General features: G+C 50.8%; 2 protein-coding genes across 7 annotated transcripts; one reads left to right on the top strand and one right to left on the bottom strand.

Moving 5' to 3' along the window:
• The first annotated feature begins 21,850 nt into the window (after window positions 1–21,850).
• Window positions 21,851–57,088, top strand: NEURL1B (neuralized E3 ubiquitin protein ligase 1B). The gene is made up of 5 exons (XM_049829773.1): window positions 21,851–21,952; window positions 47,619–48,179; window positions 51,121–51,828; window positions 52,789–52,914; window positions 53,740–57,088. The coding sequence occupies exons 1-5, from the start codon at window positions 21,922–21,924 to the stop codon at window positions 53,982–53,984; spliced, it is 1,671 nt and encodes a 556-aa protein (XP_049685730.1). The 5' UTR covers window positions 21,851–21,921; the 3' UTR covers window positions 53,985–57,088.
• Window positions 57,089–60,742: 3,654 nt separating this feature from the next.
• On the bottom strand, window positions 60,743–140,680 carry SH3PXD2B (SH3 and PX domains 2B). Of its 6 annotated transcripts, XM_049829966.1 has the most exons (15): window positions 140,489–140,680; window positions 127,383–127,463; window positions 106,491–106,566; window positions 94,628–94,704; window positions 90,292–90,383; window positions 79,693–79,718; window positions 79,285–79,320; window positions 72,786–72,920; window positions 71,153–71,257; window positions 70,352–70,435; window positions 68,941–69,058; window positions 67,444–67,670; window positions 66,823–66,872; window positions 66,218–66,343; window positions 60,743–65,298 (listed from the first exon to the last, which is right to left on the bottom strand). In XM_049829966.1, exons 1-15 carry the CDS (start codon window positions 140,558–140,560, stop codon window positions 63,802–63,804), a joined length of 2,802 nt encoding a protein of 933 aa, XP_049685923.1. In that variant the 5' UTR covers window positions 140,561–140,680; the 3' UTR covers window positions 60,743–63,801. The 6 variants fall into 6 exon arrangements, with proteins under 6 accessions (XP_049685923.1, XP_049685926.1, XP_049685925.1 ...); XM_049829969.1 differs by lacking the exon at window positions 70,352–70,435; XM_049829968.1 differs by lacking the exon at window positions 79,285–79,320.
• Window positions 140,681–141,755: the final 1,075 nt, after the last annotated feature.

Genomic DNA, 141,755 nt, shown 5'->3' with positions numbered 1-141,755 from the left:
GAAGAACAAGGACTGACGATTGTGGGTTATGTCCACATCCTGCCTACCACAGAAGGATATGTTTAGGTCTCCCTTTTCCAAGTGTGCCTTTTCTGTCTTTAGATTTTGGGTTGGAAATGTCTTTTTCTTGAACTGCCCAGGGACTGTAGTGCAGGTACTCTGGTTAGGGATTTTTATTTCAAGGAATGGTGATGCCAGGCTAGGACAGCCTGGGCACAGTGTCTCTCTGGCATTGGGAGCATTTTCTGCAGCCCCTAGTCAAATCATGCATGGCCACTATGAGCTGCCCTGCAGATTGTATTTAAAGCAATAGATTTATATCATAAACTGCTTGCTGGAAGCACCATATTATTCCTAGTCCTGTGCCAAGGCCTACCTGACTGCACCTGCACTGCAAATTGGAGTAGAGCTGTCTTTTCTACAAGCTGGACCAGTTTTCTTTCTCTGGTTCACAGGACTCCTGGGCAGTTTTATTGAAACAAGTGAAGAAGGAGGTGTTGGCATGTTTTGGCAAGGCACAAGGGTGGGAAGAAGCAGCAGGGGCTGCAAGCATCTGAATCTTGCACTGCTGCTGAATGCTTTGTATCCTGTGCCCAGGAGCCCAGACGCAGGGGTGAGAGCAGAGCGCTGGAGAGGGAAGCAGAGGCTGGATGATGCCACATACCAGTGCTGCTGTTTGTCTCCAGTCCTTGCATTCCAGCCGCATCGTTGTCCCAAAAGGGGCAAACTGGAGCAAAGTTAACCCAGGCCTGGTATGCAGGCAAAAGCATGTGCACAGACACACCAATGTACACGCCATAATTGTCAGGCATGGAGATGGAGATTTGTACTTTGCGTGTTGTCCATACACTACTCGGTCACACAAAGTATGTATGGCTCAGGCAAAATGGGAAACCTGTCCCAGGTGAGATGTTTTAACTCTCTCCAAATTTTCCTTATCCTGGGAGGAGACAAGTGGAACTAAGGGCCCCACCTTGTAATTAAAGGCGCATCAGAGATGAGGAGCATGTAAGAAAATAATTCCTAATTAGTAGCTGTGTGGGTTAAATACCATCTTAGTTTTTCTTCTTGGTGGCAAGGTGAGCAAATGGCAGAAAGCCTTTGATGGGGAGAGGGGGAATAGGTTAGTCTGCAGCTTTCTCCTTCCCCATTAGGAGAGCCCTTTGATGTCTCTGAGTGGTGACTCTCAGCCCATTAATTCCAGGCAGTTTTCAGTCTGAAGTACATGGCGGGCACAAAACAAATAACCAGATGTCAAAATTTCTGCCCTTCCCTGGAGTTATGAACAGAGGCTTGAGCACATCTTTTGGGGCCTTTAAATACATGTAAATATTCTGTGTGTTGTTTTGCTTTTCCCCTTCCCCCTCCCATTCTGTGACTTCATCTGATGGTCGTTGGAGAACAAGGGGACTGTTCTTGGAGACTAGCCTCATCCTAGAAATCATAAACCTGGCAGCTACCCTAGCCCTCTCTTCTTGGATGCAACCCTATCTGAAATGCTTATGGCACATCAAAGGAGCCAACACGTGCTCCCAAAGGGTCTGCTCTCTATTGAGGACACAAGTGGCCTGTCCTCACACTTCGAGCTACTCGCAGCTTCTGCTCTCGCTGCTCTGTCACTTTTTACTGCATCTCTGTAACCTGGGAGCTGCTGAAAGCCTTTTATCTTTAAAAGGGAATATTTGAAAAATAAAGTCAGGCTAGGATAAATCACAGGGAACGCCACTAGCATGTGAATAATACGGATAGGAGAAATTAGGCTGTAGAACTAATAGTTCTATGGGTGGGATTTCAAAGACTCCTGCAGCCCAGAGTTCCATCGATACAAAATGACAGCTGCACTCTCTCTCTACTTTTTTTTGTTTATAATTTTAAGAAGAGTCTTTTTGGTTCACCTCCGTTAGAATTTCCTTAATAGGGATCCTTTCTCCATGCCAGCCCTTTTAAAGATTGAGACAATGGCTGCTAGAGGACTGACTCACCTCACAGTTTCGTCCCATCTTCTGCACCCAGATGCAAACGGGCAGAGGCAAGAGAGCCCAGGACACCGACCAAAGCTTTGGGTAATGGCTCAAACACAGGCAGGCTGGTCTCCAAAGGTTCCTCTTGGGCTTTGAAGGAAACTGAGTTAAATGGGGGGTATATTAGTCATTTTAGCTGTGTGTTGAGGGGTGTGTTGAAGCCCTGGCAGAGAGGCAGGCTGGTCCCCAGTTCCCCCAGCGCTGTCAGGAGCGTGGCCATGGAGCTCCCACTGGGAATCTGCATTTGAGCCTCGGCCCTTCACGCCCTTTGCTAGTGACGGCTGCTGCAACGTGGATGGCCGCTGTCCTGCAAAAGCAGTTTTGAAGCACTGCGGGCAGGGTGGGCTGGGGTAGCTGCAGGCTATGTCCCACCCTGATTTATGGCACTGGAAACCCGGAGAAAGTGTGTAGCCATGGCCTTGAACCCGGACACACGCTTCACACACAGGAGCCAGAGGCAAAGGAAAATGTGGTGCAGTCACTTCAGGGGCATCCCTTTGGATCTACCTGAGCACATTCACTGGGAATTTGTCTTGTTTGGAGAAAAAAAATCGGTTAATGAAAAACATTTGTATTTATTTTGACACCATCCAAAACTGTGCAGGGTGTGATCCACACCCAGAAGAAGCAGTGTGATGGAAGTGGTTACTTTTCACTCTTGTACTGCTTGCCCTAGATGCCTTTGCTGGCACAGAGAACACCTAAGGGCAGGGTTTTACCTACACTTTGAGGGGCAAAAGCCACCACTTCCATGGGAAGACACAATCTCGATGATCGTCCTGCCCTCATGCCAGCTCCTCCCATGTGCTTAAGTGCATGAACTGATTAGATAAGTGACCTGGGTTACGGCTAACCTGGAGGGAAAAAAAGGTAAGATTAAAAGAACAATGAATTCATTTCACCAGTGTTGTTGGGTTAGACCGACTATGAACGTTCACAAGAGCTGCAGCCTGTAAGAGCTTGGGTCAGCGGTGGTGTTCACAGCAGGGCTCACGGGTGTGTTAGCTGAGCGATGCACGTGCCTGGAGGCTCCATAATCAAAGGGGTTTGTGTTGTTCTCTCTCTGTGTTTTTTTTGAAGTTGTCCTAATTAATTAAACAGCTGATGGAACGGCAGGGCAAGAATATAGTGCAAAACCTCAAAGCTGCACAGATTTTCAGCGTGGACCTGATGAAGAGGCTTTTTCATGTACCCTGGTGTCTCATTAGCATAATTAACTCTGCTCTCAGTCAACTGAAATTTCAGCAAGTTGACCATTTTCAAAGCAGAAGCAATTTTACAACAGCAAAGTTGATATCGGAGCATGTGAAATGCTGAAGAAAAGCCTTTCCTTTCCACAATGGTTCTGAGTTTCTGAACAAATGCTCGGTTTTATTTGTGGGATGTTTTTTTCTTGTAGTTGAACATTTTGACAGAGAATTCACCTAATTTTCATTAATTTTTTTGGCAGGGGAGAAGTCAGCATTTTCTCAGTGAGATCTCACTGAAGCAGAGAAACAGGGCTAGGTAAAGGAGTGTGGCTAACTCCAGCATAATTATTGAGAAAAACCAAAGTCTGTAGTGAGCAAGTGCCTCTTTGGTTTAGTGCTTTAACAAATTATCTACATAAGCTTGAGTTATTCCTGAGATTTTATTTCACTTCAGTTAGTTTAATTTCATACTGACCGCAGGCACAAACTCCACTGAGGACCTTGCCTGAATAAGGAGATGAGTGTAGAACAGATCTGGCAGCCTGCTGTTGCAGGCTTTGCTCAGTGAGTAGCATTGATTCGTGTAAGTAATGTCATTCCAGGGAGACCTTGTTAAGGGTTCAGGGTTGCGGATCCAGAGCCTCTGAGCAGCAGATATTGGGGGTGTGCGAGATTTTTGGGATGATGGAGTTTGAAGGATGGGCAGTTTGAACTTGGTACTGGGAAAATCTGCAAAGCAAAGGATGGAAGCTTTGTTCCTTTGCACATTTGCTTCTTGCAGCTGGTTTTCGGGGGACCAGGATCTGCGAGGCTGTTATCAGAGCAGACCGTAGAGATATGGGTGCTGTGTTCGGGTCAATCACCCACAGGAAGTTCAAGTTCCGTACCTCTGGGGCTTTGCCAGTCTTTCCTACCTTCCTGCAGATAACCTGCAACCTGCTGCAGTGTCTTTAACACTGGGAACAGCTTTTGTCTGGAGCTGTCCGACCTCCTGGAAACCTGGCATTAATGAAGGGGTCACTGTCTCCCATCTAGGGGAAGTCTGTGGGGTGGATCACTCTGATAATGGCCAATCTCCACAGAACAGAAATGACCCTCTAGCAGTTTGACCCTAGCAGCCAACTATCAACACAGGCAGCAAATGGGTCAGGGAAGCCCAGGTGTCTTTGGAAACCATCCCTCAAAACATGATGCTGGGTAGATGTAAGCTGTTCTTGAATCCTTTCCTCCTGGAGATGTGGAGGGAGGAAGAGGAGGTGCTCCTACATAACCGATGGAGCATGACCCTGACCAGTGCTTTGTCCTCATTCTCCCAATCCACACCATGGCTGCAATGAGCATAACCGTAATCTTTTCCTCTCTAAAGAAAAAACGTTCTGCAAACATCTCCATGTATGCTGGAAGGGTCCGTGCAAAAGCAGCAGGGAAGGTTTTCTGCTCCGGTGTTTGGCAGGCGTGGAGCCTTCAGCGGCCATGATACAGTAAGCTGATAACGTGCTCATGAGTCACTTCTCGAACACAGAACTGGCAAAACAGGCTGCACGAGGCCTCATCAATGCTCAGGATATCATAATTACAATGGCCTAGCTCGCTGAAGGGGGGCAAATGCGTAGTTGTTTACAAGGCAACGTTAGCGCAGTCATATTCTCCTAGGGAAACCCATGGCTGTTTCGAGACGTGGACACAGCCTCACTGGGGAAGCAAAGACGAGCCTTTGATGTCCTTGCCTCATCTGCCTTGGTAGCAATTCTGTTTGGCAGGAGCATTTGTGGTTGAGGTGTTCTCTTGATGAGTTTCTCATATCTTTTAATGACCTGCTTCCACTTCAGTAAACCAGTTCTCCTCTCTGCTAAATGAACCCTTGAATGAAGACTTCTGGTAACTGGGAAAATAATAGAAGTTCCACGTTGCTATAATCACCTTGATTTTATCTTTTTAAGAGTGAGCAATTGTCCCTTGTCTGAGGCACATGGGTTTTTGCACTGGCCCGGAGCAGCCATTTGTATGTGCTGCCAAGAGTCTCTACCTATACAGTGCCCAAGCCATCCGTGCTGCTCAAATTCTGACTCCAGCAAAGGTCTAAGCAGAGTCTTCTGCACAGCCCGTTATTCAGGTTGGTGCACATTCTTGGGAGCAGCGACTAACCCTTTTATAGCTCTTGCTTCAGCTGCAGTCTACTAAGGCATTTTCCCTAGTGAGTTTCAAGAACAAATCTCTCCTATCGTTAGCTGCCCAATTAGATTAAAAGGTGGTAAAACAAAGGGGTCTGAGTTGGGACAAGAGGAAGGTAGAGCCACACGCATGGTATGAGCCTGTCAAGAGCTCGCCCCAGCCATGGTGACCCACTGCACGGCCTGGGAACGGTGACTGGTGAGGACAGCAGACGAGCTCCGGTGACAGCAGCCGTGGGTAAAGGCAGTTGCTGCACCTAAGCAAGTCTGGGTGAATGCACGCAGACACTGGCGTCACCGGCCATCATACACGCGCTTCATCAGCTCTCGTGGATGCCTGCCGTGTCCTCCAGGGCTAAGCTTGTTTCTGGCAGGTGCTTAGCTGCAGCCGGCCGCCTGAGCTGGTTCGCTATGCCGGGGTGGAGGGCCATGGGGTGGGAAGGGGCTGTGCTGCAGCCCCTACGTGCTTAGCCAGGGCTGAACGTGCCAGGAGGCATGGTCATCCACGGCAGCCAGTCCACGGCACCAACCTGTCACACGCCTGCGCTCTCCATGGATGTGACTCTATGGTGGCGTCTCGTTCCCCAGGAAAGAAGGTTTTGAGATACCTGTTTTCTTCCTAGGTGAGGAAAGATGCGTGGGTAAGATAGGAAGGTTTTCTTTGTTCCCTGCAGGGTTTTTAAAAGCATCCTCCATGAAAAAGAGGCCCTTGAGTATAGGTTTACAGCAGCCCAAGCAATTATCCAGCTGTATCTAACATCTGCAGCTCTCAAGGAATCTCTTGGTTCCTTACCCTTGCATATTGTCTTTCCTGACAGTCACAGGTGTGTGTGCAGGTGTGTGGTTTATTTACTCCTCTTCATCTAGGTGATACTGGCTTTTAAACCAGCACATCCTCAGGTTGGACTGAATTCGCATTCACTCCTGATGGATAAGAAGCAAGTCCTGCTCAGCATCACGTGGTTTTTTGAAAGGAGGGGAGGGTCAGCATAGTGTCTGGGCCAATCCCTCATTGCCAGAATATCCACATTTAGCTCTTTTTGTCTCTGGAGACCTCTTTAAGTCTGTTTTATATCTGAGGACACTAATGCACGTGAGCTGGGCAAAACTGCAGGTGGAATTAGTGCCAGAGCGGAGCAGGGTTAGGTTGTGTCCAGTTCCCAAAGCTATGCATGGACCACCCCATCCTCTCTGAGCTTGTGCCTGGCTGCACTATGTGTCTGAGAAAGGCTCTGCCCGCCTTTGAGCACCTGGTACATGATGCCTGGCCTGCATCTACCCTTCCCGGCCTCTGCTGGCAGCTCACCAGCCCCGTGGTGGGCTGCTGCTGTGTGCAGTCGATCTCTGCAACAGCTCTGTGGTATGAGTAACCACTTCCCAGTCCCCTAACATCTTTCCTCCTCATAGAAAGGGAGGGAGAGGAAGCCAAGAAGCACGTTTTTGCCCTGTGTGACAGTACAGCACCCACACAACAGGGCTGCGGTGCTTGACCTGAGTCCTCAGTGCTGCCACACTGCAAAGAGTAACCAATTGCTCCCAGGTGACAAGCCCTGTCTCTCCATTTTAAGCCTATTTGTGAAAGGAGGGCTGTTTTTTTTTTTTTGTCTTTCTTCTTTTGATGCCAATCTCTATTGTTTGAGGAAACTTTTGCTAGGAAACCGGGACTGGGGAAAAGGAAACTCAAAGACAGAGCAGCCAAACCCTTTGCAGGAATCTGCTCTCTTCTGAAGGTTAAAGCTTGTCATTTTTTGATTTACTGGAAATGATTGGTGTTTCCTTTGTTCTCCTTTGCAGTGGCTGCTCTGATAAGCCCTGAGGGATGCTTTCCTTGGGCAGATTTGGAACAATTACAGCAAAAGAAATAAGAAAAGTAAACCCATGTCCTGTTTTTCCTTATTCCATTTCTCGTTAATCAGCGATTTGCCTTGTTTCAGAGACTCGGGACTCTGCCTCTAATTGCTGGGGACATTAAATGGCCGCAGACCCAGAAATACCATCCACTACAGACTGCTGTGATGGCAGTGTTGCTGAACACACGATGTGGTTTGACCTTTTGTTTTTTTGGAGAGCTGGCTGCTGGGACTGACATGGCTCAGAGATGAGAGTCATTTTGGAGCCTGATGTGAAGCTTGCTGGCAGCCCCTTCCATACACAGTACAGCCCTGAGTCCTTTCCAGGACCGGGGCAGGGGAGTGCTGCAGCTCTAGGCTGAGCAGGGCTGTGAAATACATGGGGAGATGCTGTAGGTCGAAGTCCGCTGATAAAGCCCCACCGATTCTAGGAATGAATATCTTCTACCAGGCTGGGTGTAGACGGTGAATGGAAAGGGACTGGGCCAGCCCTCTCCTGCCGTGATGCAGAATGCATGTCGCGTGAAGTGGTGCTGCTCTGGGGAGCCAGCTCCAGTCCTGTTCCCTCCTAACGTGGAGTCCTCTCACACCCTGGCAGAGCTGCTCAACGGGGTGCCATTACCCGGGCTGTGCAACACCAAACTTTACTTTCTGTGCCAGGGTTTTCCCTGCCTGGAGAAGGCTGGAAGCCCCAACCCACATTCCTATTGAAGCAGTAGGAGACTTTCCCAGTGACTTCAGTGGGCTGTGACCAGCTCTGTGACATCTCTGTGCCTTGGTTTCTCAGTGTAGAAATGCAATACAACAGTCACCACGTCCTCGGAGCGCTCTGAGGCTTGTTTGTATTTTACGAAGCACTGAGATGCGTGGGAAAAATGTGTCGTGAAAACCCCTCCTGAGAAGGCAGAGCCTGAGCACTTGTGACTGCTGTTTCTTTGAGCTGTAGGGACAAGCCTTGTGCACGATGTTACTTGCTGTGGGCAGCTTTGCTTGGAAGCAGGTAGAAGGGTGTACCACTGCCTTGCTATTTGGGTAGAGCTTAGACCAATATGAACTTGGGGGGACAGTAGCTGAGTGACCCACTTGTCCAGTCTTCCTCTACCCCTCCCTACAGCTTTGTGGCCCAGGCCTGGCCGTGATGAATTGCTCTGTGCTGTGCTGCCTGCTGCAGCACAAACACAACCCACTGAGTCTGAGGAAAGATGAGGAGCTGGCAGCCGCTCTAGTTACCACCCTCATGCCATCGCCTTCTACTAGCCTTTAAGGCCAAGCTGCGGGGTCATGGTAGTGCCCACCGAGCTGCTCCAGATGCCCCAGAAACCTTCCCTGTTTTTTGGTGGGTTTTTTTTTGGTTTTTTTTTAAGTTGGCACACAGCTGACAGCTAGATTGTGGGAGCAGCTGGAAGGAGATACCCAGCAGCACTGTTCGTAAAAGTCCAGATGAAGGATTGAAACACCTGCTAGCACCAGGAAAAATGTTTGCTATGGGACGTTAGGAATTACACCCTGTGGTGCACATGGCTGCTCGCATGCATAATTTCCTCATCATTGCCAGTTAAAAGGCAGGTGATGGATGGACCAGTGTAAGCCAAGAGCATAGTGAAGGCAGCAGGCTCAGTCCTTGCCAGGCAGTGGAGATGTGATGTCTTGCAAACTGTTGTCTTTAATACCTAGAGGTTTCACAAGTATTGTGAGACATTGCTTCCTTTTCACTGCACAGATATACAATAGATGCTGCTTTCTCTTTTCTTGAAATAAAACCCTTCAGTAACAAAGTGCACTGCAAGAATGGGTTCTTCTGTTCAGAATAGATGTGGTTTTAAAATACACAGAGCACATTCATGGCCATAGGAAAATCAGTGATGGATTTTTGGTTGATTAATCTCACAACTCAGTGCAGTTCCTACCCTGAGCAAACCCATCCACGCCAAAGGAGCCCACCAGTGAGACGAGCTAGAATAGGTGCATGATGAAGAAAGCTGTCCGCCACAACCAAGGGACTCGGAGCCACATATCTGCTTGCCAGCGTGAAGCTGGTCCAAGGGAAAAAGAGCTGAACTAGCTGGAAGATACAGGGATTGAATGCCTCTCCCATGCTATGCCCATCAACACCGCTTTCCTTCAAGAAGCTGCTGAAATTGATAGCTGCAGAGCTCCTACCGCAACCTCTGAGATCTCTGAGCTGGCCAAGATGCTCCAGACAGCCCCACACAGCCCTGTACCAGCACGTGGTTCAGTTCACTTGCATGCACATCCCTATTCCTTAGCGCAGCCGGGGGCAGCAGCAGCTCTCCTGGACCCATCCTGGCTCATGTGCACACAGCTGAGGTGTCCCAGCATCACCTCACAGGTCAGGCCAGGAAGCCGTGTCCTGAAGCCACGTCCTGAGTCCATGTCCCTGGCCAATGTCGCCGGCCTCCTCGGCGAGCTGTGGCTCACCTCACCGCTCTGGATGTGTGTGCTGCCTGGGCACTGAAATGGGAAAACCCATAAAAAAACTTACAGAAATGTTTTGTAGATATTGCTGCTTGGGGAGGTCTCAATTTTTTCATAAGCCTGTGTGAGGTGCTTTGGAAAGAGCTGGTTTCCAGACATTGCTGAACTCTTCTCCTGGGAAAGTCAGCTGCCAGGAGTGCACATCAGCTCGGGTGCACGTTGGTGCTGGCTGGTTTGGAAAAGCCAGGCCACTACCTTACCTCTCGCCCTCGTGCTGGCTTTGGTGTGCGCCTCACGAGGTGCGGATGCGCTGTGACGTGCCAGTGTGGTCCTCGTTTGTGAGCATGCAAAGCCTGGGACGGGGCTCAGCCTTTGCAAAGGGAAGGGTTGAATGTCAAGCCAAGAGGCTAGTTCTCTGGCACCGCAAAAGAAAGGCTTTAATGTCCTATTAAGTTTCATAACATGCTCGTCATCTGAAATTTCTTTGAGCCCAAACCCCATCTGGGGGCGTAATGAATTCAACGTTCTCCCTCCATTAGACAGCTCTGATTTCTGCAGTTTTGTAAACATCCCCAAATCCACGTGGTGCTGTAGTAGTTCTCTTTCAGCTGCCTATCTCAAAGTGCCTCTCAAAGGAAGTGAGAAATCCCGTATCCTGCTCCAAATCACAGAGGAAAAGGCACCAAGGTTCAGACCTCAGCCTTGTATATGGGAGAAAAACTGACCAGATGCAGGTGTAAGGTCTTAACTGGTGCAAGCTCACTGTCTTGAGTGCCCGCAGGGATACAGCCCTCTGAGTGATGAACAGCCTGAGCAGTCGGTCCTCCCAACGGCACCCACGGGGAACCTGAACCAGCACGCAGGTCCCTTTCTGCACACTCCTGCACGGACGTGGATGCGTGCCCTGCCATGAGAAACTGGCTCTGGGGAACTTCCCTGCTCTCACAGTTAGTCTCAGCCTTGGGATTCATTACTAGAAATTGTTAAAAGTTAAAGTGTAGGTAAATAGCCATAAATCAGGTCACTGAGATCAGGGATAAAACAATTGCCAGGCTTATCGTACAGCTACCCCAGCATTATTGCTGACCTTCAGGTGGGCTGGCGCTGCTCTTGACTGATGTCTGTGCTATGAGCTGCGCTGGGATGATGCACTCACTGCCCATGTTGTCAGGTGCCCCGTGTCAGGAGCTGCAGTGACCCGTGTGGAAGCAGAGCAGAAAGTTGGGCGATGCAGAGGTGTGTGTTGGTTAGAAGGATGGATTTCTGCAGCCAGCTGGTGGAAAGAGGCTTCCCCGTGAACCGAAAAGGAAGAGTTTGCCTAGCATATGCAACGCAGAAGCAAGATTTAGTAACTGAAGCTATTTATTGGAGTCTCTTTAAAAACCATGTTTTATGGCTGCAGGGCTGCTATCTTCAGTCCGAGTTGTTGAGTCTCTTGGGGGTGTTTTGGGTTTTTTAATAAAAATATCCTGTCTCTTTATTTAATAGCTGAGATAGCAGGTTTAGGCCGGTATCTCCTGGGAAGTCTCTAAAATTGGCAGCTAAAAAAAAGATCAGTAGATTTTAAGAGTTACTGATGCTTTATAGAACGTGGATGTGCATTTAATTTGGAGATAATTCTGCAGATGTAGCACATCTTGGCAATTGTTTTCTCCCCTTTTTATGTTGCTAATAAGAATGCATGGAAACAAGAACGTCATTCATTAGGAATCTTTCTTTGTTCCTTTTGCCTGTTCCTTACGTGGTCTCCTAGCCCTCTCCCAGTGGCACATGGAGGTCTCCACCTGTCTGTGTTCCTGCAAACCGAGTGTGCAAATGCCTGGTGCGTGGAGTCAGCCAGGTCTTCACACCAGTCATTCTGTAGTGGTTTAAGATCACTGGTTACAGTGGAATCACCCTTGGTTTTTATGGTCTCTCCACCCAAGCTCCAACACCTTTTCCCCATAATGGGGATGCAGAGGAAAGGCTTGGCTGGACAGTTGCTGGGGCCATCACTGCCATGGGTGGCATCAGAGGACAGGGAAGGATTGAAACTTGCCCTGTTGCCCGTTTGTCCTTTCTGCCAGCTCTGCAAGAACAGTAATGCTGAATGATGCTGTTAGACTGTAAATGTGCATAAAGACTTTAATCCTGCTGTCATCCATGTTACGTCCAAGGGAGCTACATCTGGTTTTAAAGTCCTTGTAAGAGATGAATCAGATGTTTCTCAGAAGGGTTATTATTGTTACTATGGTTATAGGCAAGCACGCAATAGCCCCAGCCATGTACTGGAAATCCTGTAGAGAATAAGACAGGCCATGCCCCAGAGAGCTACCTGCCCTTTAGGTTGCTGTCAAGGTATAATTTGCTTTTCATTACGCGCAAGCACTGGGTAAGTTTCTACAAATTTCTGCACTGAGCCTTTCTGACAAAAGGTCTAACCTGAAGCCTCTTGGAGAATTTTTTTGAATTAAAACAACTACTATGATTTTTTTCGTGGCAGGGGAAGCGGCAACTCTCTAAGCTACCTGCTGTAGAAGAAAAACCAGGCACCATATGCAATGTAACTATTTCTCTCTCTCTATCTCAAAAATGCCGAACTATGGGAGAGAATTCGTCCCACCAAACGCCCACTAAGCACATTTTAAAATCTGGTTTCTCAGCCTTTCAGGAAAGGAGAAGCAAAATCTAGCTATGTTCTTCTTGCCTGCTGGAACTGGGCCCCGTTTCATGAAATTTAATGGCTAAGGAGGAAAAAAAAATATATCCAAGGCAAAGATGCTATTCTCAACAAAGGGAACAGTATATGCGACAGCTTCTGCAGCATTCCTGCAACATGATGTCTTTCCCTGCAGACTCTCAGTTAGGGATTGATTGTCTAGGCAGAGAATTGCCCAATTCAGAAAGGCTTAAGGCACACTTCATGAACTGTTTGCTGAGAGGATGAATAGATGGGCATGTGTGTATATAAATCTATAAATCATGTCTTGTTCTGCCCCGAAGAGGACAGCTGAGATTGGATTCTTTGTCATTTGATTTCATGTTCTCAGGGCTAGGGATAAAGGCACCAGTGTTTTGCACATGGGGTCGGGATCTGATGCCGCAGCTCCAGAAGGACAATCTGCGGAAAACAGGAGATAACATTTATTGTGAGTGCTAGAGCTAGAGCTCACAAAGGGAATAACAACATTCATACTGCTCTGATGTGTTCACAGTTAAGAGAAAGTCTGGTGAGTTTCTCTCATTTGGGTTCTTCTCTGTCCCAATGGGCTTTTTTATACAAGCGATGCACGGGTTCTGGTTTGAAACCACGGGGTGTTTGGTGGAAACGCTGCTGTAAGCTATAGCTGTCCATCCCAGTCCTTGCTCTACCATGCCCATTGCTGCCTCTTCCCGCCTTTCTGCTCAGAGATGCTCTGCTGTGTTTGTGCTGATTTGACAGGCTTCTTGACAGGCTTTGCCTCACTTTGGTACTTTGGAGGAGGGGTGTTGATTGCAGGAGTTGGCACCAACCTTAGAGCTGAGACAGGCGCTGCAGAAGGGCCCTGCAAGCACCTATGCTGTGACCGGGGGTCCTCTGGGAGACGCTCTGAGCAGGGAGGGGAGGGTTTAGTAGCCAGCTGCCCCGAGGACATACCGCGTTTGTCCCCCAGAGAGCTCTCCCGCTGCCCAAGCCAGTAGCCTTCGCGCAGCACTGGGGTACCAGCAGAAACGATGCTCTGCGTGGCCCTCTCCTCAGGGCGAGCTAGAGGAGGAGCCCACAGGAGGGGCAAACCTGAATCCCTCAGCCAAAGACGTGTTTTCTGCTAGCTGAGGCTGTGCCTGGGGGTCATCTCTTCTAGCGAAGCTCTCAGAGAAGAGTTGTTAGACCACATGGAGATCCCTACAGTGCCCGTGTGAGCAAATGTGATCCCCAGGCCAAGAGCGGCGCTGTGGCTGTGGGACATCCTGAGCCTCCTCCTGTGGGACATCCTGAGCCTACTCTGGCGCCGGTTTGGGTTCTCTCCATAAATCCCCATGGGCGGCTCTGCGATCCCAGGCAAGCGTCGCGGTGACTCCGTCTCCCCGGCAGCTCCGGGTTGAAGCAGGCACGGGAGGTGGGATGCGGGCTCCTTTGCTGAGCACGGCGTGCAGGCAGCGGGGGCGAGCGCGTGGGCGAAACGGCACGGCACAGAGCTGCGGCGGCGAGGCAGGCGCTGATCTCACCGTAACCAGGAGCACCGCGGCTGAGCCCTTGGAGAGGCGCATCCGGCGCGAGAGCTTTGACTCATCCCTCACCTCACTTGCGCTGGGTGCGCTGAATGGGAACGCAGGAGGTGTGTGCAGAACAAAAAGCTTTGCTCGTTTCTGTGTGGATACTCTATCCGCCTTGCTGGCCCCTGCGTGAGTTTTTTCCTCCGAGGTGACGTGCTGGTGGATGGTCGCACGCGGTCCCCCGTGCGGCCCTGGCACAGCAGGTCCAGCCGAGCAGAGGTGCAGGGTTTTGGTGGGCTGTGCTCTGCCTCCAGCCCGTGCAGAGCTCTCACGCAGCCCGTTAGGCAACAGCTTCGTGCCCAGATAGCTGGCATGGCAGCATGGGCATCCCATCCCCTGGGAAGGGAAACATTTTTTTTCCTTGATAGTTTTCTGCACTATCCGGTATCCCTCTGCCCCCTCTTCCTATTTCATTTCAAGAGAGTAACTCCCAAGTAGAGACTTAAGAAGTTGGTCCTATATTTAGAAGGTGTTAGAGGTAGTATACGTGGGTTTTGTTTTGTTTTGGCTTGGTTTTTTTTCCCATGAGCTCCTAAGATGTAAAATATTATCAGCTACTGCATTTAAAAGTGGCCTTTCAGTCATTTCCCTGTCTGGGGAAATGAGTAACAGGTGAGAAAGCTCAAAGCACAGGCAGACGTCCTATGTTTGTGTTTCTCACTTGTCATGCCTTCCCCAAAGAGCTCCCAGAGGCCACCCATTGCTGTCTGCCTACTTCATCTGTCACAGCGACCTCTCTTCCTTTACTAGGAAAAAAGTTTATCTTTAGTCAGCCCCAGGAAAGGCCAGTTATCCACCCCAGATGCGTCCCAATTCTGACAGATCGGCCTTGGCAGCAGCATGCTGCTTTTCGAAGAGCTCAGAAGAAACCCTCCTGCCAGCAAATGTAGATCGTGTTTTTTTTCATTTCTTCTGGATGGGTTTCTTTTTCTCTCTGGGGAGGATTCCTCGGTCTCCTAAAATTCTTCATGTGGTATTCGCATCTCATAAAATGCATCCTTTTTGCCTGTAGAAATACTGCTCCCTGCTAATACCAGACCAGGAACTGTGTGAACGGTGCAGACAAAGCCAGACTTCACGGACTCAGAAGGTAGCTAGCCGACGGGAATGGGATAGCTTTGGAAATGGGTGCCTGGTCTCCTCCCTGCCTATTGACCTTTTGCTAAATATGTGCTAGTTTATATTTACCAAAGGCAGAGGGAACGGAAAGCTTAGGGGGGTCAGGAGTAACGGTTGCAGATGTTAGGCTCGGGGTTTGTTTGTTTGGATCTCCCCAGCACACTCTGATCCCAAACTTTTCCGCTCTGACGAGTGGGACTAGGTAAACGGACTCTGGTACTTTTAGTCCAGCCTGAAGTGGACAAGCGTCCACAGCTCCTGATTCACACGCACTTCCATTTCCTCCAGGCTGCTCATCACCCTAATTGCTCGTCACCCTACCTGCCAAGCACAGCCTCTGCCCCTGGAGGTGGCAGGTCCGCCTTCAGCTGCCCCTGCCTGGGCTCCTCTGACAGCAAGTGATGGCTGATCTCACTTCCAGGGCTGCTGAGCCAACATGGCTTGTCAAGACTACATCACCACGCGGTATTTGGGGGATGGGAGAGGAGTTTCCCCAAGGGTTCTTATTTATCTTCTGCATATCAATATTTATCAGAAATTATGCTCATTTTCTGAAGAGTCCCAGTCTGCAAATCTGTAGGTTTCCTGTTAGTATTTCCTCATGTTTCTGAAAATCATTCTTTATCTCCAACTAGCTTGTGACTGGTATATAGCACCCAGAGACTGTGTCCTGGTAGTTCTGATAGTACTTCCCAAGATCAGCCTGTTGCATCCAAAACAAAGTCCTTCTGCTTTTCTTCCCTTATTAAAATAGTAATTTGCACTTATGTAATGTTCTTCAGATCTCCTGTGCGAACATTAGCTAACCCCGCCGCAAGACACGGACGTGTTTCTGCTTTGCAGATGAAGAAAGTAAGGCAGAAGGAGGGTAACTAATTTGCGAAGGTCGCACAGCAAAGCAGGAGCAGAGCTAGGACTGAAATTCAGATAACCTGCTCTTTCCTTCCTGCTCCAGTCACTGATGCACAGCACTAACAGTCCAAATTAAGAGATTATAATGCATAATCCATCCTGGTGTGCCAAGAATTCTCTAAATCATATTACACTGTCACATAAAATGATGACTCATTTGATAACACAGCCCACAGCCAGTTCCTTTATGTTAAAATTACATGGACAAGACTGGATTTAAAAAGAAAAAGGAGAGCTTGTTATGTGTGTAGTGAATGCTGAGTTATAGATGCTTTCATGGATTTTATTTTGGCTGATGCTGAAGGAGCATTTGTGAGCCTGTTTGTTGACAGTGGTGCTTGGGACCAGAGATGCTGACATTCCACTAACAATAATAGGAACTGCCTCTGTTTGTTTCTAAATTGGAAATTCTTCCTTACATGGGCCCAACCCACCCTCCACCCCCGCCGAAGAAAAGGGCATTCGTCTGGGACTTGCAGATGGAGCATCTCCCAGCCGTGCTGGTGCCTCTGGGGCTGCGGGGTTGGACCTGTGTTTGGTCATGGCCAGAAGCCCCTCTTCTCCCCGTGCCCTATGGAAAGCATGGGGAATGACCCAAGGTGGTGCTTTTGGGTTCTCTGGAGAGAAAGAGCTGTTTATCCACAGCAATTAATACCGTGGCAGAACAATCAGCCCAACTACACTCTTCCCAGAAAAAGACGCTTTCACTGAGCCTCCCCAGTGATGCCTCCTCTCTGCTGGCTCCACTCTCCTTGCTCCTCCCCGCAGCCTCATCATCCTCGCTGCAACCCCACCTTCTGCCCTTTGCGACTGCCTCTGTTGCTGTTTGGGGACTGTGTTATTATACTTACCAAAGCTATTTGGGATGTGGCTTGTGCAAGTGACATCGAACCGTGTTTTGCTGCACTGTGGTTTCATCGTTTCCTTTTCCTCTTTCTGGCTGGGCTGTAATTGCTGCAGCTCAGGAATCCATCGCGAAGTCCTTTTTGCCAGGCATGCCCACATGTTCTCTGGCTGAGACTTGCTCTGGCATCTCGTCAGAGATTACTTTTCCATGCACTGCATGGCTGGCGCATGTCATAGCCACTTGCTGCACTTTGAATATAGAAGTGCGGTCAGGGCAGATGGTCGCTGCTTCTGTTGAAGCCACGAAGGGCTTGTTTGACCATGGGACCGGTCCATCTCTGTGGATTGCATTTCCCGGTCTGCGTCAGATCCCATGGGTCACTTCTGGCCCAACACCATTCCGCCCTATCTTCCAGAAAATGTGGTTTAATCTCCCCAGCTTTGGGTAAATAAGCGTCATGCCAGCCAAATCTCCAGCAGGCAGTAAGGACTGGGATCAGGAAACAACTTCAATTGCTGCGTAGTCAAGGCCAGTTCAAGAAGCTCTTTGGAAGATTTTCCTACTGTTGTGCTGGAAGCTCCTGCTTCCCTTGATTTCTTAGAGGAAAAAAAAAAGTAAAAACCAGTTTCTGTGCATGACCTGTGGAGACCTTGCGCATCCTGTGCTAGTGCTGAGAGCAGGGGAGGAAAGTAATTGCTTTCAGCAGTTGGAAGGCGTGGGTGGCAGGATGGCTTTGCGCGGTGCTGGAGGACGCTCCGTACACGCATCCCTCCTAAACAAATACCCCTTTAAATGGGTATTATGGGAAATCAGGGAACAGCTTTTTTTTTGTTGTTCCTCTCCAAGTAGGAGCGAGGCTTATTAGTACTCTCCATAGGCAAGCTGCAGAGGCTGGGAAGTTGTGAGACAAGTAACATTTGCTTTTCTCAGTCAAATCTGCTCTCTCCTGGACAGTCACTTCAGTCAGTAGGATGAGGAAAGGAAACACAAGGTGTCCGCAGAAGCGTGACTTCTATAGGGGGAAGCACGTAACACCATTCAGCCCAGCTACAGAAATGAGCTTTTTGCTGTGCATGTGTCAGTAGGAAGGAATTTTTTCCATGATACTGCTTGGTGCATCCATGCTAGATATGTACTTGTTGAAGAAGATGCATTGTATGTCACTGATGTGCATGTCAGAGTAACTGTACTCTTTTCGACATGGTGGTATTTGCATGCTGGAAGAGCATTGTAGGCTCATGCAGTCGACTCACGTATTTTTCCAGGGTATCTTTGTCTGCAGTCTCTGAGAATTCCCAGGGAGCTCTTGCTAAGTAGGGGAGGGAAAGGGAGGTTTCAAGGTGAGATGTGATGGAAATGGAAGGGGTTTGGACAGTCTCAGAGCTCCAGACAGATGGGGCTGAAAGAGAAATGGATGCTCCAAGCGTCTACTCAGATTTAGAGCCACAGAAGAAAGAAAAAAAGAAGAACTGAAGGTGCAGGGGTGTGAAACCAGAGCGAGAGCTGACAGCCCCCAGGCCGTGGAGCAGGGTTATACCCAGCTCTGGAGGGAAATGCCTGTAAGCAGCAATCTGGTCATTGGTAAAAGAGAGAGATTTAGGGAGGTCCACAGGTTTTCAGTGGATGTCATCTGTGAACAAGACAGAGCTGGCCGGTTTGAGAGCGGAGGAGTAAAACTGGTGCTTGCTGGGAGGCAGCCAGCAGCAGGGGCAACTGCAGCCTTGCTCTGCTGGCCGGGGAAGGTGCACCCCGCGGCGCAGCTGCAGTTGGGGATCGCGGAGATTGCTCTGCTCGAGCGCAGGAGGGCTTGCTGCCCTGAAGGGGAAAGGCAGACAGATTTTTCAGTGTTTTATCTCACTGTTGCTGAAAGAGATGAGTCTGTCATTATTTACTGCCATCTGTTAGATAGACAAGAATGGCAGCTGCTAACAGTGATACCTTACATCTCATAACATCTTTCATCCCCTAAAATTCAAGCGCCCAAGGGATTTACAAAGACAATGCAACCAATTTGATGCCATAAGAAGAGTTACACCTCAGGCTGGTATCAATCAGTGGAAATTTAGCTGTTCTTTGTAAGCTATTTGCATCTCTGGAAACATTACATTTATAGGAGTGTGTTTACGTGACTGCTAACAGTCAGTAGAGCCCATACCCTCTCGTGAGAGGTCTGGCCTGTGTAGGAGGGTTTGCATCGTATCCCTGTCTGTGACAAACCTCAGGTGGAACTCATCACATTTTTGATTCGGAAAGAAATTTGTCTCTCTTTTCTTTTTTTTGTGCCGTATTTTAAAGGCCTGGGTACACATCCACGCGCAGTAAGATTTAGAAGTGATTAAAGTGAGCTGGGCAACAGATGCCTGACATCAGTGTAATACAGAACGCCTTCCAGAGACTTTTTCCCTTGCATGGTACAACCCTGACCTTACTCCGCTGATCCCACTAAGATGAATTTGTTGGGGGGGCTAGTAGAAATGCAGAGGGAGAAGCAGCAGTACTGTGCGTGTGGCTAAAAGTGTCCAGTCCTGTGAGTTGGATCCAGCACAGTAAGTGTTTTGTGGCTCCTCTGCTCCTGAGCTCTGCTCCTGAGTCTGCCGATGGCCAACGGGGTGACCTTGTACGTGTCTCCTGGGTTCCTTGTGCCTCGGTTTCATCGCTTCTAAAATAAGAATAACGTCACTCACCTTGTCTGCAAAATGGTTTAAGATCTGGTAATAAAAAATACTAAGAAGGAGCTTAGGTGATATTACTATTTTATGTCTGTGAGAATGCAGACACAAAAGCAAATGACATGAGCAAGCAGGTCATCCCGTCCCCTGATCGAAATGAGGGTGAGAGAGGGAAGGGGATTTCTTAAGCCATCTGTCAGGCTTACAGAAGAAATTACTGAAGTGTGTTATCAATAGTTATCAAAACTTGCTGGAGCGGAAAGAATTTTAACATGCTAATGAGCTTTCATTTGTGGTTCCTCAGTCCGGGCAGTTGGTTTCCTTTCTGCATTTCTCCAGGCTGACCAGTGACTTTGCACTGCCTTTCAGTCCCTGCTCAGTGTCAGTTTCTGGTTCTCTTGTACTTTCTCAGTGTGGTTTCTGGGGAGGGTGAAGTCATCCTCGCTCAACTATTTCTCATGCTTATTGTTTTGCATTGTGTGCAGCGGGTTATTTTAACAAACTCTACATTTTTACAATGCCAAGAAGTAGGAGCATTGATTGCATTCCTGGAGGCTGCCTCCATGTCCTAAGGATGTGCGTTCCCATTTTATTGTCTTCTATTTTTACCTCATTTTTGGGGAGGAGGAAGGGCTGGAACACCCTTGGGACAGGCAGCGACCGTCTGTGGGCTGGTGTGGTCGGGGTGTGGAAGGAGGGATGCGGCGCGTCTCCCGGGCAGCCCCCGAGGAGGTGGCACGCAGCCCACCCACGGCACGCAGCCCACCCGTGGCACGCACATGAGCTGCCCTGGCAGCCCCCAGGCAGCCGCAGAGACCCAGCTGTGCAGAACCCCCTCTGCCACCTCTGGCTTTTTAAGGCTCATTTAAGCCCTAAAATAACAACTACCACTCCCTGCTGAGGGAAACCAGCTGGGATTAGCCAAAGCCTCCCATTCCCCGCTGTCTAGTGAAACAAGGACTTTCCCCTCTGTGTAAATAGGATGACATTGCTCCCCTCCCCTTCTCCCTGAAGGGAAGCGCTGTGCTTCAGCACGCTGGCTCCTGCCCTCTGACAGCTCCTGCGCCGGGTTTACAGCTCAGGGCACCGAAGACAGCGGGAGACATATGCTAACCTAAGACGACAGCAGATGGGTGCAAGCGCTTTTAAGAACAGCTGCTGGTGTCTCATTCGATACTCCCATTTTTAACAAATCCATGTGATGGCAAAACCCCCTGGAAATTAGGTTTTTCTGTCCCCTCTCATCTCCTGAGCCATACTTGACCCGTTCAACATGATCTAGAGATTAAAGGCTTGTTATTTTAGCTTCCTGACAATAGATCAGAGCCTGATCTGTGCCAGGCCACTGAGCTACCGGTGCTTGGCTCTGTCCCTCTTTCCACTTTTTTTTGGTGTCCCACAGGCCATGTGATAGTCCACAGATGTGACTTCTGCTAAGGGACACGGTGGATTTTCCCAAACACTACGCACTGCGGCATCAGCCCAATGCGTTGGTTGTGGCACATTTTGTAGCTCTGATGCTCCCATTTCTCCGTTCTTAAACCTACGAAAACGGCCTCAGAGAAGAAAGGCAGCATCACCCCTCAGCAGCACAAGTGCGACCAGGAAGAAAAAGGAATCCCTTGCTCTTCTTTAATGGGGCTCTAACACGCTTTTACGCCTGAGATGGGAAGAAAGAGAAATTGTGAGGCAACTCTTGTCGATACTGCGCTTCAGGCTGTCGGCTGGGGTATCCTTCGTCACCATGGTATTGGTGTGCTTCAAACTAATAACGACTTTGCCAACACAACACTCCTGCTAATACCCTCCATTCCCAGATGAGGAAGCTGTGTCACCGAGATGCAAAGCGGCTTCTCCAAGGTCACCCGGAAAGTAAATGGCACGGAGGGGAAAAGAGCTGGGGTTTATCGACTCCCAGCGTTTCCCAATGCAGCTGGTACTCTTTGGGAGGGTTTTGCCGATAGGCAGGTCTGTCCCGCCAGAAAGAGGATAAAGCTGGAATCGCCAGCCGTGCCCTCCCGCTCTCCACCCCCTTTCTTTTCTAGGGGAGAAGGCAGCAATGTTTTTCCTAAGAGACAGAGGCAAAAGGGGGACTCCTGGGGCCGGCGGACGCTCTCGGGAAGCGCCGGGCCCGTGTTTTTCCCCAAAGCCCCGGCCGGTTTTCGCCGCAGTTTCTCCCCGCCGTGCCGGCCCCGCGCGGTGGCGGTGGCGGTGCCGGTGGCGGTGCCGGTGGCGGTGCCGGTGGGGGCTCGGCAGCCCCAGCCGCCCGGGAAGGAAAGGCACCGCGGGGGGCAGACGGGGGTGCGCCGGCAGCGGCGTCCCGGGGCTGCGCCGGGGGCGGGGCGGGGCGAGGGCGGGGCGGAGGGCGGGGCAGGGGGCGGGGCGCGGAGCGCGGCGGCGGGAGGCGGGCGCTGTCCATGGCCCTGCGGAGCAGCGGGCCGCCCCGGGCTCCGCCGCGCCGCCGAGCGGAGCGATGGGCAACACGGTGCACAAGACCCTGGCAGGTACCGGCCTGGGGGGGGTGGGGGTGGGCTGCGGCGCCCCGCGGGGGGCTGCGGGGCGGGGGGGCGCGTCCCGTCCCGGGAGATGCTGGGGACGACGAGCCGGGAGCGGCGGAGGGAGAGAGCCGGGGCGGGAGGGCTGTGCCGCCCCCGGGGCCGAGCCCCGCGCCCCCGCCGAGCGGGCCGAGGTAAGGCGAGTGCTTCAAAGAGTGTGGCATTGCTGTTATTCTTCGCGGGGCCCGCCGCGGCGGGCAGCGGGGCGGTGATGCTTCGGCGGCGGGGTACGGCTTCGCCCGTGCGAGAGCGGCAGAGGCGGGTGAAGTGGAGCTGTTCTCGCAGCTGAAGCGGGGATCGCCAGCCTCTGGGTGGAATCCTTCGAGGGGCCGTCTTTCGCATTTGGCCTTCCTTTTTTGAAAAAGGAAATAAACGCAACTTTTTAACGTGGAGAGACATCAGTTGTTCAGAGTCACCAGAAGAAAAGTATTTGAAAGCAGGTCTGAAATGTTTGGTAGACCGCCCTGGTTTTAAACTGCCTTTTTAGCGAATTCTGCTCTTACGCGAGGGGCGTACAGATTCTTTTCCTTTGCGAGTTCGTAATTGCGGGTTTTTTTCCTCCTCAGAGAATCGGTGCGTAATAAAAGCAGTTGGTCTCTACAGAATCAACAGTATTGAATTGCTGAGCCCTTGCCAGTCTGTATCTTCAGCTAGTTTGCTTTTCTTTTCTTTTCTGCTCTTGCAGAGCTCCTGCATTGCATCCTTTGTACTTTGGGCTCCCGTAAATAAAGAGGGTATTATTAAACTTACTTAAAGAAGCAGGAGGACCTATTGAACGCACACGCATGCTTCCCTGTAATCAGCCAGGGAGCTGAATATACAAATAAAGAGAGGAATAGATTTGCATTTGGATGTGCCATATATTGTCTTTGCAAAGAGAGGGTGCTTGGGACCTTCAGGGCATAAAAGAAAGCTGCTAGGCTTGTGGTTTAGCTGTGAACCTGTGATTAGATTTCTAGCTGCACCTCCTCTGCTTCTCTATTACATTTAAATGGGAAATTAGCTCCTTTCACAATAAGGAAGTTTTCATTTTCTTAAATACCTCACCAACTGGCAAATAAAGGCATTGTAAGGAGTGCATGACCTTGGAGAAAATTCATTTTGTGGGTCGGCTTTTCAGCTAGAGGAAGCATCAAAGGGCACATGCAAAAAAACCTGGGAGAGCCAGGGAAATATCCTTGGGTCAGGGGAGGTTACCTTGGTAGGGCTAGAACTTCCCACAGAAAAAATACCTGTACCTGCTGGGACGTGGGATCTAGCTGTGAGCTCTGTTCCAGAAGGCTGAGAGTTGTATCAGCCGTTCCGCCTATTGCTAGAACAGTCTCTCCTGAGCAGCCTTCATATGCACAGCCTTACACACGTGAATTTAAAAAAAGCGATGACATCAGTTGTACTGCAGTTCTGTGATTAAAGAGTTCCTAGTGGTGCTTTCAAAAGAAGTTGTTAAGAAAGTGGAAAAGTTTGATGGGAAAAACTGAAGACTTGATTTATGTAGACCTCCCAACTTAAACATTGTTCTGGTGGCCCAGAAAATCTCCGTCCTGTCCTGCCAGGTGGAGGCTGTCTGGAAGGATTGCTTTGCTGGGGATAGGCCATTTGCAAACATTTGTCAAATTGCGCAAGGCAAAACCAGGCAGGACACTCGAACACCGTTCGCTAATGTGCTGGAAGATGCTCAAAATGTGTCTTTTCCCCAAATTCAGCTGTGTGCAGTTTTTACAGAGTAATGATAGTTAAAAGAAGCTGTTAACCTGTGGCTGCAGAAGAGATTTGGGATGTTTGCAGTTTGGAAATTTATAAACCTATTTTGTCAAGTTGGACACAATTCAGCAATTTTTCATATTGATGTGCTCGGATGCATTGTTTGTCTTTCATTACCCAAATGGCATCACAGAGGGAAGCAGGTTTAGAACTGTTCTTAGAAACGTCCTTTTGAAAATTATAAAGTTTTTCCAGAAGACTGGATTTTTGGACAAAATCCTATTTATAAATGCTGTGGCTGTTTAGAATTACTCAAAGATAATCAATCAATCAGAATTAAGTCTTTCCTCTTCTTTGTCCAAAATGCACTTCTTTCTTCACCCTAGCAGACTGAGCAATGCACTTTCATTTTAACTAACAGAGGAATTGCTCTCCCCTGTCCCACGGGCTGAAGTAATTTATTAAAAAAACCGAACAGACTGAACACCCCCAAACTAAAATTTGCCTACCTGTTGTGTTGAATCAGTTAACTGTAGAAGCCTACTGATGCTGTTCCCTTTTTATCGTTTTGTTCACGGTAAATAGCTCAAGGTGGAAAATGTCTTTCCATTCTGATCAAATGTCGAGGAAATGTGGACCTTCATCATTTGGCTCCTGGAAAAGCCAAACAATCAACAATTCAGGTTTTACGTAGAAATGGAAATACTCTTCTCAAGTAGTGGAATTCAATTTTAAATCCTACTGAACACAGCTCAACTAATTTTTATACCTAAATTTGCTCAAATATGTTTTCTGTGCTTGTTGCATCTTTAAATCCTTGCACAGCCTCTCCCTTTCTCTCCACATTTCCATGTAATGATACAAGAGCACACGCTATCGGTGCTGGAGAAATTTGTATCTGGAGCTTGGGAAACTTGTGTTTGCCAAGTATCTGATGGTTAACGCACAATGGATGAAAGCTTTGTCAAATTAACAGCGAGGTTTCTGACCACAGTGGTATTGAAATGAGTAATAGGCTAGGGCTAATGAAAGGCAGCTTCTATATTTGAACCGGTTGAGGAGGCATTTGAACGGAAAAGAGCTGAGATGTGTCAGATATGCTTAACAACGGTCCTGAGGTGGTGGTGGAAATCGCTCTTATCTAGATGACAGCTAAATGATACATGACACATTCCTCCAGCAGGATGGTTGCCTCCTGTGGCTGGCCTGGCCCCGGAGGGGTGAGCAGGACCTCCTCGCCTTTGGGCTCCTCCGTGGTGCTGGCCGACACCGCTCCGCTCTAGCCTGTTGCCAGCCCTTCCTGCATCTACAGTGGGAGGATCTCCCACTGCATCTCCAGTGCAGTGTGGGAATTTACGCTTGGATGTCAATATTTTCTTGTCTCCCTCCCCTTACCGCTGCCCATTGTTCGAGACGATTTGCGGGCAGGTTGTTAGGCAAGAGTGAATTCTTTATTATTGAGGCATGCCGTTTTTCTGTCTCCTACAGGTGATAAACTAGGTGTGCAGCATTGCAGCCGATGGGCGGAACTTGTCCTGACCTGCAGAGTGGGCTGGGAGGCCACGTGGATGTTGGTGGTGGATGGGTTGCATACCGACATGGGGCTTTGTGGCTGCTCTTCCCTGCGGTGCTCCCCAGAGGAGTTGCTCTCTCGAGTTAATTCACTGGTGAGCGAGGCAGCAAGCGACGCACGTCCGCACCCCACCTTCACGGACGGTGCTAATTTCTCTGTGCTAATTGCTTTCCTTGGCAGCCACTTTCAACAGGGCTCAGAAAATGGTTAGTAGCCAGATGGAGGCATGAAGCCTCCGCTGAAGATGCAGGGAGCCCAGCGGTACTTGAGGACTGGCAGGCTGGGAGAGGTGAAAATTCCCCTGACCTGGTGAAGCCCTTACATGGAGCTGCAAGGTGCAGGAAAAAGCGAGGAACAACATCTAGGAGAGTTGGGCAGGGAGCGAGTGTCCTTGTGGTGCACGGCAGCTCGTCGTGGTGGAGTGAGCACGGGCAGCTGCTGCCGCGGGTGGGCAGGGCAGGCAGGAGGCACTCACTGGCTGAAGCATGAGTTAAGGACTTTCCAGTTGGGATCCAGTTGTTGATCCTGGCCCAAATAGGGTCATTGGTATTTAACAAAGAAGCCAAATTCCCTTTTAAGAATCTGGCTGGGATCTGATTGCAGTGCTTCTCCCACAGCCTTCCTCACAACTGCGAGGAATACCAAGTATGAGTGGCATTTGTGTCTGGTAAACACAAGGGAGAATGGGGCTTGTTCTGGCAGAAGTGACTTCAATTTCTTATTTTCAAGAAATTATTTTGTATTCTTAAGAAAAATGTTTTTAATAATTAACGCTTTCTCAGCAAGTCAAAAATCCCAGGTTCAGACCTTTGCCGGGCTGATGCTCCCATCTGCTAGTCTTCTGCAAAACAGTGATGGTCGCAGGGTCCTGGTTACAGTACAGCAACAGGAATTTATAGCTTGTGGGCAAAAGATTATGTTTCTGTGCATCCTTTTTAAAATACTGATGTGTATTATCATAATATACACACTTCTTTTGTAAGAAGTGAGTAGCAAAGACCATGTAGTGGGAAAAGATGTCTCTGCCTTTTCCAGGGGCTAAAATCTCAGCCTCAAGGAGCATTTCTGTTTAGATTTGTTCTCAGGTCCCTCCTCTCCCTTTAGTTGCTAGTGTTACACTGTAGGAGGAGTTCTTGGTATTGTGAGTAGGGAATTAGTTCAGTAAATTGTTTGGTTTGGTTCCAGTCTGACTTCAACAAAACTACAAAATAACACTTCAGGTTGTTCCGGTTTGAGTGAAAAAGGTACCTGTTCAGACTAGTTTTCGGTTTGGGTTTGGTTCAGCTCTCATCAACACTGGCTACAGGTGTTAATCTTGCCTCAATAACAGCCCTATTTTGCCTGGTTTTCTGCCTCTTTTAGTTCGGGAGTTGAGGTTTCTAGAGTCTGTCATTGATTTTGCTGCTGACTCCCTGTGTGACCTTTGAGCAAGTGGCTTTATCATCGTCTTGCTTTGTATGTAAGGGAGGTAGGAAACACTGTTTGGCTTATAAGGCTATTTGAGAGTTAATTAATTAACATGCAGGCATGAAGCATCTCCAGGAAGAAGGTCATAGAAGTGCAAAAAAAATAGATTAATTCGCTGCTTCTTTTGTAGCTTTCTGCTTTTCCACTCTTCACAAGGAAACCTGTGAAACTGCTCAGCCTTCACTGATTTAGAGCTGGAACAGGTTGATCGTATACTGAGGACTATCTTTAACCAGCCTCGCACAGTACATACCCAAAAATGTGCTGCAGCCAACTGGCATAATTAATTCAGCGCTACCATTGGCATCTCGGCTGTTGAGACTGGAGAAACAACTGTACTTGACTCCAGGAAGGCATCACCTATCAAGATGGTGCTAAGTGGAGCTGTGTGTCATGCCCCATGGCCAGTGTGCTGTCAGACGCACACAGCACATTGCCAAGTGTGTCATTAAAGCAAGACCTTTTTGTTGCTCTCCACTCTCACGCTGGATAGTGCTGGGCAGGTGCCCTCTCTTCTATTTTATTGTTCACACTCTAGAGCGGAATTGCTCTACTAAGAGGTAGGATATCTGGCAAACAGCACTTTTTGCCTTTTATTTCTGTGGATAATTGCCACAGGTCAAAAGGAGCTGTGTGTCACCATCTCACCCTACTGTGGATGCTTAAAATCATACCCCTAAGTCTGTGTGTGTAGGCAAAACTCTTAGAGAGCCCTCACCGCAGGCAAAGGAAATTGCTGCTTCCTGGCACATTATGATTTGACAACCTATGGAGGTGCTTAAGTATGTTTAAGCTGTTTAACTTTAGGCAGTCAAGTTTGAATGTGCGGGCATTAATGTTTACTTGACATGAAAAGGATGAGTCACCTTGAAGCTTATGCCACGCTTCTCTTCCCATTCTAGTAAGGATCCTCCTTGGGTATCACGTTCAGTGGTTTTTCAATTAGGAGTGCAAATAAGCACCTTGGTCCTTGTTAGCTCCAGTGGATTTAGCATTCAAGCTCCTCGAGTTTTGGAGTTGCGCTTTTGGATAGTCAGTGTCCTGCTGCACAGTTTGCCTTGAAAGGAAACATTTTCTTTCTCATCAGCATCCCACTGTTTACAGAGCCTATCTGTGCGGATTGGTAGCTAAAATAAGAGCAGGCTTTCCTAAGGTGGAGTGTGCGTGTCACTGTGATGGATGTGGTGGGTTCAGGAGAGAAGCAGGGAAGCAAATCTGCTGAACCAGCCAGGGGTAGAGCTAGCGAGAACCCGGGAGCAGGGGCTTGCTTGCTGGGGTGGCTTCGTGAGCCGCAAGATGGGATGAGGCCAGGTGTGATCCCCTGAAACACGTGTCAGATCCCATCTGAGTTTCCTTATGGGGAAGGTGTGTTCCGTCTGCTCCGTCTCTTCTCTTTGTATTTCCAATCTGTCTTAGCTCCTTTGTTTGTCTCCTTTCTTGTGCCCGGAGCAGTTTGGCTTCCCGTGCCCGCTGCTGCTTCTTGCCGTGGCAGCCAAACCACACGGCTGACTCACGACGTGCACCTTCCCTGCTCCTGATGAGCTCCTCAGCCACATGCTTATTTGGGGCTTCCTGGCATCAAAATATAGCTTGGCCAGCAAACCATTCTCCAGACTTTACCCGGAGGGCACATGTGCGCTTACTTACCAACAAGCGTGGGAAGAGGTGGGAGCCCGAAGGGCTGTCGGAAGGGACCTGGCTCCGTGTCACGTCTCGGGGAGGCTTTTCTGTCTGTGACTGCTGGAGGAAGTTTTGCTATAGGAACATTTCCATACTTTGTTCTGTTTTCTCATATAGGCAGCTTCTCCACCCTTGCTCTCGGCATCGCTAATCTGCTGTGTCCTGGAGGGGACTGACCCTGCGTCAACGGTCCATATGTCTCTGATGGCCCCAGTGCCCTTAGGTTGTGAGGTCCTACCGCTTCTTTGAAGACCTCCCTCCCCATCCCACCTCACCGCATGCTGCAAATCCAGCAGGACTGCCCAGAGGCAGCTGGAGCAATCCATTCCTGATGGCCCCTTAGATAAGATGTGTGCCCGTGGGAGGATGTGCTTGTTGGGAAGGAGATGCTGTTTACTCTGGGTTGTTCCATATATTGATGATGGCTGTATTTTTTTTCCCTCTATACATTAAAAAGCATGAATCACTGGCACCAAGATGTCTGGCTGAAAGCTTTATCTCGGTGTACCTGTGCCAGCTTTTCCCTTCAGACCTGGATGCCCTGTTGTCTCAATTATCGAGTGCTGGAACATTAAATTCCTGGTGTCTGAACAGTTGAAGTGGGGCTTTGGGGAGGAGTGAGGGAGAGGAAAGTGATTTCTTGCTTATTAATTTGTTTTTCCCTCTGTGTCCAGGGAGATATCTTCCTCTGCTTTGTGTAAGCAGGGCTTGCTTCCCACCCAGGAGTTTTTTCTCTCTCGGTTCTTTCAGACCTCTGGCAGTGGAGCAGCTCAGAGATTGCCTACTGAGAGGATCAGACTCCATCCCCTTCCCTGTTCCAGCATGTCTTTTTTCCTTTCTACACCAACAGGACTGGTGTAAAGAAACCAAATCAGAAGATAAGAAATGAATTCTCACTTGCTGCTGGAATTATACAGGAAGATTCTTTAAAGAAAAACCATTTAACTGCATTTCAAAGCTTTTCGTTGCAGCAGGGAAATCACATTTAGGATTTTTTTAAGAGCTACTGATGCTTTGAAGGGAGAAAAATGGATGGAGTTGTGTTTGTAGAGTTCTTGGCTAGATAGTTGCATATAACAGAAGCGTTTTCTCCATTTTCTTGTTTCACTCTGGATATTTACATAACAATGAGACTTTTGTACTTAGGAATTCTCCTATTTTAACCATCTATTTGTCTGTGACTCCAGGTTTCTTGTGATTGCACTCCTGATGGCATAATGTCTTATGGCTACGTGGGAGAAATAAATAGACCACATAAAAGCAAAGCTCTGTTTTCCATTGCCCATGTAGCAACACAGGGAAGACAGTCAGTCAAGAGAGAATTTCCCTGAGTGAAAGTTTTCCGTCAGGTTTCCAAATGCTAGGGGAAAAAAGTGGTTTGATTTTTTGCCCTCCTCCATAACTCAAATGTTAAATCTGCCAAGCCCTGCCTTGACAAGCCAAAGATAAAAGATAGAATATCTCATTTGGCAGCAGAAATGAAATAATTTCATTCAGTATCTCTCTTTCCTCAGTGATAACTAGCACTGTGGCAACAGCTTTTCTCAGCCTGTTATCTGTTTTGTCTCATCGGGGCACTAGCTTCTCAGCTTAACATGTTCTGTAATTTATGGAGTGGAGTTCAAAAGTTATCTCCTTGGTGTGATGCTAAGGTTGAAAGCATAATTCCTAATGAGAAGAAATTGCTATTTCTTGGGATTTTGAACTTGACACGGTTGGATAGAGCTTTTTTTTTTGGTAAGAGAAAACACTTGGTGCTTGAGATCTGTCTGGTCTAGTGTCCTGATGATGGCCAAAATTGCTGCTAAGAAGAGCAACTAAGAGGCTGCAGTGAATTACAGGTTTTTTTGGAGGAGACAGGACCAGGACCTCTGAGCACGTGTTCTCCAGAAGCCAGCCAGGCAGGTTAACACTGACGTAAAACCTTGATGGGGTACAGTAAATTGGAATATCTATATCACTGGAGGTCTTAAAGAACAAGTTTGTTACTCATCAGCTAGGAATGGCATTAGTTGAGCTAATCAGAGGGTAAAGGTGGGCTAGACAATCCCTGCAGGCTCTTGCCAAAGAGGTGTGCCCCCAAGAAACACCTCTTTAAGGGGCTGTTCTTTGGCGGTCCGTTCCACAGGACGCCATCAAAAACTCTTGATTACTTTGTCCTGCAAAGTGAAAGGGTTTCTAAGTATGAAAACTGAAATAATTTGCTAACTGGCTGTTGCTTCACTCTTAGTGATAAAGAGTATTGGCTGATATATTGTGCGGTGGCCGTTGGCCATTGTGCTGGCTTATAAAACGGAGATAACTTCACCGGATGGTTCGTAGGGACAAACTACACAATGGAAAGACTGTTTAAGCGGCTCAACTTTTATCTGATGATCAGTGTTGGATTTGCTCTGGAGCACGGTGTCCCTTGGGACTTGGTGGCTGGCTGGTGAACGTAGCCCTGTGCAGGACGGGCTGGGCACGAGCCTGTGGCGACACGGGGACACGGCACGGGGTCTGCACGAGAGCCTCGCTGGCAGAGAGGGCTGAAAAATAAAAGTTGAACATTGAGACCATGTGTGAGGGGAGGGAAAGCTTGATGCCAGCGGAGCTTCCCTGCGCTTGCATGGAAGAAGGCTTGTAGATATGTCAGTATGCCAGGCATTTTGGTTGATCTCTCCTGGAAAGGAGATGTCCTCTGAAGAGTATGAGGCAGATCTTCACGCTGGCATCTGATTTGTGAGTCTTAAATAGCAATTACTGGGTGATTTGCCAGCAGCAGAACAGCACTGCTTGTGCTGCTGATGTGATCAAAGGGAGAGGGTGAGAAGGACAGATGCTTCGCAAGTCAGAACTTCAAGGAAGTGCATCTTGGTTAAAGTTTATTAAAACTGATCTTAGCCAACAGACCCTATAGCATGTCTTTAAATACCACAGCCTTGAACAGCAGTCTGTACTGAGTCATGCCTGGGGATTGCTGTTATTAGGGGATATCATGAGGGCTAGGAAAAGACAGAGCAAGATACAACCACACACATGCACAAAAAAAAAAAAAAAAAAGACCAAATACTGTTAAGTATCCAAAATCAATCTGCTGAGTCTGGGTGTTGTTTCCAAAAATGTCTGAGTGGCTTGGGGCAGACTTAGTCTGATTGCAGTTTGTTTTCCCCATCAGCAGGGTCAGTTGTGCTGCGCTGTGGATGCTGGCCTCGTATGGACTGGCTTGGCAGCTGCCCCCCAATGTAGGAAAACTTATCTCTCACTTCACCTCGTAGGTTCAGAGATCTGGCAACAAGTGCTTTTATGTAAGACCTTTTGTACATGGAATTGTGCAGGAAGAGACATTATTTTTTCTGAAATAAGAATGCCTTCTTCCAAATTAGCTTACTCTACTGCTTACGTTATCCGCTTTGAAAAAGCACGTGAGCATGCCAAATACCAGTGTCTGCACATACATACTGGCAATAATGAATCTGCTATCCGTTTGCACCCTGCCTTGTTCCAAAATAACTTTCATGTCTAGACAAAGGATGCAGCTCACCTGCAAGGCTTGGCTATCCCCTCTGTTTGTTTTGCTATTGCATAGTAATTAAGATATTAATTTATTTTAAAGGGTTCCAAGAAATGCCTCTGCAACCCCAATGTTTATGTAAGAGAGAAAGAGAAATTCATAATTTATTCAATTTGTGTGTGTTCTGCTGGGATTATTCATTGGAGGAACGTACTAAGTGATTTTTTGTATCCTAGTAACCAACTGTGGTTGCTTTTCTATGAATAATCTTTATAGTTTAACTTGACCAGCCAAATCTAGAAGGGAAAACTCAAGTAAATTAAATTTATCAAGGCAAATAATTGCAAGGCACAGATAGCTTTTTGCAGGTGAGAGAGAACAATTTTTTTCTCCCTCATTTAACTACACAGTAATCAGATTGACAGATGCTGTCTGGAGAGTCTGATTTTACAGAGCAGAACAATAGCGGAAGTTGGAGTCGTTACAAACTAAACTTCAAAACTTGATTTGTTTAATATTCATAATAATGAATTGGTTAAAACAGTCCTTTCCTCCCTCAAACAAGCAAAGTGATGGTTTCCAGTGCTTCCCAATAGCAGTGCAGATTATTTCTCTTCTATGGGTGCCACGGTGGGGAGCCCAGGGTGGGGGTCCCCCCCCAGCTCTGCTGCCTGCTCATCTGCTTCATGAGGACACTGTGACTTTTAGTTACTCAAATGCTTTGCAAAGCCCTTTCTCCCTGAAATGCCGTCCCCATGTGCATTTTTCTCCCTTAAAATTTATTTTGATTAAAAATTAGCCCCCTTTCAAAATTGAGTTTCGAGGGATCGTGTTTCTTTTGAAATGCCTCTTGCTCTTAGAAATATTAAAAGCTAGTTTTAGAAGCAAAACAAAAATTAAAATTTGCTTCCCAGCTCCCTGAACATGTTTACTATTTCTCCCACCCTCTTCAAGCATTCAGCTGACCATCTCTAAGCAGAGGGCAGAGGTACATTCCTCCCAGAGAGGTCAAAACCACTTCTCATTTTAAAACAAACTATTTTCAAACCATCTTTTTGTATGCATTCCTATTTAGTAAATGTTTATACAGCCATGCAAAAGAACCTGCACTCCTGTAAATACTGAAATCTATGGGCATGCCAGTAGAATCAATCATCAGACCATGTCAAGTACCCCTTTGCTAGTCGTTCAGATTTTCCTTTGAGATGAGATTAACGGTGCAACCTCATGAGACAGTCCCAGAAGGAGGGAGAAGCTTTCCTTGTGTGCCTCTGGGTCTTGACCGTACTTTCTCCCTCCCTGATTTGCTCCCTGCATCTTCTATCTTTCGAACACAGCCCTGCACCGAGCAGTCCTTGTTTCCTCTGTTCCAATGGACTAAAAGTGATGGGCAGAAATGTTAGGTAGGTCAGTGCTGAGGACATTTCTGTGCTTATATTCCTGTATTATGTCTTTCTGTGCCTATATTCCTGTAGTGAGCCAGGGTATCACTTTGGAGCGGTTGCTGTTGTGCATCTCCAGCTGTCATTCATCACGGCAGGCTCATCACTTTGGGTCTCTGCCCTACCGAGTCAACGCTCTTCCAAAGCTCTCCCTGTCTTTTTTGTAATCTTTTTCCCTGGAGCTAACAGCGGTGCTGGGAGCACTAGTTGTGACTCGTCTCTCTCTGTGGCAATGAAAGAGTAGCTGAAGGGAGTGATGCTGCCTTACAGCTCGCCACTCTGTTGCCTTGGAGGGTTGTGGGGTTTGGGACCTGAAATGCTTTTCTCCATGGAAGTGACCGTTTCCCCCAAGAGGGATTCAGGCAAGGCATGGTTGGTGGCAGAGGGGGTGTTTGGGGTGTAGACACAGTACTGCCTGGGATCTATGCTGGGGAGCAACCCTGGGGCTGTGGTGGTGGGGAATGATCGAGGCAGACATGCCAGCTGTTCTCCATCCTTCTGGCGGCCCCGTGCAACCCTGGGTGCATATGCTGCACCGGGGCTTTGCCCGATGTGGACATGTAGGTCTGACAAAGAGAAGGAAGAAATGTCCCCATCCAAAACGCTGTGGGCTTGCCCTGCTGACACAGGGCGGGGAGCTGCGGAAAAAATTCAAATACAGCAGTTACTGCTGTGAGAAATGAGGCATCGACGTGAAGCAGATGGGAAAGATGGGAGCAAAGGGCAGGGCCTTTAGGCACAGGATTATGCCTTGTACAGTCCTCGAGGAATACCGTTCCCGTGCCAGGGGAGGCTCCCGGTGCTGCCTTGCTGGCTTGGAGAGTTCACGGCTTGGCTGGGTCTGCTCTGGGGAGGGTCTGCTGGTATTGCCCCACCAGCAGCTCCTCCTTATTAGGCACCACCTTAAGCTAATAAGATGCAGTTTTGCAGGATCTTGTGTTCTCCGAGCAAAGGAAGCATTGCAGTCAGAGAGGTGTTGTGTGCCATTGACACATGGCCGTATGGCACTGCTCGTGTGCAGGTGAGGGCTCCTAGGGGGTCACCAATGGCACGAAACGCTTCTGCTGTTGATCCTACTTGACCAGGGTGGCCTAGAAAAACCTAAAAGGGCACGGGAGGACATGCTGCTGTCTTGCCGAGCTCTGCGTGCGTAGGAAGCTGAGCTGGAAAACATCCCTGAATTTGCTGAGGTCAGGCAGGCACCTGCTCCACCTTGGGGCTGTCGACGGCAGGTTTGCTGGTCCCATGTCCCAGGCTCTGTCTGAAACCCCCCCCGCCGTGGTGCTAACAAAGGGGTTTTGTCATTGGGAACCAGTGGTTTTGAGCATATCTCATCATGCACAAAAGCATGGGGGATGGAAGGGGTAAGGAGGGCTAGGTCGGCGCAGGCGTTTGGGGCATGGTATGCATCCTGGCGTGATGCTGAGGACAAGCTGTGCCGCTTCCCGGCCCCTTTCCCTCCTGGTATCTGCCACGAGCAGCTCTTGCAAGCAGCAGGCTGGTTTCACCAGCAAAGGGTGGTGAGTTTGTCTTTGGCAGTGGGTGCTCTGGTCTGCCTGTCCATCAGGAAAAGCTCAGACACGTGCCAAAGTGCATGCACGCCTTACTGTGGCACACGCAGCACGTGGGTGCTGGAAGTCCTCCGTGGACCTGAGCCGACGGAGCTGTGCCAGCGTGGACGTTGGCCACTGCCATTCAGATGATTTTCAGCATTATTTTTAGACATCTTGAGTGCAATTGGCTTCATCCGAAGCCAATTCCCTGATGTGCTGGCAGACGAGGGGTTGGGCAGCGGGGAGCGTGCCTGCTCGGGGGGAACGTACCTTTCTGTGGGATGCAGGGAGGTTTCGGGGAAGCCGAGCCTCTCCCCTTCTGCCAGCAGCAGATTGCTGCAAGGAATGAGTTGCTTCGGAGAGGGCTTTCCTGCAGCTCTTCAAGTGACTGCTCAGATCTGGTATTTCAAGAAGGCGTTCTGTGAACAGCGGCACCCATAACGCCCAGTGTCTGGTGGATTTGGGACCAAGGGAAAGCCCCTGTGTGGATCCGTTTTAGTGACCTCAGGCTTTCCATACATTTGACATCCCTTTTTCAGCATGTTTCCAGCTCAGAAGTCCCTGGGAGATGATGTGAGTGGCACACGCGGCACGGGAGACGCTCGGTGCCACCTATTTTGAAGAAGCAGAGGGAGAGCATGTAGTCACGCCGCTGCCTATGTTTTGTTGTGGGCAGAACCACCAGAGGCTCTAAGCTGTCAACATGTAATTGTGTATTTTTTGTCTGGTAATGAAATTTGTTCTACCAAAAAAAAAAAAAAGAAAAAAAAAACCAAACAGAAGAACCACCCAAAGAGAAACAAATTCTTTCTCTCCACAGTATTTCATACGTGATTTATAGGTGTGTTTTTCCAAGTAAATCCAAACAAGGCCAGTGAGTGACTCTGAATTGAAGTTTGATTTGGTTAATTGAAACAAGAGCCATCTGGGTGGAAATGGGAGGTTTTAGACAGCTGTTTATATTGTTTCATGTGGGATTTCTAAAATTTCTAATTCCGTAGTTATTAAGGAGTGTGCTGTTTGACCGTACAGTGGGGTTTTATAAGTGTAAATGATCTATGAAGAAAACAAAAAAAATACAACACAGCTATAAAAATAACAACAGCTTGCAGCTCTGCAGTAAACTGTTTTGAAGGTATTGACCAAGTGTTCTTTGCTGAACAATGGTCCAAGCTCCACCTTAAAAAGGTGGGAAAACATGATGAAAACCAGTACTTTATATTGCCTGGACCTCCCCTGACAGGCAGGCGTCCACGGGTGATCGGTGTTGAGTTTGCAGCGCTGTTTGTTTGCTGTATAATTCGCACATTCACCCCATCTCTCAGGAGCAATTCCTTCCTCTGCGGGAGGGAGCAGAAAAAGCTGGCATTTATCTTCAACAATGCAAGGAAGTGTCTCTCATCTCCAGATTTCTTCGGTTCACCTACCTTTATTATCTCTTGGCTGTGGTACCACAAAGGGAGAGCAAGGGGAGAAAAATGTTGATGTTGACTTAGGTGTGCTGGCATCAAATCTCACTGGTGTTAAGAAGATTGACATGGAGGCTTAAAAATAAACCTCTTGCTCAAATCCTTTTTGTGTTGAAATAATTGAAGACATTTGAGATGAAGAAAGGGGCTGAGGTCATTGTGTGTCCAGTAGTGGTATGAGTGTATTTGCTTTTGTTTGGACAGTTTAATGCCTTGAAGTGGCTCTTGTTTCCTCTTATTAATTCCTGTAGATATCATGAAAAAGGATCTCACAGTTCAGCCATGCAGCAGCCAAGTGTTGCACAACCACCTGCCTCTCGAACTGGCTTCATAGCTTAGCAGAAAACTATGCATTCAAAAAAATTTCAACCAAGGAAAAAAGGATGCATCTTTTTTTAGTTGAATGTTTTCCTCTGTTTCCGGACCAGCAAAGAACTCTCCTTTTTTTTTCCCTTCCTTTCTTTTTTTTTTTTTTTTTCTTTTAAAGATTTTTGGCTCTGTTTCCAAAGATACAGCTTATTTGTCTGAACATTAACTAAAACAGCCAACAAAATATGTGATATTATTGTACAGGTTGGACTGTACATGAGTTGAGTGAAGTCACCAGCCCTTCAGATCACTTGGAAAGTATTAAATTTATGTAAAATCTCCCTGCTGGGAGAGTGTTGGCCTCAGGCACCAGCCCACCCAGTGCAGGCTGGACTCAGCTCCTGTGCAGTTACCTATAACCCATTAGAGTTCCCACCACCACAAATCCCTTTGTGCTTTGCGATGCCTCCAGGGAAACTGGCCTGGCAGAGTGGAAGAGCCGCGCTCCCGCGGCCCCCCGCCTCCCGATTTAATTATAACCAGTTATTCCCATCCATTTGCCCTGTTTTGGATTCTTTACATATTGTTTCAGAAAAGCTTAGTGGAATCGCAGCCTTTGTATATATAAAATATAGGATGATTGAAGACCTGGCCACTTCTTTATTTAGCTTCCTCAGCCATGCGTTCCTCCCAAAGCATTTTCCCCTCTCGCTGCCAGATCACTGTTTAAACTGCGTGTAAATATAAAAGGAACTGTGGACAGCATTTAAAAATGCTGCACCATGTTGGGAGCAGGGCTTGTTGGAAAGAACATCTTCCTAGAGGCCTTTTTTTCCCTTTTCCTGTGGTTTTGCGGCTCCCTTAGGACAGATCAAAAGCCCTGTATGGGTGCCACCGTTAAATCTAATGGCTCTCTGGTTATCCATCCCTGTTTGGACTGAAATAGCTCCACTGTTTTTTCTTTTAGACTGAATTCTTTCCTGTCCTTTGAGTATAGAGAAGTTGTAATTAGGAGGGAAAAAAAGAGACCCTTAGAACCACTACGAAGAGAGGAGATAAAGACGAAAGAGGCTTCTGTAACAAATTTGAGGCAAAGAAAAATAGCAGGTTTGTTCCTTTTATCATAAGGTTTTCTTGGAAAAAGTTGAAGGCAGAAATGAGTGGCCAGGCTCTTCTTTCTGCGCCTGTAGCTCTGCGCTTACAGTGCTGATCTCGCCCTTCGTCTGCAACTTTTCTTCCTCTGTAGTCCTGGCACTGGGCAATTCCCGCGCTTACAGGAAAGTTTTCTTGCGTTTATACCGAGCGTGGAAAACACACTCTGCTCGTAACGCTTCTTGGCTCGAGCATCACGCACCCCACCTGAGCGGCCCGCGGTCCAGCTCAGCTGTAGCGTGGTTCGGGACGGTGCACACGCAGACCCGGGGAGGGCTCTGACAGCACGTCTTATGTACTGGCCTGTCTCCAAACGTGCTTTTTGGAGGTGGGAAGGGCGTAAGCACAGATTGTATGCAGTCTGAATTCAGAGGGGTGAAGACAACGTAAACACTGGCTTTTAGGGTCTTTTCAGAGAACGATGCATCAAAAGTGAAGCTAAATCACCGCTATTACTTTTCAAATCTTTTCTTCTCCCTGTTTCACAAGCTGCCCTGGTGTAGTGCCGTGACGCTGCCTGTCTGTAGGGGATGGGTGGGTTTCCTGCATCAGAGAGACAACAAAATTCTTTCCCTCTTTTTGTTCCTGTCTGTGCTGGAAGCGACACATTGATGGGCTGTGGGAAGGATGTGCCGAGCTCCAGCGCTCTTTCCATGAGCCCTGTATTGAAACCATGGGTTGGAATAAAATTGCTGCTCAGAGGATATTAAAAGGGAACGCATTTCACTCTCCAATTTCATTAAAAGCCATTAACATTGGAATGACATGGTCACTATTTATAAATCCCCAGTGCAGATGACTTGGTACAGCTGGTCAAAAGAAAAGAGGTTCAATGGAGACAGGGAGTCTATTTGCATTAATGGTCGTTACGTGCTCTTCTGGCGGTGAGGGGAGAGGGTGAAGGCATGGACCGTTTCAATGTCAGTGATTATGCCACTCACATGTTCTTGTAACTCTTCAACAAATCAGAGTCATGACTGGAAAAGAAAAACACTGGTTCAGAACAAAGCATTGTGCTGAAAAGCAGTTCTGAGCTGTTTATACTGTTGGTAGGGGAAAAGTTGTCTTGGAAGTGAATTAATGAATGGAGAGGAATTGGGGGCAAGGAGACAAACCCAGATTCATTTTTTAATCTGTGAAAAATGCTTTAACTAGGATCTTTTCTGTGCAGTGTGATTAATCAGGAACACAGGATGGGTCTCCTGCAGACACAACAACGGGGTCCCTCCTCGCCTCAAAGCAAGAGCCACATGGTGGCCACAAGCCTTGAGGGACCAGCAGCACTCAGTAATACAGCAGGGTCTGGGGGTCTCTTGGGTTGCTTTTAGGCTGTGTCTGTGGTCTCTGCTGGAGCAGTGAATGCTGCTGGCCTGGAGCAGGGAGGAAAGGGAAGGGATCTCTGAGACAGATCCCTGTGGCATGATATTCTATAAAATTAAGAATATCTCTTTGTCTGTCTTGATGCCATGAAAATCCATATTTGAGCCATGCTGAAGAGCACTGAAGCCACTGAAGACAAAGTCCTTCTCCTCTAACAACTGTAGGAGCAGTCATTAGAGAAAAAGGTGCCCCAACACATGTACTGTGGGACTCTCCTTGAGTCAGGCTGTGGAAAAAGGGGCTGCGACATAACGGCAAAGCCACTGTTGAAATGGGATCCTTGGATGTTGGCCTTCTAAGTTGGGTTTAACTTGCAGTGAGCACAACACACTTGATTTAACAAAATTGATGCATCATAAGATGCTAGTGGGCTTCAGGGCCGCACAAAGTAACAGCCAATGAAAAAAAAAGGTTTAGCATTGTAAATCCATGGAAATTGGACCCCATTTCTATATGAATTTAGTAAATCAAAGCAGAACCCAACCGTCCCAGAGAACATGAGGGTTTTTGTCCATCCACATCTCTGCTCCTCTCTTCCCATCTTTGGGTCTCCAGCTGAGTTCGTTCCCCCAGACCACTCATTCTCACCTGACGTGTTACATCTTTTTAGTGCTCTCTGCTTTATGGTGCACTTTATTGTCTGTTTCTAGAAAACAATGAAAATAATAAATCACAAAAATACATATTTTAATCACTGACTGACAAACTGAGCATTTAGATTTGGAAAATATTTAGTCTCCCAGCCTCGCAGTCCTCAGAATCCATTTGTGGAGTTGCTTAAACAGACATCAACTGCTTAGTTCTCATTGCTTTTGATCACCTCCCAAAACTGTGCTGTGGACTCTTTAAGTTTAGGACTGGAAGATAAAGTGAGCTGAGCAGCCCTCTGCTCTCCCCAAGTTAAACTTAACTTTCTAAAGAAGGTAACAATTTTGCAAAACCGTAATACATCAAGTAAGAGGCACAGGTTTGCTCTCCTGGTGTATGAAATCGTATGTGTTGCATATGCAGCATATTAGTGAGAACATAGTCCAGAAATTTCCAAGAAGAGCTATAATAAGAGTGGCTGACTGATTATTCTTGACTTGTTTTTGTCTTTAGCAAGTAGCCAAAAATTTCATCTCATTTTGCATCCCATATTTTGTGATTTTCAGATCCCTGACTTCTTTCAAAGCTCTTTGGCTTTGTGAGCATGGCCTTCTGACTGACACGAGCCAGTGGACTTGGGTGTCGAGGCCATATAATGGATTACAATAAGCTGTGCCATTTCCAAAGCTCCTCATCTATCACGCAGCTGCTTTCATCACTTGCACCAAAAGACTTAAGCAGGGATTATGGCATGAACCCTGCCTTTTCTCCATCCTTCTCCCGCTTGCTCTTGCTCTGTCTCTCATTAACTAAGTCTAAGAATTAGTTACTAGAGTTGCAGACTCATTGACCCAGATTCACTAATAATACAGGGGAGAGGAGATTTTTTTTTTCCATGCTTAATCGCTGGCTTCTGTGGATTGTTAGTGCTATTTATATGCAGGAGAACTGAAAGCCTGTAATAAAGATGGGGCCAACTTTGCAGCAAAATTCACGCGTGCGCACAATGAGAGGCACAACAGGAGAGAGATGGGGGAACAGAGAGACAGAGGTGAGCGTAGATGGACTTACCTATACTTGCAGACCCAGCAGTAGATTTTTTGATAGCAGACCCTGCTTCTACAGCCTGATCCACAAGACTCTATCAGTTTAGCTCAGGGCTCCTCACTTTGCTCTGAAAATGCCACACCATCAGTGTCATGCACTGGCTTTCTTTGTGTCAAGTTTGATTTCCTTTACTACCAAAAAGCAAACTCACGCAGAGGGTCTGGAAGTGGTTTGGAAGAGTATTCCTTTCTGATGTGGGAGAGCGCTGGCTCTCCTCAGTCTTTGGGGCTCTGTGATCGCTTCTAGGTCATGGAAGATTTGCTATCAGCACTTTCATCCTTGGAGCAGGCCTTCTGTCGTGGTTTATTTTCTGCTTCGAGCCAGCTGGTGGATCTTGGAGAGAGACATTGGTGTTTCAGCTGCACTTGCCATCTTTTGGCTCCAATGCTGGTGTCATGATGTGATGTTCGGTTAACTGGGAGAGCTCAGGCCTGGCATTGGCTTTCCTGTCAAGGTAACTGTTCTTTTAAATATTGTGGTTGAACTTTGTGTTCGTATTTGCAAGGAAAGGGCTTAATTTGAAAGGAGCAGCAATGCAGGAGCTTGTTTCCTGAGGACATGGTTGGAGACAGGGGATGGAGCAGCCTGGAAAATACTGCAAGGTCCTGCTGCAATTGCCTGTGTTTGCTGGTTTGAGAAAAAGGATCAGAACAAAAGGATTTTGCCTAATGCTGTTGGCAAATACCTCTCTGCTTTCATAGAGGAATGCCTAGAAGACCAGAATAAATGTGTCATTAGCCTCTGCCTAGAAAAAAATGGATTTTAGCTTTTTTTTTTTTTAAAATCCCCCATAAAATGTTTGTTTTCAAGCATTAGCCACAGAAGCAAGAGGGTTTTCTCGCTTGAAAATCCTCGTGGAGACAGGCACCACATGATTTTGTGAGCTAAAGTCAATCCCTGTTCTCTGCCCGGGATTTTTCTGGACTGTTTTGCAATGAAAAATGTTATATGTCCATTGGATATTTGCATCGAGAGTTACCTCAGTGCCACAACGCACCTTCTTTTAATGAAGAAAAAACTTCTGTCTTTCCTCCTCTCCTCCTTCCCAAATTAGTCTCTTAAAAAATGTCACATTTCCTGCAATTCACTACAGGCTCTTCAATCTCCCCTTAACGCCTCCGTTTCTCTATCACTCTATTGCAAGTGAACCATGTGGGTTTTTTAACTCCTTGGAAATTTGTCTCAGGTTAGAGGACCAGGCAAGCAGACCTTTACATCAAAGGAGGGCTCTGGTGTGGTCTTGCAAACCACAGGAGTTTAAATGGGGGATATTTATTAATTGTTGAGTTTTCCAGTGTTTGAGCCAGCAGGATGTTTGGAAATGAGGCCAATTTTTTGTAGCAGCCTTATAGTGGATTTGGTAGCCTAACTTTACAAATTCACACTGGTGAGCATGGAATAGGCAACACCAGTGCTTCCCGCAGATCTCCCCAACACATTTTCTGTATTTAAAAAAACCATAGATGTCTAGGCAGCGCACTAAATTTATACGTGAACAGATTTTTATCTCTTGTTCTCAGAAGATAAGATCGCGTCGGAGCAGAATCCTGTTACTGTTAGGGCTTGTTATCTGCAGTAACAGCCCAGCCTGCTTCTCCCAGCCTCCGGCAAGGCTCCAGCCCGCGCGCCCGCGGGCGGCTGTGTCATCTCCAGCAGCGAAGGTGCGGTGGGACGAGCGCGGCGAGGACCTTCCTTTTACCGGACCGCGCTGTGATTTACTTTCAGTCCGTGAGGGTTGTTCCTACAAGCTTGCGGTCATGCAGTAAATTTGACCTCGTTGTCCCCACCTGTTGGGATTTTCCTGTTTCAAAACAAAAGCCACCTGCCCCCCTCTCCCCAGATGCCTTGTTTAATGTTCAACAGGGTTGTTGCAGCAGCAGCAACCTAACTATCTACTGTAATAGGAAAAAGTTCTAAAGTTACAGATAAAGCAGCGGCCATAAAGATAAGACACAGGCGCGTTAGGTGGATTCCCTTTCGCCTGTGCAGCAAGCGTTAATAGATAGATTTCAGGCTGCCCGCTGCTACCTTTCAGCCTTTTCTCTGAACAACGTGGGCAGACCACACTCCAGCTGCATGCTGATGAGCTCTCTCTCCTGTGAGCTGTTCATCCACGGGGTAGTGGTCCCAGTAATTCCTGTTTCCTTGACATCCTTGCTTTATCCAGTATGCATCCCTCTTTAGCACCTGGCTGCCCCATAATTTGCTTCCCTTGTGATCCTGCGTGCCTTTTGTCATGGATTTAGTTGGAGGGGGCCCTCGGGAAAGGGTTGTGGGAACCAGGGAGTGTTTTTTGGTGCAGACTGTGGATTTACCCATGGCACGTCGGGAAGGCAGTGCTCTCCTCCTCCTCCGACTGTCAGGCTGCCCTCGCCATAGCTCTGGTCTCCTTGAAGGTTATTCTCTCCTCCCTCATTTTAGGGCTTTCTGTGGTATTATTCCTGCCTGGCTTGTCAGGGCAAGTGAAGGCAGGACTGACCTGGCTTAAGGTCAACTCCCCAGCTAAGCAGCCTCCTCTGTCCTGCGTCCTAGAGAGCAGCAGGCTTGGAGAGGGCTCTTGTTCTGAATTTTGTCTGCTGCTGTCAGTGGGATTACAGTGCCACAGCAAACCCGATGCTGTGAACAAATGGGTGAAAGAAATGTTTATTTTTAGAACTGGAACCATGATAAATATGTGGAATTTGTCCAGGGTCTGCCTGCTGTACCTTTTTGAAATGCAAAGTGCATGTTTGTTAAAATACCTCTCCAAAGGTCATCATAACCTAAGAAATGAATGTCCTGGCCTTTTGGAAGGCAGGTGAAGTTTCAGATGTGTGATAGCTACTTGCAGTTGAGAGCATGGGCCCCCATAACCCAAATCTGTTTCAGTGCCGCTTGTGTGACACTGTAAGGGTGTGGATGGACATGCTGCCTTGCCAGAAGGGTTTCTTTCGCAGATTTCAGTGAAGAGCCCTACACCATTCTTAATCCTTCAGTTCAGCTTATTCTCCCATTTTCCTGGCTTACTTCATATTTGCTGAAGCCCTGCTCGTGCGTTTGATGGACTCATGCTGCAAGCATCATGTTTGCAGTTGGTGCGAGTAGGGATGAAAAATGGAAAACTCTGTAATAAAAAGAAGAAAAGTGCTGAATGGGATCTCAAGACATCACCCAGGGGGACCCAGTGTGTTTGTGTCCCTTTTGATGATCTAGCCAGCCTGCTGACTTGCTTACAGGGCTCAGGGATGGAAGTATTTGAGAACCTTACATTTTTTAATCCTTTTAGCTTCCTGCGAGGTGGAGGAGTACTATTACTCTCTTAGGCAGGGAAGTGAGGCATAAAGAGAAGAAATTACTTGCTGAAAGAGTTGTAGGAATCTCATAGCTGAAAAAAAAGCGTTGGCATAGCTCTTAGCTGCCTGTCACGGCATCAGGCACCCTTGTGTAGGGTGGCATTTCTGCCACGAGCTTGGCTGTCATTATCCTTGACGGCCTTTTGGGTAGGAAACCACAGGCAGGAGAGGGGAGGGTTTGGAGAAATAGCAGAGGGACTGAAATGTGATCCAAACTATGGAAGCCGAGCCACAAATTAGGGCAATTCAAAGGCACAAACATCCTGTTGAGCTTGCCTAGTCTCCGTCAGTACATAATGAGTAAAGCACTTGCCCAAGCTCAGCTTCAGGCGCGTTTCAGTCGGAAAGCTCTGCCTCCCCTGCCTTGGGTTATGTCAGGCTTTATTCCTGGTGGCAACTGGCAGGTGTTCGTGTGAGGGGGGGACGCTGTTATAAATAAATTATCCATTCATTTCCTTCTGGAGACTTTCCTATTGTTTAGCCACAATATGCTTTCCTGTTTTTAAAAAAACAAAACAAAAAAAAAGCCAAACCCTGGCCCCAAGTTCCTCTCTGGCAGGGTGGACCCAAAGCTGCGTTTGAAGTGGGTGCCCGTGCCATTGCTCTTCTGTCCGCCACACGGCTGTCGCTGTCAGTCCTGCCTCGGTGCTCCACGCTTTCCAAAAGCAGGGGGTTCTTGGTGATAGCGGAGAGAACAGAAGCTCTCTTCCCTCCTTCCTCCTGGCCAACACAGAGACACTGAGGCCAGGGCGCTCGCTTTCACAGGGCAGTTGTTTTTAAGCGTTTTAGGAAAAAATGCAGCTCAACGGTTTATGAAATGGGGGCTTCTCTACACGGGGAGGCTGTTGCCCAGCGAGGTGGGGGGAGATGTGGAAGAGCAGCACTGAGCCCGCCGGGTCCCGCAGGAGCCCCTCGGAGGCTGTCCCGGCAGCACCCCTCGGTGGCTTTGCTTGACCCACGTCCCAGCTGGACGGCACAAAGACTCCGTGAATCCGGCTGAAAAATGGGGAGCCGGTGTGGGAAAGCGTGGCCAGGAGAGGATTCACCGCTCGCTGCTCGGGGTCACTCGCCCAGCACTACGTGCTGGCTGGGTTCATGCCACCGTGCCTCTGTCTGCTAAAGAAACCCCAGACCGTATTTCCTCTGCAGCAGCATCGTTTATCGGTAATATTTGCAGGCAGACACACGGAGCAGCACCCACATGAGCTGCGGGTGGGTCTGTGCTGAGAGCAGCCATCTTCTGCGTTTTAGCTCTTCAGGAGGCAAGAAATGAGATTTCTTCCGGGAATTCCCAAGAGAAATACCCGTACTTCTTGCAAGTGTGGCCAAGGCTGACCCCACAGCCTCAGGGAACCCCCTCCTGCCCTGAGAGAGCCCGGGGGGAAGCCTGGTCCGCAGTGCTGCTGTGAGTGGAGGTGCTCTGCCAGGCAGGGAGACCGCCCCGAGGGGATTTAACACCCAGGGGGGCTTCTCTTCTTCCCATCTCCCCCAGAACTTTGCCTTTGTGGCCCTGGCATGGAAACGGCACACCCCCACCACTGGTGTAAGAGCAAGGAGGTATTTATTTACATTAGTGTACAACAGAATTAACCATTACCTTGTGCTGCACAGCGATTGTCATGTGCAGTACGAATGAAGAGATACAAAAGACCTTTTATTTAGCCAGTGCATTTGCCTGTCATAATTTAGGATTGCCCTTTTTGTCTTGATGCAAACAGGAGCTTTTTGCCTTTGTAGCTGTTTGACTCCCGTTGCAGATTTCAAGGGCTAAGCCCATGTTCAAATCTTGCCTGCAACTCCTCTTCTCTTGCATTTACAAAGGCAGCGGTTGCTTAGAGCCTCTATTAGTTCAGACATGAATGCAAGTCCCGGCATCTCACTGCCCTACCTGGTATGGTTTTGCTTGCAAAAAAAAGGTGTTACAACTGCAGCTCTCCTGTCAGCTTTCCCAGCTGAGCTCCCAGCATCTTCTGGTGTTTCTTTCTGACAAAAGTGTCAGAAAGAAGACAAAAGTGTCTTTCTGACAAAAGTGTCAGAAAATCCTTCCCTTGTCACGAAGCAAACCCAGGGGTTACACACGGGGAGGAAGCAGCTTGAAGGAAGGGCTAGGCAGAGAGCTTCTAAAGCTTCAAACGTGGCAAAATATTTCAAAATAAATGTGTGCATGTGATGCAGTTTTATATTTAACAGGATGACTTTGAGCACCCAGGACGCCTTCCATTTTTGCTTTAAAAATCTACAAAGCCAGGTGCAAAGAGGAGGAGAGGTGGAGTGGGTGGGAAATGGGGACATCAAAGTGCCTGTAACACCATGGTGGTGGTGGTGGTGGTGGTGATGTGAGCCCTGGTCCTGGAGCAAGACCCCATGTGTTCAGGGATATGCAAAAGAGATTGTCTCTGCCTCGGGGAACTTATAGCTACGGCTTAAGATTAAAAGTTGAGCTTTTTTCATTTCTGCTTCACGCTTGTGTGAACTTCACTTTAGGCCTTAAATCTGCTTTTCTTGAAATTGGTCTCAAAATTGCTATTGACTTTAAATGCTGCAAGATCTCACCCATAAATTCTCCTTCTCCCATCTGTAAAACGAGGATGGCAGGATTTCTGTGCCATCTGTGGTGCTGTGAAGCTGAAAACAATCATCGTTTATGAAGTGCTTTGAGCTCAAATGGGAAGTTCTGTGTAAAGGCAGGGCTTTGTGGGATGAAATGTTCCTTAATGTGTCAGTTGCATCTGATATCTGAACCAAGGACTGGGTTGAAAGTTTTGGAAGAACAGTCTGGTGATGCAGAGATAGTGCTCCAGCTGCCAAATGTCTTGGTTTATTTGTGTTGTTCAAAAGCTCCTGTTCATCCTTACAAAATTAAGGGACAGAGAAGCCAGTGGCTGCATGTCCCACAAAAATCAATATCCTACATCCGCGTTCATCTTGAGCACCTCTGGTCTTAACAGCCATGCTTCTCAGAGATGGTGTGACCCTGGCTGCCAGCCGGTGATTTAACAGCACATGCATTACAAATAGGAAACTCGGAGCCCCAGTCACAAGCGTTAGGCCTTTCCGAGTGCAATAGGATGCATCTGATGGGAACAAAAGGATGTTCGTTTTCATCCAGCTTTGCAGGTTGTAGAAGGGCAGCTGCCTAACCTTTGCCCCAAGAGCCACATGTGCCTTCTATTTGCATAAAGCTGAGGGCCAAATCGGTGCGACAAAGAGCAGGTTGTGGCCAAGCACTACATTTTAAGATTAAATGGTGCAGTTCCCAGTGAGTAATGCAAAGCACGCGTGGCCAGCCGGTTGCAGTTGCCCGGGCTGGGCTAACACGTGGCTCGGGTCAAGCACTTCTGACAGAGCCGCCGGTTTCTCCTTTTGCAGACACAAGCCACCAGACCCGCTCCGTCTCCAGCCGCCCCTACTACAGTTTGCCCAACAGCAGCCATGAGAGACGCTCGGTCCTCACGATCACGGAGCCGCCGCGTTTCCACGCCCAAGCCAAAGGCAAGAACGTGCGTCTGGACGCTCACTCTCGCAAGGCCACGCGGAGGAACAGTTTCTGCAACGGGGTCACCTTCACCAACCGGCCCATCCACCTCTACGAGAAGGTCAGGCTGAAGCTGGTGGCTGTGCACCACGGCTGGAGCGGGGCCCTACGCTTTGGCTTCACCATCCACGACCCGTCGCAGATGAGCTCTGACGAGATACCAAAGTACGCCTGTCCGGACCTAGTGACCCGACCCGGGTACTGGGCCAAAGCTTTGCCGGAGAGGTTTGCTGTGAGAGACAATATCTTGGCCTTCTGGGTTGACCGTCATGGGAGAGTCTTCTACAGTATTAATGATGAAGAGCCAATATTGTTTCACTGTGGTATTAAAGTTTCTGGCCCTCTCTGGGCACTCATAGACGTCTATGGAATCACCCATGAAGTGCAAATACTAGGTAAGTGTGTGTTTTGGCCTGTGGCTTGCTCTTCTGGTTGCTCTTTCCACAGAGGCATGATCACGTAGAAAAGACGCATGATCCATCTGGTTGATCATTTCTACGGGACACTTAAGAAAACTAATTTACTGTTGGCTTTGTACCTCAGATTAACCATTTTTCTTTTGCCAGCAGTGGGGATCCAGAGGGCAATATATTTTAGAGATGTCAGTGATGGAAGGGCTTAAGGCTATGTTATAGCAGCCATGTGAAGGGATAAATGGAAATCTTTACATGTAAAGTAAATACATAAGTAAATAAATAAATACATAAGTAAATACGTAAGTAAATACATAGTAAAGTTTACCCAGCTTTTTCTGAGCTAGCTATGGTGCTGCTATGGTGTGGAAAAACGTGGTGCTGCTTTACAGCAAGGTCCCAGGGACAGAGGAGACAAAGGTGATCAGTTCTGGCTTCCCCTGTTCTTTCCCAGCTACCAGTTACTGCCAGTCCACTGGAAAACTACCACCCATTCCCCAAGAGTTTCCTGGTGCCCTTCCCCAGCCCCTCTCTCAACTTTTGGCCGTGGTCCCTGCCTAGACTGGCAGTTTAACAAGCTGTTTTCGCAGACATAACTTGACTTACCCTTCCCTTACACATGAGCATCACTGTATGTCTGCAAAGTACCGGCAGCAGCACAGGATGCAGCCCGCCGGCTGAATGAAGAGTGATGAGAAAATGCAGCATGAGCTCCTGTGTGCTTCGGGATCCTTGCCACTGCATGCCACATCTCCCCTCGCCCCTAAGCAGATTGCTGCATTCAGGTGGTACCTGGCCAATTTACAAGCATCATACTTGGGGAGGGCTGCAAGAGGGGATGAATTTATTCCCATTAGCAAACCGAGCCGATTGCCATGGAATGACTTCTGTGACTTTTTCGGCATTGAAATTTCAAATTAATTCGGTGTTAGATGGAGTATTTTGAACTGGTCTACACCACAGGGAATCCTTTTAAAATACAAGTGTGTTGCCCTTTCCTGGAGGCTCCTAGGAGCTGATTCAGTTTTAACAGCCAAACTAAGCTGCAGTTGCTCTAGGGAATGGTGCCTCCATCCTCACACTGAGCAGACACCAGCGATAAGCTGTGAAATGGTTAGTCCAGTGGGCAGGCAGCTTCATCACATATTCTTTTGAATGGTACCAATTATTTTACAGGCGAGAAGGCTACACATAAACAACTCTTTGCCCTGCCTGCTCTGCCTCAAATGTGTAATTAAACCTTACCAGTAGCTTACCCTGTAATTGCAATTGCAACGCACTCCAGCCTCTGGTGCTCATCACAGAGGTGAAGGAGCGTTTACTGTATTGGTCAGTGCAGCTGCTTTGCCAGAGCAGTCCTTCCTCCTTATTAGATTACAGTTAGAAAAATAAAATTTAGCTTATTTCTGCTCCCCACCCCCCAGTCCTGCCTGCAGCATCCAAGTGTGCCGAGTGAAAGACTTGGCCCGAGGTCACCGGTACTCTGATTTTTTTAAAAAAATCAAAGTACCAAGCCCCACAAACTGCCCCAGGAATCAGGGTGATGCTCAACCATCTGGGGCACCAGGGGACCCAGCCTCCTGGCTGCAGGTATGGTGGTGTCATAATGGACGTTTGCCTCTCTGTCTCTTCCTCCCCAAATTTTTGCAAGTCGAGAAAGCTGTGAAATATAGCTCAAATACAGAGGAACAAAATGCATCTTTCAGCCTCATGGAGCTTGGATGTCTCTTACTCCTCTGTGGAAGCATTTCTTGCCAGATACCCTGTGCTTGCTAGAAGCAGCTGGTCCAGCCATCAGCCTACGCCGTGACCTCTCTGGCATGAGCTTCTGAGCAAAGGCAGCCTCTGCTTTGCAGCTGCTGGATGGATTTGGGTGGTTTTCCTTCTTTGGTAAAAGCCTGGTGATTTTCTCCTCCAAGGAGCAGGCAGTGTTGGTGCTGGGATGATTCTCCGCCCTCCATCTTTGGGAAGACCAGGAGTCTGCTTCTTTCATGCACACTCTTAACTTCCATGTGCTTCGAATTTGTTCAGCTGGTTAATGCCTGACCTTCAGAGTGAAGTGTCCAAGCTGCCCTGGGCAGTGGTGGAGTTAGAAGGAAGGCACTTCCAAACCTCCCCACACCTTTAAATCCCCCCCTCCCCACCCCACCCCACCCCCCCCCCCCGGCCTGGCATGGCTGAGGTGAAAATCTGCAAAATTAATTAAGAGTCAACATCCTGACTTTCCCTTTGTGGGAAGGGAAATCCCTGTGCTGTGAAAGGGGAAAATAACTCTCTACTGTAAAAATCTTCTTTGTAACACCTGCAGCAAGTAGCTTTTGGGACAAGCTCTCAATTTAAAATCTCTGCAGTGGTGTGAACACCCCTGAGATATGAGGCTTGAAATCTTCTTGTAAAAAGACCTCTCTTGGACACACCTGTGCCAAGATGCCTCACAGCTGTACGGCAATGACAAGGAGTGTGAAAAGAATATCTATTCATGCTTGTGCTCCTTCATCACTGTGTTGTGGATTTGGCTTGCACAAGACCTTTGGACAACAGATATTGAGACGTTTTCTTCTTTTACAGAGCAAAGCTATTAGACCCATCTGCTGAGAAAGCTGTAGGACCACACTGGTTTACAACTTTTCCCAGTTCAGCAGTGCAAGGAGCTCCCAGATTACATGGATACTTCATAACACTTGTTTTTCCTCAGCTAGTGCCAAGATGCAGCTGTTTCTCTGCCTGCTGCCTGCTCCACATGCGACTATCCACCACTAGCTGTTCCTTAGTGGTTGACCTCTGGCTAATTTTTCCATTGTTTTTCCATTCAGAGGAACAGAATTCAGATAATCCGTAGGCTGAAATAATAACAATTGTAACCATAAAAGTAGGCAGTTGTATCTTGACTCTAATGTCCCTTATCACTGGGTTTATCTCACAGATAGCATGTTTGCAGAGACCATGACCACTGCCCGTCTCAGCACTGCCCGTCTCAGCTCTTGCCTTCCGCAGAGCAACCACGATTCAGCCAACTTCAATAACAACGAACTGGAGAATAACCAAGTGGTGGCCAAAATTGCAAACCTAAACCTAAGCCGGGTACCAGGACTTGCAACAGACAACCACATCATCCCCTGTTGCCCAAACCGACGGCAGCGTGCTCAGGGGGTTCCAGCCTTCCTGGACACAGACCTGCGATTCCACCCCACCCGTGGACCTGACATCACCTTTTCTCAGGACCGGATGGTTGCATGCACCAACTGGCAAGAAAGCAATAGGACTTTGGTGTTTTCTGACCGGCCTTTGCACATCGGTGAAAGCCTCTTTGTGGAAGTAGGACATCTTGGGTTGCCGTACTACGGGGCCCTTTCGTTTGGCATCACTTCTTGTGATCCGAGTACTTTACGGACAAATGAGCTCCCAGCAGATCCGGACTTCCTCTTGGACCGCAAGGAGTACTGGGTGGTTTACCGAGCGTTCCCAGTCCTCAACAGCGGCGACATTCTCAGTTTCATGGTCTTGCCGAATGGAGAGGTGCACCACGGGGTAAATGGAGCAAGCCGAGGAATGCTAATGTGCGTGGACACCTCACAGTCTCTCTGGGTGTTTTTTACAATCCACGGTGTAATCAACCAGCTCAAAATACTGGGTAAGTGCAGCCGAAAGAAATTATAGTGGGGAGCACCTGGCTGGTGACGTTTCCAGGGTCAGAATGGGAGTTACAGGTTTGCATTTGCAGCATTGCCTTTAGCGGGTGGTCACCGATGTGAGTAAGCAGCTCCTGATCTCACCTTGTGTTTGCAAACAAGAGTGAGCAAGACACGGTAGCTGTCACATAGATATATGCAGCCTATATAAGCCCCCCAGAAAATGATGAGACTTGAGAGATAAAATAAGTAGCAGGTAGGGAGGCAGGGATGGCTGGGGGGAGACAGTTGGTTTTCAGTGGGTTTGTTTTTAAAAGGGATTCTTTATAAACCCACTATTCCAGCCAACAGATATTAAACTCCTGTCTTGGTAAGGGTGATGATTTTTGTGAGCACAGCACTGGTTTAAGCACGTGTGTTGCTGATGGACTGAAACGCTCCACAAGCACTGCCACAGCTCAGGTATCAGATGTCACTTTTGATCTATTGCTGGTGACCAGTTACAGTGCTTCTCCTTTCCTCTTAAGGATTCTGTCAGAAAAGCAGATGTTGATGACTTTGTAAAGCACGTTTTTCTCATTTAAAGCAATGCCCTTTCTCAGCTGCCCTGACCTGACAGTGAGACAGTGATAGCTTGAGGCCACTGCTGCTGGAGAGATCGGGACTGCGGGGAAGTGGCTTTACATCCCAAGTGATGGCTGTCAGATAACCTGGTGCTTGCTTCACCGAAGCACTGAACAGAAATCGTACAAGGGCATAGCAAGGTCCAGGCCCTGGAGGTCACATCCAAAATCGTGCACCTGTATTGTTACTGAGGGGCAGCACTTAGCAGCTGGACTTTCTCCTAAAGCAGGGTGCACACGTTGGGTGGGAGCGACTCGCCGGGCTGAGGGGCATTTACCTTTGGGTGGGCTTTGGGTGTCTGTCGGCCCCCACGGCTCAGCTCTCTCCTGTGTTCGCAGGCACTGTGCAGTCCAGCCCAGTGACCGTCTCTCCCTCAGGATCTCCTGGAGGCTCACAGTATGACAGTGACTCGGACATGGCCTTCAGCGTCAACAGGTCGTCGTCTGCTTCAGAGTCATCGCTTGGTAAGGAGAGCCTAGCCCTCGGCACCCGGCTGTGCCGGCTATGCCGAGACGGGAATCTGGGCTGATAGACGATGCTATGCAAGATGGCAGGGCAAGGTTAGGGTGGAGATGTTACATCTCCTGCGAGGCCAACAGAAATAGTTGGAAAAACCCACAAAGTGGTGGGAAGCTTTTCACGGCCTGAAGAAGGGCTGCGTGTTGCTTCCCGCTTTGTCAGTCTAATGGAAGTGGTCCCCGCGGGGCTGCCCTTGCTGCAGCAGCAGTGCTGCAATTGAGGGGGGTGCAGTACCGTGTCTGGGGGTCTTACAGCACCCAGACTGCTGCATTCTGCACTACCAAGGCTCTACTGCTGAAGGGATGGCCACGTAAATGCTCACGTGCTGGTGTTTAGGTCTCAGGCAGACAGCCCCGGGTGCCCTGCCCGCTACTGTCCCTGGCACATGCCGCCGTTGTGCGGTGCCACAGCCGCCCGGCGTGGCTGGTGAGATGCAAGAGCACCCTGCACGGAGCACAGCTCCCTCGGGGAGAGCGGGGCTCTGCGCACCCATACCATGAAACGGGTGTGCAAAATCACAGCCCTGCGTGGGGAAGGTGAGGCAAGCTGTACTTTGTCCCATCTGTAGAAAAGGGATGGCAGGCTCTGCCTGGAGCTGTACCTGTGCTGCCGATTAGAATATGCTGGGGTTTATTTGGCCAAACAAACCAGGCAATGACTAAGGAAGGAAGAGCCTTAAAACATTGACTTGAGGGCGCGTGTGTTGTACATTGTCAGGTGTGCATCGTCCTGGTGACTGAATGACCTTGTTCCTTCCTCCTCCCTTGCAGTGACTGCTCCCAGCTCCCCCCTGAGCCCCCCCATCTCTCCTGTCTTCCCCCCTCCGGAGCCAACAAGCAGCAAGAACGGGGAATGCACTGTCTGCTTTGACAGCGAGGTGGACACGGTGATCTACACCTGCGGACACATGTGCCTCTGCAACACCTGTGGTCTTAAGCTGAAGAAGCAGCTCAACGCCTGCTGCCCAATCTGCCGACGGGTCATCAAAGATGTTATTAAAATATACCGCCCTTAGCGCCCGGCTCGGGCTGTAGGAAGGGGGAACGCCGCTAGCAGTAACCATGCCTTTCCGTCCCTGCTTATGGGTTATCGTGCTGGTCAGTCGTTATCAAGTGGCTCGTTATCTGTGTTTCCTTATTTGACTGGTAGGGCACAATTCAGGGATAAAATTGAGCTGAGGATCATGTGGGGCCCAAAGGCACGGCTGCCGTGTGCCCGCGGGCGAATCTGGGGAATCGCGGTCTGGACCCAACCCAGCTGCAAATGAGAAATTTCCCATGCAAAGGCTCTTTTTTTCCTCCTCCTCCTCCTCTGGAGGAGGCTCGCTGTGGTGTGGATCGGGAAGGGGAGGTTGCCACTTGGTCAGTGCCAGGTGCCACTGGGCTTCCCAACCCCGAAACCCCAACAGCTCTGGGCTGCTGCCGGGTGCTTGCGCTGTGGCGGAACAAATTAGGACAAGGCCCAGTGGGAGGGCAAAGTAGACAAAACTGATCCGGAAATGTCATGCTCATCCACGTAAGGGGAACTAGCTAAGGCCAAAATAGTAGCACAGCTAGGTTCTCACTTGTTTGGGTTTTGGCCCCCTGAACAGGCTTCTGGGGCACGTGGAGAAGCTGGTCTGGACTTAGCTAAAGCAGCTTTCGCTTTTTTGTGGCAGAGCAGGGACTCCTCGCCAGGGAGGCTGAGACCCAGGGAGCAGTCACGGGGTAGCAGTGAGGAGCGTGAGCCCGCTGAGAGCCCCGGCCAACCCCAAGTGCTGCGGCAGCAGCGGTGGAGCAGCGGGCAGCCGCGATGGGCTCTTCAGGCACTGCCCGTATGTCTGGCTGCTGAAGCCGTAACTTGCAGCCTGTGGATGAGAGGGGCGTTAGGATGGGCATGCTGCAATCCTGGCTTAGAAAAAGCGCGGGGCTACCACCGCCTGCGATGATGGTGTTTGTCACCTCCAGGGACATGCACCTGCATTTTGCTCTGCTCCTCTTCGCAGGCGACTTAGCTGCTGTCTCACGCCGTCCTTGCCCGGCTCGCCTCCCCTAGCCCTTCCCCTGCAGCCAGTGCCGTGGCAGGGCTCAGCCTTCCTCCCGCCCCACCACAGGGACTTCTTGGAGCCTGTGGTGGGAAATTCATTTCTGATCCAGTCCCAGCAGGCTCACTTTTTTTTTTCTGGGGACTGTGTATGTGCTGATTTTACCTGCTCTTGCTCACGCCTTTCTAGGTTTCCTAGCAGAGCTCCCAGCTGCCCGGACACTGGGTCCCAACACTAGATGGGAACTTGTTGAGATGAACAGGGATCTTTCTCACTTGGCTTTATTTGGGAGGAGGAAAGAAAAAGGCTCTGGATCTATTATTAGATGTTGGGACTTAAAAGGTAAATGGGTTTCAGCTGTGATATTAGGCAGCTACAGGCAGCAGCAACCTGGATGAGCTGGGCAGCATCTGAACGTGCAGCACTGGGGCTGATATGAGGAGCTTGGTGTCCTCCTCCCTGCTGCTCCAGCAGGAGCTGCCCTCCGTTCTCTCTCCTCTGCCCCCTGCCCACTTACAGGGCTCCTGCGCAGTCCTTCAGCCTGCGCCTGGCCATTTCCAGCTGGTCCAGGTTCATAAAGATGGGAAGAGAGAGGATGCAAATGGGAGGATGAGAGAGGGGCTGGTGTCATTCTAGCTCAGTCACCATGTGCCACCAAGCGCGTAAGAACGGCTATCTTCAGAAAGGTGGGATTACCACATTTTAGTCCAAAAAAAAACTAAAAAAAGGAATAGCAGCCCCTGTACGTTTCAGGGCTTCTGGGCACAGAGGGGCAGCCTGACGTTGTCGGTGTCTGTCATCTCACCTCGCCATTCACTCTCTCCTCCGAGGTGCCGGTAGCCGTGGGTGCACCGCCGCCTCTTGCAGCACTGCTGCCTGGGTGGTAGTTCGGTGGCGCTGGCAGTGCCGTACTTGGTTACCGACCGGTGCTCAGCCCCGTGCCAGCCCTGCTCTGCCATCAGGGAGAGCACACCCAGGGGAGCAGCTCATCCTCCTCCCACAGCGGGCTGTGGCTGCCAGCAAACAGGGCATGGAGAAAAGCTTTTTTTTAAAATCTTGAAGAGCTAATTAACATTTTAATTAAGTGTCTAAGTGGGAGGCTGCTGTAGAGTGAGATCTCTCACCCCTTGCCCTGCTGCATGGGCACGAGAGCCTGCCGGCTTCGCAGGGCCCTTTTTGGAAACTCGGCTCGTGCCACTGGCTGTGCCGCCGCCGAGCGTGCTCAGCCCTCAGCAGAGCCCCAGGCACCGCGACCGCGGCGTGGGTTCGCTTACACCTTTGCAAAAGGAGGCAGCGAAGGCAGCTCTCCCGCAGCTGGAGCCTTGCCCAGACCTCCAGCCTGCCCTCCGCCCGGGGACTGCGGACATTGCCTTCGCAGCGACCTCCCCGGTCCCGCGTTTGCAGATCAGGGTCCGGCCGCAGTCAGCGGGCACAGCTCTAAGAGCACGACGATGGCCGAGTCCGTGAGCATGAAATGGAAGGGCAGGTGGGTCAGCGCCTGCCTGGTGAACGGGTTGCGGTGAGAAGCCTTTGCGTGATGAGGAATTCAAGGAAGGTTCTCTGAATCCACAGCGAGCGACGCTAGCTTGGATCAGGTCTAGGCTAGCAAACGGCAGCAGCCGTCCTTGGGGCTGCTGTCCCAGTTGCAGGGGTGCCCTGTCCCTTTCGGTGGCTGCACGCAGCTAAGAGCACGAGCAGAGCGGAGCCCGTTTGCTTGGCTGACGCCTCAGGTCCTCCATGAGCGGGCCTAATTGCATCCCTGGGGTGGGGTGGGTTTTTTTGGTGTAGCTCTTTTTCTTTTTTAAGCCAGCAAGGAGAAATACCGAATCCACCCCAGGCTGTGTCTGAGCTGTTCAGGACACATTGCACAGGTTGAATTTTTTGCTGTAGCAGCCGAGACCGGTTTCCAGAAGGGCAGCATCCAGCGGGGCCAGCGAGGGAGCCAGCTCAGTCAGGGTCCGGAGCGCGGCCATGCGGCGACCGGGACGTGAGAGCAGTGGACGTGTCACCCTGCCTATCCGAGAGCAACAGGAATTTTCCAAAATAGGCCTCTTAAAAAAAAAAAAAAAAGATTTCCAGGAAAAGGTAGCCTCTTACAGATTTAATTGTTAGTACTTGTATTGCTATTTTTTTTAAACAGTCCGATGATACATGATTTGTACAGAAGATCTGTTTGTGCCTTATAAGGGTGTCTGTGCACTTTTTATCCTTTTTAAAGCAACTTTTAAAAAGAAAAAAAAAGAGGGGGAGAAAACAACACAGATCAATGGTAGTTTTATAGAATTTTGTGTTCACTGAGAATCCTGCTTTTTTTATATATATATATTGGAGTGAAAAAGTGTTTATTTCCATGGATTTTCCCCCCTCTCCTCCTAACCTATTTGTTTAAAAATTTAAAAAAAAGGAAGAAAGAAAGAAAAAGACGACGTGGGGGAACTCTTTTACCTTCCCCTTTCCAAGACAGTTACTCTCTTATCGTTACCTTTATGATTCAATACTATCATTCAATACTGTGACCTGTACATCATGTTTAAGCTGAATCAGATTTTGGACCTCTGTATTAGGCTTTTCAAGCAAATCATTTGGGGGACTGCGGGGGGGAGGGCATCGCACGAGGGAGGGAACTGCACTTCTACATGTCAGTGCTCTATAGCGTTGTGTTCAGTGCTGTGTGTTTTACTTTTGTCCATTTACTTGTTTTACATTAATATAATTTTACTTGTTTATGAAACAAATAAAACTTTGGCTTGTAAAGAGTGCTCCCAGAAGTTTAAAAGTGTTTGATCTGGAGGGTGAGCAAATCCATTATTTCTAAGGCACGGCAATACTAATAGACAGAGGCAAGGCACCTCCATCCAGCTCGGGCACCTCTGCTTTGAAAAAAAAAGTTAGGCACTTTAAATACCTCGCGTGAGCTTTGCTTTGCTCCTGGGAGGTCCCTGCACAATGGCTGCTCAGTCCCTTGATGGCACATTTAACCTTGCAAACCCTTGAAAGTTTGGCCAGCCGCTGCAGTAAAAGCAGGGTGTATTTAGAGGTGGGGCGGTCCTGTGGCAGATGCCCTCACCAAGTTCCCCAAATTCCTCATCCAACCTGCACCGTCTCAAGCAAGGCAGCTGCCAGCCTGGCCCCACTCCTGTGCCCGCGTTGGGGCTGTGGCAGCCTGGGGACCGTGCTGGCTGGCCCCCGGAGGGGGTGATGCAGACACGGGCAGGAGGGCTGCTTTTTCTTTTTTTCTTTTTCTTTTGTTTTGTTTGTTTTGTTTTGTTTGTTTTGTAGCAATGCCTGGCTCTTTATTTCACAAGCTGAGGCCAACAGAAGGCTGCTCTGTGAACAGTTTATATCCTGAAATGTGGCCCGGTGAAGCCAGACACCAGTCAAGCAGCCTCAGATGTGGTTTGAAGCGGAGTGGAAGAATTCATTCATAACTCTGCCCTGGCAAGAACACAGGCACAGTTATGCATTTGCACAAAAAAAAAATCCCTTACGAGCCACAGGTGGCAAAGGAGCCCGACAGTGACTTTTTATGCCAAAATGCCTTTTTATAAACTCTGCAGCCCCACTTTATCCAGAGAGCTGATCCTTGTGAGCTGCCAACAGACTAACGCTGCCCGTCTCAGGCCACGGAACGACTTTGCACCACACTTGGCATTAGTGTGATGACCCGCTCCAGCTGCTGCCGGCCTGAGCCCAGGGAGAGCGTGGAGGACCACTGCCCGCTCCCACCACCGGCACCCGCAGCCCCCCTGCCGCTCTCCTTCCGTCTGCCAGCCTGGCTGCTGTGCCGCACGTACCAGCCCAAACTGAGCCTCCCGTGGCCGAAGCCCAGCTCTCATTAGTGCTCTGCCAGCTCCGCTTGCGGCATGGCTACACAAGCGCCGGAGATTTGGGCAGCAGCCGGCATCGCTCAGCACCACAGGAGCAGCATGCCCACGGGGACGTGGTGGGGCACCGTGCCAGCTGCAAGGAGCTGCCCGAGGTGGGACGGGCTCCGCGTGGCCATGCTGGTGCAATGTCACAGGCCCCAGATTTCTCCCCGGCGCGCTGAAATCCTGGTGGGTGGCAAGTGGCAGCATCAGGGTGGGTGCTGGGCTGGTGATGTGCAAGTCCTGCACGGAGCACGGGCGGGCAGGCGCTCACTTCTGGCATGGGACACGTGCCGCAGGCAGGTGAGTGAACACCGGCTGTCGGGTGGAAGCAAGACGGGCCCTGATGGTACCTGCAACACAGCTGACACCGGGCTGTTACCTGCTGCCTGCGCAGCCCTGCGTATGGTCCTTGCGGATCTGTGCAGACTAGGTGGGTTATGGCCACCTGAAAGCCGGGAGCGAGAATGGACAAGGCTTGAATGTCCCAGGCTGGCAGGTGGTGAGCTGGGCCAGTAGAAGATGATCTTGCGTGTCTTTTTTCCCCACTTCTCGCTTACCCTTTACCAAGCACTGCATGTCCGCAATAAATACCACAGCCCTCTGGCAGAAGGCACTTGGGCTCTGGGGTCCAATCCCTACTTTTGCCAGAGCCTTTTCAATTAATGCACCCCAGTCCCTGGCCAGCCTGAACCCTCAAGAGCCTCTCAGGATGGGCAGCGTCTCTCTCTCTCTCTGCACTTCCCCAAAATCACCAGGCTCGATGTGCTGGCTTGAGCTCAAAGTAACACAACTGCTATGCTTGCACTGTCCCATTTGCTGGGACACCCATCCGGGCTATGGCACAAAAAGGTGAGACCCAAGGAGCTGTCAGGGTCCTCGTGACCCTCGCCGCTCCCAGGCACTGGTGTGCCTGGCAGGGAGCACAGCCAAGGCTGCCTGGACGGATGGATGGCTGGAACGTCCCACCGATGTAGGGCTGGGAGGATCAGCTGTGCAATGTTCCTCTCTCTACTGCGTCATAGGGATGGGAAGAAAATGCAAAGCTTTGCTGAGCACTGTTTAACCTAGCAATGGCATTGCTCCTTCTCGTGAGTGCCAGGGTACACACAGTGTAAACTTGGGACGAAGCTAAAACCCACATGGGGAGTGTTGATACAGGAGCAGCTACCTCAGCCACAGCTGCACAGGAAAAACAGCCCGCCGTGCCAGCGCAGTGCACAGACACTATACATGTACCCACACCGAATCCTGCTCCTGCAGTGCCTCCAGCATGGGATACCCATGAGGTGAACTGGGGCACAGCAGCGATGGAGGACCTGGGCTGCTCGTGGCCAGCACCCATAAATCAAAAGTCCAAGCATCGTGACCTGTCCCAGCACTGTCGCGAGGCACGTCGGAGCCAGAAGCCCTTGCCGCAAGCCCCCATGAAGCCAGGCAACACAGCACCACCCCATTCATCTCCCAGCAGACAAAAGCGCCCAAGGACAGAGAAATGCTTCACCTGGGGACGGCTCCTCCACTGCACGAGGGAGTGCAGCTCAATGGCTCAGGGCTCTTGTCGGTACCACTGCTGCAGTGACAAGTGGCACGTGCCAGACCCTGGGCAGAGCTGCTATCGCTCCAGGCAGGAGAGCAGCACGCCTCCCAAGACAGCCACCGTGCTGCACCCCAGACATATGCCAGCCAGACATGGGTTCACAAGGGTGCTTGAAACCAGTCAAGCAGTTTCTTTTTATTTCTTAAAAAAAGAAAACAAAAAACCCACAACCCCCCCCCAAACCCCACCGAATAAAAAAAAAAGAATCCCCTAATGGTGAAAGTATAGATATGGCATTTACACAGCTACATCTATCTTCCGCTGACCCCCCCACCCGCCCACAGTAATGTAGATTTATACGCGCTTACATAATATAGCGAGACACGGACAAACAAATGGGCTTCAAGAGTCTGCGAGAAGGAGTGGGGTGCAGCGGGGACCTCCAGCCTGCCAGGGATGTGCCAAGCCACGGGACCACCCCGAGACCTGGCTCTTCCACCCCAAGCCACGGTGATGCCCTCCCTTGCCGCGAGCCTCGGGTCTGCGCTGGTGGTGGGCAAGCAGGGAGGTTGGTCTTTGGCTGATGGGGCGATGAGCCTTGTCGCCAAGCTCAGAGTACCGAGCCTCCTGGCCGTCCTCCTCCTCCTCCTCCTCACGAGGTAGTCGGGGAGCTTGGCCGCATGTGACGTGCGAGGCACAGAGAGGAGACACGGCCTGGCAGAGGGCACGCACAGCTGCCGAACCAGGGGGCACGTGTCAGATGGGGGGAGGCAAAGCCCTGCCAGCCTGATGGCTCTCGGCATCTTCCTGACAGGAGGCGTTGTGCAGCCTGTGGTCCCTTTTGCAGATGAAAGAGTAGGCGGAAGGGGTAAGGCTGCAGGTGTCGGCACCCTACCGAGGGTGACCCTGCACTTGGGCACTCACCCTGCCTTCTTGGAAGCTCTTTGGGAACAAGGGAACGATCCCGTCACGCGCTCAATGAGCCAAATACAGTACTTGTGTCAGCAAAATGAAGCACTACCAGTTCTGAGGTTCAGTCTGGGAGGAAAGCAGAAATAGCCCTCATTCAGCACAGAGGCCACAGAAATAGCACTGTCCCCTCTGAGGAAAGCCGGGGGCAGTGAGGTCTCTGAGATGGAGAAAGGAGAGACACTTCTGAGATTAAAATGCCATTCAGCAAAGAGGGAGCAAGGATACAGGGAAAGGGCCTCCTGCATGAAACTGCCAGAGCAGATGGGGGACACAGGTCCAGCCCCCTCCCAAGTTACGGTGGGGGCTGGATTTGGCCGCCGGGCAGCTCTGGCTTAGCTCATCCTGTCCCCATTCCTTTCCAAAGCAAAAGGGATTTACTGGAGCAAGAGATGCGCAGAGACAAGGCAGCATTGTTCCCCCAACCCACCCTGGAACTCTCCCAGGAGCACATCAACACCTCTCAATGTGCCATGCAAGGAATTTTGTTATTGGATTGGGTTGCGAATGTATTGCTTATTGCCAGCTCAGGTGAGTCAGCCTGATCAGAGGCTGACGTGCCACCAGGGAAAACTGTAGGTGGGAGGGAGAGGAATCAGCCGGAGACTGGGGTGCATGAATTCCCATGGCTAAAAATGAACGTTGGGGCTTCTGCATATGAGGTCGGACTGGAATGGTCAGGGCTTCTCTATCAGATCAAACCAGAGCTGGGACAAACAGCCCCGCCACCCTTCCAGAATGACCTTGGCCTGAGGCACAACCATTGTCAATCTGTACGAAGACAGAGACATCTCCAACTCCATTTCCAGGGTAGAAAATATGGGACAGAGAAGGAAGCGAGCATTTTGGGGGAGTGGAGAACACTCCTTCAGTTCTCCCAGCCTCAAATTAGAGGGAAAACCATGTTTAATTTTTTCTCCAGCAGCAAAACAATGTGGCTGCGGAGCTGCAGCTGCAGTGTTTGCACTTGCAATTAGACTAGAAAGGGCAAAAGGGCTTGGTCAGCAAGAAACCCACAGAAGCACCAGGTTTAAAGCTCCTCCGGAGAGAGTAGTTTAGCCCTGAATCTGCAAGTAGTCAGCTACAGAAGGGAAGAAAGCAGCACTGGGGAATGACAGCTCATCCACGCACATCCTCCTGCTGGGATAAGCAACACTGCGGGCAAGATTAGGCTTGGCAGGCAGGAACGTCAGCACGGAAAAACGCCAGGCTCTGCTTGACCTGAAGACCTCCAAACAGCCCACCATGCAGGATGAAATGAAAGTACCTGGAAGACAGGCAGATGGGGTGACAAACAAGGCAGGGAGCCCCTGAGCACCAGACAATCCTCACAACTGGTTGTGATGAGGAGCTGAACTCCCACGTTCTGGATTGCACTTGATAATATCAGCACCTACTGAAGGACCCACCTCCTGGCTGCTGCCCGCCAGCCCAGGGGAGCTCTGTGGGTCACGGGAACGGGTGGTCCCCTTAGTCCAACAGGCAGGGCAGTTTGGGGGGAAAGGAAAGCAAAGCATCCTCTTTCCAGGGCTTTTGGGGTCATTTTGGTCCTCTGTGCCTTGCATATAGTATTCTTCAGCTACCGAAGCAAAATACTTCTTGTTGTTTGGTTGCAATACTGCAAGGGAGAATCCTGCATAGCGTCTTGGATCAGCACAGAGAGGACCTGTTATAGATGAGTGTGTGTGTGTATTCTTCTATATTTTTGTTTCCACCAGAAGAATGTTGAAGTTAACACTTGTCGTTGTAGAGCAGGGAAGACCAAGGGATGGTCCCGTGGCATGCACGGGGGGGAGCAAGGCACAGCCCTTAACCAGAGCACAATGCCTGTGCCTGCACATGCATGCAGAGCTACACGGACCCTGTTCTCAGCAATCATTCCTCCTTTTTGCCATGTTCCCTGTGGCTCTGCTACACACCTGGACTAAGCAACGTGACCTACAACATTAGACCGTGACCCTGAGCCTCAGGGAAAGGCAAATCCTTTTGTGCAGCAAGATTTCCTTCATTGGTACTGTTCCACTCTCCACTTCTCTCCCTGGCTACTGCTGTATTTCTTTTTAACTTCCCATACAAGTGGCAAAAATGTCAATCAAGGTCCATCTCCCTAGCATGGAGAACCACGGTAGCCATCGTATTCCACGAAGTTTGGCCAGAGCAGCCCCAGCTGCACAGCTGGGCTGCCAGTATGGCCACAGGAGCGCAGTGCTTGGGGGGGATGCAAGGAGGAGGACGGATGGGAGCACACGGGTGGGGAAGGGAGGCAGAGCTGCTTCCTCCACGCTGCTGCCAATGGGCGCCAACTGGAATGTGTGGATCTCAATTATTATCTTGTTTTTTAAAGCCAGCCTCACATAAAACTATAAATTAATCTGCTAATTAAATACTCAGGTGAGAGACTAGGGAACCTCCAGCTGTGCAAGCAGAGGAGCGGCTATGGCTTCTTCCGTAGGTAATTGGAAGGGATCCAGCCCTCCCAGCACGGATTCCCAGTCAGGACCTTGCAAAACCACCAGCCACTGCTGTTCTTCTCACGAACTTCAAACAAAGTCCCTTCTTTAAAGCTGTTGGTCTCCTCGTCGCCTTCAAAATCTGCCACTGCCACATAGAGAGCTTCCCTGGAGACGTCCGGACTGGAGACGGGGGCTGAGGTCCTCTCCTTGGTTTCCCCTCTCTCCACTGGCTTGGATATGACCTTTGGGCTTACACTGCTTTTCACTTTGGCTTCATCTTGGATGGAGGCAGAGAGGAACGGCTTGGCTTTCGGAGGAACCAGCATGGGCCTCCCCGGCACCGGGGATGACCTGATTTCGGGTACTTCCCGTGCCGGGGCCCTCAGCTCCGCTGTGGGACCGGAGGCAGGACCCCCCGTTTTCTTGGGGGGTGGTGGTCTGCGAGGTGGCACAATGGGGCGCTGCGGCGGGGGCTCCCTGGCACCTGGGGCGTTTGCTGGCCCCAGGGGAGATTTGGGCAGTGCCTCTTTCGTGGTGTGGCTGTCCAGCTTGGGCAGGGGTTTGCTGTCCATGCTGGGTCGCTCCTGAAACCTTCCAGAAGCCTCTGAAGAAACCATGGCATTACTGAAGGAGTTTTCGCCAGCAGCGGGGTCCTGCTCGGAGGGTTTCTCTGGGCACTTTGCAGGTCTAAGCTTGCTCCGCAGGCTGCAAATGTCCAGTTTATCATCAGCTGGAGGTGGGTCAGTCCGGGGGCCCGCGGCGGGTTTTGGCCTGATCTGAGGTCTTGACTTCAAGAATGGATTCTGGGCGATGGGCTCAGGCTTGTCCTCCGCAGGCTCGGCTTTTGGCTTGGTTGGCTTGACAATGGGCCGGAGGTTTGGCTTCTTCACCTCTTTGGCTGACACCTTGTGTCCACATTCCAGTCCCATTTCGTTTTTCAGCTGGAAGAGTTTGCCCTTCTCCGGTTTCACATCGGGCTTCTTGGTGTCCTTCAGGGCCGCCGACTGCTTGGGTGGGATCATAGGCAAAATCATGCCTGGGGGCTTGGGGGGAGGCCTCTGCCTCTCCAGTAACTCGCCTTCTGATTTAATGATGGACTCCTTCCTGGGTGGCAGGCTGGGCTTCTCCTCTGTGTCACGGTCCGAGATCTCCTCATAGCCCCCGGCAAAGGCTAGGTCCCCGCTCTCGGGAGCCTCCTTCCCCTTCCAGTCTTTGGCCCACTTCCCACCACAGTCCGTGCCGTTAGGAGGAGCCTCCGGCAGAGGACGGCACGGTCCCGTCACTTCCTCGCTGGTGCTGCCGTCGGCCGCGGCGTCACCGAGCCGGAGCTGGGCCATCTCGTTGGGTAGCGGAGCCAGGAAATTTGGCCTGGATGCATTGCTGGTTTTCTTGTACTTATCGATGAATGTGGCAGGGGCCCAGCCTTCCTTCTCGTCAATCTGAATGTACCACCAGCCGCTCAGGTTCTTCTCAATAACCTGCCGAGGGGAAAGGAAACCTCAGACACCCATGGAGGAGCCCTCTGCACAAGTGGGGATGCTGGGTGTCTCTGAAATGGTGTCAGGGTGGTATATGGCCTCGGTACCTCCTGCCCTGGTGACCAAAAGCCACGGAATCCCAGGACTGGCATCCTAACAGGAGGGGAACTTGCTAAGGACTTCTGCCAGGGAAGGGGACCTGCATGCCATGGGACTGAGGAACGACATAGCCATGTCAAGGAGCTGCGGAGGAGCTGTCACCATCCCGCCTGGGACACAGGACCGGGATGCTGGCTACTGGCGGTGGCCACTGCGCGGCACTGTTGGAGCGATCAACCGGCAGCGACACTGCACGCATCAGCAACGGTCCGGCCTCTCGGGGCTCCAGGAGTGGTGCTGGGACCTGGGAGGAGCTGACTGGGGCAGCCGCAAAGGAAAAATCCTCTTGAGAGGCACGGCTTACATTTTGAAAAGCAAAATCACATCTGCAAGAGAGATTCTGCCAGCAAAAGCGGGTGTGCCAGGAAAGCAATTCTGCAAGGGCTTTTAACTTTACACCTGGCCTAAGAAAAAACCCACCACTTCTGTCCCCATTTGTGGTGTGGTTTTAATTTCCATTAGCTCAGGCAACACAGCATCCACAAACCTGGGGGACAGGACTCCACCAAGGGCACCACGGACTCCAAAGTCTCATGAGCTCATATGGGTTTCTCTCCCACTCTAGGAGAGCCCTGGGTTGTTAACAGTCCACAGAGGCAATCACATGCACCACCGTGCCTGGTTTCCACCCAGAATGCCGTGGTGAGCAGATCTTCCCTCCCTGGAAAGGGAGCTCCTGCCTGAAACAGGTCCTAGGGCAATGGGAGTCAGGAGCGCTGCACTGACGTGAAGGTGTGAGAGGGGAAGATGACAGTCTCACCTCTACTTTCATTCCTGCCTGGAAGCTGATGCCATCAGGGATGGTGGTCTGGAAGTCAGCGATGGTGTAATATTCCTCTTCCACTTGAGGAGGGACAGGAGGTTTAGGCAGGTTCAAACCACGTGGCTGTGACAAGAAAAAAGAAAACCCATCAGCATGTTTCTACAGCAGGGTTTACAGCCCACCAGCCTACAGAGAAACAAGCCGGCACGGCCAGGCCAGGGAGATCAGCTGTGCCCATCCAGCATCCTCACCAACACAAACCAGCAAACCATCTCCAGGCTGAGCAGAAAATTGCTCAGCGTCAGACCTCTTGCTGACGGCAGTCACCCTCTCCAGAGGGAGGGAGCCAGTCTGCAGCTTCCCACTGGCAGCCCAGCCTTGCAGGACATACTGGCCAAAAGTTCACTTAAAGACCACATGCAAAGGAAAGAGTCTTAAGACAGCAGGGAGGCAGCGTGTGTACTCCAGCCTTGACCAAGAGCAGAGCCCATGGTAGAGGGGCAAGATCCCAGCCAAAGAATAACCGGTGACCAGAGCTCCTTTCAGTGCTCCTCTCCGACTCCCTTTGCCATTCCTGGTCTCCTACGTCAGCTGGCACTTACTATGGTGAGATCTCGGCGAGGAGGGGGCCTCTGCCTCATCTTTGGTGATTCTGTGGAGGAGGAATTTCAGATGCTGTTGAGTTTCTGGCTTTTGGTCACACGTGTGTTCACAAAAGATAAGTGAAAGAGAAAACAGAAAGGCAAGCCTGCCCCGTGGGCAAGGAAGCCAAAGGAGGAACCTGTCTGCCCGGTACCCTGAGTCACCCAGGTTTTGAGGGCATCCCACTGGAAGAGGAACCACCTTTGCACCATCAGGTGCTGCTGGAAAATGCAGCTGAAGTCACCACATCATGAAATTGCTTTTTCATTGCAGGCCTGACCCAGAAGACCTGGCCTGCAGAGGGGTTAAAATGCCCTAGCTTCTGAGAGGAGAGCATCTCCAGTCTGGGAGGGGGAAGATTTTATCTCCATCACATTTGCTGATCCTCAGCATGTCCCTGGGCAGTGCTGTGCTTGTGCCCCATCCGCTTTTGCAATGTCACCTCCAGACGTTGCTGCAGAGCCCACAGCGCCTGCAAGCCTTCTGCGTCCCTCACGCCCCGTTACGTCTCCCAAAAGCCTGCAGGAAAGGCTGCGCTGACACCCCAGCCACCACCGGCCTCCTCCCAGCCGGCCACTTACTGCGTCGGATGTCAGCATTGGGCAGGGGACGGCTGTCGAATCTCCCGTCCCTTTGGCCAGCAAGCCCATCCTTCTCTCGGCTCGCCGCGACCTGCTGCCGGGAGATGCCATCCAGATCCAAGGCACACGAATGAGCGGAGGAGCCTGACCCCAGTTTCTGTGAGAACATGTCTCCATTTCCCTTTTTGAGGTAGGAGGCGGGGGCCCAGCCTTCTTGGCCCTGGTACCTGCAGTGGCAACAACAGCAGCGTCACCGCGCAGAGCCCCTGCGCTGCACCGGGGCTGCGAGCCCTCCCCAGAGGAGCGACCCACTGCGCTCCAGTGGCGTGGAGCCATCGGACATCCCCAGAGCCAGAGCTCAGGACACGCGTTGACCAAAGATACCGCCTGATCTGGGCAAAATGAGCTTGCCAGCTGTCATGCTCTGTGGCACGTGGGCACCTGGAGAGCTCCAGCCATGACTAACGCTCCCGTGCAAGCCAGCCGCAGCCAGCGGGCTGAGGGCTAGGAATGGCACGAAGCCCAATTTCCTTTTCGCCTCGGCAATGGCACTGGTCCAGGAATGAAGCGCACTGGCAGGGGAAGCAGAGGGGAAAACCAGAGGGCTGCTGCTAGGATTGATGTACCTGGTCTTCGGAGAAAGCGCAAGCCCTCTGCCAGCGTGCCGGCAGCCTGGATCCCTTCCCCATTCTAAATCTGCGCTGTTTAGGAGAGAAACCAGCCCCACGATCTGATTGAAAAAACACATCTGCGGAGTCTCCCTGTCATGCCGGAGGGTCCCGCGCCAGCATCCGAGACTCTCCCCGCTGGCTGGGCTGCAGCCACTACACTCAGATGGCACCAGCTACTGAGCTTGTAATTGCCTTTAGAGCTCTTGCGGCAGCTCTCCTCTGCTTAAAAAGTCAATGGACGTTTTTCTGGGGCTTTGCTGCTGCCAAGACCACAGGTTCAATGTAAGGTTAAGAAAATTGCAGCATGTGCTCCCACCCTGCTCAAGTCCGGCCATTTGCTAGACCACAGACAAGAGAAAATGAGCTTTCAGGAGAAAACAAGTAACAGCTCGGGACTATCTAGAGTCTTTGGCCTCAGCATACCCTGCACAGAGCAGACCTGGCCCAGACAACGGCCCTTCTCTGCAGGAGCTCCTAACAGAGCCAGAGGATCCAGCCTGCCTCTGGGACACTCCCTGGTTTTCCTATCAGCAGCATATGATGTAATACTAATGCTCTCACACCAGTTCCCTTTGTACTGCTGGGGCATGTGATGCCGTGACGCAGTCCACCTCCTAGCACAGGAAATTGGGGGATTTTAAAGACGTTTAACCACAGCTATGCTTGGCTAAAGCCCTGAACGTCAGCTAGCCTTAGTGAGTAGGGACGGAGAGAAACACCAACACCCTAGGCTTGCCTTTGGACTGTACATCCCATGCGCATCAGGTCTCTGCTTTGCACAGCCCCAGCTGCATTGCCAGGGAAGAGGAAGAGGTAGGGATGGTACCTGATTTTCCACCAGCCCTCCAGGTTCTTCTGGATCACCTCCACCACAGCCCCTTTGTCCAGGTTCATTTCATCCTGGTCTCTTGCGGTGTATGGGTAAATAACAGTGTACTTCTCCTCTGTTGGAAAGAAAGTGCAGTTTCACGGAGATACTGTTTTATGGAAACCTGGACTCAGTCGAACAGTGGTTAAGTGCTTTATATAATGATAATTCCTGTTGTAATACGGGTGCAAACACACCATTCAGAAAATAAATGCCAGTGAAATGTATTTCAAAACAAACCCAGCTGCATTTTGAAATGTAAGCTTTGGTGAGCTAGTCTGGCCCAAGGAGAAGTTGTCTAAAACAGTTCCGCCTCTCCTTTAGGACTAAAGACTATCTTTTATATGACAGCTCTCCTTTCACTTGCCCTTCACAGAAGCCTTGCATGCATCCATTTCAGTTCAAATTTCTTTCTCAGAGCCTTTAAAGAAGAATTGTCCACTATACAGGGAAAGAAATCCCACAGGCATCAGGGAGTAACCCCACACATACATACAGATGTGCTCTCACGCACAGCTCTCAAACTGCTCTACAACAGCAGGTCTACATGAACTTCCCTGTTCAACAGTTAGGTCCCCCAAGACATTGGTCAAAGCCATGTGGTGAGCCTGGAGAAGAGTCTGATGTCCTGTCCACTAGACCAAATGATGGTAAGCAGGGACATGGATGCTCTTCCCTTCAAAGGGAAGGCGAAAGATCCTAACAGCCATGCGGACAACATCAGACAAACAGGTCCATCCATCCACTCCTCTCCCTCACCTTCTCCTGTCCTCTCTTGAAAGAAACCCAGGAAAGCAATTGCCTGTGCTTGAGCAGAGCCACAATAGGGTGAAGGCTATTTTGGGAAAAGTCTACCTCCAAACCCGACACCTCTGGACATTCATATATCCGCACCGTGCAGGTTTCCTGGATTTGTCTTCTTGGAGGAGCACAGCACTCAAAAGGTCTGATTTCCCACCGCCTTCATGCAAATGAGTCAAAGCAGAAAATATCCTGTCACATCCAGCAAAACCAAGCTGGCTCTTCTCCTCCTGACCCCATCTGAGCCACCAACCCCAGGGCCATGGCTCAGAGGAGTTACTCTTACAGCAACTAAGGCAGCAGTTGCAAGAAGTCTGCATACATGTGTTGGGGGAAAGCAGAAACTCCAGCCTCTGTAACCAAAACAAGCCTCAAAAAGTGAGAAGGAACAGCTGAGAGAGGAAAGAAGTGGACATGAATGGGCCTAACAGAAAGCTGAGGAGCATGTATGGCATGCATTGAGGACTGACACAAGCAGGGTTCATCACATGTAAAGCAAACAAACATGCAGACAACAAGGCTCCAAGCACAAAACATGGGCAGCCGAACAAGTCTCTACGAAGTCCACCTTGACCCCATCCACTGGTGTACAAGTCCCCAAGAGTCCGACGGCGGCCAACGTGCCTGGGCAGAGACCAGTATCTCCACGGGACTGGTAAGAGCATGTTGGGGAAGCAGGAGAAGGACAAGAAAGGACATAAGGAGGCAGCACTTCAGGTCCAAGAGGAGACGGGGCTGACACCAGAGTGTGGCACAGAGACTCACCTGGAGCCCTCCGGGGGCCCTCCCTGGTCTGAGCCCCCCTCCCAACTTCATCTCCCCAGACAAGCGGCTGAGCCAGCTACAGCACTGCTTTGAGCATACAGTGGTCAATGGGAAGGACGTTTTTTTCTCCAGGGGCATTTCAGATTTGCTCTAAGCAAAGGCTGCAACCTTGCTATTCTCATAACATGAGGTCATGCATGCTCTTTGTTCTGCGTGGGTTTAGAAGGCATGTGAATTGTCCTAGGACCTGAGCTTTGCTCCTCCTCCAGTGCAGGTAAAACAGCTCCCTGGGGCCTAAAGGAGGCATTGGGATGGCAGGACTGAGTGTTCCCCGGAGTTAGCACCTTCAGCCCCTCTGTGGGACAGCAGAAAGGCCAGCAGTTACACCACCAGTATCCAGCTGCCTCACTCCTGCTGCAGTACTGGAGTAGAGCACTGGGCAGGCAGGACTACTACAGGCAGACATGACTGAACAGCACGTGTGCGTTTGTCCTTTCCCGGGCTCGTGCCCTGCCTAAGTCAGGGAGGGCTGTGCAGTCCTGCGAGCAGTTCAGTGCAGTTCAGCAGGAAGAAGCTGGGGCAGATGTCTCCAGCAGCTTCTTACCTTCATCAGGCTGCATTGAGAACTCATCCTGGACACCATCCTGGGCTTCCAGGCAGGTTGCCGGCACCCAGCCTTGCTCCTCCGACGTGCTCACAAACCACCAGCCTGAGAAGAAAACAGCAGGCAGCTCAGCCAAGGGCTCCCACTAGCTAAAACTTCTCTCCCTCCCTCCAAACCATGAGCCTGGGGAGCTTTGCCCCCTCCTTGCTGCCTACACGAGAAGCTGGGGTGACCCCAAAGCAACAGAGCCAAGCGCTATCCGAAAGGGAGCACAGACAGCAGCAGGGGAGACTCTCAGCTGAGTGATATCTAAATGTACAGTTCCCTCCCCACGAAAAATGGGAGAGGCTTTGAGAACTGAATGGCTCCAGCCACCACGTTTGCTTTCCTTTTTTTCCCCTTCATGGTTCATTTTCACTCAGTCTGGGTCAGCAAGCCCAGGCTAATTAGCAGAGATGAATACACTGTCTGCAAATCGATAGCTGACTCCTGCTGCGCTCTCGCCTTCCTTATATCTGTGGAAACAGCAAATTTTAAAACCTAAGAGCAAATGCAGGATTAAAACATGAGCTCTCCCAGCAGAAACCTCACCAGCTCCATAGCGGCCACAAACAATTCTCTGGGCCACCCTGGGTGTCCAATCAAAATAAACGCGTGCTCCTCAGTTATTAAAAGCACAAGCTATTTGTATCTTTAGGGGGAAAAAAATAAAGCCCGAGCATTATCCTCAGAACCTCACCAGTGAGTCATTGAGAAAGACAAGTAAACTGTCAGGGAGGGAATCAGCAGCTACTGCCATGGAAGGGAAAACCAGGGCTGACATTTGATAAATAAATTATTTGCCATAGCTTTTGGATTGGCTGTGCTAATAGCCTTGCTTCAGGGTCGCTTTTATTTTCCTCGTTCTCAAACATAGCTGCTGGTGCAACTAATCCTCTTGGGGAGCACCTTTCCAGAATTTTAAAATCTATTTTCACGATTTATCTTTAAACCCTGTGTCGTCCCCCCTCCTCCCCCCCCCGCAACTTCTGTTAACTTCAGGGAATAAATTCCCCTTTTCAACAAACTCCAGAAGTTGGGCCCACGACATTACTTGATCCCTTTGCAGAGATTAAGAGCAAGTTTAAGTTTTGAGGCAAGCAAATAGCTCAGCTGCCTGCCCCACTCCGTGACTGGGTGTTTCATTGTGTTCGGAAGCAGGAATTGGAAATATACAATAGGGGCTTTCGTGGGCACCATGAGAATGTCCCCTTCTGTCAATAAAACGAGGCTGCCAACTCCAGGAATGGCTTTTGTCCTCAGGTCCCATTGGCCAAGTTTTTCAGCACGAAAAAGCATAGAGACAGTAAAAGATGGACGGCGCCTGGCGCTCAGCACACAGGTAATCAGACCCTTCCTTTAGAGACAGCCCTGAAGTCTTGTCCACGCTCATACAGACAGCCTGCAGACTGAAGCTGCTTCCTCCACGTCCCACCTCAGCTGACCATCCAAGGACATCCCTGTGAGGCGCCTGGAGGCTGTTTTGCTTAAGGTCCTATTAGGAAAACACTGACAATACAGGATTGCTATTCCTGCCCCTGCTCTGCAACGCAGAGTAGACACAAAGCCCTCTGCCAAGCCAAACTCTCTGTACCTGATTCGTTCTTCTCAATGATATCCACCAACTGGCCCACGCACAAGCTGATTTCGGAGCTCTCCTGCTTCTGGTAGTCCGCCACCACGACATACTGCTCCAGCACCAAGGGGTCGACCGACGCAGAGTCAGCTCCTGCACAGGGGGATAAGAACCGACCCGTGTGCCAGGGTCAGCACCGGCTCCCGAGAGCATGGGCCACCGCTCCCGAGCACCTGCTGGCCTGCGAGCAGCTCCGGGACACCCCGGGGACCCCAGCGTGAAAGACGTGAGCCAGAGACTTGGGCAGAGTGAGGAGGAGAGAGACCAAACCAGCAGCCAGGTGAGAAGGGTACAGCCAGGTGAGACCTTTCACTTGCTACCCACCTTCCTGCTCACAGACAGACAGAGCCGTCCAAGCAACCCCACCACCGCCAGAGATGCACACAGCAGCCTGGGTCCTGCTGCCAGAGACGGACGGGGCTCGGGGCAGTCTCCTGCATCGGCTGCCCCAACGCGTGGGCCAGCTGCGACCCCAACTCAATACACACAGCCTGCAGGGAGTTTTGTGGGTCCTGGCTAAAGAGCCTGGAGACCCAGGCAGAGGGGTGTTTGTAGGAGAGAGCAGCATCCCCCCGTCATCATCGCCCTCCCGTATTTCAGTCGCCGTCTCACAACTCGCCAGCGCGGGTTGCACTCTCTGCTATGTGCTCCGCTAACTCTGCTCAGCTCCTCCCGCTGGAGATCCCAATTTCATGTCAGAAAAAAAATTAAAAAAAAATACCCCGAGGAGGAGCAAAAGGGCAGGATACAGCGGGAGCAAAGCTTCCCTTTGGCCAGAAAGAGGCCTGCCACCCGGCGGCGAGACGGGATGGCTGAGAGCCGCGGCACTGGCTGCGCCGAGCCCGGGCAGGCTGCAGGTGGCACTGCGGGCTAAGGGCAGGGGACCCCCGGGAGCACCGCCGGCCCCCTCCTCTGCCAGGGGAGCAGCAGCGAGGCACGGCGGGGGCAAGGCTGGTTTGCATTATTGCAAGCGCATTTCTCGCTTAGGAGAGCGCTCGGGATAGAGATGCACCCCCTTCGCTTGGCGTTGGGGTAGCACCGCAACAGAGGTTTCCACTCGCAGCTCTCGCTGCTTTAGAAACGTGGCCCCGAGTTTGTCCCTATACACTGAGCAAAGGTACCCTTTTCCCACACGTGCACTGACGCTCGCTGTGTGCAGGGAGACCCTGAAGTGACCCAGGGTTTTGCAGGCTCACAGGAGCAGACACCGCGTGTGCTCAGGACCGAGTCCAGCCTATTCAGCCCCACCGAGCCGGGCGTTCGCTCGGGCTCAGCCTCCTGCTAAACCAGCCGCAAGGCGTTCAGATACCCAGAGCACCAGCAGCACTTGCCCCATCGGCCTCCAAAAGCCTCCAAGAAGCAAAAGGGCGTCAGCAACTCTTGCCCACGACTCCCCTCTACCCCGAGCCCTGGCTCTGGCCTCCAACCCAACGCTTCGCCTCGCAGCTTTGCAACCTGTCAGATGAGGACACTACTATATTACCCCGTCCTCCCCAGGTGTGGTGAGAATTGATTAATACTTGCCAAGTGCTTTGGAAATAGGATAGTGTTAATTGTTATAGCGTGAGTGATACAAAAGAATCACACACCTGATCACGGGAGTTAAGTCAAATTTACAGGACTGTGCATGTGCCCTGAGCAGGGAGCCTCAAGTTTTGGATCAGGGCAGAAATTACATCTGGCCCAGCCCTATAACTTCTACAGCACGGCAGATATACGGGACAATTACCTCCCAGTCTCTGAAGGGTGTGACATTACACAGAGAGCGGTGGTCTCTTGGGATAGTTGGGTGAACTGCAGCAAAGAAATTCAGACTACGTTATCAGGAACAAGTTTCTACGGACAAGTGCACCTACACTGCAAGAGGCCCCAACGGCTCCCCCATCACATGAGAGGTCTCAGCCTCACAAAAGATCTTTCCTATGGGGGAACGTATTGCAGGGCATAGGTTGCCCCACAGGAAAGAAACCTAGGGCGGCATACTAATCCCAAAAGGGTATGAGTAGAGATGGACAAGATCTAGTAGGTCCTCAGCAATCCTAGGATGCTCTGCTGCCTCACAGAGAAGTTCTCCTGTGCACAAGGTCACAACTTCTCAACCTGGTTCTGAGAAACAAAGACCACAACAAAGATTTAAACAAACAATATATCTTCAGGACAGTCTTATTTAAAGGAAGAGGAAGCAAAATGTCCATGTTATTCTGCTATAAACAGCACCCTGCACAGCTCCAGGTGAGCTGGCCAAGTGCAGAGGATCTGTTACCGCTAATGAAAGCTTCCTCCATACCAAAACCCAGAGGTGGGGCAGAAGACAGAATTAAAAATAGCCCTCTAAAGTGAATGGTGGATGCTAGGACTATCTGTTCTACTAGCTCAATTAAAGCTTTGTGCTTAAAGTGATCAGAAGATCTACCCAGCCCCTGAGAGAAGAATAACAGCTACAGGAAGAAAGAAGTACTCTTCTTTCTGCCTCCCTTGCTATAATTACACTCGTTGATCTAAGGCTATTTGTAGTTTCAGCAGGCAATTCTGGATCCTCCAATGTACCTATTAAACCAGCAACAGAAGTGGTAAACTGAGCTTGGAGGAAGAAGTAGGAGTTAATTTCAGGAGCACCTTCACCTGGCATAATCATCCTCAACCACAAAAATACACACTCAAGTTAACAAGAAAACATCCTTTATATGGGCAGACTCGAGTTCTCTTAAAAATAGCAATGGTGTAAACCTTACCGTCTAAGATGAGAGACAGTACTAAAGCTCTGCAGCTGGGGAGGGGAGGAAGCATTAGTACAGTCCAGAGCCCACAAGAAAGTGAGTTTTGCAGACAGCTGTAGGCAGGAGCACAGACTGTGTACTCTAAACACCCCTCACTTGTGAGACTGACACAAACATGGCCAAGAGAAGGGATGTGCATTGAGTCAAGAGACCACTGAGGTCTTTGGACTGGAACTTGCAGAACTGATGCTTGCCGTGGATGCAGGAGAGCCACCGGGGAGATGCACTCAGGTCTGCAAGGAGGGCCAAGCAGAAGCTGCCTCCGGGCAGTGCCACATCCCAGCTACCAACCCAAGGACTGCTCAGCACAGTGACCTTGCTCTCAAGATATGTCACATACAAGTCAGCCCAGAAATCTTTGCAGGTTTTTTTTTTGACCAGGAACTTGGCCATTCACCCAAAGCATTAAGATGTACAAACCCGGTAGGAAATCTCACAGATACGGGGTTGCTTGCGATATTTCCAGCCTTTCCAATTTCTGGTTTTGCAGTATCAGTGCCAAAAGTGAGGACTTTCTTATGGGGCTTGCACACCGGCACCTTCAGAGGGAAAACAAAGAGCTCAGGACTGAAATAATGCTATTTGTTTTTGAAGCCTGCCCTTGCTGTACACTCTAGCCCTTGCCTAATGCAGCTTTCAAAAATGTCATGCTTTGGATAAAGTTTCTTCCTTCTAGTCCTCTGGCCTGTGCTAATCAGATCCACTACTCTCAGGACAGCCCCTCTTCTCCCAGACCTGGTGAATTTGTGAAGATCAGTACTGCAAAAGTGACTTTCTTCCTGCTCTCTCATGAAATGGGCACTAGAAGCTCCGCTGTACTCTTTGCAAGCCCTCTCATCTCTCCAGGGATTTTTCCAGAACTGGAAAATAATCACATGGAAATACCATTCACCAGTGGAGTTTTAGAAAGGTCCCTCTATGGATACTGTAGGATACAAGAGCTCTGTTTTCACTGTCTCTCATTAGACTGAATACTGTGGTTTGGGGTCTCTATGCCATTGCAGGCACATTACATAGCACAGCAAAAGAGACATGGCCACACAAGAAAGCATCTAAAATAAAACTGGCAGGGGCATATTGGAGCTCTCTGCCAGCCTCCTTGGGCAGCCTCACCCAAATATAAACTCTGGAGACAGTTTCAGGTTCTCCTGCACTAAGTCAGTGGTGCAACGAACCCATGACTCTCCATCTGTGCTTTCTGTTGAACTGCAAGAGGAGAGAATAGAAACGCTCAAAACAGTCTTTGGGACTGATACGATGACTACTTTTAGATGTACCTAAATCGGTGGCCAAGTCAGCCTTCAGAGTCCCACAGTCTGGGGAATAATCCACCCCCCTGCAAGCTGCAGGCAGTACGGAGCCTGGGTCCATGCCTAAGGCTCACAGACATGTGGGATTACAAATACTGGTAAAAAAACTAAGCAGAGGAAGCAGATTTTATTTCCAATGCTCGCTTACACCGGGCCCTCCTTGCAATAGCAAATGTCACTTGAGCCTCTTGGTCACCACAGGAGGTTGAGGGCAGGCAGTACTTTAACCCACTTCGCATCCCAGTGTTTGCTTAAATCCGATTTCAAAACAGGGCTTGCTGTTGCCAGGATCTCGGGAGCTCTTTCCAACATTCTCCTGAAGAGCAGTTCACCCCCTCTCTGGCAATGCTGGGAGAAATACGCAATTGGGAAATTGCTTATTGGAAAATTTTCCTGATTTTTGTTTGTTAGCAGCTATTGGATGCCCCCTCCTCAGGGAGATCCCATATTGAATGAGCCTTTTTTGTGCCTTGCTGCCTATTTGCTACCTCAAAGCAGGCCTGGCTTGAGGAACCGATGAACCATCAGGGACTTTCTCAAGGTGTAATAGGAGTCAGGGTGACAGCAGCAGAACCAAACTCTGTTTCTGCTGCCAGAAAATGCAAGACAGTGAGAGGAGTCTCTGAACAGGTCTGGCATGAGGCATCAGCCCTTTGAAATGTTACTGCAGACAAACATCTTTCCCTGATGGCTACTGCACATATGCCAGGTGCCATGGGCAAAACACAGCATCCTGCCCTGCCAGAGCAGGCTCTGGTTTGGACGTTACCCAAACGCTCCCTGTTCTCTCCCTCTCAATGGTGCCAAGCAAACAGCATCCCAAAGAGCATTTTCTCTTTGACCTCAGCAACATTCCTGTGCCACGTAGAAACCCACCATGCCAACAGGATGGCAATGTGAAGCTGCCCACAAACCTGCAGTGGGAAGGCAGGACGAAGCTGTGTACGCAAGCAGGAGAAACGCTCATACTTCTCTAACAGCCAGCATCCTTAAATTGAATTCTGCCTTCAAAGAACTGAGTTGTGCAGCAGAAATTTTCTTCCTCTCAACCCTAGGGAGGCCTTCTTTTCTCTTGCCTAATGTAAGTGGGCAGGATTCAAAGCGGCCTAAACACACTGATCTCAGGGAAATATAACACCCTTCCCTTACTCACCAAATGTTCCTGCTGAGCCAGCACACAAGAGAAATTTTCAAGATGAGGAAGGTTGTATCTTTATTTTACCTCTGTTTTATCGAAAGAGAGGAGAAGGAAAAAAATTGCAGCCTCTTTTTGTCCCCACCCACAGTCAGACGCTTCTCTCTGCCTCCAAAGCTAGTTGAAGACCCACCACTTCAGCACAAGAAAGCTAGTACAAAAACTGCAGTCTTTTTGCAAATGGCTCATGAGAGCTATAAAATGACCACCCCAAGGTCCAGCTTTGACAGACACACCTTGCAGCAGTCAAAGTTTGAGGAGAAACCAGGAGCCACTGTTCAAGCAGACAACGTCTGAGCTTTTCATATGCATCCTACAACTAGTCTTAGTTAAGATGCTGGGACACCATCAGTTCTTGAGAGAGGGATGACCTGCAGCTCCCGTGGAAAAGAAAGGGGAATCAAGCCTTTGAGTCTCCCCTGTACCTTTTCTCTCTCCTCCAAAAGGAACCCACTCATCTACAAGTGAATTTGCTTACGCAGCTTATGGCACTGCCAACTCTCTGGCCAAAAACCTTCCCACAACCTATTGCAGCAGAATCTCCATCCAGCCAAGACTCAGACCTTCCTTCCCAAAGACCCTTGTGCTATTTTTTACCTTCTGCGGCTCCAGTAGCTGAAAGATGCCCTTCCTAAACCATGGATTGAAGGGTCTTCCCCTCCTCTCTCCTTGTCCTCTTTCTGGGAAGCTCAGATAACCACTAAAACATATCAACTAGGGGGGGGTTCAGAGATATTCCCCCCTCTTGAGGCACAGGGGTAGAGCATCCCAGACCCAACCGTCCACCCAAAGGGTCCCAGCTGGTGCAATCATGAAGCAAAATGTACTGCTGTGTCGGGAGACTTTCAACCTCACGCTGACCACCATGCAACTCAGACCCTCTCCAGACTTGGGAAATTTTGCATCCCCATCCTCCTGGCTGCAGACCCAGCTCTGCCCTTCACCCAAAACCTGTGACACAGCCCCTGCATGCGGAACTGTACCGACAGCCAAGCACCAGTCCCAGCCCACCATACCTCTTCTCCACTACTGCCCCGTGTCCACTAGCCACCACAAAAAGCTATGGAGGATGTGACAGCTTCTTGCAAGGGGCTTGCCCACTCAGCCCGAGCAGGTGTCCCCCCGGCAGAAGGCAAAGCAAGAGCAAGGGCCAGGTAGCGAGCGGCTGTTACTACCTCTCTGCAGAAAAGAGGCCGTTCTCTGGATAAACCCTGATGGAGGAACAAAACGACGGGAGACAAGGCATGAGGCGGGGAGGGAAATGAACTCGGGGGTGGCAGCAATGGTGGCAACAACTCGATTAAGGAGTGAACGGGGAGGTCAGTGCAGCATGGAGAGCTGCAGGCGTCTGTCCCACCTTTGGGAGCGCCATGGGAGGTGCAGGGGATGTGGGACCGGGACTTGGAGACTGCGGTGAAATCCCGGGTGGATGGAGGGGACACAACATGTCAGGGAGCCCCATGGGGGAACACAGCAGAGATTTGGCTCGCCATGGGGTCAGGCCCTCGCCCCGTTCCAGGAGACCACAGCTGTGGGTGAAAGGAGGAGCTGGTGGAACCAGCAGAGAGGAAAGGAGTCCTTACCAGACCTCTTCTTTCCAATGGGCTCCCTGAAAAAGAGAAGGAAGAGCGTCAGCAGAGGGATGGGGCAGTTGGGTTGTTGGCCAATTGACAAACCCACCCAGGAAAGCACAGCAGTGCTGGCCCTGGTGGGGCCGCTGACCTCCCTCAACCAGCTAACGTCTCCATGGGTGACATGGGGCATCACCCACCTTGCAAACTGCCCATCTCTCCCCTCCCTTTGTTTAGTAATTTAATGCTTTTGTCTTTCCCAGGGTGAGGCTTGGTTGCTGGCCTGGCCTCCTTGGTGGCTTGGTCTGACAGCCACAACTCCCATCATGTCACTTGGTGAAGGCGGGTGGATTGGGACGATCTGGCAGCAGAGGCAGGAGCCGGGGAAGCCCAAACCCCCAAAAATGCTCCCAGCACAGACCACAGCTCCCACAGAAGTGGGCACCAGTTTGAAGACAGACGAAGAGGGAAATACTGAAGTTCCTCCATGTCCTACGCTTCTCTCGGGGACAAGGATGCAGAGCAGTTGGGGAAGGGGTGAACATTTATACCCCAAAACAGGACAAGTCATTGAAGCGTTGTAGAAAGGATGAACACCAGGGCTGTGCAGCAGAAGAAGCACCTCCAGGACACAGCAAGCAGGAGCTATTGGTGGTTATGAGGAGGCAATGAGGTAGCTTCAGCCAAAGTGCTCTTGCTATGGCCAGCGCTGGCCACACCGCTGATGAGATGGGTTAGAAACCACAGGTCCTGGGTCCCTTCTTTCATTTGAATGTTGCCAAGAAACATGGTTGCTGAACAGCCTCAAACCCAGGGCACAAGCACAACTCTCACAATGAAATCTGGGGCATTTCATGATTAAAAACCAAACACCAAATCAAGGAAAATATGGGTCCAGAAAAGCCTCAAAAAATCATGGGTAACAAACCAAAACACCCAACCAGCCTGAAACCCAAACAAAGGCACCAGCCCTGTCCCCAGCCCAACCACAGCGGTCCATGTTTCTACAAAAGGGCTCTCAACACTTTCACATAATTCACCACTGTGGCCTTGAAACGCTGCTGTAGTGTGTGGTGGTGGTAACCTGCTCCCTGTTCACTTACAGAGAAGACTGCTTTCCCCGGTCCTCAGACTCACACGTGTGACAGATCAAGACCATCTGGCCAATGAAATATACTGGTACCAGGAGACATGCATCGATCCTTGTTACTTCCAGGAAGAGTAACAAGCACAGAGCAGGCACTGGAGCTTCCAAGGAGGAAAACATTCACCTGGTGGTAAGGGGACCCTCCCAAGGCTTTGAGCTGCCTGACCACTGCTTGGAAAGGCTGGACCAGCCCAGATGGACCCCAGGAGCCCCTTCATCTGCTTATCAAGTCCACTGGCAAAACAACCTTTTCCCCTCCCTTTGTTTTCAGGCCAAGCAGAGAAATCCCTCCATGCTCAGCAAAAAAGCCAGCCAGAGCTGGGCTATGCTTTGTTCTCTTTCGAGCTTATCTGCATTTTCAGACCATAATTACTGCAGACATTTTATTCCCCTAGAGTGATGGGGTGATGCGGGGACTTGGCTGCCTTCAAAGACTGCCCACCCATCCTGGCAACGTGTTCTGCTTGCAGTCAATGCCTTATCCTCCCGGTCCCCCCTTCCCTTTACACCTTAAACCTCTGGTACTCATCCATGGACCTACCAATAAAATTAATTTAAATGCAACAAAGATGGACTAGAAACAAATAGGACATTGTTATCTAGAAACTGGAGACTATCTGTTAAGTTCAGAGACCACAGACCTGAATACCGCGTCCCAGGTGCAGAGACCGATGGAGGAATCTACTGGACAGATCATCCCAAAGACATTTCTAAACAGAGGCAGCATTGCAGACCTCAATCAGAGTTTATCAATAAGCCCCACTAAATTTGCCCCGGCTCAGCGGTACGGCCGGAGAGGGAGGCGAAGCAAGGCCAGATGAGCACGCTGGAGATCAGCAGGTGGGCATGGCACCCTCGTGCTGACAGGAGGGCGCTGATGGAAATAACTGTTGTTTTTCCCGTGCCATCTGCTAAACCTATTACTGTAACTCATCCCCCTGTTTCCTTTCACCGGCTGTTCCATCTCAGTGAGGGGGCAAGGAAGGAGCTGCAATTTCACTTTGCTGCTGGGCTGTTCCTGGCACAGATAAAAAGAGCTGTAGGTCTGAAGACCAGCAGCCCCAGCCCACCACCTCAGAAGGGACAAGAGCTCAGACAAGACAGGAAACAGCAATAAACCCCCGGCAGCATCTCCTCCTCCTCCATTCCCCATGGACCAGCGAAAGGCATGCAGCAGAGCTTACATGCACGGCTTCCTGGAAAACTGGTGGCTCCAGAAGAAGAAAAGAAGGAAAGGCCACTCTGCTTTCCACTGTGAAACTCGTTTAGCTCTCACGCCCACAACAGCCAGGCTGTGCAGATGAACCAGGCAGTCCCAGCACAATTTCAAGGCACTGATATGCAGCTGTGACCGTGTGCCACCAACCAGCCCCATAAAGCTTCCCAGGTAATAAAACCCAGGACTGGTTCTCCAGCCGCTTCCCAGGACTTTCCCAGCTCCTTGTTGGGAACACTGAAGGCAAGGGTTCCTGTGTGACCAGAGTCTCATTTAAAGCACTGAGCCAAAAAGAGAGTCTCAGGGTGCACTGGGCTCAGTTCAGAACCTAATAATCCCCCAACGCAATCCTGAAAGGGAACTTTTACCTGTGGAGAACTCTTAGCACCAATTAATAATCCCCATGCCACTTTTTTTTAGGAAAAGCGAGTCAGGTTTCTCAAGCATCTTCTCTAGTGAATCAGACAGCATCCCTCTGGATCCAGTGATGGGAAGGAGTGAGATGGGGAGCACAAGGCTGCAGCGTGGGCATGAGGCAAAGCTAACAGCTTGGGAGGTAGGTTGAGAACAAACACAAACAGGCTGTTCTTCAACAATACGTAGGTGAGCTGTTAAACTCCTTATTGCAGAATGCTGTGGACCCTGAAAGTCTTCATGGACTTACACGATCATAATTCAGGCAAGAAATGTTAATTACAAACCCAGGAAAACCCTAAAGGCTAAAACAGTGTCTAAAGAAGAGATGTTATAAACTTGCTTGACTCTGAACTCTTCCCTAAGGCACTCACATTTGGTGGCTGCTAGGCTAGGCAGACTGCTGTGTGCTGCAGGGAGGTGGCTGTGAGGTTGCCACGCAGAAAAGCCCACCTTGCAGTGGGACTCATGGGAGGAAGGGACCCAACATGTGGCCTGGAGACCTCAGCACCACCCCTGCTGCCCCACAGCCCTGGCCACAGCCAGCTCACGGAGCAGGAGGGGGACAGTGGAGCACCACCACAGGGAAGACAACTCCAGCTGCTGCAAAACCAGCCACATAGGAGCCACAATCAACATGCAAGATGAGATGGATTTGAAGTCACCATTCCAAGAAAACATCTCCCACAGAAAAAAATCTGTCTCCTGTAGAAAAAATCCTTCTGTCATACAGTAATATCATCAAAAGGGCTATCAGGAGGTGGTTCATCTTGTAAGCATTCAGCAAGCTTGGAGATGTTAGCAAAGTTTATGCAGGCGAGAGAGACTGAGGAATGGGGTACAACAGAGCTCTTGTTTGGGAGAGCTGATGTTTAGCAAATGCTCCACTGAGCACTGAATGGAGCCCCTGTCCCCCACGCTGCAGTGCCAGTGCTACCCGTGTTTAACCACTGGAGAGTCGGCCAAGCTGAACCTTCGGGCTCAGAAAGCTGCCCTGTTAGCACAGAAAATCAAGTACTCTGTCCATACAAGGGGCTTGCACTGGCACAAAGCATATTTTTGCAGAGTGGATTCAACCCCTTTGATATTTCTGTCTGCTGTCATCTAGGAAAGACAGACACTCTCAGCAGAGAGTGAAGGAGACCACTATTTTGGAGCTGAGATCCAGCCTGAGCTCCTGGTGAATCTGCACGTAGGCATCAGGAGAACTGCAAAACAAACAATTCATTATACAAGCTTGTAATTTCTCTGGATAGCAGGACACGGCTCAAAAGCCACAAGCCAGCAAGCATCCTTATCCAAACGATCATCCATCAACGCAGGGATCTCTAGGTTACCAGCAAAAGCTCCTGGCATGGCTTCCTAGATGGGGCAGCCACTCCACCTTGGAGCAGGGACCTGAGCCTTCCCTTGTTCACGGCCCAAACACCACACAAGGGTGACAAGGAAAACTCGTCCCGGCACAACTCAACTACAAGGAAAGGTAAGCACACAAAAAGCTATGGGGAAGCTGGAAGGGGAGAGACTTGCTTCTTGAAGACATTGACTACAACTTTGTGCTTCCAATTTAGAGAAGCAAGGGAAAGGAACAGACTTGCTCCCTGTTGCAATAGTGGAAACACTCTTCTGTCCAGCATCCTCTTCTGGCACTTTGGACCAAACACAAATCTCTTACCCACCGATGGCTGCCAGCACCGTGGCCCTAAGCGGGACCTTTCAGTCAGCCCCTACGGGAGACAAGCTGGCACAGTCAGATCACATCAGGCCTGAGTCTCATTTTAGCCCAGTTCTCCCTCCTCTGATTTATTGGGGCTGGTGCCTGCCTGGAGTCCCTGTCAGTCTGCATGCGGGAAGCAATCCATTACTGCGACTGCCAGTGCCAACCCCACCTGACCGCACATCGCCAAGGCTTCGGTATTAATAGAATAACGATGGGCTGCTGAAGTTGCTGCAGGCACAACCTTGTTAGCAGCATACGCTTTCCTCATCTGGTCAGGTCCCAGCTCATTATCACGCACCTTCCAGCCCGGACAGCACAGGCAGCCCCCAGCAATAACAGCCCTTTGCTGACTCAGCAGCAGCTAGAATTCAGCCTGGGACCTGGGTCCTGCCCATTCCCCTTCTCCCTCTGGTGATGCTTCCCCTGGCACGGGGCAGGGAGGAGCGGGGTTACTCCCTCTGCACTTCGTCCTTCACCCCAGCAAAGAAAACATCCACAGCAGCAGAGCCGAACTGCCCTTGAAACACCCCAAAATCCTCTCCCTTTAGCCAAGGGCTGTTTGGGAGAAATAGCAGGAAGCAAGCTGGGGATGTGAGCTCAGAAGGCACCCACATATATATAAAGGAAGGAAGAAAATTATTTTTAAAAGCTGTCCCAGGGTTTGGTTGCCATCAGCAGCCCTGCTGCAAGTGGAGTTTGCCCTGGGTGTGTTTGCCCAGAGGAGCTGCAATGCTGCAGCCACACGCAGCAGCCCAAGTGACATTTTGCTGGTGCCCTGGGGCAACAGAGCTCTGGCAGGTGAGGTTTGTGGAGCAAGGAGAAGGAGGGGAGGAGAGCAGCCCCTCTGGTGGGGTTATGGAACTTGTAGTGAAGCTTTTGCTCAGAGTGCAAACGAATCTCTCCAGCTCCTGCTGTGTGGTGGCAAATGCCAGGTGGGCTCCACGCCACCACGAAGGGACCCTGGCCCCCAGTGCTGCTCATGATTCCCAGCAGGCAGAAGTGAAGCACAGGTCAGCGCCTAGGATCAAAATCCTCAGGGAGGCTCCGTGCCTGCCTACAGCTCAGCGCCGGAGCTGGAGGATATGACTGGAATGAAAACATAGCCTCTCACTGCTTCCTCCCTCCGTTTTCAACATCTTTGTGGTGTATAACCATGAACTGTGGCAGCAGAAGCCGCAGCCACCAAGACCCAGGAGTGCTGGGAAGCTGGGGCAGGGACCTGCTGCTGGGAGCGGGACCTGTGTTAGCAGATCAAGGCCTCGGCTGCCTTCCTGCCAGGAGAGGACCAAGCCCCAGCGGCCACCTTCTAAAGCAGAGCACGGTCCCACAGCAACGCCGCTGGCTGAGATGGCGTCGGGGAAAGCCACCCACTCTCACTTCACGCAAAGGGCTTTGAAGATCAGCTAAACTGGGAAGCAAGCAGCCCAAGTGACGTGCACAACGCCTTTCCTGGAGGATGTTTGCTTAGCAGTGGCAGGAGGAGGTTTCGCAGCCATCTGCAGACCAGGCAAGTCAGATGTGAGGTTTCTCTGGTTCCCACCACCCCACGGCCCACCCAGCAGGCAGAAAGCACTGCTCCCAGTACACCTATCTGGGTGGTAGCGGCTGGGAAAGCCAAGCAACCTCAGCGAGCAGGGAGGAGCAGCAGCTGAAGTTCACTGGCCAAACCCCCAGCTGGGGTCTCCAAAGACAGGACAGGCACAGATGTAATCCCACGCACCACAGCCTCCGCTGAGACACGGGCTCCACCTCTGCTATCATCTGCTCTTGTAGAGGTCATGGGCCCTTAAAAAGCCTTCAGAGAGTCCTGGTGCTGGGACTGCTGCCCATCCCAATCCTCCGCTAAGCCTCGGCATGCTGTCTGGGCAGCCAGGGAGCCCGCGCCAGCCTTTCAGCCCTGCCCTCCCTTTGCAGAGGACCTGCTGGACTTAGACAGACCCAGCACATAAGGATGAAGATATTTGAAAGAAGAGGAATTTAGGCCTTTTAAAGACATCAGGAACTCCTGAAGCTGGTAGCTTTCAAACTGTGAATCCACAGTCCCCAGAGGAAGCAAGGAGGGGGGCTCAAGGACATCTTTTAAGCACATTAGGAGATAGTAAGTTTGCTTTACAGGTGCCTGTACCCCCATTGGGAAAAAAAAAAAATCAGGTTCATAAGCTAAAACGTTCAAAACAACAGCTTTAAGTGTCTTATATATGATGGGATGCTCAGCTACCAAAAAGAAAACAATGAAAGATGCTTTTAACGCAAGAGGCTTCTCACAGCCAGGGGTACCTCCCGTAGAGAGGACAGCAGCTCCACAGCCTCTGAGGATGACAGCTCCTTCCCCAGCATGCCCCACTTGTACACTGTGGACAATAATTAAAAAAACACTTGCTTCACTACATAGTTAACCTGGGCTCCCGCATGTCGCAGAGCTGAAATTCAGCTGCTGAGGAGAATTAGCAGCTGAATGCCTTGACTCAGCAGTGGCTTTGTGCCCAGCCGTTCAGACTTCCCCAGCCTTACTCCAGAAACTCTCTGCTGTGGTTAAAAACGGCTTTAAATTGAAAAAGAGTGGATGGGGAGGTAAGGGAGGGTGCACACAGCAACTTCCCACCCCAACAGCTGAGCATCCTGCTGCTGGTCAGGCCTGCTGAGATACACAGGGAGCAGGAATTTGATGATTTCTCCTCTAAAACTACGTTTTTCATAGGGCTTCCATCCAACACCAGGGAGAAAAATCCCACATCCCTGCAGACTGCTAACTTTCCAGAGGATTTCTCTTTCCATAACCATTTCTCTTCTCCTTCCACCCCCCACCACTGCCCTGTGGAGTCACCCCTTCCCAAACTTAACCAATCCCTCTGGATAACAGCCCCACTCTGACCCATCACCGGGCAGCCGTCCGAGATGGAAGCAGTTGAGTTATCCCAGTCCAGCGCTTGCTGGACAGGGATCCACGTCACAAAAGCCACCGATCGTCACTGCCAGCAGAAACACCACAACCTCAATCCACTCTCCTGTTTGAAGTGGTCCCTCCGGGCAGGAGGACACTGGAAAGTTGGTGGGTCTGTGCAGAGGGGATGGAGGAAGGGCTTCACCTCCCTCTTCCATCCCCCTGTTGCTGGAGACTACTGTCTCAGCTCCGCTTACAGCTGTGATCTGCTGCCCAACTGGAAGCCACGGCAGAAGAAGGACACACAAAGTCAGCATTTGACTCTTTCCCTCTCCGCTCAGTCCCCGTCCACTCGATCTCCTTTTGCACATGCCAGCAGCTGGGCCGGGGCTTGTAGAGCAGGTGAGAGACGGAGAAGGGCTGAGGAACTCGGCTCACAGGGCTGGCAGCCAGCAGTGACCTGTTTTTTTGGTGTTCCCAACACCGGCAAGGGGACACTAAAGGGAGCTGCACTGCAGGAAAGCAGAAGGAGAGCTCTGGCTCAGCCCAGAAAGAGCTCCAGTGCTGGGGAAAGCAGACACCAGAGGGGCCCAGAGATAGATGCATGGGCCGTCCAACCTCCTCTTTCCATTCCCAAACACTGCCAGATCCGAGGACTAAATTCATCCCTTGCAGTCAAACCAGAGCTCCGCGGACTGCAGTCAGCTGTGAGCCCTGAAAGTGGTTTGACATCCTGGGGTGATGCGAGTTAGGTGGATCCTTGACCTGCACCAGACAAAAGCAAGCCGAGGGTGCATCCAGCAGCACTCAAAGGCATGTCCCCTCCACTGCCACCAGCTGCCGCTCCCGTGGGCATGCTGCGACCTGAGGTGTCAGGCGGGGAAGCCGAGGCAAGGGCCGGGGAGGGATGGGGAGCAGGAAGGCTCCCAGCCACAGTGCCACGAGAGCGGCTGCTTGGCTTGGCACCGAGCATGCTGACCAGTCCTTTTTCCCCCCCTCATTCCTGTCTTTCAGCCACCCAGCATAAAAAGCTGCCTTTTTTTCCCTTCAGTCCGTTCATGGCCTGGCTCCCTTTCAAATTCCCGGAGAAAAGTATTTATCTGCTGGATGAATGATGACATCCGGCCAAACCCCAGACACGCCATCACGTCTGATCCAGCCCAGCCGTCTATCACAGCTCTCATCTCGTTATTGGTAAGCTGGCGGCATGCCAGCACTCAGGGCTCGGGAAAGGGCTCCCACCAATCTCTCCAGAGGAGAGAGTCAAGGACTTTTATTAATTAGCATTTTGAATTGTAGCTAATAAATACCCCTCTGGCATTCAGGCTGGGATGGGAAACACAACAGAGACGTCCTTGAGATGCTGTAGCGTTTTGCTGCTGGAGGCAAATGGACAAGAGTCACCTGCTAAGTCCTTCTGCATGCTGCAAGTTTGCCTCTCCTCCCTGGAGAGCAGCAGGCAGCAGGAGAGAGCGTGACCACTGCCGGATTCAGTGGTGCATCACCCGCTTGCCCATCCAGCACTGCAATGGCCAAACACTCACAAACACACGGCAGTTTTGCAGAGAGGGCAATTATGCATCCGGGAGCTGCTCAGCAGTCCCACAAGACACTGCGGGATGTACCTGAGGATGGACCCTGCAACACAAGCACATCCTTGGGATTGAACTTCGGGCTGGTGCCTCTGCTCCCCTTGTCTGTTGGACCCGAACCAGGGACACTGATCGCTGCTTGGCTGGGTGGCCAGGAGCTACAGCTTCAAACGCAGCAGAGCACAGAGCTGCACTGCTCTGGGGCTGATGCTCAGCACCCAGAGGTCTCCACAACTGAATGTGCTCCGTGTTCTGGCCACAGCCCCCACCCTGCCCCACTTCTGGCTCAGTCTACAAGACAAAATAAAGGTGAGGGAAGTGGGTGCAAGACTGAAGCTGCCCTTCAGTCTACCATGTATGAAGATGCCTCAGCTACAGGCCGGTTCAATAGCTGACTCTTTTTGCAAAGCAGCTCACCACGCTCTCCTGCACGGCTCAAAGACTCATGCACAGGCAGCCCCGCACATCCCAAAACAGCCCCAGGGGCTGTCAAACCCTCCAGTAAACCCCCACCCAATGTCCTTGCAAGCTCATCTTTTCCTTGTGTCTCTTGCTTGCCCCTGAGCTGCTGCCTTCACTGAGGGATGACCGACAGGGTGGCAGGTTAAGTGGTGAGCAATAGCTGGGCAGGACGGATGAGAGCACCAGCCGACAGCAAGCAATTAGTTAATGGGCTCCAGGGCCTTCAGACCAATCTCATCAAGTGACTGTGAGCCGCAGGAGGAATGATGACAGGCCAAGCGAATAGAAGCAGGAGCCAAAGGAGGAAAGCATGGATGGGGGAAGGGAGAATTAAGAGAGGGAATGGAAAAATCAAAAAGCCAGCGAGATGTAGTCTACACAAGCATAATACTTAGCTGGAGACCTGAAAGGCTCAGTATTGCTGCTCAGAGAAAAAATACAAAATCCCTTTATCTACCTCCACACCCTTCCAATACAGAACGATGTCAAATCAATTTACTGTGTTTCCTTTCACAATTAATCAAGCCTCCTTTATTGCTCAACCTTTGGTAGAGCCGCGCATCGTGTCACATGCAGCATAAAAAGAGAGAGCAACATAGCAGGAGATGGAGGCGGCTGCTCAGATTTATGCTGCTTGTGATTAGTAAGAGATGGGTGGCTCCTGGCCAAAGTAGCTCATAGTCACAAGACCTATAACCACACAGAGTTGCGTAAGGCACGCAAGATTCCTTGCAAACGTTCCTTGTTTTGCATGGAAAGACTCTGGAGTGTTGTTATGGATGGGGCTCATGGACATGGTTAAGGGAAAGAGCCTTTTGAATGAGGCAGAAATTGTTAGTAACCATGTGAAATGAGGCTTTTCAGACTGACCATGTTTCTGAAACCAGCATTTGCAAGTAGAAAGCATCTCAGGAGGAGACCAACAAATCACGGGGTCCCAGAGAAGTGTTTCCACTTCTCCACTGGAGAAGGCTCCTCCAGGAGTTGACTGATTGGGCAGAGGTGTCCACCTTGACTTGCACAGACCCCATTCCCTCTCCAAGAAAGCCTCCAAATCCCAGATCTGTGACTTGTGGGGGGAACCGTTGATGAATGTCAGACTCTTATGGATACCAGCAAGTTCAAGACAGTTTGTGTTTCATTGCCACCCTGGTGGTGGCAGCCGCCCAGCCAGCTTACTCTTTGGGGGGCATCAAGTCATCAGGTCGTGTCTCAAAGAACTGGAGAACCTCTTCGCACTGGGAGATGTAGGGAGGCAGCTGGATCAGAGCCTGTGGATGAAACAGAGACAGTGGTGACGGGAAGCGTCAAGACTGTGCAAGGAGACGAGTGAGGACATGCCCTCAGAGCACAGAGGACTGGGTCATGGCACCAAGCTTGGCACCCACGCGGTCCCTGGCATGCACGAGTGCAGAGCCAGGCGGGGGAGAGCTACAGCAAACACACACCAGAGTGGGGCAAGACCCAAAGAGTCCCCAGTCACACCCAGTTACACCACCCCAGCTGCAACTGAAGACTAAAGGGGAATAAACACACACCTCCCAGGCCCCACTTAGCCCAGCTCCAGCCTTTTGGACAGATGTGCCCTTGCAGGGTAAGAGCCACGGGGATGGCCATCCCAGCCACCAACATCCCAGCCATGGCAGGGCTCAGATTCCCAGCTGTGCTGCGGGCACGGAGCCATCGTCCTTGGGAAAGGCTGGGCATTTACACGTGGCAGACTCTCAGTGCCATCAGCCCTGACCGGCACATCCCAAAAATGCTCCGCTGGGCAACAGCAGCTCGGGAAGAGACAGGGAGAGAAGCAGCAGGCGGCAAAAGTGTGGACATCAGCTCGCCAGGGCAAGGGCTGGAAGGCTGCTATGTGCACTGTCAAACAGCACAAGCTGTAAGCTGCCTCTGCTTTTCTCCTTTCCATTCGAGGAAGCCTTTTGCAAAAAGACAGGCTTCAACGGTGGGACTTGCAGGTGAGACTGTGCATGTCAGTGGGAGCTGGGGGCAGAGTCTGGGGCCAGCAATATTCGCCTTGGGCCAGAGCTCTTGTTGATGCTTTCCAACACGGGCTGCAGCAACGGCTGGGCAGGGAAGGTGGGATGGGCAGCTGCCCGGCAGAGCGCCCTGCCCTGCTCTCTGCTTGTGGGTGGGAACAGAGCCACGGGTGATGGCAACCGCAAAAAGTCAAAAAGACATGCAATTGAAGAAGGATGATTTGAAATCAGGGAGCACTGCTGCAGCCCGACCTGGAGCAGACGTTTGACCAATTTTCTATATAATCCCCCCTCCCCTCCATTTGCTGTCACAGCAGTCTCGTGACAGCAGTGTGGGCAGACCAAACCTCCACTCGTTTCTGTATCAGAGACAAAGCCACATCTGCAAAGCCCCAGGGTTACCACACAGATCAGATGTGGCTCCACACTGACCTAATTGCTGGCCCCCAAAAGCCCTTCCAGCCATTCAGCACACAGTCATTCACTGCCAGCACAGCAGTCAGACCACTAATCAGGGGCCAGCTGTGATCAAGATCATGTGAGAGACAGGAGAGAGAAAAATACTCACTCTATGGCTTTTGGGTCCAGGGAAGGGCTATTGAAAGACCAGCTTTTGCACGGATGCCATTCCCATGTGGGTACCACTCCCCAATTCCAAGCATCCCGTGATCTACGCAATTTCCCCTGTGCCAAAATCACTCTGATTTTGTGGCCTGGAGAAGGCTCCGCATCCTCCGATAGCAGGGGATGATCATGCAAAACACCCTGTGCTGGGAAGACGAAAGGCAAAACCTACAGCTCATTTCTCAGGATGTCTTGAAGGAAGCCCACCTATAGCTGACTCAGCTGGCACAGCGGTGGCCAAGTCAAGCAGGCCGCCCTGAAGTCCAGCTGGCCATGGTCTACAACAGCTATGTTGCCAAATCAAAAATAGTGGCACAAATAGTGTGACGTCTGTCCCACCTCTGGCTCTGCCACCCAAAGGAGTGAACTGGGGAGGGCCATCAGCACACAGCTTCAACCCATGGTGTTGGAGCCACAGTAAGTCACCTCACCCCCCCGCCGCTGCCTGCAAGCCTGAGGAGAAAGGTCATTTACCAAAGACAGACAAGTCTTGTTGAATTGAAATCCATTTTCCAAGGAGTGAGAAAGGATTATTCTCTAAAAATGCTGCTAGAGGTCCACCCAGTCTCACTGGGGTAGAGCATCACATCATCACAACTCCTTCATCAACCCTCTAACACTTTTTCAAAATCCCTTAGACAGGAGGAAGGCAGTTCCCACAGCAGGGGAAAGACCAACAGATGTAGAACACAAAGAGAATGAACGGGAGAAATGGGAAGAAATTTCAGGCCTCCATTCCTCCTCCTTGTTATTCCTAAGGTCGTTTGAAGTCTCATTTGGCAATTGGTTGCTCTTACCAGTTTCTCTGATTCTTCTCCTGCTTTTCTTGCACCTTATCTTAAATTGCCGTGTTTTTCAGTATGGCGGGACCTGGAACAGAGCCCTTCAGCAAGACCACTGCCTTGTGGAAGCAGTTTTACCCTCCCTTGGTCCTCTCGCCTACTTCCACTCCAAATCTCACCAACCTTCTTTCCAGGGCTCTCCCAGAGAACGAAGATACCCCACTTCTCTCACAGGAGGTGGCAAGAAAGCAAAATCTTTCTTACAGTTTTCCGTGGGAACTTGTTTACAGCATATTCACCTAGCCCTCAACTCTCACTCTGCAGGGCCAAGTTGGAGGAGATATTTTGTGTTTCTGTTCTGCACCACCACCCTCCAAGCACGTACAACATCCACCTCCAACTATAAGTACAACAGTAAAAGCATGCTGGGACCCTGTGCCCCTGATCTGTGGCACAACGTGCCCAGGAGGGACATGTCTGCTCCTGCTGCCTCCTTGCTCATTCCACATCTCTGCAGCCTTCAGACCCACACCCGCCTTCAGCTCAGCAGCTTTACAGTTAAGTAGCAGCAACTGGAAGGCCAGGGACAGTGTGCATGTTATTAACTTGGTAATGCATTAAGGGGAGGAGGAGAGAGCAGCTAAGTGGGTCATATAACATCAGTCATTATGTTCCAGTTGTTAAGTCAAATGGATTCATTACATTTTATGCCATTAATGGCATCATTCTGACAGAGACAGCTGCAGCATCTTATCACTTAGGGACTTTTTCTTCCTAAAAATTAAATTTATGGTTGCGTGTGTCTGTATGTAGCTGGCACATTTTAGTGACTCAGAAGACAAGGAGCTGTCGCTCCTGGCTGGAGTCAAGCAGTTACTTGCACCATCAGCTTCCCCCACACTCTTTGGAGCACATAGGTCCAAGCACACCTTGCACTACATCTCCATCACTCTGCTCTCACCCGCTATCCTGGCCTGCAGTTGTTTTTACCTGCACCTCCAATGCAGAACTGTCAAGACACAATTACTAATCCACCTTTATCCGTGTACTTGTTATTCCAGCCATGACATCCCTCCCATAGGTCTGGCCGAGTCCCAAAACCCAGTCTCCCCCACCATGCAAAGTCCTAAGCCACAGTCACTGCTACACCTCCTGCACCTAAGGAATGTGATGGACATTTCACCATTTCCCTGTCTTCTCCCTTGGGTTTTGCAGTCTTTGGATATGTTTTCAACAGCATTGAGCCTATTTTGGAAGTACTGGACCTACCTCCAGACCGTTTCATGGCTGCTGCAAGTACTAGTGCACTTCTTTGACACGATGAGATGTGGTGTACTTTATTTTTGCAAAAATAATTTTTTGTAGACTTTAGTTATTTTGTTTTTCCCAGAAAAAATGCCCTAACACCTTAATTTGCCTTATACTTAAGCACAGTCTTACATTCTTCAAGACTATGGGACAAATCGCCTCAGCCTTATCAAGGAAAGGACACAGACAATCAACTGTGTTTTGGCTCTATGATACGATCTCTGTTGGCTTTCAATAATTTTCTGCAGGTACAAGGCATCTTATCCCTGTGCAAGTAACTGTTTTGCATAACCAGTAACTGGAGTTTATGTCCCAGTTTGGGACCATCCCACCAGGAAAGTGCCGTCTTCTACATAAAGCAGCAGGTCTGTTGCCTATATATAGGGGAGGAAAGACTCCCCGAGGAACCGAGTCCTTCAAGCCTAGTCCTGCACACAACCATTATACTCCAAACCGCCTACCAGACAGGACACAGCCAGGTCCTTTCCAGACCATCTGGAAAGCTGGTTCTGGTTTGCAGCTTGAGAAAGGAGAAGAGAAAGGGAAAGCAGGGCAGCAGGGTGCAAGCTGGTGTGGAGCTGGGCCACCCTGCACGCTGCGAGCCCAGGCCTCCAAGACCCTCAGTATTCATCCTGTGGAGTGAAAAGCGAATCGGTTGGTGGGTTTTCAACACAGGAAGGGTTTGGTGGGGGGGGATAGCCCACACTCCCCATTCTCCCTGCACTGGCACACGGTTATATACTGTCAGTCAAACAGGATCAAGCCTGATCAAGGTGGCTTCAGCTTTGGTTGTCGCTAGAAACCTCCCCTTACCTTGCAGTACTCATCGATAGGTATCAGGCGCTTGACTGCAACATCGCGGATGTGACTCCGGCGAAAGAGGATCTTTCCTGAAACGGGAGAGATGGAGGGAGAAGAGCAGGTCAGTACAATGCCCAGGAACACTCTCTTGAATCACTCTGTCAGGACCTATTCCCTGCACGTCCTGTTCTCAACAAAAGCACCGTACCTATAAAGAAGCATGTTCCCTCCCATGGATTAAATACCTTATTAGAATCAAGTACATTTAAAGTGGCAAGCATGTTCAAGGAGACAGAAGAGGAAAGAATTACCAGTAAACTGCATCCCCGTCTTCTCTCACCAATGCGGCAATGACGGAGGAGCAGCCCCTATCAAGGCACGTGCCTGATACCTTACAGACTGCTGGCATGCAAGTCCTGGGTGTACGAGTCCACCGGCAAACGCCAGCGCTCGCCAGAGAAGCGGCCATCCCTGCAATCGCCAGTGCAAGTGGGACCCTTCCTGCCGGCTCCAGGCTTGCTGAGGGCATCCAGATCTCGTGTGGGCAGAAGCCAAGCCAGAGGGTTCCTCTCTGTGGAGCTCCCATGTCGACCTGGTCCTCAAAGCTGCAGTGTTGGGACTGCAGCTCCCAGTCAGACCTATGGGATTTTCCTTCCTGTCTGGGGTTTATTTTTATTCTCCATTAATGGGATCCTCTTGCCACTCCATTTCCTCCCCTCTGGCTTGTGGTACAGGCCTCTCTCCTTTGAAGTCTAATGAGTCCTAAATGCTTCAAGCTGCTTTCACAGAGAACAGCTTCTCTGGCATTTAACGAGACAAAAGCCATTTGCGGACAGTGAAACATACCCGTAGAGCCTTGGTGATCAAAAGGACTGGTATGTAGTAGGATTTCAGACCCGCACTTCCCAAAGCACCAGGAACTGGCACTGCTTTGCAATACAATCACCTGGAAAATTGTGCTTTGGGAGGGTGGGGTGGGTCATAAGGAAGTTCCCTCAAGTTCATCCTGACATCTCCCATAGCGCAGGAAAGTCTCGTCTCTTTTTGTCCCTACTTGGGCTTCCAATCCCACCAGCAAACCCAGGGAGATCAATTGAAGTGTCTGACCATACAATCTCTTCACTCATCAAATAGGTCACCATGGGACAAACCAGAAGCCAAACTCCCCTCACTACCAAATACCAACACGCCCTCTTTGCAAGCAACATGAGAACAGGGAAAAGCACCCTGGAGAGTCACGCAGCCCTTCGCTGCACCACGGCTGGCTTCAAGCCCCACAGCAAGCCTTCGCAAGAGCCGCAGCATTGCTGGAACCGGAGGCTGGATGCTACCAAGCAACCCAAAACCAGGACGTGTGTCCTGGTTTCGACTGGGATAGAGTTAATTTTCTTTTTAGTAGCTGGTACAGTGCATTTTGGATTTAGTGTGAGAATAATGTTGGTAACACACTGATGTTTTAGTTGTTGCTAAGTAGCACTTATTCTAAGTTAAGGATTTTTCAGTTTCCCATGCTCTGCCAGCAAGCAGGGGTACAAGAAGCTGGGTGGGAGCAGAGCCAGGATGGCTGACCCAAACTAGCCAAAGGGATGTTCCATACCATAGAAAGTCATGCTCAGTATATAAACTGGTGGGAGTTGGGGCGGGGGGGAGCGGATCACTGCTTGGGCATTGGTCAGCAGGTGGTGAGCAATTGCATTGTGTATCACAGGTTTTTTGGGGGTTGGGTTTTGTTTATTATATTCCTTTTCATTACAATTATTATAATTCTATTATTATTGTTAGTATCACGTTTTATTTTACTTTCATTATTAATTGTTCTTATCTCAACCCACGAGTTTTACTTTTTTTCTGATTCTCCTCCCCATCCCACTGGGGATGGGGTGGGTAGTGAGCAAGCAGCTGCCTGGTGCCTAGTTGTTGGCTGGGCTTAAAGCATGACAACATGGTAAAATGGCCACACGCTTATCACAATTTTAAAACCAGGGCTGGGTCACCCCCTGCTTCTCCCTGACTTGTCCAGGATGTGGAACATGCATGACTTATGCAGCCTGCCAATGCATTTTTTAGCAGAGATGAACTAAGTCAACACAACTTCAGCTTGCAAGGAGCATGAATCAGAACTTTATGGAGGAGCCAAATCTCCTGCTAGGCTCAGTTAATGCAGAATGCCTTTGAAACGAGACTGTCCAAGGGAGCACACAGCAATCATACTCAGTACTAGCTCTATACTTGCCCTCCAGTGAAATGCATAGGGTCAGACCCGCTCATACCAGAAAGATTGCTTCTCATTTATGTCCTGCTGACAGCAAGGGCCTGAGATATTCATGGTGGGAAATGCTTTGCTCTGAAATGCATTCCTTCTCGCAGCCTGCCAGAGCCAAGTCTGGCAGTCTTTATGATACAGTGAAAAAAAAAAAAATACCCCTCTATTCATCTGTCTTTTAGATTTTGAGGGTGAATAGCCTGGGAACACAAAAGTTGTCTGGAAAGACTGAGAGCAACAACCAGGTCGGATTCCTTTCCTTGCCTATAGCAATTATTTTCCATCAGACAAGCAAATGATCAACAGTTTTCCCTTCTTATCAGCAATCATGGTGTATTTGCTGCATAGGTTTCTATTTGAATGATGATTTTTAAAAAGATGAATGGATCACAATAGTTTTGTTGGCAATTGTAAGGAATAGCTGTTTTGGTTTTATGTCTGCCAAAATGAAATCACTGATGGGTGGGTACATTATAAATGTCTAAAATAATAAGCTCTGGGTGTGGGAATATTTAAATGTTTGACAAACAGATGCTAGTGAATAATAATAATAAAAATATAGTTTTGGGGAATAAATACATCACAACAACTGAAGTGATCTTAAATTAGACCAGGCACAAAGCATATGAACCAGCAGGAAATCCAGCTCCTCTCTTGATTTGCTGTATATCTAGTATTTTTCAACATGGAAGTTTACTTTCTAACAAAAAGCTGTTTTTTAATCAAAATGCCTAATTAGCATAATTGCAGACCCTTCAGCAATGCCAAATACAGCTATATAAATCCTTGCCTTGAAAAGCAAGAGAGCGCAGGAAACTAATTCCCTCCTGGAAGGGAAAGATGGGCAACTTGCTGGGTCAATGAGATGCAACATTTTCCTGGGCATGTTTTCCTTAGACCGTATCTGCAAAATGGGAAAAACAGTGCTGTCCACTAGAGCTTTTCACATGGCCAAAGACCATATAATGCAAAAGAAATGCATGACATCATTATTCATCTTATATCTGCACCCCTCATTGCTGTAGCTCCAGGGGACACAGCAAAGGCAATGGTGCCCATCACCCACACCTCGTTCTAAGCACCGTCTGCTTTACACTTTCTTGGCTGCCTCCAGGAGCTCGTAAGGACTCTCAGCCTGGTACTGGGTTACTGCCCTGCTAATTGTCCACGTGGACTCTCTTCCTCCTGCCCACAGCAGCTACTCCTTCATTCTGAAGGGGAGGAGACAGCTCAGAATTAGCTCCTCTAGATCCTAAAGGAAACACATGGCAAAAAAATGGGCAGATGGCCAAAGCAAGAGGGAAGTCAAGTCTGATGACTGTTGCATAATTGCTATCCTGGCCTCTTCCAAAAAGCAGCCTGACACACAGCTACTGTGCAGAGAAGGGCTTGGTCGACGGTCCAGCTTTGGCCCAGTATAACCTAGGTCCAGGCAAAGGCAAGCCATGGAGAACAGTGAGGAGAAACATCTGCACAGAAAGATGCCAGGAGAAAAGAGGGGAAGGTCTCTGGGATTTGATTTTCCATGGTGACGTTTCCCAGTTGGCTGAACTGCTCACTCAGTAAATCTGCAGCATGAGAGATGCAGAGCGACAGCGAAGGGGGAGCCATCGCAGCTGCCTTCATGGTATCTAGCAAGAGCAAGGACAGCCTTGATGCAGTTTGGACTCCTGGATGCTTGCAAACTCAGCGAAATTTGCTCCAATAAGAGAAAAATAACTACCAGCTCTACTTTACTCCTAACAGCCTCATAGCAGTGCTCCTGCCCTCAGCCTCAAGGTCAGCATGAGGAATACCAAGGGGAAGACATGTGAAGGAAGGCAATTCTGCACATCTCGCTGATTAGTGGGGTTTTCCATCAGCTGGTAAGGTCCGTGCTGCTGCAGGCTCCGTCTCACCAGCTTCTCACTCTTGCCACAACTCAAGCACTCAGAAATGATTAGATTTTTCTTATTTACATACATCATGTTATGCATGAGCAATCAGAGCAATGAGCCTCCCTGCCTGCTAGCACAAGAAGTCACTGCACAAGGAAGTGCGGTAAAATACACTGTCCTTTACACACACAAAGCTGTGAGTGGACTGAACATTTATCACCTGGGAATGTGTCAAGTAAGTTGATTTTGGAAAAAGACGACAGAGATAAGGCACTACTACAGAACAGCTGCCCTGGCACGTCCTCCTATGCAAGAAGTACCCGGACTCCAGGACACGCTGCTTGCTTTTCCTGGATCTTGAAAACCTGGTAATATCTACAGGGAAAAAGTGGTGCCTCTGAGGAGGACAACGGCTCTGAAGACGCACTGTGTACAAGTTACAATTTAGAAAGTGTTCTTTCTTCAGTAGAATATACAACACTTTACTCCAGTGAATATATTTATTATACATTACATTAATATAACTGTAGATGCACCAAAGCATTGCATGTGCTTTGCTTGCTATACATTTGTTACGCCCCTTTCCCAGCAGAAGTTAGGCATTTTGCACACATCTGCTTAATAAGGGTAACCTGGCAGTATTATTATTCTCCATCAGCATCTTGACTGGAGAAATCTGACCAACAGGACCCATCCTTTAGAGACAGAGGGAATAAAACCAAAAGGGAGAGAGCTGAAATATGTGCAACTCCTTAAACATCAATGTAAATGAAGTCTCTCTGCACTGATCTTCATTGCAAAAGTGGGTGGATGTTCCCCGTCTACCTCTCTCCGACTATACCCGATATCACGTTTCATACACTCATTGGCTGGTTGCAGCTGTTGGGGGGAATTAAGCAATGCAGAACAGATTATTATTGTAAGGTTGCCTTGGAGTAGCAAGGATTAGTTTAATTTAAAAAAAAGTAAGCCGCCACAAATATCTACATCAACAGGACATCAGAGTCAAAACTGAATTTCACCACCCAAAAATAATACAAATATCCAGCTTTTTATGCAGCGCTTTCCAGAAATCACCGGCTGTTTTATACACAACATGAAAGCAGCTGGGGCAGGTGGAGGACCTTTGTTGCAGTGCTGTCCAGGAGAAGACCCCAGCCATCCCCTGTCACCATGAACACCCCGGGAAAGGGGCAGGACACAAGCTGCAGCCCTCAGCAGAAGATTCACCACAGGGAGGAAATCCCAAGGGCAAGAGATGCTAATTCTCACCCTGCTGCTCTTCCCCAGACCCCCCCAGCCCTGGGAAGAAGCAGCACTGTGCCCTTCCCGTGCCGTACACGGCGCTGAGCTGACGCCTGGGCTGCGGCCAAAGCCAGCTGTGCTCTTCAGAGACTGCTTCCAGGCAATTGAGGCTTTTACCTACCCAAAGAAAAGATGAATTCAAGAGCAACAAAGCAGCAGAAGCCACGTCTCCAGCTCCCCTTGCCGACTAGAACATTTGTTTACTCGTTTTATCCCCGTGTTAACCCTGGTTTGTTTTTACAGCCAAGCAAATACCAGTACAGACACTTCAGCACTGGGGGCACCAGCTGTTTCTCAGAGGGGGACTGGGAAGGGGGGAAACCTAACAAAAAGATCTCAGCCTACAATAAAGCCAGCATCTGACGACATCCAAAGGACTTCTGAGTTGGCAGCAAGCGTCCTGTCTTCCCAGCTGGGCAGAAGAGGGGCAGAGCCGGGGAGACCTTGCAAGCAGCCTGGAAAGACAGCTATGGGCACTCATGCCTGCTTTTCCCTTCCCCTGTCCAACCCCTTCCCTCCCTCCCTTTTTGACCTGCCTGGCATGTTCTGCTCAGCTGGGGCTCTCAGATTGTACCAGTGCTTCTGCCTCCTCTCTTTCATTGCCCTGAGCTCTGGGCTGATGGCAGGGAGCTGGCGGTGTTCTTCACCCTGCTGGGAGGGAAACCTGGAAAACTACAGCAGAGCACCTTGATGCTGTTTTGAGACTCCATCAGCCAGTGGACAGACCTCACAACCTCCCAGGATATGAAGCTCCCCAGTTACAAAGCTCTATGTCCCACCAGTGCAGCTGGACTCCTCCTTTCTTCCCACCACGCATCAGCAGGAGTTCATCCAACACGACGAATAGGCAGCAAATCCATCCAGTGCGTCCCTGTTAACCTCAGGCCAGCCAGCACTGTCCCACAAGAGCTGTTGTCCCAACTGTCCCATGCTGTGCCTCACCCTAAGGAGTTTTCCTGTAATCACTGCCATGCCATGGCATGGTTTCCTTCAAATCCCTCCTTAAAAACTTCCTTTGCCACAATTCCCGCACTCCTTTCCCCCACAAAATCCCACTGTGACTGTCCTTTCGCTGATACAGTCTGGCAGGGACACAGGGACAATCTGCTGGCTTTTACTTCCTATCCAACTGCTAGAGCAGAGGTTGTCCTTCTGCATTTAAGCTGCACATCACTGGGGTCAGGGTTTCAACAGCAGAAGTAGCACTGGTGTGCCTCCTCCTACCCAACTGGGCAGGAGAAGGAGGCTGGTGCCCACCACCCGCTGCAGGTCATCCCTGGGGGGCATGAACTCCGTCCCCCAAGAAGAAGAAGCTCCACTGAAGATACTCTGTCTGCCCATGAAAACTCCTCTGGTGCCAGAAAGCTTCTGCTCTCCCAGGACTGGCAGAATCCCCGTTTGGGGCTAATTAAAGCTGCTTCGCTTTGATCGACAAAGGGTGCCGCAGCAGCTCAGGATGGGGGGGCTGCAAAGTGATGGATGCAGCGTGGCCCCTGCTGCCTCAGCCGTTCATCGAGGACTGCGAAATGTCAGAGGAGAGCTTGGGGAAAGGGCTGATAAGGAATTTGGGTCTCCAGCAGCTTGAGATAGAGCAGGCAGGCCACAAGAGGGGTTAATCTCTCTAAACAAACACGTAGGGCGACAGGGCTCTGCAAATTATTTCCTCCTGTGGGAATTCTCCAGGCAAAGCTGAAGTTACGCTGGGGAGTAAGGAGGTGAAAAAAACAAGGCAGAGGCATTTCAACCAGCAAAACGGTTGAGACTCCTCTTGAGCCAGAGGCTGTTACTGCATCTCCAGCAAGCTGGAGGGGTAGAGAACCCGAAACACATCACCCTGCCGATCACAGCTGCGAACCAAGCCAGATATTCCAAGAGTGGAAAACGGTCTGTGCCTCTTGCTTTACCCTGAAGACCTCCCCCCACTCTCCCCCCCACCCCACTGCCTCGGAAAGAATTCACTTCTCTGCACCTTTCAAATCACATCCAGATTTTCCCTGGCACGGGTTCCAAACTCACTTCAAAAAAAGGCAGCCCCAAATGCACACGTAATTAGTCCCAGCCCATGGAGCAGCCAGCTACGTGGGATATTCCTAGGATGGGGAAGCAGGCGTGGGAGATGGGGTTTCCAGGAGCCCGGCACTTAGCATCTGTTTGGCAAAGTCCTGCACTGTGCTCATATCTTGGCAAAAAGGAGGGGGACAAGCAATGTGCCCCTGGGGCTGTCCTGGGTATAGCATAAGTATGGAGTCCCAGACATCTGTGAAATGAAGCTGAATTAAACAGTACCCCTATCAAGACAGCCCCTTACACTCTCATGGTTTGGGATCCTGCTGGAGTAGAAGCAAGATGTGCCCAAGGCCATTGCTTCTATGGCCTACAGTGCCATATAATGGAGAAAAACATAAGGTAGTTTGTTTAAAGATAGCTCAAAGGTCAGAAGCAGAGCAACTGCTCCAGCACAGCGCTCTGCCTGGGGTAAAACTGTCTGCACATTAGCAAGGTTAGCTGAAGCCCTGCAGAAAACACAACTGTACTGATTACGGGCTGCAAGCTAGCCTGGGACCATCTGCTCAACAGTGCTACAGCAGAGATGCCCATCTTGCTAGAGCAGAAAATAGTAGTTAGGGCCCTTGCCCCACCTCCAGCTCTGATGAAGATGCAATGGGACTGGGCAAGTCAGGTACTGTAGCTGGAAAATGGATAACTTGTCCTCCACCTCCTTCATGGGGCCTTTGTGGGGAGCTATTAGCATCCCCACAGTTGTTCTGGAAGAAAAGCCCCAAAGTTTGTGGGTAGCACTGATGCACATACCAAGCAGGTTAGCAGGCTGGGAAGGGAGTAGAAAGGAGGCATAACTCTGCTTTTTAAAATGATCTCACCGAACTCCCTTTCTCCTCCTCCCTTCTTGGGAGTTTGCTATTGTCTGTAGCTAAAGCTTCCTAAAAAGCAATTTTACAGCCAAAGTTAGCTCAGCCTCAGGCAACCCCTCCTTGCTGAGGCTCACGTTTCCAGTGAAGCAGACTGGCCAGGATCTGCTCCAGGCCACTCGGGCTGTACGAAGTTTGGAAGGCTCCACTCTCCTTATAAAAGCTGTTTCCTGAAAGATCTGGCACAGCCCTTACACAGCGGGCCCAACTGAGCTCATTTGTTTTCTTAGTTCATTCTTTCCTGGGGTCTCCATACCACCATCTCCCAGCCAACACGCGTGTAACCCTTAGTGTGGACTCCCGCAGTCGAGGACGGAGCTGCCCAGCACGACGTCCCCCAGGCAGGGCAGTGACAGGTCTCTTCTCTCTCGCCAACTGCTCCTGACTCCGCTCCAGGGACCACAGTCGATGCCATGCATGGGCTGGGTGCCACCCGAGCTGTTGCGAGGGGCCATCCGCAGCACCACGTGAAGCTAAGCAGGCCGTGCCGGTGGCTCGAAGCCAGCAAAAGTAGCCAAGAGTCCACTTCAAATTCCCCTATATGGTGGCAGAGGCTTTCCAGGCACGGTGCAGGAGCACTGCAATATCCTGCCAGGGCAAACCAGACCCCACCAAGCTGGGCTACGGGATGAGCGTGGTGCCAACACCCAGGAAGGGACAACCCCTGGCCCCAAACCTCAAGTGCAATTGCTCTGCTCCGCTTCAGAGGACCCAGCTTTATGACTCCACCTCAGAAGAGCTGAGCGGGCTGAAGGACTTGCACTTACGAGAGCATTTTCTGATACCGTCAGAGACCTACTTCAAAAGACCCAAAGTCTCTAGAAATTTCCAATAAGTCCAATCCTCAAAGCAAACATTAACAAAACGAAGCAGCACAAAGCAAACAGAGTTCCCATGGGCTGGATATTATAACGACAGAGTAATCATGGAACTCTCTTCCCATTCCAGGAAACCACCCTGACAGACGAACCCAGATGGCACCTTCTCAGGTCATGGTGGTGACTCTGAGTTTGGGACGCTTGGGGGTTTGCTAAGAAAGCCAGAGCTGCAGGAGGCACAGGGTCACAGGAGACATTTTTGAGAACTGCAGTGGCCGCAATGTCTAATGTTACTCTACAACGGACTTCCCAGAAAGCAGCGTACTGTCAGTAAACCACTGGAGCCAAATCTCCACCGGTAATGAAATTCAGATGCTAAAAATGTTGCTCAAAATGGGATTGGGAGCAAACTACAGTACTCATAGAAGCTGAACATAATGAAAACCCTAGCAAGTCTAAGCATTTTGAGAGCACCACATTTTGCAGAGAAAGAGACCCAGGCTGTTTGCACTGAGCTCACCTGGATGGCACCCCTAGGCAGAGAGAGACGAAGTTTGGGTTCAGCTGCAAGTAACAAACCCCATTGCCATTCCCATACTGGGAAGACCAAGAACTGCTCCATACTGCTTTGCACATCCTCTAGCACACCCAGCCACTACTAAAAGAGCCTTCCCTTACCCCCAGTGAAGTCCTCTTTCAGAAGCAGACACAGCTTGCAAGCCATCTCCCTAGGGAGGTACAGCTCACCGTCCTGCTCCGGAGAAAGCCACCAGCTCCCGACCACTCCATGATGCACAGCAAAGGCAGGAGGGCAAAGGCAATATGATTCCCACTTCTTAATAACACAACTTCCCTGAAGCAAGAGAGCTTCTGAAGCTGCGCCATGAGGACAGGTAGATGCAAGATTATCTCTTTCCAGTGGCTACCTCCTGCTCGGAGGGAGAACGCCATCCCGTGCTGGGATCTTCTCACCAGACCACCCCTTGCCCTGTGCTGGCATCTGAAAGTACAAGTGGTAAAGCTGCAGGTACCAGCTGTTAGGCAATAGGCTCTCTCTTCTTAGCTGTCGCAAGCCACTGCAGAAACGAAACGTAAAGAAAAATTTCTGGGAGAAGCATGGACTAGCGGTTTTCCAAGTCAATGTGTGACTACTTCTGAAAACAGTATTATTTAATCCTGTTGCAAAAAGGGGACCGGAGCAAAAGGGAAAATATCTGTGCAGAGGACACAGACCAATGCACAAGCCCCTCTAGAGGACGGTCATCCTAACTCCCCAAAACTGCTTTCTTACACAACAGCCGGGCTTTATTTTCCAGCAACTTCAACCCCCTTTTTCCTCCAATGGAAATCCCAGTGACATGCCTGTTAGCAAAGGGAAACTATTTCAACACCAAGAAGAAGAAACAAATATTGATGAGTGTGCTGTGAGAAGCAGTGCTCCAACCACGCTTCCCAAGCCTGATCGCTGCCTTCCAAAAATAGCAGAATTTTGGTGGGAATTTTCTGTGAGTGCAGCACGGCCAAACTGTACATCCAATTTTTCCAAGTTATGCCCTTGGCCAATTTGGCTTCCATTTTTCCTCCCCACTCCTTGCTGGCAGGAGTACATGTACAGCAAGGGCTTTTCTACTGTATTAATGTCAGGTGTGCTTTGTTTGCTGATGTTACAATGCAAGGACAAGCCAGAATCAGAAATCCCGCTATGGGAAACCCAGACAAGATTCTCTTGATCAGAAAGGGGCGTAAATGATTTTCTTCACGCCAGTCAGAGAAAAATGAAGCCCACTAAATGCCTTTATGTTTCTAGAAAAGCCAGGAGGCAAAGCACAGCACAAAGGGCTGCACTAAATGGACCTGACAGTCACTGGAAGCGATTATGGTACCATGACATTTCTAAATATACCCATTAGCTACTTGGGGGTGGGAGTAAAGACAACTCTGTGGTCAAAGCCATTAGCTATGGGTGCATGAAAGCCTCCCAGGGCCCCTTCAGGCTGGTTATTTTTGCAAGGCGTATTAGGGTTCTCTTTTGCCCCGTAGCAGCAGCACCAAAGGGCAGCCACAAGCAATCCCCCGTACCACAAAGTCTGCAACGGACCATTGCATCTGTTCCTCAGGCACACAAACGCTCAGCTGCATGTTGGGCTGGCAGGGCACACATCATGCCACAGAAATCCTGTCTTTGAGCAACCGGTCCCAAAGACCACGGGAGGAAGCCAAGGCTGTCAATCAGCTTGATTTAACGTGCGGAATACAACTGTTATTTCCTTCTCTCTGGATGGCCCTTTGAGTTACACAGGGCAGGAAAAACAGCGTATGAGCAGTTCCTGGGGAGCCTCACACCATCCCCAGCCTTGTGCCATGTTGGCCAGGCCCCTTCCGAAAACAAGCAGGCTGCGGTGGGGGTTGCTCCAGGCAGAAGCTGTGCAAGAGGGGTTGCTTAGCTGAAGTCCTCCACTAACGACTTCTGGAGGGAGAGAGAATGACTGAGGGGTTTAACACTCGCTGGGCACGTTGCTAACAAATACAGATGTTTTAATGGACACGGTGCTGGCCAAGAACTTGCTATTGCTCAGATGACTCAGTAGATAAGAGCTAAAGCACGTGTACGCTCACACACAGACTGGGAAAAAGCTCCCGCCCTGCCAAAACCAGCATGGTTTTTGCTGGAGCCCACTCGCCTACCTGGCAGAAAGGGGATGATCCTTTGCTTGGGGTCCTTCTGCCCTCCTTCCATCGGAAACTTGTCCAGCATTTGCATCTAGAAAAGGACATGCAAGAGAGGTGATTAAAGCCAGTGATTAACTTGCACGACACAAGGTCACTCTCCCCAGGAGGAGGCAAAGCCCGTTCTCCTAACCAGCAGCGTCCTGAGACATCGTACACAGCACCATCAGCCAGGGTACCGCAACCCATCAGCCAGGGTACAGCAACCCGCAGCACCAAGGGAAGCACCTCCAGAGCAGTGCCAGAAGCACAAGACCTTAGCGTCATCTCCACTGTTATTTTCAAGACATTTCTCACCACCGATATTGCTCATCACTCTCATTCTGGTCAGCACAGGTGATTTATGTAACCTGCATTTCTGCAACTAGTAAGTTTCATCCTGATGGACCTCGGTCACTAAACCTCAGAAGCTCCTCAAAAAAGGCATATTTTAAGCTTATTAGCTCAAGCATAGCACAGCACTGACACAGTTCCTGGACTACAGCTGACTTGGACTCACAGCACCAACTCATGTTTGCCTGCAAAGGGCCATAAAGTTATACGTCAAGTTTGGGGAATGCTTTGTGCTACACAAGCTTTGAGGGATGATGTTTTATGGGATCTTCAGCATTAAACAAATAATTTCCTAACTGATGCAACTGCACTTAGTACGTTTAGTCAGCAAAGAGAGGTGATAACCAGTTCCTGCTCTGGCTGCGTGGCTGCACTGGTGCGTCGGCACACGCGCACAACTTCCTTGCAGCTGCTATGGTGCTTAATACCGATGCCCTGGCAGGATCCACGTCCTCCGCATTTGCTTTACTCGGTCTTGCTGGAAAACACCATTTGGATTGGGCTTTGCACTTTACACAGAGCGGAGGAGGAAAAAGAGCATGCCCAGCCATCTATCCAACCACTCAGATAATCCCTCCTTTGGAAAGCAAGGGAGGGAGATGCAAACCTTCCCTTGTTTTTTCTGGGGCAGGGATCTGAGCGCTGTCATTGAAGAGCTCGTTAGTCCCCAGGGTATGTGAAATGGGTCTTGCCCTCTCCTATCGGAGCTCTGCATAAATAATTAAGCAAGCGCTGGAGACAACCTGCCCAGGAAGTGTCCCGAGCACCTACAAAGTCTAAACAGCCACTCTCTTCTGGCCTAATGAATATTTAAAGTATTTCCTGCAAAGAGGAAACTAAGCAACCGGAGAGCCCGAGCCATTCATCCCACGAGAGGCATCTGCAGACAGCCCTCGCCCAGCCTGGCAGGAGGACGGGCACCACCGAGCAGCCAGACACACACACACACGCCGTGCTCCCATGTGTGCTGCTCTGCCACGGGAGCCCCTTCACCACGGGGAGTCCGTGCAGGGCCAAACGCCAGGGTCCAGACACCCCCCCGGGGGGGCGTCCCACCCATCTCCCTGGTTTTCATGGCTCTTGTTCTTTGGCACCTATTTTTCCACAGGCTTTTTACAGGAGGTCTCTTCTAGCTAAGGGCTGTGGCCTCCTCTACTGCACACACTCATTTAAAGTGCTGTAATGCCAAAGCGAAGCCCTTTTTGTCAATATAGCCCTGCGAACCCCTGCTCATGCAACACTTGCTTTTTTTTTTTTTTTTTTTCTTGGATCTCCAATGCACCGGGATAAAATTCTTGAGGTTTGGTGGAGAGGGGGCAGAAGGAAGGAGGCCTTTTTCCTACATTTTGAGAAGAAATAAAAAACTCCCCCAGCACTCCCAAAGACAACAGGAAAACCAAAAGCAGCTCTCAAATATTCTCTTCAGAATGAAAACAAGACAACTCAAAACAAGGATGATACTAAACATAAAGGGACCGTGTTTACAGCTCCTTCTCAAAACAAATTTGAAAGAGTTCGTAACAAAGAAAATTAGTCCAGAGTCAGCAATAACCAGGGACTGCGGTGACGTTACCAGCAGCCGCAAAGCGAGCCTGAGCGTGGCCGAGGGAGGACTCGCCTCCCCGAGGCACTGCAGGCTCCCAGGGCAGCACCGCTTCCCCAACCTCCCTGGGCACACAACGGCCTCCTGCTCTTCCCTCAGTCCACAAAAATAAAGGATGACACCACACTCCTGTTACCCTGTAAAAAGCCCATATTGCGCTACGGCGGAGAGGTGCCTCTGGCCCTGCTCTTCCTGTGGGTAAGAGCTCGGGAAAGCTTGTGACTGGCGAAGGGTGAGCAAAACAAGTTGCAAACGCCACACATCTGATTGCTGTTAAGCAACGCAATACTTGAATCACTGGAAGCTTTCCCCTCCTCTCAGTTTTGAATGCGAGCTGAGGATCTCTCGCTCCCGGGAGCACTATGAGCCTCCAAGGCACAAACGGTGCAAGCTGTGTTTTCTCCCATATGCACGTGCCTGAGCTGTGACTCTGGCCAAATCTGCTCCCAACCATGTGATCCCACCAAACCCGGCCAGAACTTCAGCCCAGAAGTTCTCCGTTTCCTTTTGCTTGACCGAAAGTGCCTCTCGCAGCGGCTGCTCAGCGAGCAGGAGACGGCGGGGGGGACCCTCTCGCTGCAGCCGCCCTGCTCCGCTCCAGCCCAGCCCAGAGTCACCAGCAACACCCCAGCCGGACCAGACCCTGCACCGCCTGCCATGGGTTGGTACCGTTATGCCTGTGCACACACAAGCTGCTATCTCTCCTCTTGCTGGAGGAAGGAAAAGAGGTTGCAAGGTGCCTGGAGCACCCTCCGGCAGGCACAGAAAGAAGAGAAGGTGGGGAAGGAGCAAGGCAGAGAGGTTGGTCTCATGGATCCCACCCAGCCTGGCTGCCACATCACGCAGCTCCGGAGAAGGCAGCAGCAAATACTAGTTCATCAGTTTTACTAGGCATAAGCCTGTGGTTGAAGAACAGCTAAAAAACCGACTCCAAAGAAAACAACCCCAGCGCCGGCTGTAACCACGGCAGGCAGTTTGCATTAGCAAGATACGAGAGCACACATCTGCAGAAATCCAGTCCACGGGTCACGGGCTGATGGCTCTTCCGTAGCACCACACACACAAAAAGAGCATGAAACAGCGATGGGAAGAGGTCGGCTCCAGACCTGAGGGATGCCATCAGACCTGGAGGAAGGCAGCTGGCAGGTCTCTAGGTTTTGAGGCTCCCTGTATCCTTTCTGGCTCATCTTGCTCCTGCTGATTTTGCAGGACAGGGACTACAACACAAGTTGTTACGCTGCTCTTGCCCAGGAAAGCCAAGGAGATGAGGCACAGCTCTGGAAAAGGGATGGGAAAAAAGGTAAAAGTGCAGCAACCCCACAAGCCCTGCGGGAGGGACACACAGGCAGGCATCAGAAGACGGTCTGCAGAAACCGAGGCACACCAGCGACAAGGCAGGGCAGGGCAGATATCCTAGGAGAGCACTCTTCTCCCTGGTCATGGCAGGGAAACGCGCTCCCCAGCAGGCAAGGAATTGTGGAAGGGAGGCGGTTGGCACAGGGAGACTCCCACAAATCATCTCAGCGGCAAGGGTTTCCATCCAAGCTCCAAACAAAACTGCTCGCATCACATTCCCAGAAGGGAGGACTTGCCCGGCCATCCAAGATCCCGGGGAGAGGGGGAGACGGGGCAGGCAAGAGGCAGAAAGGCACGCAGCCCTTTGGAGCACAGCTTTCCCTGCCGAGCACGGGAGAGTGCAGAGAAGCCAAGTCTCGCTCTCAGCAATGCACTCAGCCAGGTCAGGAAGAAAAATGAAGAAAAAAAGAAACAATAAGTCTATTGTTTCTCCCCTTCCAAGGTTATTTTTAAGTATTTGTGACAGAATCCTAAAAAAAAAAATAAAAAAAAATTGGAGTGGATGCAGTTTACAGAACTTTGGTGTGCTTTTATTATGAAGGAAACTTGTATCACGCTTTTCACCGATTCCTTTGCAGCAGGGAGGGTGATCACATCACTGCCAGCCCTGGCTCTCTAAGCCAGCACTGGGGCACGGATGCCCCAGCAGCGTATCCGACCCGCAGCCAGGCTCCCCGCAACAGCACGTCAGGATACAGCACATTTATCTCCACCACCAATTTATCTTATCAATTAGCCGTTTTTCTTATTAACCCAGAAATGTCTGGGCAGCGAGTCTTTCATGGCTGAAGGCCTATGCACGCCGTGGGAACACACTGTCCCCATGGCCGAGCTGCCCATTAACAGGGCAGGCGATAACGTCGGCAGGGCCACCCGCAGAGAGGGAGCCTTTCAAAAGCAGCTTTGTATCAACAGCTAACACATTGGCAGACAGCTTCTTCATTAACAGGAAACTCAGAAGATAATATCCTAATTGAATCAGAGTGCTGCGGGCTGCAGGGGATCCTAGGGAGAGGGGAATGTACGTGCTCAGCAGTATTTGCGGGAAGCAGAGCATTCAGGAAGGGCTTTGCCCAAATAAGAGCTCGTGGTGTAATGCCAGAGGGATAGACCATGCAGACAGCGTAACCCCACAGGGATACATCTGCTGGAGAAGCAGGGCTCCAGGCCTAACAGCCTGCAAGCGGGCCGTATTGCTTCCCAGCCAGAATCAAACGCTGAGAAGTCTCTGCAAAAAAACCCCCAACCAAACCCTCAAGCCAAATGCCAGTAGGTAATAAGGTGTGTCATCATTTTGCTGCTTCTCCTCTGCTCTCCACAATGAGGTAGAAAAGTTTTCCCCTCTAAAATATAAAGGTGAGAAAAAAATATTCTTTTTCATTTAAATTTGATCTGGCAGAAAGGAAAATGTCAGGGTGAAATGGTAAACACAGAGAGGTCCTGCATTCCCCCGGTAATGATGAACCAGAAGGGCACAGGATTACTCTTGCAGCAAGTCCTCTGCAGCGGCGTACTGCGGGATTTGCTTTTGTCAAGCTGCTCTAAAGCCCAGGCTCTCCATTACTGAGTGTTAGGGTTTGCGTGGCACGTATGAGGGCTGCAGAAGAGAAAGCAAGTCTTTGCCAACTTATGGAGGGGATGGTAGTTCACGTCGCTGAACAGCAAGATATACCAGCACGGGCGGGGGGGTGATGAAATACCCAGGCGAGGAGAGCAAACTCTTCCACTCTTGCACAACACCAGGAGCCGATGTCGGAGCCAGGCCATGAGCTGTAATCGCAGGCACGGGGCGAGGGAAGTTCCCCCCTTCTCCTATTGACAGGATTTGCTTTGCCTGCGTGACAGAGGTTCGGCGTAAAACCACATTCCTCCTTCTTGGTCTAGCAAGTGAGCTGACCTAATCCATGCCTCCACCAGACATGTCCGTTATCCGGAGCAGAGAAGTCAGCTTCTGAAACTACCCGAGGGGGGAAAAAAAAAAAAGAAAAAAAAAAAAGAAGACAGTTCAACAAAAGGCTTCAGACTCCGGCTGAGTGCACGGTGGCAGAATCACAGGAGACTCTTTGTGAGAGCAACAGCCTTCCTGCTGAGAGAAGGCAGCAGCTTGCCATGGGGGAAAGATGGGTCTGAGCCAAGCCTGCTCTCATCCCACACTCTCAAATTCCCAGTCGGCCCCATCCCTCACAAGAGGGGGAATGCCACGGGCAGCCAGGCACACTGTGTGCCCCACTGTCCCCGTGGTGTCGAACTCCAGATGGGGACATTCACATGCACCGCTCGCCCTGACCTCCACGCGCTCAGCAGGGCATTGCATTAGTCAGGTCTCTTACGGGACAAAGAGCCCTCCTCCAAATTTCATCCACCAGGGAACAGCGTCCCACTGATCCCCAAACGCAGTGGGAAAGGGACGCAGGTCCAGCAATCGCCTGCCGTTACGGCAGCACCCTGGCCCCATGGGGACGTGATGAGGGACACGGCTGCGTGCCGAGAACCAGAGACTTTGCAAATGTGCTCCTGCAGATCAAATCACCCCTGTGCCCTGCAGCCAGCTGGTTTGGGGAACATCTGCCAAGCAGATAGTCTGGGAAAGAGAACAGCATCTGGCAGCGGCTCGCAGGCTACTGATGTTTAGTCTCTTTGCAATCCCACAAGAGGCACCTTCCCTGCATCCCCCTGGACTATCGTGAAGAAACGGGGTGAAAACACAACAGCCCAGAAGACAGAAGGACCAACGCAGAGCAAGCTCAGATCCCAAGCACGGTGACGCCGAGCTCAGGAGGTCAAGCGTGGGGAAGGACTCCACTGGTGCTGCACCACATAATGCCCGTTCAATGGCCAAAGTAAATTGGGTGTTCCAAGACAGCAAAGGGAGCTGAAAGGCAGCACCACTGAGTGGTTTCTTGATGACTGCAGTTTCTCCCCAGTCCCGGCTCTTCTGGTGCAGGGGATCAGTTCAAGTGCATTTTACACATTATGAGGCAGAGGCAATCCTGACCTCCTCAGCCCTAGGAAATGGCATCACTGAGGCTGGATTGTGAAAACCTGATGGAAAACTTTAAGCATCACTCAGCAATAGACAAAAAAGAATTCACTGAGGTTAGAGAAAAAAGGGCTACACAAATTGGCAGCAACTGCCACCGCAAGAGAAATTTCCTGTGAAATCACAGGAAGCATTAGACAGAGGGAGACGTTGGTGCCTGTGAATAGCTCCCTGGCACGGAGAGGGCAGCGGGCGCGGGGCTGGGCAGGACACATCCTTCCACCCAGGCTGCACCCCCCCAGCCCCGGGCAGCCCCACGACCGAGGCACTGCTGGGTTCGCGCTACCCCAGGTGCTTCCCCGTAAACCACAGGGACCAAACCCTTGGAGCTGGCAGGCTCTGCTTGCACGCAGGGGCTTGGAGGACACGGCAGCTTCGCATCCCTAGGTTTGGTCCGAGTGCAATGGTCCTCCAAACCCAACCGGGTGAAAAGCTTCCACTCCCCAGGACAGGAGGCATTTCCAGTCCAAGGACCCACTGATTCTCTGAGCGGAAACCTCAGTGGTGCTCAGCTCCAGCTTAAGCAGTCAAGACCACGACGGGCACTGCGTGCTCACCGGGGCTGCTGGGATTCCCAGCAAAGGAGGCCCTTGGCCCCAAGCGCCTAACCCCTAAAAGCCTGTAGTAACCTCAATGTAAGGGGCCTTCTGTTTTATCATCCAGCCTCGAAACTTAAATCCCCAGAAATCACTAAAAGGTTATCATGTTTGTTCATTAGTGATGAGAGAATGGGAGTTTCTTGTCGCTGATATCACCCTCACAACAAACACCATGTGCTAATTGCAGCAGACAGGCAAAAGAGTCATGGAAGAACAAAGACAAATACCCTCGTCTCCGGATAGATTCCTCTCTGGTCAAGCCAGACCCTGCTCCTGCAGCATTATCTGTGTCTGTTCTGTGCTCATCTACAAAGCGCATTTCCAAGAGCATTAAAATATCATGTTTTAAGACACTCGAAATCTGTATGTTTTCAGAAGCATCAAGTAGCTCTGGGTACCCACTCTGAGGCACCCAGAAGGAAACAAGAGGGCAGACAAAGCTGCACCTTCCCAAAACCCAGGTGAGACACCCTGAGATAGTGGGATCCAAAATCACCATCCATTTTTGGACGGCCCAAACAGCTCCTGAAAAACACTGCTTGCTTTCCCTCCTTTTGTAAGCCTGTCAAGAATATCTCTGGGAGAGGCTAAGTAGAGAGTTTAGTGTTTAAAAAGAGAAAAAGAAAACCTCAAATTTGAAGAAGAGCACCAAGCAGTCTCCGTTTACACAGCCTCCTCACAGAGCTGCTCATCCCTCTGTCTGCTTCTTGGGTGATTAAAATATATTACTTTTTATGTTTGATTCATTGGTGCTGAATCCTGGAAGTCATCATTCTCTTTACAGTACTTCACTAATCCATTTTCCACTTAATTTCTGATAATTGCAGCCTCTAGATGGCATCAGGCCAGGTAGGCAGGTCCCAGACTGCACGGATGAGCACGGAAAGCTGCAGCACTCCATGCAGGCACCAGTAGCAGAGCATTAACACTACCAAACAACCAGTACGGCATCCATAATTCACCATGGCGACCCAGCCATGGGAAATGACTCTTGCTGGTAGACGTGCTTGGGAACAAAGCAGCAATACCCAGGGGTGACGCTTGTCTGTGCCGCTTCCTCTTCCCCATCCCGTCCATGGGAATGTCCCTCCAGCTCAGCTGGGGCTGTGTCCCACGGGGAAGTATCCCTGGAAGGAGCCTCGGCATGGGAGCAGGGAAGAGCTGTGCCACCTGCCCCAGCCTGGTGCCAAAGACCACAGAACCACCACCACAACCATTGCCGGAGCTGTCACGGCAGCAGCAGCCGTAGGGAAGGCTACAAGGATGGTTCATGTTCACCCACATCCTCCTCTCTAGCATCCCAATGTAGACATGCTCAGAAGACTGGGAAGTCATGAGATTTAGCTTTTGTGGAGGAAATGGAAACAACGGTGGAGAAATACCAACATATTTGCTCTATTTCATGTGTTGAGCAGCCGAGGAGCAGCAAGGGGGAGGGCTGTGCTCAAGCACTCCTACCAGATCACACCAAGAAGCAACCCCCACTCAAGGCTTCAGTGATCGGTCATGAAGAGACTTTACGCACATGTCACCCCGCTCTGAGCTACACATTTGCCAAAAACTCAGGATGACTTGTCCCTAGCTTCTCCTCCAAACAGCTCCTGATCTGATTTCTCTTCAACCCCTCCCCTCCCAGAAACCTTCCCCACTCCAGCAGATGAGGAGAAGCAGACCGGTGTACATTCCTTCCCTGAAATTAATGCAAAGTTTTAAATCGGTGGCAGGCCCAAACGTGATGAGACAAAGGAGGAGGCATTTGAGCTACAGGCAGGGCTGCAAAAGCTGCAGTGCTACCACTTAGGAGAGCGCTGCTGGTCAGAAACACCAGCCTCATGAGCCTCCTCTTGCATCAGACTTCTTGCTAACCATCTATTTTCCCTGCTGTTCCTTCCGTAAACAAAAAAACACATTTTCCAAGCAAGCACAGTCAGCAGAAAGGCCAATGTGGAGAGACATTTATTTCCATGTGAGGGAGGATTTCATTCTGCTTGGGTTCATGGTGGTGTCCATCAAGACCAGGTCCATGGCAGCCAGTGCAATTACACAGGTGGAAAATGAGACACCGCAACCCCCTGAGGTTTAACTGCCAAAACCAGGGTCTCTGTATGAAACAGATACACTTTAGTCGTTAGCATGACCATGCTCCTTTCCACCCTCTCCCACCTGACAAACTCTCCATCTAGCAGAGCAGGAACCAGCCCGGCTCCTGCGTGAACCCACCAGCGTCCCCACCATCATCCCCACCCCATCTCCTCCCGCTCCAGCAGCGCATCTCCCTCGTGGAGCACACTGCCCTGGCATTCCTCCATTTATAGAAGGGTGGGATTTGAAGATGCCAAGTTCAGGGGTGCCCAAAACCCGAAACAGGGCAGGAAGCCTCTGCAGACAGCGCGCACCCACAGCCGCTGCGGGGAAGCACCAGGGCGGGCGCAGGAGCCTGGCACTGCCACCACCCGCACGACGGCAGGAGAAGGACTCGGAGCACTTCTGATTCAGACAGTCCTCGCCAGAGGGCCGGAGTTTGCCAAGAAACTCTGCTTATTGCAAAACCAGAATGCTGCCGTTAAGTGATGTCTGATGGAGGAGATCGGCCCTTGCAGCTTACGGAGGACTTAATGCACTTAACAGGGAAGGGTTGAGCGAGCACCGAGCACTGGAGTGGGGTATGGGGACCCCCGCGGGGAGCCTTTGGGACTCCATAAAGCAAGATGCAATGCAACTCCAAGGGGAACGCCATCCTAATTCGGGATATTTGTCCTTTGCTAGGGCCTGGAGCCAGTGAACACAGAGGCACCGTGGAGGAGCCCCAGCAGCAGGCAGAGTGCAGCAACTCTGCTGCTTTCTGTGCATTTAAACATGAGAATGCAGATTTCACACAAAATTCAGCCCAAACCACATACTTTGAACTGCACCTGCTTTTTTAGCATCCAGCCAGGATAGACAGAGATTGAGCAATGCCAAGGTTTTCCAGCATAACTAAACCTCTAAGGAGTACGAGACCTTGACAGCACCCTAATCTTAGAGCTCCTCTCTAAGTGTAATCTCACCACAGAGATACAAAGACAGAAAACCTGACAAGCCTCTGGTCAAATTCACTGACTGATAAAAAACCACCACGGTTTTGGGGCTTAAAGCAGCCACCTGTTGGCAGGTGGAAAGCAGTCACCCCCCAGACAGAAAGCTCAGAGCTCCCTGGGAACTTTCCAGGTGGACTTTTTTATTTCCTGGAGGTGGGCAGAGGGTTGTGAGGGTGCGACAAGGGGAACTGGAAAATGCTGATTTGCCAAGAAGAAAGATCAGCACACAAGTATCCATTTCAATTAATGTTGCAATTTGAACGGTAAAACCTAATGGCTAAAATTAAAATTATTTTATGTTTTAAGTGACTCATCAAGGGGAAAGCTTTTTTTGAAAAAAATTAATACTGAAAAACCAAGAGAACGTTTTACCATACTGCACTGAGATTCCTTCCTTGCTAAAATTTAAACACTAACTTTCCTCCCAACGTAGTAGGAAGAAACCTCACCATTTTGAAGAGCTGCATAGCTTCCCAGCTGGCTTGGCACTCTGCATGTCCGACACAAAGCCTTCTTCAGTGGCCATTTCCTCAGCCATTTTCAGCATGTATGCATGCAGTTAAAAAATACGGGATTGCAACTTTCTGTTCACTGAGATTGGGTTAGAACTCCAAGATTTTGGGCTCCTACCAGAGGTGCTGGCCGTTTCCACACCCCAGTGCTCCCCAGGGCAGGAGAGGGGGCAATGCCTACTGCCAGCTGCAGCTCTATAGGCAGAAATTCTCAGATATGGAGGAAGACCCACGACTTAATTTTCTAAAAAACAAAATTTCCTCCGTTTCTCAGCAATATTTTTTCCTAAAAGAAAAAAAAACACAAAAAAAAACCCCAAATGGGAGTTGCACTCTGCAAGGCTGAACATTTCAGCCAGTCCCCACCGACAGCCATCAAGACGGCTCTGCAGCGCCTGGGGCAAGCTGTCCACCTACTCGAGAGTGAAGTTGCACAATATAGTTGGACCAAATGAACTTTCGCCTGCAGCACAAGACAGGGAGAGGTCTCACCTCCACCCTCCTCATTCCTGGCCCTCCCAGAGCCACTCCAAGCTCGCAGGTACATGGGCTGGTTTGCTGCCAGCTTGGGGAGGGGGGATCAGCCCCAGAGGGGTCCCATACCACTCGCTGAGGGAGGCATTTCTCAAAGTCTGCTACAACAAAATATCTTCTTCCTCTCTGAAAAGGTCAAGACCACAGTTGATGGTAAATGATCAGTAAGCTGAGCTTGCAGAGGAAAACCGGAGCACAAGGAATTGTCCATAAGGTGCACAACAGCACCTTGCATATTAAAAAATACCTGGTTTGGTTAATTTCGTATGGTATCAGCACTGAAAAATGAGATTCAAACGAAAGCTTTTTCTTGCCCAAACCCTAAATATTCTATCAAAGGCAGTATTAAAACAATAAATTCACCAACCTTAATTACACCTCCCAAACCTAATCTCCAAGATCTAATTTCCATGCTGCCATGTAAAGACGGTCATAAACATCATTTATAATTCACTACTCAGTGACTCACCCCTACTGCAAAGGCCTCAAGATATGCTACCAGTAAGGCAGAAAAGCTCAGGGAGGTGAAATTAAAACAGGGAAAATGCTGGGTCTCCTCATGCTGCCAGATCATAAAGGAGACCATTTTTCATGTAGGTTATGGCTCACGTTGCAATCCTAGCTAATACCCGAATATAAAAGTTACCATAAACCAGGGTGTAGAGCAGCACCTCACCGCCCAAGGGTGTATGGGAGCCACGAGGCAATGGGAAGACGAGCAGAAGGGGTGCCATGCATCCAGCAGCACTGCAACACCCCCGCAGCGGTGGAGAAGCAAAGCCTCAGCTGCTGGCAGGAAAACCACAGAGTCACCATGGCACCACGGAGGGGACGGGATGGCTGCCAGAGCCCTACAGCATTCACCCGCTGGCACCACGTCACGTTTTCCCCTCTCTATTTTCTGGTTAATGAGGTCCCCCTCCCCGCTGCCGGCCGGCTGGAAGGCATGAATCATGGAGGAAGGGCAGATCCTGCACACCCATCCTTCTCTCCCCGCAAGGTCTCCCCTAGTCCAGCCAACAGAGCAGTCTTGCTGCAGCTGGCACAGACCTGCCTTCCTCGTCCCTCTCACAGGATGCCTGCCACATACCCAGGAAAAGTCTGTGCTGGATCCCAGGGATGGGAATGAGAAGCCAGGCAAGCTACAGGGCGGACAGCATACAGGAGAAGAGAAAAAAAAAAAAACCCATGCAAGGAAAGTAAGAGGAAAGGAGCATCACTTCCCGGATGGAGCAGAGTACTGGGAAGGGAGAACAAGCAGTTAAATTCTTCACTTGTCCCCAGGCCCACCGGGACCCCAGGGGGATCATTGCAGAAGCCCACACCTCACTTTGCAAGGGGACTCCAAGACTGTAAGACATCTTTCACCAAAAGCGCTTTCAACAGCCAGCGCGGGAGTGGTGATTTACAGCACTGTGGTAGACCTGTGACAGCCTGATGTAATCGAAAGAAAGGCACAGAAAAGAAGTGAGAAATTACAACTGCAGAAAAACACGTTGTCCCTTCAGCTTTATCACCTCCCTCTGCACAGGCAGGACAAGCCCAGATCCACCATCTCCCTCTGTCTCTCCCAGCTCTTATTTCCATCTCCCATTCACCATAAAACTGCACAGGTGCTTCCAGTTCTTAGATGCCCATGGTATGTGTGTGGTGCATGCTATGGTCTGTACTACATCATCCGGATTTAGCAATATAAACGGGTCCTAGCCATTTTACTAAAAATTCAGCACCCTTGAGATACAGACTCCTTTACACTGATTTACCACTATCCATGCTCAGCTCCTCCCGAGGCAGCATCAGTCAGCTTGAAACCGGTTTGTTTTGGATCCAGGGCTGCTACCACATGGTATAAATTGCAGGTCTTTCCACCAGAAAGCTGAGCTGCGTTAGATTGATTAAGAGCATGGCAGAGTCGCTGGGGCTTGCTTCAGCCCAGACCCACGTAACCCCCATCAAAACCCCCGGCCACGACCGGGTCCGGGTGGGCACCTGCAGCGGAGCCCTGGGCACCCCCCAGGGACCAGCCCCATGGGCAGCGGGCAGGAGAGGGGCCACCAGTGAGCTCCTGCCCTCCTGGGGATCCTGCTCAGCATTCCCAGGAATGGGGCAGGTGAATTTCCAGGGCTTTTTCATTAAGTAGCGAGGGAGTGGAAGGGCATTAGCTTACCCCTGAGACAGGGAGAGGGGTGTAACCCCTCACCTTGTGTTACAGGACAACTTTTAAGCAGCACATTGCTGAAAGCCTCACCAAATAAAACCACACCAGATTGTCAGCAAGAGATCTTAGCTCCATCCCCGATAAGCTGAAACTTTGAACCTCCCCAACTTTCTGTCTCCTCCACAGGTTACACTCAGCACAGCCTCCCCTCTGGATCGCACCCACCAAGCGATGCTTCGCGTGGGACGTACTTTCCCCAGGGCTGAGAAGCAAAGGCTGCGAATGCGGTCCCTGCCGGCTGCTCTGCCAAGTTTCCAGAGAGAAGGAGACCAAGGGGTGCCAACAGGGATGAATGAACAGAGCATGGGCTCAGGAGCCAGCCCTCCTTCGCCACGGGGCCACCACGGCAGTGCCAGGCGATGAGCCTGGGAAGAAGAAGGGACCATCTGAGGGAGCAGACGGAGATGAGAGCCAGGAGGTGAGCAGGAGCCCTCGGGCCCACAGCAAACCAGCAAGGAACAAAACTGCACCGGAGCCAAGAGGGGGAATTGCAGAAACCTGGTGAGGGTGCAGACACAGCCTGCGGAGCTGCACGCTCGGCGCGCAGGGAAAGGGCAAACACTGGCCATCAGCTTGCAACTAAACCAAAAAACATCGAGCGCTGCTCCCAGCAGCTGGTCAAGAAAGGCTTTAGCTACGAGAACTGGAAATTATTTCCGCTGCAGACACACACTGCCTGGTGCTGCCGCGCTCGCCCCAGGTGTATGCTGGCCCTGAGAACTTTCATCCAACACCGACTCTCGCGGAGGATGGGCTGCCGTTTCCAGAGGCAGGCACGGCGTTCAGCAGCTCGCAGCCCCGCTCGGCTGCCAGGCACAGAATGCAGCAGCTAGTCAGGGTGCCAGCTAGAGCCAATTTTAACTCCACTGACCTGCCTTGGCGCTAACACGCACGGGAATGGGCTGGCTCCCGGCTGCCAAATGCTGGAAAGCTATAAATGGGAGACATTTGGAGAGAGAAAAAATTAAGGAGCCAACTTTTAACTAGGCTGAAGTGCATCGGACTGTACGTGTTCTTTGTGGAGGGAGAGAGGAGAATGATGAAGATCTTTGCTGCACTGCTGGAAAAATACTGGCTGTTTCTTCTACAGGCAGAAGTACTCCTTATTTAATGGAAAGTGTTTCTTCTCTCAAATTTGATTATGGCAATTCGCTATTTCTATACTTCTGCATATGGTGCTTAAGCTCACAGCTCTCAGTGTAGTCTGGGCACAGAGGAAAAAAATAGTCACTGGTGCTTTGTAGCAGGAACCTCACCGTAGGAAGTTGTGGGTTTTTTCTTGTCCTTGGTCACGCAACGGCCTGTCTTTCATGATCCAGCTGTCTAAAAGCGAGATCCTGGTGATTTATTTTTGTGGCAGGGTGAAACCACGAAGTACATTGCACATGCAACTGCGCGGAATTTTGCTGAACTCCATAAACCCTGGAGAAAAAAGAAATCCCCAAAGTGTTGAAACAAGATTCCTGTTACGAAATAGCTATCGAAAGAGCCCTGTTTACAATCCCTGGACACAAAAAGACATCCATCTCCTGCAGCCACAGCACAGCCGAGCTGCCTTGGGGCTTTTTCATGAAAGGGGCCGCCAGGATCAGACGTGACCCAGAAGAGGGGTGAAATCCAAGCGGTGCCTCAGCTTGCGTTCCCACCTGAAGGAGCCTTGTGCTGTACGGGACACGTTACTCAGCATGCCTGCCCCGTGCTTTCAACATCTGGAGAATTAAGATAACACTTACTTCACCTTTGTGAACCATGTGCCCTGCCAGGAACCCAGCTTAAAGAGCAGAGGAGGAGGAGGAGTGCAGGCAGAGGAAGGCAAGCACAGGGCTCACAGTACTGGAAGCAATGCACGAGGCTCATTTTAATTTTTCAAGAGTCCAACTGCCTGAAACAGGCTGATGAGAACAATTCTTCTCTGTGTGCCAGCTAGTGTCTTCTGAGCTCATTTTAATGTAGTGCTTCATTTAAAAACAGTCTGAATTACTAAGATACTGACTTTTCCCCCCTCCCCATCTTTGCCTGGCGGCTGCATGTACACAACAGGTGAAGAACCCCCTCCAGAAGGGCTAATCTGTCTTCCACGTTGAGACAACATGCACAGACCATTGCCTTTTGCCAATTTTCTCATAAAAGTAGGCACCACTTCAACAGCCTATTTTTTTTTTTGTGTTACACACAAAGCTGTTGGCCTGAGGGCTGCAGGACTCTCTCCAAGATGACATCGCTCCAGGTGGGTCAAAGCTGAAAGTTTCCAGCTAAGAACCTGAAAGATTTGTTAAACATATGGAAAAACGAGAGGACTGGGAAACACACTCGATGCGCATGCAGAAAGGAGTCGGGGAGAGAGCCAGAGCCATTTTTAAGGTTGTTTAACATTCTCAATTGTTCTGTCTCAGAATCGTACGGCAAGCACACTTACTCCAGGCTACATCACATCTCCTTCCCTTGGCTCAAAGTTAAACCTCTGTGCAGAGGAGCAGCCACGCAGCATCACCCTCTCCCACAGCCTTCAGCTGGGACAAGGACTGAAGAAAAGGTTTCTGACTGCAAGGGGAAAAACCCTGGGGTAACCTGTCCCCAAGGAGGGCACCCCTGAATGGTAGTTTGATTTTTAAGGGCTTGCAGCTGCCTGCCAGAGGAGAAGCTACTGCTTCAGTGGTGAGAAGGCAGGACACAGCATGAACAGCAAAGCCTGCTCCAAGGGCAAGGTTTGAGGCTCAGCTCCATCACGGCCTGCAAGCAGCTCACTTTGTGACCGATCGGGTCTGCTCCCAACTGTGGAGACACAAGCCTTGCTGTTCAGGATGCAAAACAAGACAGAACTGAGAAGAGCCAGGCAAAGACTCCTAGTCAAGTAGAGGATGGCTGCAGCCGAAAGGCAGAGGAGGCCAAGGACGCGGAGCGGGGCTCCTGCCTGGGGAAAGCACAGGGGTCTGGTAATAGCGGGAAAGGTGTAAAAGGGTCAAGTTTGGGTGTAAGGACATTTTAGGAACATAGTGAGACAACAATGGCTCTTGGTCACATGAAGACTTGAAACGACTACCATCGTGGCTGATGAGCTCATAATTACAGAGTGGGGAAAATATGTTTCTTTTTGGGGGTTTCCATAAAAAACACAAAATACAAGCCAGTATCTGTTCTCTAACCAACAGTGTCGTGCCTTACAGCCAATCGTTTCAAGAGGATCCTTCCAAGAGACTTGTTAACCTCCGCCCGAGTGATGCATCCGACGCGATCCAATGGAGCCCTGCAGTCACTGCACGGCTCTTCCCCCATCGGCACGGCTGGAAACATCTCTCAGGCATGCAAGACCCTGATGCTCTATCTCTGTCCACCAGAGACAGCCACTCACATATCTGATTACCAACTTCCATGCCAGCTAACGTTTCCAGCGTACCTGCCAGCCCCAATTAGTGTCCAGAATACAACTGGCATCCTTGCAAGCATCAGTTTTATTGCCTTTATTTCTTAGGAACAGCATCCATCTGCTCCCAATAGCTCACATCTGGCATACTGAGTGTTACGAAAGAGCCTCAATCCTATTCAAAGGGAATTATTCCTCCAGCCAAGAGATTCATGCAAAACTGAGTTTAGTATTTGTAGTTACAAATTTACTACAAATCATACAGTTACCCGAGGTTTCAAACTTTAGAATTACAATTTCATCTAGGGCTTGTTTTTTAATCCCTAAAAAAATGCTCTTATGTAAATTGCCGTGTGACGAAAAACATTTATGGAGAAAGCTAGGGGAAGTGGTAGGAACTTGAGCACAGAGGATCTACACAGCAAAAATGCTCCTAAGCACTGCCCAGGTCCCTGAAGGTTTCCTCCTGCAATGAGGAGTGTATAGGAGGTGGAGATATTCCTCAGCTTAAGCACTCCCTTCCCAATTTCACCACCTGGTATGGTATATGCCGAGCCTTCCTGCGATGACCCCAGACCAGGGGAGGGTATGACCTGCGCGCAGGGATGAGGTTCACCACTTCATCCGCTCAAAATGCTGGTCTGGGACTGGGAGAAAGCAGCCTGCGCCTCAGGCTGGGACACACGAGCTGAATCGGGGAACGAGTGTCGGTCACCAGCCCTTAGAGAGGAGGCGACAATCTCCTGTGTGACAGCAGATGGCCCACGGCGTGGTCAACGGAATGAAAAAAGGTAATTGGGCAGAGAGAGGAGGTCTTGGCACCCTTGGAAGAGAAAAGCAGGGTGGTGTTTGGAAAGGCTGCTACAGCCTTCTGCAGAAGAGGGCCAGCCTCGGGTATCAATGACAGCCGAAGGGAAGAGCTGTGGAAGTTCACAGTATTCAGACAAAACCTTGAACGCTCCCAGCTGATAACAGCACAGCCTGCAGCATTACTGCGACCAGCGAGGTGGCTTTTGACATTCCCCATTCCAGTATGGGAACGTGGCTGGTCTGATGTCTCCGCATCCAGGCGGAGGCAGAGACCAGCACTGGGAGAACTCCAGGCTTCACCCCTGTTTCGGCTGAGTTGGCAGTTTGTGTTTTGAGTGTCATTCCTGCCTGGCTGGGGAGGGACAGACACTTTGCCCTCCGGTTGCAGTGGGAGCAGGCTAGCCGGTGAGGCTGCCAGTAGTAAATGCGCATGTGTTTTACTTGGCTCTACTCCTAAAATAATTGTTTGGCCACAATGGAAGGTGACAAGCGATTCCGCTGTGGCCCCTCAGGGAACATCAGGAGAAAATCCCCAACCACTCATGTGACTGTGCCTGGGCTGCTCTGAACCGCAGCATCACATCAGCCTGGGGGTCAGCCCCTACCAGCCCTCGCTCCTGCCCCAAGAAGTTGTCTCTCCTACTTGGATCAAATGTCTTCCTTGTCCTCCTGCCTGGGCTTAACAGGAGGGTGACTGACAGCAAAAGCGGGTGCACCAAACTTCACCCGAATATGGCCAGAGCTGCTATTGAAAAAACAAAACCCTGCTCGGCTTCTGGCAGGAGTGTGGAAAGTGCAGCCTGAACCACAGGGAACATAGATATTAAATTAACAAATATCTCTACCCAAACATGCATGTACTGTGGTTGCTCAAGGTCCTAAGTATGAATAAATTTGGATGGATTTTCCGTGGATAAGATGAAAGACAGATTCTTGACACAGGGATCACCTGCGACTCAAGTTTCCAATTCTTACTCCAACATGTCAAAAAGATCATCAGAACTGGACCCGAGAAAATATTTTTCCTTCTTACTTTGTTTTCAGAAGCAGCCGAACCATTGTGGCCAATCAATTATTGTGTGGGTTTTTTTGGTGCTGGTTTTGGTTGGTTTTTTTGTTTTTTTTTTAAATAACCAGAGGCATGAATAATTTCCAGCACGGAAAATTTCTGCCTAAAGAGCTAAAATTGGCATAGAATCATCCAACAGTCATATAATAAAGGCCTCCAGCAACGGCAACAGTTAGTGCTACCAAGCCTACCTAGAGCATTTTTTTCCACTGTGCTAAGAGGATCTGTTTCGCTCCTCGCCTTTCAATCCAATTTCCACTGTACTGCACCACAAGTTTAAAATAAGGACACCAGGAAGCATGTGCGATAAGGGGGAAGGAAGGGAAAAACCACAATTTCATTCATTCTTTCAACAGAGCCAAAAAGGAGTGGTTACTTTTTTTTTTTTTTTTTAAAGAAAAAGCTGCAGGGAGCAGGGAAGGGGGGAGATGTTTGCTTTAGACTTTCCCATCTGCACCATGATATATATAAAAAACACCTCTGCCTCTAAAGGTGCCCCAGTGTGTTTTGCAGAGCCAGTTCGAGTCTCTGGCTCCGGACAGCCTCCAGTGATGACACTTTCTACCTAGGAGCACGCATAGCTCCAGCCAAGATGAAAGGGGAGAAAGAGAGGAAGGATGACCACTATTTCCCTACATGTCCTTCCTCTCGAGGAGCAAGGCAGCCCAGGGAAACAGCACAGCTGGAGGCACCGGTTTATGACCAGTAAACCCCCAAAGACCGTGCCCCCCTTGCAGCAAACGCCAGCGTAAGCTTGGCTGCCACCTTGGAGTACCAGCGAAGAGGAGATGCTATGGAGAAGGAAGCGCTGAGCTCCATTTCCTTCCAGCCCTGGCTGCTGCCCAACAGCTGTTCCCTGTTTATTTACTTTAATATTTCCTTGGTTACACAAGCAGCTGCACACAGCTTAACCCCTGTGTGCACCAGCAGCTGCCCGTGCCACCCTACCTTCCCTTGCCCAGCACGATGCCGCAGGACGGCAGCACGGGCAGGGTAGGGACACCCAGGCTCTTGCCAAAGCCAGGCTCTCGCAGGCTGGCCAGGGCTTACTCAACGTGGTCACCCTCACGGCCATGTCCACCGCTCTGCAGAAGGTCCCTTGTTGGGCAGGGGACAGGGCACCATCGATGCGAGAAGCCGTCTCGCACAATCCCAGGCTTCACAGGCTGACCTGAAGCCAGCTGACCAGCTGAACCTGGGAAAGCCATCTGGATTCCCATGGGCTTGCTTCGCTGGGCAGGCCCAGATGCGCTGTAATTTTAGCAGCGGATTTGTGTCTGGATGCAGTGATTTCAGGAAAGGCATCCTCATTCCTGGGCAACCACAGCACCCTTTCAAATAAAGCATATAGCCAGGATCAACTTCACGTGAGCAGGTCGCTGGAGGCAGAGGGTGCCCAGCTCCTCTCCGAGTCCCGCGCGCAGGCCAGGAGGGACATGCCAGTGATTTTTCTGGCAGCTGCTGCTGGTCCACAGATCACTTCATGCATTTTCCTTTCTCATCTGCACAGAGCCTGTTCCAGCAGCTCAGTCTGTGTTTTGGCTCATAAAGCTCAGCCAGACCCCTTGGCTGATCTCCACCAAGGAGGGGGTGGAAAACACCCTTTGCCTGCTTGCCCAGAACACCGGCTTCGGTTTTCTGCAACTCAGCCTGTCCCAATTGCATTTCCAGCCTCTTTCCTCCCTCCTGGCTCCATTTTCTTCCCGGCTCCCCCCTGCACCAGGAAGGCAATTGCTAAAGCAGCTGCTGTCAGCTGCCCTCCAGGCTGGTGCTGCTCTGCCGCGGGCAGTGGTCATATCCCCAGCGCCTGCTCCCTGAAACGCCAGCCAGCAAGACATGGACCCAGGGAATCAGCACTTTTCAGCAGCAACCCTGTTTTGCTGTGATAGCAGCTGGGAAAGGCATGGTATTAGCTCCGCAGGAATGGAATTTGGGTCCAACTTTAACAAAATTCCCCCCCCAAAGCAAACAAAAAACCCGAACAAAACCCCCACCACTTGCACAGATTTCTGTTGCAGGAACTCAAACACACCTATGCAGCCCTGTGTGCATTTAGTCTAGGGAGTGACAGCAGAACTTTAACACTGGGACAAGCAAAAAAACCAGGGTGTTCCCACCGATATGCAAGAGGCACTGGAGTGAAGAGTCCAGCTTTTGAGGTTGTTTGTTCTTGCTTTCTCAAGGATGTCCAAAATTGTGTTTAAGCTTCCTCAAATCAAAACATTTTCTGGTAGATTACAAAAGGCATGCTTAGCGTAAGGCAGAAACCACACTTCTCAACCGACCACAACTTTCGACCCTCTGAAGTCAAAACCCCCAAAACTGGCAAAATCCTTACCTGCAGGTCAAAGAACTTGCTGTACCGTCGGTATATGACTTCTGTGGACCCATTGGACCAGGTGACTTTGATAATGTACACCTGTAGGGAAGAGAGGAAGAAATCAGAGATGAATGACCCAACAACCTGCACCACAACCCAAATGCTGCTAAAGCTGCCAATGCAGCCCCCACAGCTGAGCATCAATCAGGGAAGTTCATGGGACCACTTAAAGTCATTTCAGCACTACTAGAAAATACGTAAGATTAAATTATTAAGCTCCACTGCTGCAACTTAACTATGCACTAAATGCTTATGGAGAGTTGTGAACTAAGACAGTTCCCTATCCCTAAATAGGGGCATACATCAAATGTGAAAGGGCAATTCTGTGTAAAAAAGACAGCTAAAGTCTCTCCAAACACAGACACAGTATTATGAGTTAATAACTGTGCCTTGGCTACCCCATCTATGGCTGCAGCATCAAGTTTGATGTCAAGATCCCAAAACCGCAACCCGCAGTGTGCCATACCGTGCACCACCTCCAGCCTGTGTCCCAGGGCTGGGGCTTCCAAGAGCTCAAACCCACAAGGTTCAAAACTCCGTCTGTTCTTCCACAAGCAGCTCTGAGGTTCTGTTTACTTAAACTTGCTGGGGTGCACATTACCCTCCTGTTCCTTAAAAAGCTACACAATCAGTCCTAGTAATTGCAGGTTATTCACAGACCATATGACTAAGCTTTTACTGGTGATGAATGCAAAAAAAAAAAAAAAAAGGCAAAACAAAAACCCACCCCTTTTTTTTATTCTTCTATGAAAAACAACAAGCAAATAACAGAATTGGGCAATTACTTATCTAATGTCCTCGCTTGTTGCTCACAGAAACCAAAGATAACCCTTGATGAGATGCCAGCGTAACACTCAAGTGATGCAAACATCAGCCTTCACTAATTGATAACAGATTGACTAAGCAGAATGAGGGCATATTCATTTTTTCTTCTAACTCTCATGTCCTGCTTATTTCCACCACAAATTCCAGTATCATTTCACTGAAGCAGGAACAAAACTTTCAGAAGCTCATGTGAATGGACCTGCTAGAACTCCATTTAACATAATGAAGCATGAAGGCTCTTAGGATGCTGATGTTCTGGTATTTAAAACAGAATCTCTCAAGAGTTCCACAATGTTTCCCACAGAGACGCACTTTTCTCCAGATGCTGGAATGTGACCAACATCCCAGCCCAATATTGAAACTCAAACACCAGGAGACTCAAATGGACAGCACAACACTAAATTATTTGAGCTCATCAAACCTGAATGCTGTACCAAAAATCTAATTGAAATCTCACTCTGCTGCTCAGACAGCTGATGCAGCATGACCTACCAAGGTGAGGAGACTCCTGAGGAACCACAAACTCTTTGCAGCAGAATCACTTCCAAATGAAGAGAGAAAAAGAGGCAGCAAGATGAAGCAAATTCTTACTGCTAAAAAAAAAGAACTTCAGTACTTTCAACACAGCAGTTCAATGACCACTTTTCTTAAACCAGATGATCAGCCCAAACACAGCTGTGACTGGTTTGCTGACTTGCAGTGAGCTGGCCAGGTGTCACAGGCAACACCACCCTCTCCCAGACAAAATCCGAATTGCTCAGCATCGCCTCACAGGCCTTATTCAGGTAACCACAATCCTCTCCTTCCGTTCACAAATTCTTTTTTTGAGCTGAAGGACCTGCACTTTCCGCACATAAACACAAGGAAACAGCTGTGGACACCTGGATTGACCATGATTTGCTACAAGGGAGGCCCAGACACTGTGCTTACTTATCAACAAATGTGGCTTGACAAGTGCTCTGCGTTGGGTTAGGCACAATACCCATTCAAGAACATGCTTCTAGACTTCAGCAGGTCAGGGACAGTTTGGCTGACCACAGTTTGCAATGAAAACTGGTAAAGTTGCATAATGTGACCTCTGAAGTATCTGACAGCTTCTCTACAGTTGCCACCATACCATCAGCAAACTAAGCGTTAACTTGACGCTAAGTAAGCATCCAAGCTGCTTTTACCCTCACCCCAGGACTTGCTGGCAGGCCAGCATGAGCTCATTTTGGTTGGAAGCTCAGCTGATATCCTAGCTTTCTTACCAGTCTACAACACTTTACGGGGTTATATCACTGCTGGCTGCCTGCCTGGAGAAAGCCTTCCACTGGGGCAGGAGGAAAAGCCAACTTTTCTTCATTGTTTATTCCTATCCTGCCTTTATTTGGAGTCAACAGCTTATTAGACTGGGATTTTAATCAGGATGTGGATTTGCTCAAGCAAAAATGAATTCAGAGCTCCTAAGGGTAATAAAGCCATGAGATTTGAGGGCACACCACGCTTTATTATATCCTTTGCAATTGAGGGAAGGAGCATTTCTCCCAACTGATGAGCTCACTCCCATTTTGCTGAAATGCAGATCTCCCAGGAGTCTGGAAAACTGTTTCTTGCACATCCATTTGAATAGCAGAAAGGTCTCCGGGGGTATCTCCTCACCTACTTGTGGAAAGCAGAAAAGATGGGGAAGCCCACAGGAATGGGAGTTCCTCAGCATCTATAAAAACACTGTCTCAGTAAAGCTGGCTTCCTCTCTCCTTGTGAATATTCCTTGTCCTTTACTCCAACAGCCCCATCTCACTGAGGTATTCTGTTGGCCAAAACCATCACAGCTCTTGGTCTCTGCCAATAACTAATCCAGTCCCTGCTGTCCTAGGGATAAAAAAGACACCAGAAAACATAACTCAGGGGCTCTCCTCAACTAACGACAAAAGTGCAGATTTTGAAAGGTATGAACAGTGCAGTCAGCCACCCAGAGATGGTTTTCACAGGGACTGGAGATGATGAGGCACCAAGCTCCTACAGCCACCCAGACACCCCTTTCTCAGGTGCTTTTGGAAGACATTTTCAATGATTAAGACAGTTTTGAAAACATTGCACTTGGTCTGAAGTTTCCCCTTCTGGCCTGGCACTGCACCATGTCCTGCCAGCAGCAGCCACCATGAAGTAGCAGCCCAAACAAACCCAATTTTGTCCCGGTAGGAGCCATCCCATCACCCACTCCAACAACCCTCGGTCCTGCAGAGGCTGCTCCGAGCACAGGCTTTTCCCCAGCCTGGCTGTGTGGGTGAGGGCATGTGGAAACAGTTATTTCATGGGTCTTCTCCAGCTCTGATTTCTACGGTCCTTCAAAGAAATAACACAGAGAAACCACCAGCAGCCCTTTTCCGTGGAAAGAGCGAGGAGATCTCCCGGGGCTGCAGCTGGCGCTGCCTCGGGGACGTGCACCCACGGGGACGTGTACCCGCAGGGAGCACCGCTGGGGACGGAGGGGACGCTGCCGCCCCGATCCCGCTCCACCGTTTCCTCAAGGGGTGGGGAGAGCTGAGCAGATGGCAGGGAGGCGGCGGGCAGCCAGATCCAGGAGGGGGGCTTCGCAACCCCATCACGTGGGCTGGGCCCCTGGCCAAAACCAACAGGCAGAGCTATCGAAATATTTACAGCCCTTCCCAGGCCAGTGGCGGGGTCCGCACCGTGGAGGGGAACTAGCTGACTCGGTGAAACCCAGGAACCGGCAGCTCCCCTCCCTCCCTCCAGAAAGGGCACCTCACCCTGCCCCACTCCCAACCCCAAGAGCCTCCATCGCTTTGCCCCGCTCCAGCCTACGTTGCTGCACGTGTGTCACGTCAAACCCCGCGGCTAGGTCCGATGCCTGAAGGCAATGGGCCAAGCTGGGCTTTGGAAGAGGCAGAAAACACCGGGGCTGAACCCTCCTTAGCTTCATTTCAGCCACAGGTCAGGGGAGCAGGGGAGCATAGCTGAAATTCACGCTCACGCTTCTGAAGTCCTTGAGACACAGCTCATGGCATTTGTCCTACAAGAGGAAGGTGAGAGGAGAGGTACGGAGCTTTCAGGGTCACTCCAATACCCTCAAACCCCTGCTTTCAGGATTAAAAGAGCCCCACGCACGCACCCTCAGACCCCCATCACTCCTCTCCCGGCCGCCAGCTCCCATGCTGCAGCAAGCCCATGTTATGGAGCAGGAGGAGTTCCTGGCTGGACGACCTTGTCAGAGCCTCAGCAAAGACCAAAGCAAGAAGACAAGACCTGCTCTCTACTCCTGGGCAGGTACAGAGGCCACAGGGACAGTTTTGGAGGTGCAGGTAGATCTTGTTTAATGCCGCAGGAGAGGAGCACTTCACATTAATGCCAAGCGCTCTCCACACTCCTGTCCCTCAGAGGGCAGAAATGGATCAGATCCTTCACAGAAGATGGAAACCTGCAGACGCAAAAGGCTGAACTCCGACAGACACCGTGAGGACTGGGCTCCAAAACTCCCTGGGCTCCCGAAACTCCCTACTTCACAAGTAATTGGTCACATACCAACTACTTAAAAATTACCAGTTGAGAAGTTTGCTATCAGGACCACCGCTGCCCAAGATTCTCCTTGGTTGCATTAGAAACCGAGTGCCCCAAACAGAAATATACAGATGGAAAAAGGCACAGGGGATCTTGCAGCCTGCCTGGCCCGGCATCACGAGCTCGGTCCCCGTGGTGTCCCTCCGGCATTACCCTGTGCCTGCCACCGCACCTCTGGAGAGGCAGCTCGGAGGGAGAATGGGCCAGTGGAAAGTGGGACCTAAAACCCTCGTAAGGAAACTGTCAGAAAATGACAGGTTGCTAAAAGAAATGCAAATGGCACCTGGCCAACCGTAACAGAGCTGTCAACGAGAGCTGCCAGTCAGCTCACGTGGCAGCGAGGGCTCTGCAGCCCTGGGGGAAACACGCTGGCAACTCACAGCGGGCAAATGCCAGAGGGAGATCTGGGACATTCCTCCCGGGCAGGATAGCAACCCAGGCGGGGAGCGAGCTCCAGAGTCGAGCATCACCAGAAGAGCTGGGAGGCTGAAAGAGCCAGCTCAGACACACATCCAGAGCGGTCGAAGTTGCACGGACTAGAACACGAGAACAGAGGGGATGAGAAGCCAGCGCAAATTATCTCTATCTGAAAGGGCAGCCAGAGATTTAATTTTTTTTTTTATTATTTTTTTCCTCTTGAAGAAACAAAGTAGTGAGCATAAGCCCTGGGAGCTGTCAGACCTCAGAAGTATTTTTCCAGGGACTGATAAAGAGTCTCAGTGCTGCAGATAGCAATGGCTCCTGGTGACTTCCACTGCTCGAAGGGACCGAGGACTCTGGAGTCCTTCAAAAGCCCTCAGTCTTGTACCTTCCCCAAGAGGCACATTGTCCCATGCTACAACATGGCTAGAGAGAGGAGATGACTCAAGCAGCTGACTTGAGGCAATGGAATTAAGAACAGATACTAAAAAAAAAAAAAACAACAACAAAAAAAAACCCAAAACAAACCAGAAACAGTTTCCCGTTCTTGAAACATGAGGCTATGTGACCTCCTAGAAGAATCACTTCTGGACTCCTTGCATAAACACACTCCGGACATGCACAAAACACAGCCTGGGAAGCAGCCTGGACTGCTTAAGTTTGAGTAGGAAGAAGGCAGACTGAAGTTGCAGGAAAACCTAGAGCTACGCTTTTGGCCTCTTTCCTCCCACAGGAGGAATTTTCCCAAGTTTTCCAAAGAGACTTCCAAGGCATCCTGGTGGGGGGATGGAGGGCACACATAAAGCCCACAGGTAAGGCTTTGGGGAGAGGGCAGCTCCTGGCTGGCCTGGGAGCTCTCTGCCTGGCACCCAGCACACGGCTGAACGAGGCAGCAAACCCACCCCGAGCTCAGCACTATCCAGCTACCCCAGCTTGAGCCCAGGAGCAGCACACCCACGCTGGCACTGCCCTGCAAGCCAACAACCCACCAGCAGCCCTCCCAGGCTCAGCGCAGCCCTCCCCGGGTCGCTCTGCAGCGATCCCGGTGCTTCCTCGGTCCGGAGCATCCCCGCGCCCAGAGCTCCCCCACACAGAGACGCTCCCATTTCCACGCCAGAGGCAGGTGAACAGCGGCAGGGTGGAAAGTAATGCCACGGTCGCTCGGAAAGACACCTCCACGGGGCTGCAGCGACACGCGGCTCTGCCCACCCGCCACTGACGGGCATCAGCGTAGGTCCCCAGCCACTCAGCAGAGCTCCTACAGCAAAGCCAGACATAACAGCCTCCAGCAGAGGCAGAGCTGTCTGCAGAGCTGTTTCCAATGGGTTTGAGCCTGTGTGGTCTCGGGTCCAGGGAGACTACGCACAATAAACCTCTCTGTGGAAAACTCCACATATTTAAAGCATCTTTCGCCAGTAGATGGGAAAAAGCACCAGTCTCTCTATTCCACATGCACTTCCCCACACCCCAAAACGTGGGGAAGCAACGCGAGAGCCTTGTACCCTGGCTTCGGCCGCTGCTGCGAGAAAGGAGCGCTGAGAAATTCAAAGGGGCAGAGAAACCGAAGCAGCTGAGGGATCAAGCCAAGCCAAAGTGGGGTTTAATATCGAGAAGGGAGTGGGGAATTGTAAGAGGAAAAGAAAAAAAAGGAGGGAGGTGGCTGGAAACAAAGAAAGTTCTTGGCGGCGAGCTGCTGTGCTTGGCCCCTCTCCACCAGCCTTCGCCACCGCAGGCGTGCAGGGCTGGGGAGGGGAGTGCGGGGCTCTTGGCGCCGTGGGATACCAAAGCTTGGAGTGGGAGAGGGACAGCCAGCCCCCTGCTCCATCCCTGGACACCTTGCCACCCCCTTGCTCCTGCTCTGTGGACGGGGGTTGTGCCAGTTCAGACGACACTGGGAAAGTCACGGAGAAGCGATCCCAGTGGTAACCGCAGGGCGTCAGGGATGCTGCTGCGGTCCCTCTGGTCTAGCAGAAGAGAAAGGCAGAAGCAACAAGTCGATGCTGCAGGGAGGAGCTGGGTAACGGGGTTGCAGGCAGCAAAGGACAGGCACAGGAAAGAACCCAAACTAAACTGCCCACGCACCCAGGACTGCAAAGCAGCCACCTCCCCTCGCTCCAATTCATCCCTTCGACTGTACCCTCCCTAAAATCCCAGCGAGTGACAGCTCTTCCCACTCCGCTGTTGTACAGCTCGCCAGGGCACAGCGCTGCCTGAGCACTCAGCCAAAGCTGCCGAGATGAAAAGCGCACGCATGCGGGGTTACGCGAAGCACGGGAAGCCCAAGGACAACCCACGGAGCCCCACTCAGCCGTGGTGCAGACCCCTCAGTCGTACAACACGCGCACCCGCTTGTTTGCTCTGAGTCACACTGAAGATCAAACATATGGATTCATTTGTTTCCTATTTCCCGCTGCTACGTGTAACAGCCAGGAGATAGAGATGCCCTCCAAAGTAAAGCTGAGAGGGATCAAGGTCACCAGACCTCTGAGCAGGCAGCGGCGGTGGATGGCCTGGGTGCTGAAGTTCACTGCTGGAATGGAGTCTGAGCACCAGCCTACCACACAGAGCTGCATCCACCCCAGTGGCCATGTGCCAGGCAGGATTTGGCCCTTCCACTGAACTGCGACATTCGAGGTTTTCAACAGCCTTAAGTAACGTGACTGGGGAAGAAAACAAAGGAGAGTTTGCGTTTGAGTGTCGGTTTTCATCCACAAAGCCAACAGTGCTCCCTTACGCTCCAACTCTCTTGAGAGGCGAGGGGGAAGGAAGGATCGGTCAGCTCTGTAATGCTGTGCAGCAGAGCAGGGCCAGGCACAAGGACGGGTCCAAATTTTGACCAGCTACGAGCTCCAAACACCCTGCCTGTGGCCCGCCTCGAGCAGGAGAGCGTCAGCCAGCTGAGAGGAAACGGGATGAGATACAGCAGAACCACAGGATACAGCAGCAAAACATCACTAAGGATGCTGAGAAAGCCCTCAAACCTCTTGAGGCCACCGATACTCAGAAATTCCTCACTGCAGCAGAAACTCCAGCTTCCTGGGTTCAGCCTTGCTTCATACGTTCTGGTTTTGCTTTTGCTCTCTTTCATTCCTAGTTTAGTTAACGGCCGCTGCATAGATTTCACACTATTCATTTTAACCTCCTGCTCCCTCAGTCTAAACGCACCCAGCTCCTTCAGCTCCCCACAGGACATTCCCACCATACCAAGAGCACGGTCACCCTCCCCAGAGAGCATAGCACAGGGGGAGTCATCCCCTAATGCCCTTTTTAAGCCAAGCAACCGGTATGATTCACAACGGCAGAAATAACGCAGCTGTACGAGGTGACACTGTGCCAGGTCCCCACAGAGCTCTGCTCCAGCTGGGCAAGTCAGGACCAGGGGACCATCACACACAGGTCCACGGGGGACACGTTCTTCAGAAGACATCTTCTCCTCTGTATGTATAGGGCACTGAAGAACCACTGAATCTGCAGATCAGCAGCTCTCATCCTCTTGCCATTCGAGCACTCTTCTCCGAATGCTCCGTAATGAATTCCAGATAAGCAATGGGATTGGGTTGGACAACAAAGGAAACCACGAACGGCCTCACCACTACAAGGAACAGGAGCAGAAAAGACACCTACCATCACGTCACAAATTCCACATCAAAAATGTAACACACTTAGTTTTTGAATGTGGTTTTCATCAAACTTGTTTTAAAATACCTAGAGATGCTATCAACTAGGCACCAGATTCCAACATGCGCTGTTAATTACTTTTGCAATGCAGCTGCCACAAATGAGGTGGTTCAATATGCATGGGTATTCACCTTGTTTGAAGTTTGCAATCTTGTTAACTGAGCTTGCAGAATAAATATATGCTGCACACTTTGTTTAAATTTCCCTTTTTCAAAGTCATACATGTGTGCATGGAGGCTGGGAAAGGAAGTCCTGCAAGAGCACAGTCCAAGTTTCCCAATAAACTAACACAACCAAAGAGCTCGCTGCTCTCTCTTTCCTGTCGGACATATATATACAATTTTGCTTTGTGCTCTAGAGCAACCATTTAGAACTATATGAACTATGGAAATGTTCTTGGTGGACAGGTTGTAGAAATGAAGGCGCGATTCAATGGCATCGTTATTAACACATACAACAACACATACAAATTGCAGCTGTATTAAGATGAAAGGTCCTGAAGCTGCCTAGGGGCAAAAAAACAACCAAAATCTGGTTTTAGTAGGGAAAAGCTTTATTTCAGGGCTTCTACTAGAGAATAACAAACACAAAACTATAAAAAGATCCCGTGTGAAGTCCTTTAAAGGAAAATTTAGTCCGTTTCAACTATGGCTTTGTTTTGGGTCTTTTCTGAATAAACATTCATTTATCAGAACTTGAGACTTGGCCAGACCATAGAAATGACAGTCTGCTACTCTGTCGCCCAGAATGATTATTTTTAAACTTTGCTCTTGGACTTTGCCTTTTCAGATTTGCAGTATGGCCCTGAAGCCCTCGCCGGCAGCATCCCTGAGGGGCATGAGCTGTAATCACTTAACGTAGGATCGTATGGGAAATGTCACTGCAGGGTGACCCTTCAGCCACTGCCTGAAGGATGGGAGTCCCCTTCTTCACTTGGACAAGAGGCTGCTGAGATCCCGAGCTGGGTTGTTGTCTCTCAACAGGATCAGAGCAGTGCATCCTGCAACAAACATCTGCAAAAAGATCATTTCTCACTGCCCCTTCCAGGTACTGCCCATGAAAAAACTTGAGGACACAAGCAGCACAAGTGCAGTTGAAGCAGCCGGGGTTAGCAGCCCAGGAGAGGTGCCACCACAACACAGCATGATATGGTTTCACAGCCGGCAGAGCAAATTCAAGGCTCCTATCGCTCAGGGCAAGCAGCTCCGTTATCCTTCCCCTCTCGGCCCTTCCACGTGTGTGAGTGGACTTGGTTTGACAAGAACAGGAGCAGATATGTTGGCCTTGCACCATGCCAACACCGTGGCAGCAAGAGCCTTCCAGAAGCACAAGGCTGACTGCAAGGAGAAAAGCACGCAAAGGGAGAACAGCCCTGCTAATTGCAATTTAGCACTAACCCCTGCAGTGGTGCTCACTGCGGTACCCACCAAAGGGTTTAACATCTCACTAAGGAGGAGAGCAGTCAAGAGGCCATTGCCATTTCTCCTGTCCCCCAAATGCCCCTGAACACGCCTGAGCTTCCCTTTGAATACCCCATCCAGCTCCTCCCACCCTCAGGTCAGGTACCAGGCTGTCACCAGGGTAAGGAAGACAGCCAGGAGATCCGACAAGCACGCTGTTGTCCTGGCGTATCCTTCCAGGTGAGTGCAGCCATCAGTCGTACTGTGAGAATCAAGGAGACAGCAGCACACCGGACTGATGCTCCCTTGCACCGGGATTTGAGGCAGGGCCATTCACAGGCACACATTCGAGGGCATGAGGCTGCGTTTGGGTCCCCCGTTAGTTAAATCCCAACACTCAGCTCAGCACACATTTGAGCTGGCACCTGGCTACCCAAACCCTTCCCGGCACCTCGCTGGGTCCTTGCCCAGCCCAAGCCCCACAGTTTGGGGGAATATTGTGTCTCCTGCTTCATATCAGAGATCCAAAAGAGCACAAGTTTTTGTCTTGGGCAACACAACTCTTTTTGTATTGATTACCAGGGTGATGAGCAAACCACGCTGGCCTGAATAGAGCTGGCCTTTCCTACAGCCCCTCCCCATCACAGGCATCAATAAGGACTTTGAAACAGTGGTTTGATCTCACTTTTCTGGGAAACTGGAATTCACGACTTTCTGCTGTGGCCTCACTGCAGCCAACACAACTGCACCTTTGTCCAGCGAAGAAAAGCCTCTCGCCGATGCAGAGGGGAGGCCGAGCCCGAGCAGTACGGGTCACTCGCCGGTCAGGCCAGTGCAGAGGCAATGGGAAGAAAAGCCGGCGTGCTCCTCCAGCCTCCCCGGGGACAGCGAGTGGCTGCCTCAGGAGATGGAGAAGAGCACATTTATGCTCAGCAATGAGAAGCCAGAGAGCAAAGGTTTAACACATACACTTTGTGGTTGACTCGGATTTGCAGCGTGCCAGTAGATAGTCTAAAGTAAGATGACTCAGCCGCGATTTGCTGCCCTTCCTCTCCCTCTCTTTGCAGAAGGAAGGAAAAAAAATAAGAAAAAAAGGGGTTGATTCCATATAATTAACTGGCTTTGAGAATCTGCCTAGTTCCTATCGATTCCCTCAAATAAGGTGAGCACTCCCATTCACTCCAGCGCTGCCCCGGGGAAGCTGCTGCCTGCAAGCTGCCTGCCCCTCCCCGGGCTCAGCCCCACCGCGAGCTGCGCTGGCTTGCGCTGCCAGGTTTCGGTCCAAGACAAGTACAGGGAAAGGTTAGAGGCAAAGGACTCGAGCCACCGGTTGAGGAGGGAGCTGGCGGCCGAGCTGCACAGCTGACTGTCATGAGCTGCGTGCAGCCACCTTCTCCCACCGCCCTGGGAGCTTCTGTTCCAGTGCCCCCACCCAGCTACCCCACCATACATCTCCTCTTTTCAGAAAATACCTCTGTCCTGGTTTTCTAGCCTCACAGGGATTACTTGTGCTATGCCCAACTCCACCCACCTCATCCCTGTGGGTGGAGGGTGAGCAGGGACAGTGCCCAAAACAGATGGCGTCCAGCACTTTGGGTGCACGTCCCAGCCATGGGGACACAGGTCCTGTGGGGTGTGCGGAGCCCCGAGCCCCAGCAAGGGAACAAGAATGCCTGAAGGGAGAGCGGAGGAGCAGCCACAGACGACCCCATCCCAGCCCTGTTACAGGACCTGATGGCAGTACCACAGATCCGCCAAGACAAACAGAAGCGTGTGCAGCTCAGCAAACCTCCTCACGTACACGCTCCTCCAGACTGGATGCATAACCCAGCTACGATGAGTAAGTCTGGGATGGACACGGCAGGAAGGGGGGCACATCTGGAGCTGGGGCCAGGCTCAGCCAGGACTGATAAAGCCACAAGCAGGGCAGGAGAGGAAGAAGGGGTGATAAGGGGTTGGGCGGCAGCAGCCACATCACATCCCTGGATGTGAGGAGGGGGTAACAGACCCCCTTTACCCTCCCCTCCCTCCTGGCTAGAGCTGGCCTGCCCTCTGCTTTCCTCTGACTGTTGCTCACAGCCACAAGCCAACCAGGGTGACCTGGAGAAGCCCCTGATCTCCCGAGAGCTCAGGGAGCCTGGCTCTGCCGACACGACACGCTCCAGCCAGAGCGCACACCACATCCTCACAACTCAAATGTGCCATGAACAGCATGTCACTGGGTCACCCTTATCTAAGGCGAATGGGGCGGTGAGAACGTTTTGGTCTTTGTTTTAAGATTGTTGCCAGGATTCACCCCCAAGGTCTCCACGGATGCCTGGAAGCACACCAAAGTTTAAATAATAATAATAATAAAAAAGAAGAAACCCAACCCCTTCAAAAAAACAGACAAACCCACAGCAGTTTGGAAGATGCCCTGGAGCATGCAGGAACACGCTCCCTGGGCAGCTCACGCAGAAGGGGTGCGGGGGACAGGAGGGAACACCTCCCCGGGACGGCGGCACTGTCCCAGGCGCAGAAGTGAAGGAGCCGGGTGGTCCCTTGCCCCCCCCCCCGGACTCTGCACCCAACAGGTTTCCGAGCCCCTCTGCCAAACGCTGCTCCCTCAACTAAAGCAGAGGCACTTCTCGGGGGTGCCCCGGAGACGCCGCCTCCTCCTCCTCCTCCTCCTCCTCCCGGGTGCCTGCTGCCCTGGGAGCCCCTCCAGCAAAATCCCACCCGCAGCTATTCACGGGCACCTCCCGGCGGGTCCCACACGGGGCCACCACCGGCGCTGCCCCCCCTCGCCCCCGCCCCAGCGCGGCGATGTCCCTGCCCGCCTCCCCCGGTACCGGGGGTCTGGGGAGGGAAAGAGGCAGCGCATCCCCCCCGGCCAGCGGGATGGAGCACCGGGTGACCCCCCCACGGGAGTCGCCGGGGATGGGAGCGGCAGACCGGCAGCGCTGCCCCGCTCCTCCTCCTCCTTCCTCCCGCCCCAGGGCCGGGTCTCCGCGGCCGCTGCCCGCCGCCGGGGCAGCCGGGGGGGGGGGGGGGGGGGGAAGCGGGACCGCCAAGGAAGGGGGGGGGGGGGGGGTGGGCCGGCAGCGCCCGGCCTTTGTTTGCCCAGGGCCCGGCGCGACGGAGCGGAGCGGAGCGAAGCGGGGCGTCCCGAGCCGAGCCGAGCCGGGCCGGGCCACTCACATAGTGCTTGTTGGGGATGCGTCGCTTCTGCACGTCCAGCACCTTCACCTCCGCGATGCTCCGCCTGGGCATGCCTCTGCCTCTGCCCCTCGCAGCCCGGCGCCAGCGGCGAAGCGGGGAGCGGCGGCGGCGCTGGGGGGGGAGGCACTGGCGCACGCAGCCGGGACCGGAGCCTGCAGCGCCGCGCCGAGCCCAGCCGAGCCGCCCGCCCGCCCGCCCGCTGCCGAGGGCGGGAGGCGGCCCCGGCCCGCCCCGGCCTATCCCGGCCGGAGGGGCGGCCCCACCGCCGCCTGCTTAAAGGGGCGATCGGCGGCGCCCGCCCCACGCGTGGCCGCCGGCTGGGGGGTGCGCGGCCCCGCGGTGTCCGTGTCCCTCCCCCAGCCCGAGATGGAGAGGGGAGGACGGCTCGGCTGCGTCTGAGGGCAGAGTTTTTCGGAGGGTGCGGCTGGCCGTTTGCCCTTCGCGGGGAGGCGGCTGGGGGGGGGGGGGCCGTGAGGGGGTCCGGGCTTGCCCGTCTTGCCCGGCACGGTGGGCCCGTGGGTGGGCTCCATCACCGCGTTGTGATTCTTCAGCCTGCTCTTGTCCCCGGGGCGGTGCTGAGTTGGCCCCGAACAACCTCGTCCCTAAAGGAGCCAGGAAGTGAATTGAGCAGAAAAAGGTGGCTTGCTTGGCTGTTGGTGTGGTTAGATCAGCAGAACCGCCTCAGCCAGGACAACCCACGTACTCCTGGGAGCTGAGCCGCCAGCGCTCCACCTCTCCTCCCCAGCAGCCCACCGCCTCCTGCCCCGCTCCGTGCCCAGCTCAGCCCTTGGGGCGGTGGAGGAGACAAGGCAGTGACCGGGCGCTTCCCTACATCGGCACCACCCGCGGCCTCCGTCTTCCCGGCAGCTCCTCAGCACGTGGCATAACCACAGCTCTCTTCCCCCATTGGGCTTTTAATTACATTATAAAGTTACTCAAAGCTTGCACTGGCAGGTCATTAGCTTTCATATGAATTTAATTTAATCATAAACAACTCATCTCACTCCTTAGCAGCTCCTTAAATGTGGCTCCTTTTTATACTGTTAATTTTGCTACGACCACCCCAGAGAATTAATGGAGGTGCAGGCAGGTTGCCAGGGCTTTACTGCCCCCCCTTCCCCCCCTTGCCTTCCCAAAGGGCTCATCTTCATCCTCCTCCCACTCAGCTAAGCCCAAGACCACGCTGCCCCCGCAGAGACGGCTGCAGGAATGATGCGAGGTTGTCTGAAGGGGACACCGTGCCACC

This window comes from Accipiter gentilis, chromosome 26, assembly GCF_929443795.1.
Source record: "Accipiter gentilis chromosome 26, bAccGen1.1, whole genome shotgun sequence".
In the NCBI taxonomy this organism is placed as follows: Eukaryota; Metazoa; Chordata; class Aves; order Accipitriformes; family Accipitridae; genus Astur; species Astur gentilis.
Note: the sequence above shows the minus strand (reverse complement) of the source record. Positions and strands in the feature narration are given on the sequence as shown.

Excerpts from the sequence above, each read along its gene's own strand:
- NEURL1B (XM_049829773.1), top strand. The coding sequence starts at position 21,922 with ATGGGCAACACGGTGCACAAGACCCTGGCAG. Across the intron at positions 48,180-51,120 it reads CCATGAAGTGCAAATACTAG|ATAGCATGTTTGCAGAGACC; the intron begins GTAAGTGTGTGT and ends TTTATCTCACAG. Across the intron at positions 51,829-52,788 it reads CAACCAGCTCAAAATACTGG|GCACTGTGCAGTCCAGCCCA; the intron begins GTAAGTGCAGCC and ends CTGTGTTCGCAG.
- SH3PXD2B (XM_049829966.1), bottom strand. The coding sequence starts at position 140,560 with ATGCCCAGGCGGAGCATCGCGGAGGTGAAGGTGCTGGACGTGCAGAAG. Across the intron at positions 67,671-68,940 it reads GAGGGCTGGTGGAAAATCAG|GTACCAGGGCCAAGAAGGCT; the intron begins GTACCATCCCTA and ends TTGCCACTGCAG. Across the intron at positions 66,344-66,822 it reads CTCGCCGAGATCTCACCATA|CCACGTGGTTTGAACCTGCC; the intron begins GTAAGTGCCAGC and ends TTCTTGTCACAG.